This window comes from Limanda limanda, chromosome 18 (assembly GCF_963576545.1).
Source record: "Limanda limanda chromosome 18, fLimLim1.1, whole genome shotgun sequence".
NCBI lineage: Eukaryota > Metazoa > Chordata > Actinopteri > Pleuronectiformes > Pleuronectidae > Limanda > Limanda limanda.
In genome coordinates this window covers 6,266,948-6,386,810 of record NC_083653.1, presented here as the reverse complement: position 1 = coordinate 6,386,810, position 119,863 = coordinate 6,266,948, and the positions used below count along the sequence as shown (strand labels likewise).

The 119,863-nt window shown below is 43.6% G+C and overlaps 2 protein-coding genes and 2 long non-coding RNA genes across 8 annotated transcripts; 3 read left to right on the top strand and 1 right to left on the bottom strand.

The window, feature by feature from the left end:
* Positions 1-12,558: 12,558 nt before the first annotated feature.
* Positions 12,559-35,494, top strand: LOC133024272 (mucin-5AC-like). 3 transcript variants are annotated; one of them, XM_061091313.1, is made up of 10 exons: positions 12,559-12,602; positions 21,588-21,670; positions 21,780-21,828; positions 21,932-21,965; positions 22,081-22,251; positions 22,405-22,434; positions 22,539-22,710; positions 23,047-23,159; positions 23,248-23,422; positions 24,138-24,475. In XM_061091313.1, exons 3-10 carry the CDS (start codon positions 21,817-21,819, stop codon positions 24,232-24,234), a joined length of 804 nt encoding a protein of 267 aa, XP_060947296.1. In that variant the 5' UTR covers positions 12,559-12,602; positions 21,588-21,670; positions 21,780-21,816; the 3' UTR covers positions 24,235-24,475. The 3 variants fall into 3 exon arrangements, with proteins under 3 accessions (XP_060947296.1, XP_060947295.1, XP_060947297.1); XM_061091312.1 differs by lacking the exons at positions 12,559-12,602; positions 21,588-21,670; positions 23,248-23,422; positions 24,138-24,475 and adding exons at positions 34,565-34,739; positions 35,174-35,494 and having other exon boundaries at positions 21,802-21,828; XM_061091314.1 differs by lacking the exons at positions 12,559-12,602; positions 21,588-21,670; positions 21,780-21,828; ... (5 more) ...; positions 23,248-23,422; positions 24,138-24,475 and adding exons at positions 33,158-33,264; positions 33,342-33,381; positions 33,484-33,538; ... (3 more) ...; positions 34,565-34,739; positions 35,174-35,494.
* On the top strand, positions 27,858-28,727 carry LOC133024631 (uncharacterized). The gene is made up of 5 exons (XR_009683123.1): positions 27,858-27,993; positions 28,117-28,156; positions 28,260-28,314; positions 28,468-28,497; positions 28,607-28,727. It is a non-coding gene; the product is annotated as an uncharacterized LOC133024631 (long non-coding RNA).
* Positions 35,495-44,416: 8,922 nt separating the features above from the next.
* LOC133024028 (uncharacterized) lies at positions 44,417-51,048 on the bottom strand. Its single transcript, XR_009683099.1, has 3 exons — positions 50,656-51,048; positions 46,547-46,619; positions 44,417-45,291 (listed from the first exon to the last, which is right to left on the bottom strand). It is a non-coding gene; the product is annotated as an uncharacterized LOC133024028 (long non-coding RNA).
* On the top strand, positions 50,691-112,212 carry LOC133024027 (glutamate receptor ionotropic, kainate 2-like). Of its 3 annotated transcripts, XM_061090975.1 has the most exons (17): positions 50,691-51,095; positions 51,127-51,273; positions 69,478-69,645; positions 70,415-70,672; positions 73,191-73,372; positions 74,976-75,029; positions 76,566-76,739; positions 95,449-95,592; positions 96,469-96,576; positions 96,729-96,842; positions 96,927-97,133; positions 98,036-98,259; positions 102,326-102,444; positions 103,326-103,543; positions 104,281-104,506; positions 107,805-108,055; positions 111,083-112,212. In XM_061090975.1, the coding sequence occupies exons 1-17, from the start codon at positions 50,885-50,887 to the stop codon at positions 111,245-111,247; spliced, it is 2,970 nt and encodes a 989-aa protein (XP_060946958.1). In that variant the 5' UTR covers positions 50,691-50,884; the 3' UTR covers positions 111,248-112,212. The 3 variants fall into 3 exon arrangements, with proteins under 3 accessions (XP_060946958.1, XP_060946957.1, XP_060946956.1); XM_061090974.1 differs by having other exon boundaries at positions 50,691-51,273; XM_061090973.1 differs by having other exon boundaries at positions 50,691-51,273; positions 70,415-70,678.
* The last annotated feature ends 7,651 nt before the right edge of the window (positions 112,213-119,863 follow it).

The window sequence follows — 119,863 nt, the reverse complement described above, 5'->3', positions numbered from 1 at the left end:
AAGAAAGCTCAGCTCAAACAAATGCAGTTACTCGGCCAATGGAGCAGTAAGGCTGATGGCACACACTGGTGTGATCCATGGGGGAATATCCAGCCTGGGAGGAAGGTTGGTTCAATCATTAAGACACACACGGACTTCTAGAAATAACTGGATTCAGGATGGAGCCTTAAAGCTAAAGTGCACCCGTGGTCCAAGTCAGGCAGTTATTTCTTTCCCTTGGATACTGAGGGACATATTAATGTAAATAAGTGGAAAACATATAATCGATTTGTAAAGAATAGTGATACTTATCAAAGAGAAAATAATCAACATGAAGTTAAACACTCACATCGAGAAGATGAGTGTCTTGACATTTGATTAAATGTCCAAGCTGATGTAGCTACAGTGCTATAATATAAAATATAGCTGGTTCCCAAATGTACATTTTATAATGTGGCCCAGAAAGCAAGGTGACATTGATTCAACGTGTGATGGACTTATTTGCTTTCATGCTAAGGGTGTAATGAGAGGATTAATGCAACTCTCACGTGGCTACAGCTAGCACCTGGTTGGCTTTAGCCTTGTACAAAGACTGTGAAATGCTAGCTTAGCACTTTTTTTGGAATAACTGAGTTTTGTGTAGTGGACATAGTTAATTCAATGTGCTAGCAGGTAACTATACGTGAGTCTACGTTGACATGTGCGACACCTGAAGATGTCACTGAATCCTTCACACTCTACATCAAATGCAGTATATCGCAAAATAGCTATAGAATAAGTATTGTACCTGTGGAGAGGCTCATTGTCGTCTTTATGTGAGGCTAACCCCGTCGCTAGCGGGAGCTTCATCGCTGGCAAACAGAAATAAGACTTACATCAATCCTCTCATCTGTGCAAGAAGTGAGAAATACCGAAATATTCGATTTCAATTTCCTTATATATTATTTACGACAATGTTGAGGGACAGCAAAACAGAGAGAGCACAAACATTTGTTTGCCCTACTTTGCTATTTTCAGCTACATAGAAAAAATTCTTTATAAGCACTTAGACTAAACATACTGTTTCCTAATTATATATATGTATATATACATCATAGAGGCTAGTTAGACTAAAGAAAGGATGTTCCTTGTGACATCAGCCTGCACGAAATATACCACAAGGGAAAGTGAATCAACACAGAAAGCAACGAGTCTGTTATTGGCAGCCCGATGCAAACTTCATCATTTGAAGCATGACTAACATCTTCCACGACAGCTTCCATTGACCTTTTAAAGTGGTTGTCGTGAGTTGTTGCTCTTTAAAGAACTGACTATTCCATCCTTTTCTTCTCCAGAATGGTATACCATTCTGGAGAAGAATAATTGTGTTCGGCGGTGAGACGCTCTAATCTCTCCACCGCAGAGACCGCGTATCCCCGCAGACCTTCGGATCAAAGCCTGCCGGGGACTCCTCGACATGCTGTCCCTTGATCGCCTTTTCCACCACACAAACAAAATGCCCCCAAAGAGTGTGTGAACTGCCCACTCTGGGAAAGAAATGGTAGAAGAGACTTTAATGCCTTGAACGAGATAAGTAGAGTTCCTTGACACTCTCGGTCATTGATACACAGCCGCGCTCTGTGTGAGGCAGTGGTCTTCAAGGATGGGTGGTCCGTCTGGGGCTGGAATCGGACGTGTGTGTAGGGGTGTGTGAGCTCCCTTTGTGTCAGGGGAGAGGGGCCTTTGTTCTCTTAACCAGGGAGGTGGGACCGACAGATTAAGCCTTTAGAAGTGCAACCGACCACCATGAGGGCACGCCACAAGGGAGAATGTGTTTGTATGTTGCTGTGTGTGTGTGTGTGTTTGTGTGTGTGTGTGTGTGTGTGCGTGTGTGTGTGTTTATGTGGCACTGCGTGGGTGTGTACTTACAAATGCAGAGTGTGTTTTGTGGAATATGAGCGAAAGTGGTTAAAAAGGAGAGAAGCAGGGGAACGGACTCGACACGGTGAAGGAGACAAAAAAGTCAGAGCGGGTATTTGTACTCATTTGCATGCGAATTAGCATGAGTTAGTGAGAATCTGATGCAGGTCAGCGGGTCAATAGTTCTCATCCATCTGTCCTTCTGATGGCATGCCTCCCAGGTCAGCTTGATTCCTCTGTGAGGGAGCTAATCTCACCCCAGTGCTCAGTGAGCCTCTACAGCGTCCTCTGATCTGCTCCTTCAAACTCCCCTGCTCCCCACACACACAACAAAATGGGTCTGAGCCGAGGAGAGACGGGGGGGGTGGTCAGACACACACTCCCACACACTCACACTCACACTCACACTCACACACACACGAAAAACACTGAGACAAACAGATTGATAGTTGCCTTAAAATACTAGTTTTCATCCAAATCATTCGCATCCAAATCTAAAGAATATAGTTAGAATCCTAAAAATCAATCTCCCGAATTTGCTGCAGACAATTATTCAGTTTTATAACAAATACTAACAGTGAGCAGCAATCGTGCGATTGCCCCCAAACAAGGACCCTAAAAAATATTTGCAACAGGGAAGTGTCCCGAACTTTTTCTCTTTCCTGTTGATATCGATGTTCTTCGTGGTGCATTTCGTCTTCTGCTCACATCGAGCTTATTTTAGCATATGCTGAGAATTATTCTTAAATACTGTTTGACCCATGTCTGTGGAGACCAAAGCTTTTGGGAATAGGACAAGCGCACCATCTGTGATGTAGTCCTCCATCGCGCCTCTGTCTCAGCTCGACCTTCTCCTCCTCCTCCTCCTCCTCCGTCTATTTCTCTCCAAATCTCGCTCTCTGCCTCTCTCCTTCATCAGTTTTCTTCTGTCTCAGCGTTCCTCCGTCTGTCATGGCTGTCGTCTGAACAAACAAACACGCCAGGGTCCACGGCGAGCCAGACGGCGTGATGTGGGAGTGTTTGCTTTGGTTGCTCCCGTGCGGGAGAAAGTTTTCTTAAGAGGCACACAGAGGGCCGGAGCTGAACACTGAGACCACAAAACAAATATTTACCCTCTTGCACCCGGGCCCTATTTCTTTCTCTCTCCTCCTCGGGTGAGGAACAAGGGGATGGACCCACCTTTGGTTCTGGTGAAAAGGGAAATAAGTGGTCCACAGATAAAAAGAGGTTTGATGCTCAAATTATGGGCTGTGATTGGGTTTCTAGATTATTAACCAACACTATTAATGCATCTAATAACTGTGCAACTCAGCAAGGCTCTCCACACGATTCCTTGAACGTGGAAAACCAAACAGGGCTGTGTGACTTGAGTTGCAGACTCCTCACCCGTCGGTTCCTCAGGCAACCTTTGCCAATCCTGCCATGCTCTTATTCTCTTACTCATAATCTCCACTCCCTCCACGTCTTCCTGCCACGATCAAACACAAATCAACAGATATCACTGTCCCTCCAATGCAACCATTAAGCTCGGCCTCCATCTGAATCTAAAGTGCCTCTCCTGTCGCTCCACTGTGTGTAAATATGCACATGTTTGACTGCGGGGTCATGGAGGAAGACAGGAACTGGGCAGAAATGCCCACTTCCTGGAGGAGACGGCACCGCAGGGTGGAGTGGGGTGCTTCTACCAATCATGCGTCAGCACAGGGACACTCTCGGATGCACGCCGTCACACATCAGAGATGAACAATAAAGCGGGGAGGTGAGGGAGAGGACGCTCGCAGGAAGTGGATGATTTCACTTGCTCAGGTGTGAGGTCTGTGATGGACAGATATGCAGGTGTTAATATCCTGCAGAAAGGAAACAGTAGCACGCTTTGGTGACCTCCGCTGAGCACAGGGCTGTCCTCAGGATGGCTGTGGAATTCCTAATGCTGGGTTCTTCTATATTGTGACTACACTAAAACAAAAACCCATGGTACTTTGGAAAATATATAATTAATATCTCACACTGTGTATAATTTCAGAATCCCCATAATAACACACCTGTTCAGACACTCCTTTGTTTATGTTCAGCTTCGTGGAGCATCATGAGAAATAGCAAGATCACCAGTGGAACTCCAGCGCCCTCTTGTGTTATGTATGACTCATCTTCAGTTCCAGCATTTCAGGAATTCATATTTTTGACTTGAACTCCTTTTTTCTGTTGTTATTTAAATTAAATGGGGATTTTTTTCACAAATTTTCAGACATTTCTCTAAACTAAAACACCTATGAAAGTTTTTTGTGATCTAAGAACTGATGTGATAAGAAAAAACCTGTTGGGCCCCCTGAGATATATTTATATATAAATTTTATACCTCTCTCTACATTTCATATATATTTGCATCTTAAACCTGATGCAAAACCATCATCTATTTAAATTCCAGGCATCTTTAATACTTCTTACTGTGTCTGCATCATTGACAGATTATTGATTTCAGGTTATTGATTCCAGGTCATCCTTCCACCACGTCTTTGAACCGTGGGAGCAAAGAGCACCACATCCATCAGGTAAACATGCAAACTCCAAACACAAAAGACTTAGACTGTGGCCTAATGCTTTGAGGTACATGTGAGGCTTGTGCTCAGTATGGTAGAGAGGGCCGTCCACTAACCAGAGGGTCAATGGTTTGATCCCCAGGTCCTCTAGTCTGAATTATTGGATCCCTTCAGCCACAGGGGTGGGGTGGGGGGGATGGGGGCTGTCCTGTAATTAATCCTGACCTGTGAGCACCAGGAGGACGGAGGACGGAGAGGAGGACTTCCTGCCAGGGATCGATACAGAACCTTGAGGTAAAAGAGAACAAATCCAGTGGAATACAGTAGCTGTGGACTGTTTCTACCACTAGGGGTCAGGTTGGTTTTACTGTAGAGCTGCAGCAGCACAGACAGGAGGTGAGAAACTGCTTCGGTGCAGGAAGAATAAAGAGGCTGTATATTAAGTGCAGTAATACACTGGTGTGAGTCATTTTACTTTGAAAACCCTGAGAATTCAACAACTCTTTCTCTTTATGTCTCGATAAAATGTGAAAATGACTAATATGCTATAACCTTTTGATATTTTTTTTGTTGAGAGCATCTATTTTTGCTAGAATAAACAACAATTATGCACAAAATATATTTCTCTGCACAATGGACTTAATTATCTGAGTAAACATGTTTGTATTTGTATATTTAGAAGTAGAGCAGGTCTCATTCAGTAGCAGACGATTTTCCCTTTCCTCTTATCAGTGATCATTTTCCTTTAACAGACAGGTAATCAGCGCAGACAACACTTATTAAGAACTGATTAACACTGCTGTCTGTCACACGGCGGCTTCACGGTTTCTCTCACATGAATAATGGAGGAAATGGTGTCGTAAACATATTGCACTGTCATTATCACGGGCGGTGGGAAGAGCAAGTGAGGAGACAGAAATGAGGATAAACACGATGATGCTTATACCGAGGTTTTCGTCTGCGTCTAATTAATGAACAGGTGGCGTCGTTTTTATCATTGCATCATTATTTTTGAATCGGAGCTCTGTCGTATCGGAGGCTTGAACGTGGACCAAGACGATACAATGAAAAATTACCTGTGATTACCCAACTCATTCTGCACACCTACACCAGCTCAGTAAATCTCTCAAACTTGTATGAGGCCGCACGTGTAAACAGGAAAGAAGCAATCTTCATTGCAGATAAACCAGGTGTAAAAGTACATAATCAGCAAAACATGTCTATAGTTTCAAATGTAAAATGAGAGAGAGATATTTTTTCTCATTTTGAGTTCATGCAAAAACTGATTGGAAACTTCAGTGATTGTTTTGATGACTTCAGCCTGGAAGAGCAGGTGTTCCTTGGCTCCACATAAGTTGCAAATCCGCATTCTCAACACTTAACATCATAAAGGCCAAATACCGTTCAAGACTGACATTCTCTTACATTTACATTCCTGTTTGAGAACATTCAGTTCAACCTAAATCACTTTACGTTGAACTTTGAGTATGTTACATCTTTGAAGGTTAAAAGATTGTCGGCCTATATGCAAATTCCAAGAAAGAATGTTTATTGCACTTTGTCTCATGTTTGACCCCATGACCCTGAAAGGATGAGCAGTATAGATGAAGGATGTTTTTTGGACTGGTTTGTACGGTGGTGCAGTGGTTGTTACTGTGGGTTCACAACAAGAAGGTTCTGGGTTCGAACATGGTGGCTGACGAAGGAGCATTTAATCATCATATAGTTGTTCTCTGGGTTCCGCCGACACTTTAAAAACATTCAGAATATACTTGGAATAGATATTAAAATGTTTACAGACCAATCTGGGCCATTTACAATAGAAATATATCCAGAACACTGTAAAAACGTGTAGTTTGAGTCACAATACTGTTTGAATACTGTGTTGAATCATATTTCTGATGAATAGTTGGAGAAAATGCTCATTAAGTCTCTATGCTCCTTCAGGAGGAATCTTTGAACGATGGCGTTGCTGAGCTTGACACCTGAACTCTGTCAGATTGTCATTCAGAATATACTTGGAATAGATATTAAAATGTTTACAGACCAATGGGGCTTCACGGTTTTGTCACACATTAATAATGGAGGAAATAGTGTCATAAACATATTGCACTGTCATTATCACGGGCAGTGGAAAGAGCAAGTGAGGAGACAGAAATGAGGATAAACACAATGATGCTTATACCGAGGTTTTCATCTACGTCTAATTAATGAACAGGTGGCGTCGTTCTTATCATTGCATCATTATTTTTTAATCTGAGCTCTGTCATGTCGGAGGCTTGAACCTGGACCAAGACGCAGGATACAGGCTTCGTGCTGGTTCTATGCTTTACCCAACTCATTCTGCTCACCTACACCAGTTCAGTTAATCTCTCAAACTTGTATGAAGCCCCACGTGTAAACAGGAACGAAGCAAATTTTGTTTCATTGGATAAAAAACCCATTGACTATAATAATCTTCATTGCAGATAAACCAGGTAGGATGAGCACAAATGTCAACAGCAATTCAAAAGCAGAATCTTGAGCAGGATGAAGGAGGACTTTTTGTCACCAAGGAGAATATGAGACGGGAAATAATCCAAAACATTTATGACTTTGTGAAGTTCAAGTTTTAATGAAATTTCAGCCACACAAAAAATTTGGATACAAGTACATGACCTTCATGTGAAATTACATAATCAGCAAAACGTGTCCATAGTTTCAAATGTAAAATCAGAGAGAGATATTTCTTCTCATGTTGAGTTCATGCAATAACTGATTGTTTTGATGACTTCAGCCTGGAAGAACAGGTGCTCCACATAAGTTGCGAATCCGCATTCTCAACACTTGTTTGAGAACAACACGGAGTCATTCAGTTCAACCTAAAGCACTTTACGTTTGTCTTTGAGTAAGTTACATCTTTGACAGTTAAATGACTGTAGCCTATATGCAAATTCCAAGACAGAATGTGTATTGCACTTTGTTTAAAGGATGAGCAGTATAGATGAAGGATGTTGAAGGATGAAGCAAATTTAGTTTCATTGGATAAAAAAAACATTGACTATAGTTATCTTCATTGCAGATAAACCAGGTAGGATGAGCACAAATGTCAACAGCAAATCAAAAGCAGAGACTTGAGCCGGATGAAGGACGACTTTTTGTCACCAAGGAGAATATGAGACGGGAAATAAAAAATTTGGATACAAGTACATGACCTTCATGTGAAATTACATAATCAGCAAAACGTGTCTATAGTTTCAAATGTAAAATGAGAGAGATATATTTCTTCTCATGTTGAGTTCATACAAAAACTGATTGTTTTGAAGACTTCAGCCTGGAAGAACAGGTGCTCCTTCGCTCCACATAAGTTGCGAATCCGCATTCTCAACAAGTGCTTGAGAACAACACGGAGTCATTCAGTTCAACCTTAAGCACTTTAGGTTGAACTTTGAGTAAGTTACATCTTTGACAGTTAAATGAATGTAGGCCTATATGCAAATTCCAAGACAGAATGTTTATTGCACTTTGTTTAAAGGATGAGCAGTATAGATGAAGGATGTTGAAGGATGAAGCAAATTAAGTTTCATTGGATAAAAAAAAACCATTGACTATAATAATCTTCATTGCAGATAAACCAGGTAGGATGAGCACACAGTTGTCTACCTTCACTCTGCATCACAGACTGTTCATTGCTGTGCACACAACGTTCAGCACATGCACAATGAATAAGTGACAGTTTGTGGTCCAACAGCTTGAGGAAAACTCAATAATAGAAATATTTCTGCTGCAGACTCTTGGCAAGGCCGAGCAAACAGCCCCTTCCACACAGGCAGGTTTAGAACAGGCACTGCACTGGTGTGTTCAAATCAAAATGCAGGTCTATCTTTCATTATTAAAGCTAACAAAAAGACGCCCTCATTTACTACACGCTTCCCTTTGTCGGGTACAAGACATCTGGGTGTTCTGTCACAGACTTCACCCCCCCCCCGTCTCCCAGCCAGTCGCTGCCGTCAGACCGTTTTTTGGGCAAAGCGGCCGCCGAGGAAAGGCTGTCAGCGGAAATGGATGCATCCAGAGCTCATTAAAGGCCTGTCTGCGGCGTGCCAGGCTCGGGGAGACGGAGCCGGAGATAGAGAGCAACATCAGAAAAGAAATTCCATCTATCATGTTCCACCATGACATTAATATCTGTCACACGAGTCTGACAATGCAATACCGCACCGCCGGAGTGAGACATCCTCCTGTCATGGCTCTGCAGCTCGTGCCACGAGGGGAGCGTTCATGTGCACGTGTCCCTGTGTACTTACACGTTTGTTTGAGGGGAAGAGGGAGGATTTATACATATGTTATTTCTCCTCTCTTGTTCCCATTATTAAACATTGACTGTGATATCGCTGCAAGTGAATGTGTTGTGTTGTTTTTCCCCTCCTCCCACCAGAATAGTTTCAGTTGTATTCTGCACCACGGCAGAGCTTTCAAAGCACAAACCACTCCGGGCTGTTGAACCAAATTCTGGAATTTGGAGCACTACTCCGGGATGTTTACAATGAAATGATTCATAATGCGCAATATCAGGGAGGAGCAGCAGTGTTGAAGTGAAAAGCACTGTACTCAGCACATTATGGATTTAAATGTAAGTCCTTGCTGTAGGACGTGTGCCAGCGCTCCCTCTCCGGTCCCGTCACTGAGCCTCATGTGATCAAGCAGAAATGTCCCCAAAACTGTTTTGTAAGTTCTTTCTCCCTGGCAGGCCTTTGATTCCCAGAGGAGAGATTCACTTCTGCATGACTTTCCAACTCTGTCTCTGCCCGGCGGGGATTCTGTCCTCCTCAGTGGTTCTCAAATCGGGGGGGGCGGGTCGGACCCCCTCAGGCCGCAGCCTCTGCAGGGCAGAGCACTTAGATGACCACGGGGGAAACTGTGGAGTGAAAGTAAGTTGGATGAATGTGATTTATCGTTGGGGGAAAAAGCACAAACAAAAGATGCTGCTGATGCTACTGTGTTGACCTTTACTTCACTAACACTCAACTTGGGTCCTTTTCCATTAGTTGCTTCCTCTATCTTTGTTAACGAATGTTTAAAACTGTGAGCGGAGGGGACATTAACCTTTTTCGGCTTCTGAGGGGGGGGGGAGCTACTGGTCTTTTTCAAGGACACATCAACAGCAGAGACTTGAGCCGGATGAAGGACGACTTTTTGTCACCAAGGAGAATATGAGACGGGAAATAGTCCAAAACATTCATGACTTTGTGAAGTTCAAGTTTTAATGAAATTTCAGCCACACAAAAAATTAGGATACAAACATAACCTTCATGTAAAAATGAAGGTTATGTATACAAAAACTGTTTGGAAACTTCAGTGATCTTTTTGATGACTGCAGCCTGGAAGAGCAGCTCCTCCCTGGCTCCACATAAGTTGCAAATCTGCATTCTCAACGCTTAACATCATACAGGCCAAATACCGTTCAAGACTGACATTCTCTTAAATTTACATTCCTGTTTGAGAACAACACGGAGTCAGTTCAACCTGAGGCACTTTACGTTTGTCTTTGAGTATGTTACATCTTTGACAGTTGAAAGTGATGTAGGCCTATATGCAAATTCCAAGAGAGAATGTTCATTGCACTTTGTTTCATGTTTGACTAGATAAGGCATTGTATTTTTGCCAGTTTGTGTTTGATTTTGTATTGTTACAAAAGCAACCTTGTGCAATACAAATGTTAATTAAGATGATTTAGTCCGAGCCAATATTTGTATGTCTCTGATTATCTGGAACCTGAAGGGGAGGAGGGTTGATGTAAGGACCTCTTGCAATTTTAGTTGAAGACCCCTGTTATACAGTATGTCAGTGCTGTGACAGGTAGCCCCCCCCCCCCCCCCCCCCCAAAAAAAAATAGCAAGATCACCATTGGAACTCCAGCGCCCTCTTGTGTTGTGTGTCGTCCAGACAAGCAGGACTTTTTCCCTGGGCTGGCAGTCTGGCCCAATCTGGACGGGTTCACCGGTCCACTTCTATCTAGGAACCCAAACACTATGCTGCTAAATATGGTTACAGGGAAACAGTTGTATCATGCATGTGTCAAAGCTTTTAATAAGAAAAGTTTGGAGAGTAGGGTTGACACACCGTGGAGCGCTGCTCTCAAACTGAATAGTGGCGTGAGGCCGGAATGGAGAGCACTTTATAAACCACCATTGGCTAAGAGAGTGTGTGATTTACAGTGGAGAATTCTTCATGGCGCAGTTGCTGTCAATGCTTTTGTTTCAGTGATAAACAGATTTGTAAGTCAGGAATGTCCTTTCTGTTACCAAAGGGAAACCGTTTTTCATGCTTTTACACTTTGTTTAAGGTTAGAACTTTTGTTTTGCATGCTGAAGGATGCGTTTGGTGCATTTAGTGAAGATTTCTCCACTGAGACGTTTGTCTTTGGTTTTAAGTATGTTAAGAAAAGACAAAATGTATGTAAAATTTTGATCTTCGTCATAGGTCAAGCCAAGATGGCTATTTACATTACTAGGAGAAATAAGGTCGAGCAACAACCAGGGACTAATGTCATTGCTCTGTGTCCTGCCCTGGTAAAAGCCAGAGTTGTGGTTGATTTCAGGTTTTATGAGCTAATGCAAAATCTCAAAACATTTAAGGATGTATGGTGTGTCAAAGAAGCGATCTGCACTGTAAAAGAAAATGAATTGCATTTTAGCCATATTTTATAATTTATTTTAATGTAGTTGTTTATCATTGTTAATCTCTATTTCTTTGATGGAAAAGAATAATTGATTGCCTTACTCTTGTTCTGTAAAACTGAATAAAGTAGGCATTTAAAAATCAAATCTTGTTTTGTGTATGACTCATCTTCATTTCCGGCATTTCAGTTATTCATATTTTTGACGTGAATTATTTTTTTACTGTTGTTATTTTAAATTCAATGGGGATTTTTTTCACAAATTTACAGAAATTTCTTTTAACTAAAAACCTATGAAAGGGAGGGGGGGGGGGGGTGACATGTCTGAGCCACTGGTCTTTTTCAAGGACACATCAACAGCAGAGACTTGAGCCGGATGAAGGACGACTTTTTGTCACCAAGGAGAATATGAGACAGGAAATAGTCCAAAACATTTATGACTTTGTGAAGTTCAAGTTTTAATGAAATTTCAGCCACACAAAAAATTTGGATACAAACATAACCTTCATGTAAAAGTACATAATCAGCAAAACACGTCTATAGTTTCAAATGTAAAATGAGAGAGAGAAATTTCTTCTCATGTTGAGTTCATACAAAAACTTCAGTGATTGTTTTGATGACTTCAGCCTGGAAGAACAGGTGCTCCTTGGGTTCACATAGGTTGCGAAACACTTAACATCATAAAGGCCAAATACCGTTCAAGATTGACATTCTTGTACATCTACATTCCTGTTTGAGAACATTCAGTTCAACCTAAAGCACTTTACGTTTGTCTTTGAGTATGTTACATCCTTGAAGGTTAAAGGAATGTCGGCCTATATGCAAATTCCAAGACAGAATGTTTATTGCACTTTGTTTCATGTTTGACTCCATGACCCTGGAAGGATGAGCAGTATAGATGAAGGATGTTTTTTGGACTGGTTGCTACGGTGGTGCAGTGGTTGTTACTGTGGGTTCACAACAAGAAGGTTCTTGGTTCGAACATGGTGGCTGACGAAGGAGCATTTAATCATCATATAGTTGTTCTCTGGGTTCCGCCGACACTTTAAAGACATTCAGAATATACGTGAAATAGATATTAAAATGTTTACAGACCAATCTGGGCCGTTTACAACAGAAATGTATCCAGAACACTGTAAAAACGTGTAGTTTGAGTCATAATATTGTTTGAATACTGTGTTGAATCATATTTCTGATGAATAGTTGGAGAAAATGCTCATTAAGTCTCTGTGCTCCTTCACGAGGAATCTTTGAACGATGGCGTTGCTGAGCTTGACACCTGAACTCTGTCAGATTGTCATCGCAGTCTCCATCTGTAACTCTCAGTTAATTACACACTGTTTTGAGGCTGGAATGTTCTGTGACAGAAACCAGTTTGGTCACAAGGACCAGAACGAGAATGTGCTGACTGAGCAGAGGATAAAAGCAGTCAGACACAGAGACTGTCAGACAGAGACCTGAGTCGTCCACACAGAGGGAACCAATCGTCTCCTCCAACACAAAGCTGCTGCACTTCGGTTCCTACCACGGTAAGAAAAACTTTGAAACTTCCGCTCTTGTCAGTTAATATGAGTAATAATGACTTTAAAGACAGAATACTTTTAATATATACACATTTTTGTAAAAGATTTTTGGAATATAAATATATAATTATTGTTAATAATAACAATAATAACCAGGATTGCTCAACCCTTGAAAGAACCAACTATAAAATATAATTTCTAAAATTTCTAGGACTGCAAAGCAGCACTGAGCAGGCGTTTTGCCTTTTGCCTGAAAAAAATAAATAATGACTGAGGAAATATTGACACATAGAGCTGTTCAGGCTTGGACTCCGATCATGAGACAGAAGTTCACTTCATTGCTTTTTTAATGCATTTTAAACGTCAATGCTCTTCATAGGATAAATCTCCAAATACTGTTGTGTAAGTTGATTTACTTATATTTTCATGTTAATTTTCTAGAGATGTGTATATGGGCCATTCTACCGAATTGGTGCAAAGTCAGGTTGGAAATATTTTGAAATTTTGTATGTTTTATTCCCAAAACTTTTTCCGTATATATATTGTACCATATCTAAAGTACACATATCTAGTAAAAGAACCGTTAATTTTTATGTTGTATTTTCAGACTGTGTTGGAATGTTTTTCCTCTCCCAAAAATTGTCACTACCGAAACATAGCAATAAACTAGAAAAAAAAGTATAATTATTAACCTGTTAAGATTGTGTTTCCTTCCTTTCTCTGAAGAGTATTTTTAAAAATATTTCTTGAAGGTTTTCACAATTAAATCAATAAAAATGAATTTTTTACCAAATTTCAAAGTTCAATTTATACAATTCGTCAAAATCTAAATGCAATATTTCTTTTTAAAATGCATAATACTGCTCATATTGATTCCAGTGTTGATGATTGATGAAATTGAACATACATTAAACCAATCAGTATCATAACATTTTAGTGGATAACTCAATATACTTAATTTTTTACAAAACATCCAGTGTTTCGGTAGTGACTGATGGGATTGAACTACTTACCATTCCATTATGTCACTACCGAAACGATCATGTCACTACCGAAACGTTACCATTTGTTTCGGTAGTGACTGTTTCGGTAGTGACAATACTAGCTAATTTTGAGCATAGCTAAAGAATGCTAGTTAGCACATGGCTAGCATACACATCTTTGAAGAGTCGTACACACATAAAAACACAATACTTTGCATAAAACCCCAAAAAGTTTACTTAATTGAAGATAATATGTGTTTCGGTAGTGACAATTCTTAAGGTTACACGCTGATTTTCAGACTTTGGAACACATTTACATCAAAAGTATGGGTTTTAGCTACTTACCATTGAGCCAGGAGGGACAGGGATGCAGTGTCACTGCCTGCTCAAAAATGCAGGGGTGTGGCTAAAAACCGGGCTCAGCAAATGGACTAAAACTCTTGTGTTTCGGTAGTGACATGAAAACTGGGGACATGATTTTTTGACTATAGTTTTTTAATTTAAAAATTAAACCTACAATAAATCTAAATCTTCCAAGTTCTCTTTGAACTAAATCATAAAGATCTTTGAAATAAGATCACTGAAAAAAATCTAAAAAATTGATAAGGTGTTATTTTCAGAAATTGAAATTTAGATGTCAGGGTTGGGGACAGCTACTTCGCAATAGAAAGTACCCTATAAATGATGATTTTGTATATATTTAGCTTATCCCTATCTCATTTAATGTCTTGGGTTTAAATAGACCTTAACACATTCTTAGTAAAAATCTATGTCATGAATACTTAATTGTTTTGTAAATAGCTTTTCTTGTTGGGGGACCATACTTTGCACCAATTCGGTAGAATGGCCCATATATTTGTATATAAAAAAACTAACAGTACAAAGAGAATTTTAAATTTTTCAGTACTTGAGTAAATTTACTAAATCCCTCTCCACTGCTGCATTCTAACACGCTTTGCCTATCTGAATATGAATTTTTCGAATGCGGCTTAAATCCTCAGCTGCATATTTTTCTTTCTGTATCATCATTTGACATTTAACATCAGGTCAGTAAATTAAACAAATTGCCCGTACGTGCTGTTCTTTCTCCTTGGCAGCAGCATCCGACGCCTCTTTACACTTTAATTCTTCTGGTGTAAAGCAAAGCCCCGGTGATGCATCTGTAATTGATGTTATGGGATTATTAGAGACTTCAGTCCCCTTGTGTCGAGCCCCGAGTCTCCATGTAAAACTCCTCCCTCCCCACCCCCCCCCTCCCTGGATCATAACCAGACTCAGCACTTTTCACCAGAATAATCAGCCAATAAACCTGTAAATCAAAGCTGCTGTGGACGGCTTTTCAATTGCACACTGGTTAACCCCGAAGCATGTCCAGGGTGAGCTGTGATAATCACTATCGCTTCCTCTTGTTGCAGCAGCGTGCATCGATCGCTGCATCCGTCCCGTGGATTATTTCAGTTTTTATGGAAATCACTTTCATCCCCATCTCCGTCAGTATCTCGTTGAAAGAAATTTTGACACAAATTGATTTATTGTCTGCGTCAGACACTGAACCTACAAAAGTTTGCGTCTGGTATAGAACTTTTTAAGGATCCACAGATATATATATATATATTTCTAGGACAGCTTCTCTCCCTCCCCCCTTCCTCCCTGCTTGAGGCTCTCCCTTCCTCCCCCCTCCTTCTCCCCATATCTGCTCAGATTGCTGCAGCATCACAGGGCTGACTGCCTCTGACAGGACTCTCCTTGGACCGCTCCTCCAGGCCATTTGTCAGAAGGCAAGCCCTGCTCGGCGGAGAGCAGATTGGCAGTTGGCTGTAACGGCGTTCGACGTGAACGAGCACGAGCGACTGTTAGGGCTCTGAACGAGGAATAATACGGAGGCGAGCTGAATAAACATGATCCTCTGGCGTAATGACTCAGTTCATAGCACTTCCTTGACAACGGAGGCCTGTCGGGTATAAATGAAAACCCATGCATAAATATTCTCCCTGGTTAATATTTCATCAGCTACATGCCACACGGAACATCACAATGTTGATGAACCAGCATCCGTGCGAGCGCTGACCATATGTTGTTCCACATTTCTCTTTTCGCTGTCTGTGAGTTTCGGACCGAGGTGCAGCTCGTTGGCCACGTGTCTCTTCTTCCGAGGTGATTAATCATAATTTCAGACGTAACACTGAAGTGAAAAAAAGAAGAACAACACCTTCATTCTCCTGAGTGTTGTTCTGTTTTGCCGTAACACTCCTGCAGCAAAAAGCCTTTCATTAAACTTCGTTTTGCAGCAGGCTGCTTAAATCACAGCTGGCGTGGAAGCAGAGGTGACTAGTGTTTTTAAAGTAGAATGGAGATATGTGCTTCTAATTAGACCACTGGCTATCTCAGCAGACCTCCTGTCACTGTCGGTGCCCAGACCCTCTCTTTAATTACTCACAGAGGAAAGAGGATGTCAAGAGAAAATAGCAAGTAGGCGCCATGGAAGACATGCTGCATGATTTCTGCTGCGGGCAGCCGAGATTCACACCACAGCACGGGGAAGGGTTCCCAGGCATTTGATCGCAGAGAGAGAAATGCATCTTTGAAAGAATAATTACAGTACTAAAATAGACATTTTGTAGTTTTTTCATACTAGCATCATTGCTCTAAACACTGTTGGTTGGTCGCTCAGCCTTAAATATCTTAACAACCATTAAATCTGCTCCAGACGTTCATGGTTCCCAGAGGATAACTCCTGATGATTGATCCCCTGACTCTCCCTTCATGAGACTGACTTTTGTCTTAATGAGCGTTAAGTTGATTGCTGCACACATTCAGGTTCCATTAACGATAAATTGTAGTAACTCCCCCCGATTTGTCATCTAGCGCCATCTTCAGGCCAAAAGATTCGATTCGTTGAATTTTGTTTGTGGATAGTGACTGTTTAGCCTTTAACGAGGGACAACGTATCCCAGAGAAGATACAGGTGCTGCCATATTGCGATGTTGAGTTGGAACCTCAAATACGAGCTCTTGAGCAAACATCGGTGTGATAAGAACTAACTAAAGTAACAGAAGTCATGTTTGAAAAAAATGGATTTAACATGCAGGTTCTCCCCCAGCCACCAGGGGGATAACAAGATGATTTGGCTCTAGTTTGTAATTAGTATAACTTGGAGTCGTAGCTTTACAATATGTTTTGTCTTATATAGAAAATGCTACCATGCTAATGTGCTAAATTATGATGACAAACTTAATAATTTACCAAAGAAAAAGCCATAAGGGCTCCTTCTCTGCAGCTACCTTCAACAATGGCTTCATATTTAATGGTGAGACGCATTTTTTAAAGCACATGCACTTTTCTTAAGCATCTTTTTAAGGTTTTATTTTACGACGGATTACAATTTCTGGAAGTAATATAACAGTGATCAAACATTATCGCCGTGGTGCACAGCTCCGTGTGGATGTGGTGCAGCAGCAGGTTCTACAGCCTCTGCTGGGTAACTAGTGTGGAGATTTTCCAGGCTGAGATGTGATGGGAGAAAGCTTGTACTCTGACACACCTGTGACACATCACAATTACCCACACGCCCCAGGATGGTAAGTGCATGTGTGTGTGTGTGTGCGAGTGCACGTGTGAGACAGGTACATGCAATCCTGCTCACGGGGGAGGGGGGGAAAGCCAGATAGAAAGAAATAGGGAGAGACAGATAAACTAGCACAAAGTTGATGTTTTCACAGTGGAAAAAAAAAACACACACACACAAAGAAACAAACAAGACAACACTGCATTCTCCGGCTTGTTGGTGGGTCGCACACCTCCGCAGTTACCATGGTAACAGCCATCCCTGCTGAGAAGAGTTCCGGCTCAATCCCTGAAGCCAGCGTTTGATTGAATGGTTGTCAGGATGCAAGACAAATGATGACGTGTAAGAACACCGCTGACAGACGCGCCACACACAGGGGCCCAGTTAAGAGCCATTAAAGGTTTATGCATACATATATATGTGTGTGGACAGCGTGTGTATTCAGCGTGTGTTAAAGAGCGGGTCACCAGGGTGTGTGTGGGCGGGGGCCTAGAAGGTTTCTTATATATATTTTTGCCGCCCTGAGAAAAATATCAATGAGTCCTCACACTCCCGCTCACTCCTCATCCTGGAATGAAATGCATGCATATTTTATGGCACGAATTCTCCCGGAGTAAACGGGCGCATCAATAAAACAACCCTGCGCTGTATGTGTGCAGCGGTTGGATATTTACTGCGGCTCCAATTTGCATGTGCAGCAAACGCAATAATACCTTTTAACAGTAATGTGCAAGAGGTTCTACGAAAACACCATTCTCCAAATTGGAAAGGGATTGCTGTCGTCTCTGGTAACACTTTGAATCACGCCGCCGCTTCCTCGGCAACCTCTTTGCCTGCACACGCTAATAAGCGACGCCAATAAATAAGGCTTTCGTTGCAACCCCGAGACGTGCCAGACACGGGGAGCTGGTTTTAAAAGGCGCATTATCAAATCTGTGTCTCGTAAGTGCCTCGTCTTTGTTGCCTTTGTGCGATGTGAAGTTCATTTCCAGTGATAATTAAACCCTTAGCACATTTTCATCTTCTTACCTCTACTTTACATAATTATCCTCGGGGCCACTTTCTACCGCTAAAGATTTTTTTAGCAGCTGGATAGTGAAGACAAAACCGCTTCTCTCGAAGGATGTGATGTGTATACAGAGGAGAGAGACTTCTCAGCTCAGGGCATGTCGGAGCAGTCGGACTCTCATTGTGGCACCGGATTAAATCTGTTGATAATAACAACATTAAAAGCCTCATGCAAACGAAGCACTGTGCACACGAAGATTTCCTTATTTAGTTATTTTTTAAAAGGCAATCAGCCGCTATTAGGTCACGATGATTCTGGCGAATATCCACGAACGCAGTCACTAACAATTACACGCAATCCTGCTTCTGGAAAAACAAAACCATTCCAAAATCCACAGATATTACAACCCCCCTCCCCCCCCCGAGCTCAAATATACATTCTGTATTACTGGTAGGAGAGTGCAGCAACAGTGGGCTGCCAATTGCATAAGTGGTTCGCTAATGCTATGGTTAAGTTTATGAACCCTGAAACAGGCTGTTTCATTAGAGGTGAGTGTGGAACAGCAGGAGGTCAAAGAAGCCTTTCATAATATACGGCACTTACCACAGCCGAGTCCGTGCACCTGTAACTTTTCATCTGTGAGCTATTACACATGGCCTTGTCCCTTCCTGCCACTTTAAGTACTGAGGGGGCCCTAGTATTCAGACATATATATAAATACAATGGAGCAATGCTTTTAGTTTGTTCTAAAGGCGACTTTCCTGAATTTTCGACCTGAATCATTTTGTCATAATGTCTCTTTTCTGAGTTTAGAGTTAAAGCTTCGAGGTTAAGATATGGATGAGTAATCATTTACAGCAGATACAATGCATACGGCAGAATGCTTCTATTCTTTGGGGTTGTAGCCCATTGAGCTACATTCGCTTCAGAACACATTATTGTATACTGTATTTAAATTTCTTTAAGGGTCTTTTCACTGGAGTAAAACATGACCCTATCTTGTTCTTTAGCATAGTTATGGCTAAGATTGCATCTACTTTTACAACAGGGAGATTCATGTTATTGTGTCTTTGTTGCACAATCTACTGCAAATTATATTAAATCAGCTAACATGACCAAAGATGAAACATGTAAAAAAAAAACATCCCTCAACTCTATGGAGCTTGACGGCAACTTTCAGCTTGTTGTTTTGGTCCAGTCATCATTTTCAAATGTAGCCTATATCATTTTGTGTTCAGCCGCTTCAGGCTGATATTTTAAGCAGAACAAAATACTAATTGTGTGCTTCCTCCTCAGCACAAAGACAAAGTTAGCAACTTGTTTGACCCAGATATTCACTACAGGAGTTGGTAGAGAGCAAAGGCAGAGCTGAAGCAAAACTGCAAATTGTATGTACTGTATTTTGTATGACTTCCTGGGTATGTATGTGAATCATCCCCATTATCATCTGGTTAAACAAGACTTATTTAAACTTGACCGGACCAAACACCCCCCCCACTACGCCAATGACAAAGAAGCTTAAGAGCTCACATTCTAGGTCATTTTCCTCATGTGACAGTAAACACAGTGTAACATGACATGTGCATGTATGTATTCCGAGAAGAAAGAAACAAAACAACGTAAGCTGAAACCATAATGACCCCCCCCCCCCCTCTCAATAACTAAAGAAAAGTAGAAGAAACACGCACACGATGTCCACTTAATCAACAGAGAAGCTTTAATACAGCGTTTTTTTTATACAGACGACCTTCAGGTATATATCAATTACTTCATTAGGATCAAGACTGTTTATTGTCAGTGCCCCGGTAGAAATCTCTGTTGACTACTAGAGTACACAGTCATTCATCACCTGACCTCCACTCGCTCACTGATCACTGCATAATGTCCCCGTCACACCTCCTCCTGCATTAATTGTCGCCCGTGCATCCGCGTTGCATAAGTATCAGGTCTCCGGTTGTGTTATAGAATGAATGCAGTCAAGAGAAAGTCTGTGATTTCCATGGAGGGAGTGACTGGGGGGAGAGTGTGTGTGTGTGTTGGGGGGTGGGTGGGCGGCGGCGGCGAAGGGGAGATGATAAATGAGTCCCACACCACGCTGTCATTTGTAAGTTGGCATCCAGTCCAAAGCACAATTTAGTGTAAAATATGACGCCGGCTCCTCCAGATGACAAAGTTTAATGCTGATGTATGAACCGACAGAGAGCGTCCCCAGCTGCTATTGAACAGAAGGAGGTGGCCATTCTTCTCAAAGGGCAATTAATTAGCGCGCACACAAGCGCCACCGAGGACGGACTCTGCTCTCGTAGCTGTAACAACAACAACGTGCTTTGTTTCAGTTGTTTCTCACTGTCCATCAACTGTCCAGGGAATTCAATCCATAACCCTAACCCCCTTTTTTTTAGAGCATCAAACAACTAATTAAAACTATATTTACTACATTTGCACGTGTTATTAACATCAGGGTTGTATGAACTTAAGTGAAAGCCCTTGTCCCACTCATTAACACGGAGGAGACCTACCTGGTTTCACCAATCACCAGGTAGCGATTTTGATGCTTTGACTTTGGAGCCATCATGTCGTCCATCTATATATATATATATATATATATATATATATATATATATATATATATATACAGTCTACGGATCAACCTCTAAAATTTGACCCTGACAATATATTAAAATGGATTAGTGCACGTTTAGATAACACCGAGCTCCCTGTGAAGGAGCGTCCTCTCGTCTTCGTCAAGGAGCTGTACGGACCGATTTAAAATTCACGGGAGACACTGCACGGAAAGGTCATCGTCAATGTCTGGGAAGATCTCTATAAAAAACCTGTTTAGTCCATTTTCTGTACGCACCCAAATGGAGCATCGGAGCATTTTGTTCGTACGAGATAAATCATCACATAACCACAAACAGCTTCTCACCCGGTATTGACTCGGAGTCCAGGTGCAGTGAACTGACTCCTTTCAGCCTCTTGCACTCGAAACATCCTTTATTTTTTTAATTGCACAGATATCATGACAGATCCCTAGAGGAAGCTAAATTTACGTCTGGATTATGGCATTTTACTGCAGCTGTGCACGTTCAGCACACCAGGCATTCTGCAAAGGACACGAAGGTAAACGCTCGTCATGCGACATCTATTTATCGACACGTGCCAGTCAGGAAGGGAAGCAGTTGTTTTTTGTAGTTTATTTAATTTAAAAAAAGAAATAAACATTGGATGTACACGCCCCCACCACTCCTTACACCTCCGGGAAACGACCTACACGTTCCGTGTGTCCTATTGAGCCTTTCAGCTATTTTCAGAGAAACCTTATCTTCAACTATTATTTTCAACTCGTGAAACACAATCCACCTGTGAACTTCACTGTTGCTTGTTGTCTGTAACTCATTATCTTCCCGATTGTGTTTGACACTGAATTTAAGGTGGGAGATATTTTCACGAAGTACAGACACGGTCCTTGTTCTTCTGAGAGGTTCTGCGGGTGAGAACGACAGACACAACTACAGTAAGTGGCATCAATTCATCTTTAAAAGACATCATTTATTTTGATAATGCACAAATTTGTAATTTCATTCTCTTTTCTTTATTTTTATAAATACCAACAGCTCCACTAGGAATCGCAGGTCTCAAGCTCCACTATCAACTGCAGTCATGATCAAATTGGTAATGTATATCTCTGCATTATGTCTATTAAGTTTTCTTTATGCACAGTTTGTCATATTCTGTAAGTGCAACCTTTCTAAAATCCATGTTTTCCCTCATATAGTTGCTTGTGGCGATTGTTGCGGGATTGGTTTTCGGTAAGTTTATCTCATCACCTGCAAAGACCGTGATCATTTGTACAATAAATGAATGGCATTACAATGTACGGGCACAATCACAAATACACAACATTGTTCTGATTATCTTGACCAGAGAGCAACCAGCAGAGACTGGGGCTCAAGAAACTGGAGCCCAAGGAACCGGAGCCCAAGGAAGTGGAGCCCAAGGAGCCGGAGCCCAAGGAACCGGAGCCCAAGGAAGTGGAGCCCAAGGAACTGAAGCCCAAGGAACTGAAGCACTCTTTAGTGAAACCAGTTCCTACAAGTAAGTACCGTCTTTATCTCTCGTCTGATCAGGTGTTGTTGAATGCAGTAAACAGAATTTATAAACATATAAAGTACAAACTAAACGATTCTGTGGTTCACTTTGCACAGAACGGTCTGACCCACACATTTCTTTGTTTTTACCTCCATCCAGAATTTCCCTGCGACTATCCAACCCACATCCGTGAGAACCTTCAGAATCTCTTTTTGGACATTTCACAGTAACTTAGCAACTACAAGAAACTTACAAATGACTCAACTTATCTAAAATGAAATACCTTGTTTCAGAATGCTGGACGAACTGGTTTGACAGAGATGACCCCTCTGGATCTGGAGACTGGGAATTGCTCTACAATCTTCGTATTGAGAACCCAGGAAAGATCTGCCCCAAACCAATCCAAATCGAGGCCAAAACTCTGTCTGGTCTCAGTGCGGCTGCAGCCGGGGACGTGATTTTGAAGTAAATATTATGAAATTAGCCTTTTAGAATCGCTATTAAACTTTTATGTTTTGTCTTGATGAGCATATTGAACTGGAAACATGTACTGATTTGCCTTTATTATAGTATTGTTCTTATATTAAGTAATAATCATCAGATAAGTTATTGACTTCTGATATTGACTCTGAGCTATGTGCCAATATAACAGATAGAGATATGGAAGAATGGAACAATATGGAACTTTTATTAAACTCATTTGTTGTATTACACTGCAACTATTAAAAAACGTTTTTAAAAAGTCGATTTCTATCCAGTTTATTGTCTTCAGTAATTATCTCTCTTTGTTTGTGTTGTCAGAAGCGACACAACTACAGGATTCATCTGCAGGAACCAGGACCAGAAGTCCAAGAAGATGTGCAACGATTATCGCGTTCGCTTCAGCTGCCATCCCCCGTTCTGCGGCGGCGGAGGTACTGTGTGAGCACGCTCCACACGTGCAGAGTTAAGTTGTTTCCCGCCGTGTAGTCGTAACGTCTCTTGTTTTGTCGCTTCCTGCAGTGTGCTGGACCGACTGGTACGACCGGGACCTTCCCAGTGGGACTGGCGACTGGGAGCTTTTGAGTAACCTGAAGTTAGAAAACCCAGGAGAGATCTGTGACAGCCCGTTGTACATCGAGGCTGTTACCACCGACACCATGACCCCAGCCATCAGCACAGGGGAGAACATCTACATGTAAGTTTCTGTCATAAGAGAAGAGAGATAATTATCTCTATGTGGTAATTAATGACCATCAAACAAAGTGTCCTAATCATCAAGATAAACCGCCACAGAGCTGCTGCTTAAACAGTGAATGGAAACTTTGTAAATGCACATTTACATTAGAGAAGATGACATTTTAATGAGCCCCAGGAGAAAACTACCTACTTACACTTAGGGTTAGTGGTGTGTGGTCCGAGGGGCGTTGTCCAGCCGACAGGCTGATGAACAATAAAATCATATCATTCTTGGCAGAGGTAATACGTTTTGTTTTAAATCCTTTTAAAGCGAGAAAGAAAAAACGGGTTAGGGTGAGTGGTGTGTGGTCTGAGTGGCAAGAAACATGGCCACACAAATTGAATGCTGGTTATTATTTATGCTGAGTTTTCTTTTATTTATTTTTATATATTTAGGGTTAAATGATAATGAAATCAAAACTAGAAGGGCACTCTGAGTGTCTGTACCTTTAGACATTATCACCTTATTGCATTAACATGTATTGGGATCAAATAAAGTAATAACATCAGTTCAGTAGTATTTGCGGTGTCCAGCCGACAGGCTGACGAACAATAAAATCATATCATTCTTGGCAGAGGTAATACGTTTTGTTTTAAATCCTTTTAAAGCGAGAAAGAAAAAACTGATTTCTTGATATTTTACTGATTCATCATGTCCTTGGTTCTTTTTTCAGCTACAACCCAACTGTGGGATTCGTTTGCCGAAAGCAGGACCAGAAATCCGGCCAATGCCTCAACTATAAAGTGCGGTTTGGATGCCCGTGCCCATGATTCCACGGCAACACCGAGGTGCCGCGGCGAGAGAAGAACCCTTTTCCAATTTTTATCGCCGATGTCTTTTCTCGTATGATTATATGATTTGCTTCTCCTGATTGAGAACCAAACAGAAATCTGCCTTTTTCACGGTAAACTTGTGGTCATTTTATCATTTAAATCAATTATTTTCCCGCTGTGAAACCAAATTTTGTATCTTCAGTGGAAAATAGGTATAAGGGTTTTTTTTTTTTTCTTTTCTTGATCTTGTGTGATGACGACTGTAGAAGACAAATCACTATCAATACAATAAAATGCTCAAAAAAAGATGAAATCCCTTTTCTCATTAACTTCCACTCTGCTCAGCTTGTTTGCGCTGCGCTAATGGGCTCACAGGCTTACGTGGAGCTGTGGTTCGGTGTGAGCAGTGCAGCCGTAGTATATGTCAACAGATGGCACGAGGCACAGACGGTAGGAGGTGCCGGGTCGCTGGGGGAATGAGGAAAAGTCAGTGAATCTACATTTTCTCTCTGAAAACCTCCATGTGGACACTGACAAGCACATGTACAGACGTAGCAGTAATCAACTGTATTATCAGCACATGTCCCATGTCCTCGTCTGTGGTGAGAGGTCGTGAACTAACTAGAAGGTCGGGGGTTCGATCCCCATCCCCATTCCTTAAGGGGGTGGATGCTGAGATACTGTAACGTGAATCGCTCCTGGCAGTGTGTGAGTGATGCATGAGAGAGAAATATGCTTAGAGGAACTGTAGGAATGTGAAAACACATGCATACAGAAAAAGGACACGTGCAAATAAAACACACGCGCTGCAAAAAGTCACAACATGTGTAAATACAGAAACGTGCTCCAAATTGAGAAAACGACACCGGAGATGTTTCCAGCTAATTTGTACTGTAAAGTTTTTGGAGAGGTCGTCAAGACTAGAAAACTTCAGCCACGTTTCCCTCAAAGTCAAACGCTCCTGCAGAAACACGAGCTCCTGCGGACAGAAGCAGACACACACGCCTGGTGAGGGAAACCTACAAGGTGATCGTCCACCATCGCAGTTCCTCAGGAGATGAACACTTGTGAGAGGAGCTGAAAGTAACTCATGAATGCGTAGAATATAAAATGAGGGGGTGAACACTTTCTCAGCTTTGAATTGAGGTGTTTTGCTCACACTTGCACTACATCGATATTCCTATAGGCCAGGGGTATTCAACAAAAATTTAAAGGGGTCCAGTTAGAGAAAATTTCTTGAAGCAAAGGTCCGGAAGATCATAATGTCTAACTATTTGGTGTGACATATATTTAAGTAGCCTAGTAGTTTTATCAACATCTGCATGTACTCACCACCTGTTTGTCAAATCAAATTAATTCAGTACGATTCAAAAACTTTTTCACCATATTTATTGTCACGTAACATAGAACTGAACATATATGTATGATTGCAGATATGTATAATGTGTATAAAGTACGGCTGCATTTCAAAATAAGAGAAAATAAATAAAATGTGGAAATTGTGCATGCTCAAATAAAGGGCTAAACTTTAGCTAAAGCTATAATTTTAATTTGTCTGTGTCACATCTTGACTCAAAAGTCTCCACCAATTTCACAGATAATAAACACATTTTAACAATTTAATAGTTTTAGAATCACTTTCTTCCCCTCTTGTATCTTATATATCCCATATCCCCACTTTTTTTGTCTGTTTCTCTCCCTTTCTCCATCTCACTTCTTTGTTTCTCAGCCTTTCTCTGTCTCACTCCTGTTTCTCCACTTTCTCCGTCTCACTCCTTCGTTTCTCCACTTTCCCCATCTCACTCCTGTTTCTCCACTGTCTCCATCTCACTCCTTTGTTTCTCGCCCTTTCTCCGTCTCACTCCTGTTTCCCCCACTTTCTCCGGCTCACTCCTGTTTCCCCCACTTTCTCCGGCTCACTCCTGTTTCTCCACTTTCTCCGTCTCACTCCTTTGTTTCTCCACTTTCTCCGTCTCACTCCTGTTTTTCCACTTTCTCCATCTCACTCCTTTGTTTCTCGCCCTTTCTCCGTCTCACTCCTGTTTCTCCACTTTCTCCATCTCACTCCTTTGTTTCTCGCCCTTTCTCTGTCTCACTCCTGTTTCTCCACTTTCTCCATCTCACTCCTTTGTTTCTCGCCCTTTCTCCGTCTCACTCCTGTTTCTCCACTTTCTCCATCTCACTCCTTTGTTTCTCGCCCTTTCTCTGTCTCACTCCTGTTTCTCCACTTTCTCCGTCTCACTCCTTTGTTTCTCCACTTTCTCCGTCTCACTCCTTTGTTTCTCCACTTTCTCCGGCTCACTCCTGTTTCTCCACTTTCTCCGGCTCACTCCTGTTTCTCCACTTTCATAAGTAAAAGTACAAGTAAATGCAAAGTGCTTTTCATAGTAGTCCTATACAGACACAAAACAACCCAAAATCGTTCTCTTCAGAATTTATTTTAACTGAAGGAAAAATTATAACAATATACATATAATGTATAATTTTACAAATTTGGAACCCCAGATGCTGAGGTTCAAATAATATTGGACTAGTGCATCTGAACTTCTAGGGACAACAAAGAATCATCACAACAGAATAAACAAGTGCCTCTTGCGTCTACCTAAGAACACTAATAGACCACAGAATAACCACTAAATAAATATGTAAATATCACTAAACATGGACCTCTCATCAGTAGCAGGAATGATACACAATGTCCCTTATGATAACTCAGCAAAAGGAAACAAGTTCTAGGCAAACAAAATAAGATAGTTTCTCTTTTGTTAACAGCCTGCACAGTGCTAGTACAGAGAAGAAAAAATCACTAGACACAGTCTCGTTTTGCTGCAGGCCAAATCTCAGAAAAATCGGAAAGTCCAGCTGAATCATTCAAAACTTAAAAGAGGACGTGCAGAAAGGACTTAAGTGAGTACCTGTCGCAGGCCCAGATTAAACGCCTTATGTATATTTGGTTACGCCTCAACCGGTTTGTCTTCTCCCGGATATCCTTGTTTTGCTCTATTATACGACAGTAAGAATATATTTTTAACAGACCCTATTTGCACTTCTTTTATTTTTACATCTGATGCATTGCATATTGTTATGCTTAAATGTGGATGTTATTGGATTTGCACTGCATATGCCTGCGTTCATATACAATTATTTTTGCTATAAAATTTTTAATATGTATGATTCTAGTCCTGTGTGTGGATCATATGGTTGTATATATAAAAATAATATGTTTTTCAAATTAGGCCGCGGCCTTCTTAAGTAACTACTCAGTTTTGAGAATATTCGAAGTGGAAAGTACAGAAATTTGTGTTCAAATGTAGCGAGTAAAAGTAAAAAGTCCTCAGGAAAATCAGTACTCAAGTAAAGTACAGATATGTGAAACATCTACTTAAGTACAGTAAAGAAGTATTTCTACTTCGCTACTTCCCACCACTGCGTACCCCTCAGTTTTTTTTCCGCTGCCGCCACGCCCCCAATCTATCTCAGATAGATTGTTAAAAGGAAGGATTTCCATCTAGATAAACTAATCTGCACTTGATTGATGTAGCCTGATTGAGAGATGACATCTGCTGATCGATTAGTAATACCTGCAGAGGCCTAATAGGGAGCTCTGGGCTCGGTGTGATTCTCTTTGAAGCTGGCGCAGAAGAAACACTTTGTCCCAGTTGCGTTATTGACTCCTCCCCTTTCCAGGGCGCAACACAGACACGGTCCTTGTTCTTCTGAGAGGTTCTGCGGGTGAGAACAACAGAAACAGCTGCAGTAAGTGGCATTAATTAATCTTTAAAAAATGTAAAATAACTTATTTTGATAATGCACAAATTTGTTGTTTTATTCTCTTTTGTTTATTTTTATAAATACCAACAGCTACCTTAGGAATTGCAGGTCTCAAGCTCCACTATCGACTGCAATCATGATCAAATTGGTAATGCATAACTCTGTATTATGTCTTTTAAGTTTTCTTTATGCACAGTTTGTCATATTCTGTAAGTGCAACCTTTCTAAATCCATGTTTTCCCCTTATATAGTTGCTTGTGGCGATTGTTGCACTGGTGACCTTTTCAGTGGAACCAGTTCCTACAAGTAAGTACCGTCTTTGTCTCTCGTCTGATCAGGTGTTGTTGAATGCAGAAAACAGAATTTATAAACATATAAAGTACAAACTAAACGATTCTGTGGTTCACTTTGCACAGAATGGTCTGACACACACATTTCTTTGTTTTTACCTCCATCCAGAATCACCCTGCGACTATCCAACCCACATCCGTGAGAACCTTCAGAATCTCTTTTTGGACATTTCACAATAACCTAGCAACTTCAGGAAACTTACAAATGACTTATCTCAACTGATATCAAATGAAATACCTTTTTCCAGAATGCTGGACGGATTGGTTTGACAGAGATGACCCCTCTGGATCTGGAGACTGGGAAACCCTCTCCAGTCTTCGTACTGAGAACCCAGGAAAGATCTGCCCCAGACCAATCGAAATCGAACCCAAAACTCTGTCTGGTGTCAGTGCGGCTGCAGCCGGGGATGTGATTTTTGAGTAAGTATTATGAAATTAGCCTTTTTGATACGCTATTTAACTTTTGTGTTTTGTCTTGATAAGACTATTGAAAAAAACACATTTTAAAAAGTTGATTTTACTGTTTGTGTTTTTTTTGTGGTTAGTTTTTATATATCTAGTCAGTTTAGGGATAGTTGCAGTGAGCCATAACAAAAGTTGGTTGCTGGACAAATCAATCAATTATTTATTTTTATATATTTAGGGTTAAATGATAATGAAATCAAAACTAGTAGGGCACTCTGAGTGTCTGTACCTTTAGACATTATCACCTTATTGCATTAACATGTATTGGGATCAAATAAAGTAATAAAATCAGTTCAATAGTTTTTGCGTTGTCCAGCCGACAGGCTGACGAACAATAAAATCATATAATTCTTGGCAGAGGTAATACGTTTTGTTTTAAATCCTTTTAAAGCGAGAAAGAAAAAACTGATTTCTTGATATTTTACTGAATCATCATGTCCTTGGTTCTTTTTTCAGCTACAACCCAACTGTGGGATTCGTTTGCCGAAAGCAGGACCAGAAATCCGGCATATGCCTCAACTATAAAGTGAGGTTTGGATGCCCGTGCCCATGATTCCACGGCAACACCGAGGTGCCGCGGCGAGAGAAGAACCCTTTTCCAATTTTTATCGGCGATGTCTTTTCTCGTATGATTATATGATTTGCTTCTCCTGATTGAGAACCAAACAGAAATCTGCCTTTTTCACGGTAAACTTGTGGTCATTTTATCATTTAAATCAATTATTTTCCTGCTTTGAGACCAAATTTTTTATCTTCCGTGGAAAATAGGTATAATGTTTTTTTTTTTTGCTTTTCTTGATCTCGTGTGATGACGACTGTAGAAGACAAATCACTATCAATACAATAAAATTCTCAAAAAAAGATGAAATCCCTTTTCTCATTAACTTCCACTCTGCTCAGCTTGTTTGCGCTGCGCTAATGGGCTCACAGGCTTACGTGGAGCTGTGGTGCGGTGTGAGCAGTGCAGCCGTAGTATATGTCAACAGATGGCACGAGGCACAGACGGTAGGAGGTGCCGGGTCGCTGGGGGAATGAGGAAAAGTCAGTGAATCTACATTTTCTCTCTGAAAACCTCCATGTGGACACTGACAAGCACATGTACAGACGTAGCAGTAATCAACTGTATTATCAGCACATGTTCCATGTCCTCGTCTGTGGTGAGAGGTCGTGAACTAACTAGAAGGTCGGGGGTTCGATCCCCATCCCCATTCCTTAAGGGGGTGGATGCTGAGATACTGTAACGTGAATCGCTCCTGGCAGTGTGTGAGTGATGCATGAGAGAGAAATATGCTTAGAGGAACTGTAGGAATGTGAAAACACATGCATATAGAAAAAGGACACGTGCAAATTATTTCATCAATTTGACGACACACGCGCTGCAAAAAGTCACAACACGTGTAAATACAGAAACGTGCTCCAAATTGAGAAAACTACACCGGAGATGTTTCCAGCTAATTTGTACTGTAAAGTTTTTGGAGTGGTCGTCAAGACTAGAAAACTTCAGCCACGTTTCCCTCAAAGTCAAACGCTCCTGCAGAAACACGAGCTCCTGCGGACAGAAGCAGACACACACGCCTGGTGAGGGAAACCTACAAGGTGATCGTCCACCATCGCAGTTCCTCAGGAGATGAACACTTGTGAGAGGAGCTGAAAGTAACTCATGAATGTGTAGAATATAAAATGAGGGGGTGAACACTTTCTCAGCTTTGAATTGAGGTGTTTTGCTCACACTTGCACTACATCGATATTCCTATAGGCCAGGGGTATTCAACAAAAATTTAAAGGGGTCCAGTTAGAGAAAATTTCTTGAAGCAAAGGTCCGGAAGATCATAATGTCTAACTATTTGGTGTGACATATATTTAAGTAGCCTAGTAGTTGTATCAACATCTGCATGTACTCACCACCTGTTTGTCAAATCAAATTAATTCAGTACGATTCAAAAACTTTTTCACCATATTTATTGTCACGTAACATAGAACTGAACATATATGTATGATTGCAGATATGTATAATGTGTATAAAGTACGGCTGCATTTCAAAATAAGAGAAAATAAATAAAATGTGGAAATTGTGCATGCTCAAATAAAGGGCTAAACTTTAGCTAAAGCTATAACTTTAATTTGTCTGTTTCACATCTTGACTCAAAAGTCTCCACCAATTTCACAGATAATAAACCCATCTTAACAATTGAATAGTTTTAGAATCACTTTCTTCCCCTCTTGTATCTTATATATCCCATATCCCCACTTTTTTTGTCTGTTTCTCTCCCTTTCTCCATCTCACTTCTTTGTTTCTCAGCCTTTCTCTGTCTCACTCCTGTTTCTCCACTTTCTCTGTCTCACTCCTGTTTCTCCACTTTCTCCGTCTCACTCCTTTGTTTCTCGCCCGTTCTCTGTCTAACTCCTGTTTCTCCACTTTCTACGTCTCACTCCTTTGTTTCTCCACTTTCTCCGGCTCACTCCTGTTTCTCCACTTTCTCCGTCTCACTACTGTTTCTCCACTTTCTCCGTCTCACTCCTTCGTTTCTCCACTTTCCCCATCTCACTCCTGTTTCTCCACTTTGTCTGTCTCACTCCTTTGTTTCTCGCCCTTTCTCTGTCTCACTCCTGTTTCCCCCACTTTCTCCGGCTCACTCCTGTTTCTCCACTTTCTCCGTCTCACTCCTTTGTTTCTCCACTTTCTCCGTCTCACTCCTGTTTTTCCACTTTCTCCATCTCACTCCTTTGTTTCTCGCCCTTTCTCCGTCTCACTCCTGTATCTCCACTTTCTCCATCTCACTCCTTTGTTTCTCGCCCTTTCTCTGTCTCACTCCTGTTTCTCCACTTTCTCCATCTCACTCCTTTGTTTCTCGCCCTTTCTCCGTCTCACTCCTGTTTCTCCACTTTCTCCATCTCACTCCTTTGTTTCTCGCCCTTTCTCTGTCTCACTCCTGTTTCTCCACTTTCTCCGTCTCACTCCTTTGTTTCTCCACTTTCTCCGTCTCACTCCTTTGTTTCTCCACTTTCTCCGGCTCACTCCTGTTTCTCCACTTTCATAAGTAAAAGTACAAGTAAATGAAAGGTGCTTTTTATAGTAGTCCTATACAGACACAAAACAACCCAAAATCGTTCTCTTCAGAATTTATTTCAACTGAAGGAAAAATTATAATAACAATATACATATAATGTATAATTTTACAAATTTGGAACCCCAGATGCTGAGGTTCAAATAGTATTGGACTACTGCATCTGAACTTCTAGGGACACAATGAATCAACACAACAGAATAATCAAGTGCCTCTTGCGTCTACCTAAGAACACTTATAGCCCACAGAATAACCACTAAATAAATATGTAAATATCACTAAACATGGACCTCTCATCAGTAGCAGGAATGATACACAATGTCCCTTATGATAACTCAGCAAAAGGAATCAAGTTCTAGGCAAACAAAATAAGATAGTTTCTCTTTTGTTAACAGCCTGCACAGTGCTAGTACAGAGAAGAAAAAATCACTGGACACAGTCTCGTTTTGCTGCTGGCCAAATCTCAGAAATCTGAAAGTCCAACTGAATCATTCAAAACTTAAAAGAGGACGTGCAGAAAGGACTTAAGTGAGTACTTGTCGCATGCCCAGCTTAAACGCCTTATGTATATTTGGTTACGCCTCAACCGGTTTGTCTTCTCCAGGATATCCTTGTTTTGCTCTATTAAACAAACAGTAAGAATATATTTTTAACAGACCCTATTTGCACTTCTTTTTTTGTACATTGGTTGCTTTGCATATTGTTATGCTTAAATGTGGATGTTATTGGATTTGCACTGCATATGCCTGCGTTCATATACAATTATTTTTGCTATAAAATGTATAATATGTATGATTCTAGTCCTGTCTGTGGATCATATAGTTGCATATATAACAATAACATGGTTTTCAAATTGGGCCGCGGCCTTCTTAAGTAACTAGCCAGTTTTGAGAATATTCAAAGTAGAAAGTACAGAAATTTGTGTTCAAACGTAGCGAGTAAAAGTAAAAAGTCCTCAGGAAAATCAGTACTCAAGTAAAGTACAGATATGTGAAACATCTACTTAAGTACAGTAAAGAAGTATTTCTACTTCGCTACTTCCCACCACTGCGTACCCCTCCGGGTTTTTTTGCCGCCGCCACGCCCCCAATCTATCTCAGATAGATTGTTAAAAGGAAGGATTTCCATCTAGATAAACTAATCTGCACTTGATTGGTATAGCCTGATTGAGAGATGACATCTGCTGATCGATTAGTAATACTTGCAGAGGCCTTATAGGGAGCTCTGGGCTCGGTGTGATTCTCTTTGAAGCTGGCGCAGAAGAAACACTTTGTCCCAGTTGCGTTATTGACTCCTCCCCTTTCCAGGGCGCAACACAGACACGGTCCTTGTTCTTCTGAGAGGTTCTGCGGGTGAGAACAACAGAAACAGCTGCAGTAAGTGGCATTATTTAATCTTTAAAAAATGTAAAATAACTTATTTTGATAATGCACAAATTTGTTATGAATTGCAGGTCTCAAGCTCCACTATCGACTGCAATCATGATCAAATTGGTAATGCATAACTCTGTATTATGTCTTTTAAGTTTTCTTTATGTACAGTTTGTAATATTCTGTAAGTGCAACCTTTCTAAATCCATGTTTTCCCTTATGTAGTTGCTTGTGGCGATTGTTGCACTGGAGACCTTTTCAGTGGAACCAGTTCCTACAAGTAAGTACCGTCTTTGTCTCTCGTCTGATCAGGTGTTGTTGAATGTAGAAAACAGAATTTATAAACATATAAAGTACAAACTAAACGATTCTGTGGTTCACTTTGCACAGAATGGTCTGACACACACATTTCTTTGTTTTTAACTCCATCCAGATTCACCCTGCGACTATCCAACCCACATCCGTGAGAACCTTCAGAATCTTTTTTTGGACATTTCACAATAAACTAGCAACTACAGGAAACTTACAAATGACTTATCTCAACTGATATCAAATGAAATACCTTGTTCCAGAATGCTGGACGGATTGGTTTGACAGAGATGACCCCTCTGGATCTGGAGACTGGGAAACCCTCTCCAGTCTTCGTACTGAGAACCCAGGAAAGATCTGCCCCAAACCAATCGAAATCGAGGCCAAAACACTGTCTGGTGAAAGTGCGGCTGCAGCCGGGGATGTGATTTTTGAGTAAGTATTATGAAATTAGCCTTTTTGATACGCTATTTAACTTTTGTGTTTTGTCTTGATAAGACTATTGAAAAAAAAACATTTTAAAAAGTTGATTTTACTGTTTGTGTTTTTTGTGGTTAGTTTTTATATATCTACTCAGTTTAGGGATAGTTGCAGTGAGCCATAACAAAAGTTGGTTGCTGGACAAATCAATGATTCAAACTTAGGAAGTTTTGATTCATTCATGTAAAAGGACAGGACCGTAAAATGTTCAGGCGTGGCCGACTTCAGGCCCATACAAAGTGAATCAAGTCCAGACACTTGCACTGTTGCATCCATTCGATGGTTTTAAGTGAATATCTCTCTTTGTTTGTGTTGTCAGAAGCGACACAACTACAGGATTCATCTGCAAGAACGAGGACCAGAAGTCCAAGAAGATGTGCAACGATTATCGTGTTCGCTTCAGCTGCTATCCCCCGTTCTGCGGCGGAGGTACTGTGTGAGCACCCTCCACACGTGCAGAGCTAAGTTGTTTCCCGCCGTGCAGTCGTAACGTCTCTTGTTTTGTCGCTTCCTGCAGTGTGCTGGACCAACTGGTACAACCGGGACAGTCCCTATGGGACTGGCGACTGGGAGAATTTGAGTAACCTGAAGTTAGAAAACCCAGGAGAGATCTGTGACAGCCCGTTTTACATCGAGGCTGTTACCACCGACACCATGACCCCAGCCATCAGCACAGGGGAGAACTTCTACATGTAAGTTTCTGTCATAAGAGAAGAGAGATAATTATCTCTATGTGGTAATTAATGACCATCAAACAAAGTGTCCTAATCATCAAGATAAACCGCCACAGAGCTGCTGCTTAAGCAGTGAATGGAAACTTTGTAAATGCACATTTACATTAGAGAAGATGACATTTTAATGAGCCCCAGGAGAAAACTACCTACTTACACTTAGGGTTAGTGGTGTGTGGTCCGAGGGGCAAGAAACATGGTGAGTGTCTGTACCTTTATACATTATCACCGTATTGTAGTTTTTGCGTTGTCCAGCCGACAGGCTGATGAACAATAAAATCATATCATTCTTGGCAGAGGTAATACGTTTTGTTTTAAATCCTTTTAAAGCGAGAAAGAAAAAACAGATTTCTTGATATTTTACTGATTCATCATGTCCTTGGTTCTTTTTTCAGCTACAACCCAACTGTGGGATTCGTTTGTCGAACGCAGGACCAGAAATCCGGCATATGCCTCAACTATAAAGTGAGGTTTGGATGCCCGTGCCCATGATTCCACGGCAACACCGAGGTGCCGCGGCGAGAGAAGAACCCTTTTCCAATTTTTATCGGCAATGTCTTTTCTCGTATGATTATATGATTTGCTTCTCCTGATTGAAGAACACACAGAAATCTGCCATTTTCACTGTAAACTTGTGGTAATTTTATCATTTAAATCGATTGACGACTGTAGAAGACAAATCACTAGAACAATAAAATGCTCAAAAAAAGATGAAATCCCTTTTCTCATTAAGTTCCACTCTGCTCAGCTTGTTTGCGCTGCGCTAATGGGCTCACAGGCTTACGTGGAGCTGTGGTTCGGTGTGAGCAGTGCAGCCGTAGTATATGTCAACAGATGGCACGAGGCACAGACGGTAGGAGGTGCCGGGTCGCTGGGGGAATGAGGAAAAGTCAGTGAATCTACATTTTCTCTCTGAAAACCTCCATGTGGACACTGACAAGCACATGTACACAGGCACGTGCACAAACATTTTGGGGGGCAGGTGCTCAAACCATAAAAAAAGGGAACCCATCGCCAACATTTTTGATGAAATTAAAAATAATAATAATAAATAAATAAAAAACATGGTAGGATATTTTCAACTTATTTATTTATTTTTGTTAAGAAACTAACTCATATTATCAAATTGAATAAATAAATGAATAACAGGCAAAAACAGACAAAACAAGGCCATATTGTATAACCGAATAATATGTTAGGGTTGGCTCCTCTGGACCAGGTAGGGTTACTGATTCTCCCTCATTTTTTTACGAGTTGATGGCCTGATCCAAGATAAAAGAGAGCTGCTACCCTGAGCTGCTTCCTGCAGTTCCCTGTCCTTCTGCTTTCTCTTTTCTTGGCATTATGCTGCAAATTTTGTAAATGAGATAAATCAATGTTGTGCATAATAATCAAGAGTGACTTACATAATGTCTATAAAGCAGACAAAACAGTACACACATTTTTTGTACTGTTTTCTGACAGAGTTGAAGCATAAGCAGCATTACACTAGCATGTAGCTCAACTGAAGACCTACCTTTCATTTCAATAATTACGATTTTAAATGAAACAAAACTATTGAACTTGTCTAATTTCTAGAACAGTAAAACTGCCTTTAAATGATCTTCCTGTCTGTCTGTCTGTCTGTCTGTCTGTCTGTCTGTCTGTCTGTCTGTCTGTCTGTCTGTCTGTCTGTCTGTCTGTCTGTCTGTCTGTCTGTCTGTCTGTCTGTCTGTCTGTCTGTCTGTCTGTCTGTCTGTCTGTCTGTCTGTCTGTCTGTCTGTCTGTCTACCTGCCTGTCTGTCTGTCTGCCTGTGTCTCTCTCCCTCTCTCTTCATTAAACATGACAAACGTCAGTAAACAGCTGGACAAGGCTTTGACCTCATTTCGTGAGTTTTTTGTTTGTTTAATTTCTTAGGAAACTTCGGACCAATTGCGCTGATGTTGTGGTTAATTTATCACCAAACAACGTTGGGGGATTGCACAAACACCGTCATCACCTGTTTGTCTGATACTGCAGGTCAGAGGAGAAGTGGCTGCAGCCGTTTAGCCCTCAGCTGCATGAGGAGTAGGAGGAGGAGGAGGAGGAGGAGGGAGGGGCCAGCAGGGGCTTGTGAGCACCGCGGAGCATGTCGGGGGGAAATTCTCATAAGAACTCAAATAAATGCCCCGTCAGATATCAAAACTCATTTGGGGGAATTGATGACAGAGAGAGTAATTTTTATTCTTAAATATTGATGAATGAAGAAAAAATTGCGATTCAGCAGAAGGGGCACTTTTCTCATCCAGGGCAAAAGGGCTGGTGCTTGAGCACCACTGGTCTATCTGTGCACGTGCCTGCATGTTCAGCAGAAACATTAATCATCTGTATTATCAGCACATGTTCCATGTCCTCGTCTGTGGTGAGAGGTCATCAACTAACTAGAAGGTCGGGGTTCAATCCTCATCCCCATTCCTTAGGGCAGGGGTCACTAACAGGGGGACCGCGGTCCGCGTCCAGACCCAGAAGCCGGGTCCCATACGGACCCGGACCTAGAGCCAAAACAGAAGGTTATGATTTAAAACCTGACGGGGCTCTTCTATTTGTAACCAGCGCAGTGGGGTTTAGCGGATGAGGAAACGCACAGACCAATTGCATGCGAGTTAAGCCATCCCACGTGATACTACTCAGCCAATCAAGTCTATGCATTCCAGGCATTTAACATTGTGACTCTACAGTGCAGAATGGAGGGAGTTAGAGGCAAGTTACACATGAAAAGACGGTAGAAAGGAAAAGAAAGATAGCGATACAGGTAGAGAAAACCAACGGAGAGGTACAGACGACTGAGCCGGAGAAAGTGGAGAAACAGGAGTGAGAAAGAGAAAGTGGAGAAACAGGAGTGAGACGGCAAAGGTGGAGAAACACGATTGAGACGGAGAAAGTGGATAAACAGGAGTGAGACGGAGAAAGTGGAGAAAAAGGAGTGAGACGGAGAAAGTGGAGAAACAGGAGTGAGAAAGAGAAAGTGGAGAAACAGGAGTGAGACGGAGAAAGTGGAGAAACAGGAGTGAGACGGAGAAAGTGGAGAAACAGGAGTGAGAAAGAGAAAGTGGAGAAACAGGAGTGAGACGGAGAAAGTGGAGAAAAAGGAGTGAGACGGAGAAAGTGGAGAAACAGGAGTGAGAAAGAGAAAGTGGAGAAACAGGAGTGAGACGGAGAAAGTGGAGAAAAAGGAGTGAGACGGAGAAAGTGGAGAAACAGGAGTGAGACGGAGAAAGTGGAGAAAAAGGAGTGAGACGGAGAAAGTGGAGAAACAGGAGTGAGAAAGAGAAAGTGGAGAAACAGGAGTGAGACGGAGAAAGTGGAGAAACAGGAGTGAGACGGAGAAAGTGGAGAAACAGGAGTGAGACGGAGAAAGTGGAGAAACAGGAGTGAGACGGAGAAAGTGGAGAAACAGGAGTGAGACGGAGAAAGTGGAGAAACAGGAGTGAGACGGAGAAAGTGGAGAAACAGGAGTGAGACGGAGAAAGTGGAGAAACAGGAGTGAGACGGAGAAAGTGGAGAAACAGGAGTGAGAAAGAGAAAGTGGAGAAACAGGAGTGAGACGGAGAAAGTGGAGAAACAGGAGTGAGACGGAGAAAGTGGAGAAACAGGAGTGAGACGGAGAAAGTGGAGAAACAGGAGTGAGACAGAGAAAGTGGAGAAACAGGAGTGAGACGGAGAAAGTGGAGAAACAGGAGTGAGAAAGAGAAAGTGGAGAAACAGGAGTGAGACGGAGAAAGTGGAGAAACAGGAGTGAGACGGAGAAAGTGAAGAAACAGGAGTGAGACGGAGAAAGTGGAGAAACAGGAGTGAGAAAGAGAAAGTGGAGAAACAGGAGTGAGACGGAGAAAGTGGAGAAACAGGAGTGAGACGGAGAAAGTGGAGAAACAGTAGCCTGGGTGCCTGACAAACTTAGCCCAGCCCACAACATTTTTGGTCGGGAAGTTCGGTCTGGAATCGCTCCGTTGGGGAGAAATTATCTCCGAACAGAAGCTGTTCGGACCAATCCAATTGTCAGGGCGGGCTGGATACGATGATGGACAGATGATCAGCAGTTACGTAATCAACTTCGTCATCAAAGAGCGCTTGGGTTGACTTTGTTTTCCACAACATGCCTGCCGCTGGAGAGCTGAGATGTGTAGATGCTGCCATTGAGTCTGTTTCAGGAGACATCGACAGCGCATTAATTCTGAAAGAGGAACAGAGAAATGCGATCAAGGCATTTGTAGAAAGAAAAGATGTTTTTGCCGTCCTCCTACGGGATTCGGAAAAAGTTTAATTTATCCGCTGGCCCCGATGGTCGCTTATTTAACATGCGTCACATACTACTTTGCTCTGATTGGTTGTAGGTCTATCCCATTGAGCGAAGAGGCATTTTTTTTCCTGGTTTGGTTGAAACACGCCCCATAATCACAGCCCAATGGAGCGGTCTCAGACTCATATTCTGACTAGAATATTCTGACTAGAATTATGAGTATGACAACGTCAGGCTGAAACAGGAGTGAGACGGAGAAAGTGGAGAAACAGACGGAAAAAGTGGGGATGTGGGATATAAGAGGGGAAGAAAGTGATTCTAAAACTGTTCAATTGTTAAGATGTGTTTTATTATCTGTGAAATTGGTGGAGACTTTTGAGTCAAGTTGTGAAACAGAAAAATTAAAATGATAGCTTTTCCTTAAGTTAAGCCATTTATTTTGCACAATTTTCACATTTTATTTATTTTCTCTTATTTTGAAATTCAGCCTTACTTTATACACAAAATACATATCCGCAATCATACATATATGTTCAGTTCTACGTTACGTGACAATAAATATTGTCAAAAAGTTTTTGAATCGTACTGAATTAATTTGATTTGACAGTCAGGTGGTGAGTACATGCAGATGTTGATACAACTACTAGGCTACTTAAATATATGTCACAATAAACAGTTAGACATTATGATCTTCCGGACCTTTGCTTCAAGAAATTTTCTCTAACTGGACCTCTTTAAATTTTTGTTGAATAGCCCTGCCTTAGGGGGATGGTTCCTCAGGAGATGAACACTTGTGATAAGAGCTGAAAGTAACTCATGAATGCGCAGAATATAAAATGAGGGGGTGAACACTTTCTCAGCTTTGCATTAAGGTGTTTTGCTCACACTTGCACTGCATCGATATTCCTATAGGCTATAATTTGCTGCTATGTAGCTTTGAACGTGCATGTCCGTCCTCTGGTGAGACAACAGCGAGGCAGTAAACATTCCCTCGTCTCTATTTTGTTATGATTAAAACCAAAAAAGGGGAATTCTGACAGTGGTGGCGAAAGCAAAATTAACTCTGCACTAGTACAGAAGTGTTGGAGCTTCAGAGCGTTATGGGCGTTCCATTCTCTCCCATTAATCTCCCAATATTCCATGGCTGTGAAGGCCTATTTATAGAGCAGGGGATGATTAAGTGGTGAAGCACTGTGCCACAAAGGGAACCAAGCTCATTTTCTTTCCTCGTCCTCTCTCATCTTTACTCGTGCTCTACCTACATCCTCCTTTTCATTCCCTCCCTTGGTGTCTTAATTTTCTCTCTCGCCATCTCTTCGCTCTATCTCTCCTTACTCTACTTTTTGACATGCATTATATCATAACTTCTTACCCAACCTTCTCTTGCAGAGTTGTCAGTGGAATAACAGCCTCGGGGGGGTGAGGATAAGTCCCTAAATGCCTATTTTTTCCGCTATCAAGAGTTTGACTGAAGGGTTTATGGACGTGCTAATTGTTCTGGGAGACGGCCTCAGTAAGGGAGGGTGAGGGGCATCCATTCATTGTTAATAGCCGAGGAAAACACGTGCAAAGATATAACTTGCACTTGGTTTTTCAGAGCGTCCTTGACTGGAACTAGAGCACGGCACAGCAGAAAAGGTTAAGCTAATTTTCACGTGTACAGGCGTTGATTAATGGAGGAGGAGGATGAGGAGAGGATGAGGATGAAGAGGAGAGAAGTGACCGCGCTCATGCTCGAGAACCGGCCTCATTTCATCACCTGCTGACGTACAGAGAGCATAAATGAGATCAAACTCCTTTTTATGTTTCCTCACTGATGCTCTCTCTCTGCTGCTCCACATCCACGGTTTCTATAGATGCTGAGCACCTCTCTAGCAAGTGTTTGCCCATTGGAAACTATACAAGAAGCACAAACAACAGAAAGTACTAGAGAGTAGCAGTAGTAGAGACTTTATACTTGTTGGTTGGAGAAGCAGAGAAGTGTCTGTGGGTATTTGTCCAGATTCCATATTGAGACTTAATGTAGTAGTTTATCTCTTATATGATGAACTCTGAGCAAAAGAGACAAACTCTGTGTTTCTGTCAGTAACTTCAACAACTATACTCTGTAAACAGACATTTACCATCAAATTACAGTAAAGCATTACAGTATTTTTTATATATAATTCAAAGTTATCAAACAGTCAAGACCATCAAGAACTTTAATAACACTGTAAAATGTCTATAATGAGGATCCTATTATATTAAACTTTTCTTTAATGGTTGATTTTATTTGTTAAAGGTCTGGCAGCTGCCAAACATGTGCTCACAAATTATATTAAAGCCTAATTATTGATAAACAAGATTTAAAAACAAACTCCTACAAAAAAAATGCATACATTCAGCATTATGTGTATTTTTTTTACGTATAATTTAACATTTAAGACCATTTCACAATTGAAATGTAGTCATCCTGTAAAATGTAACTTTTATGTTAATCATTTTTAATAAATGCACTTAAAATATATAGAAAAGCAAAATACTACAGTTATTTTCTCTGAAATAAATTTTTCCAGTGTAACTTTTTGGGAATTGAACACATCTCACGTGTCCTTAAATCCACCACAGCTCTGTGCACCCATGGAACCGGGGGTTTGCATTTAAAGACACATTCGTCACACTTTCTGCATTTCTCTTTATCTTGTCCAGTATATTTCGGTCCCACTGCGGTCTTGGCAGTCCATGAAAACACCGGAGCTGCAGAAGATCAGAGTCCATGAACCTCCAATTTTAAATAACTCCCTAAATTTGACTCTGCTAATGTGTCAAATACCGGTTTAATCTGAAAGACACATTTCTCACATTCATCGCGGTTCTGATGAATGCTGAGTTACATGTAAATGAGTCGCTCAGCCTCCTACACGACACTGTCTGGGCATCGAAACACCAACTTTAAATCCCCCGTACCAAAGCAATACAAGCCTGAAAAGCTATTAGAGCATGACCCCTCAGAGATAAACGAGACAAAGGCGTTATGGCTGCACCTCTGCGGAAGGTGAAAACAAAACCGGGCTATTTTCACTTTGAAAAGCCATATTAGTCGTGCCAGCTTCTGCCTGCCAGCAACTCCTGCGTGATAGCTGTCTGGGACATTTTATTTTCCGGTCACAGTAGCTGAACCCTTGATTGAAAACACAGAATGCTGAGAGGGTGTTATCCCTGTTTGGAGTTTCTGATCCTGGACGTCTGAGGCAGTTGATCCCCGGATCTTTGTGGGAACACAGTGGATTGCGTTGCTGAGATGGAAGCCTGGAAGTGTCAGGGGGGGTTTGGCTGCTCTAACCCCTCGGTGAGAAGAGAAAAACAGCAGGAGTGTATCTGCATGTAAAGCAGGTTTTCTAATGGAAAAGTTGAGGCATTCCAACTGTCATGGAAATTATTGAATCTAACTGTCCTCTTCTGAAAGGTTAAAGATCCTCCTGTGCTGACATAACTATGCTAAAAGTTCAGTGGATTGACCTGGAATAACCTAATTTTATAATTTCTACTTAACGTTTGCGTCTGCCTGATATCAGGAAATGTTAGTTAGTTTGAGCCTGAACGTCCTTGTAACTATTTGATGTTCTGCCTAGTGTCTATATACGCTCGGAGAGAGGGGGGCATTTTGTCCCTTCCCTGACAAAGTCCGAGCACTGGATACATCCTGCCTGCACGATATCAAAGGGTGACGTGGAAACCTTGAGCTGTGAATAAAAAAATAAATAAAAAACTCAGTCTGTGTTCAAATCCATTCTCTGTAAATTGTTTTTTTGACCTTTAATTTAATACTTTGAGATCATTGAATTGATCACTCAGTCTGATGGTTTATTTCCTCACCAGGGAATTAAATACAAAATTCCCACCACACCAACCAAATGGTGTCGGTCTTTGTGAACTCAAGAACTTCAAGTCCTGACTTTTCTTGCTGTCACTTCCTAAGTGACGTGATAAAGCACTTAACCTTATGGGGGATTTCCCTGTCTTTTCTTTGTTAGGTATGAAGAGAAATAGGCTCAGGCATAAAACAATATTTGAGGACAGGAATTGATTTTTTTTGCAATCTTGAACTTTGAGAATAAAGTCGAAGTAAATGAGGATTTTCTATTTTTCGTTTGCATATCGAGAATGAACTTGAAGCATTTCAAGCGCAAACTTTTAAGAACATATCAAATTAGTAATGTACGAATATGACTGCTTCTACAAGAAGGGCGAGTGCAGATGAAATTGGTGAAATTGGAAATAAAACAGTTCAAACACAATGTGGTGATCAGTGTTCAGTCTCTGTGCCAAGAACTGCGTCTGTTCAGGAGAAGAAACCACAGAAGTTTGGAACGATGAACTGGCAGTCGTGCAACATTTTGAATTTATTTTCAACTTTACTCTCAACGGTTCCACTTTATTTTGTACATTTTGACTTTAATTACAAAATACAAAAAAAACTCTCCCTCTGATTTAGTTTGACTTCTATTTTCAAAATGCTAGAGGAAAATATCTTCCTCTCCTCCTTTTCTCTTATGCTTGACCCTAATACTCCTCTGTCCTTCTGTCAGCGGTTTGAAAAACGGTAAGAATGAGATCAAGCACTAATGAGCAGCGATCCATTAACAGCGCCCTGCATTCACAAATCACCCATGTGTCTCCGCTTCCACGTCTTCGTCCGACAGGCCGTCCCTTCGCTCCAAAGACGGAGACGTCTTTTGCTGAGAGCCAAGTTTTATTGGAGGCTTTTTTCCTCCTGAAACAGTTTGTGAAGCCGTGTGAGTTCAGCTTTCATTCTCCAGTCTCTTTCCCTGCAGGCGAGTTCCTGACACAGACTATTCCGATGGGGAAAGTTACTTTTAGTATGCTGTGCCAAGATCTGTGTGTGAGGGCCGGAATATGTAGGCAGGCTGATGCTTCTGTCCACATTCTGTACTCCTCTCTTTCAAACTTGCTCTGTCTCTCTCATGCACACACACACACACACACACACACACACACACACACACACACACACACACACGCACACACACACACACACACACACACACACACACACACACACACACACACACACGCTCACACACACACACACACACATCCATGCACACACAGGGGGGCTGTTTCTTCATCATTCACGCTGAGTACTGCCCTGTAACGACGTCCTTATCCTGCAAACCAGACTCCGCTGGGTGCTGTTTAATAACAACTCCAGCCGTCCACCGTCCAATCAGCCTCGCTCGTGTGTATACGTGCACGTGCGTGTGGGTCTGTGTGAGTTAGTGAATATAAATGATTTGATCTGAAAATACGGAGCACAAAAAATCATTTATTCTTCTGACAAGAACAAAGAATACATATTGCTCATTCAAAATGAATAAAAGGGGAAAAAATACATCAATTTATTTATACTTATTTGTTTTTTATTACACTTAAGGGCTTATTATTAGAACCTCCACATCTCACTGTGTATTTCTCGCATAAATAATACCATTGATGCTGACAACCATAAATAAAATCCAAAGCAATAAAATAAAGATGTTTAATGAATGACTGCTCGGAGCATAGTGAGTATGTGGACGGACAGAAGCAACTCATATGCAGAGAAGTTGGAAGCCCCTCTCTGTACGTACCACTGAGAATATATCGGGGATTCCTTTGCTGTAGTATTCAAAACACGGCGCATGTTATTATAACGATCCTCATTTGTACACGTTGGATGCGCAGCTTTTATTTTGAACTTTTGTTACGAATGCTTATGGCCCCTCCAGGACGAGGAAGCATTATGCTTTACTGCCTTGTTCACTCTTGTCTGAAATTGTGATGCTATCTTTAACTAAATCTAATTAAAAATAATGGATCCAGAGAGTGAAAGAGATTTAATTTAAGATACATCGTGTGAGTTAAGTCTGAGCAGGAGCCAATTTAAAGGTTGCACAGGTGCTGGACTTCTTTTGCCTGATCAGACCTTTTCTCGTGCTACGTGGGGCCTGAGAGGAATGGGCTGGATTGACGTCGCTGGAAGTTTGAGGAGTTCACCCATTCCAGCTTAGCTCCAGAGACAGAATAAGCAAAGACCATCATGGGTGTACAGTTGTTCTTCGATGTTTACTTGGCACAGATTTAAACCACTTCTGGTTGGACTGTTTGAAGTGGATGACTGTGTATCCAGAGTTGAGGAGGTGGGTCACTCACTGATCACGGCATTTTCAACTTTGACAGCTTCCAGCTCTGCAGGTGACCTGATCAATCGTCCATTACTGCAATGATATTAATGATGATTTGTTAAGATACCTTTTGAAAAGCTACAGGGGTTCAGCCAAAGTGCTTTACAATCGTAACAAAGGAAAAACAATACACGAACAGATAAAACAGAATAAAAAATGCATCGGTAGAATCAGAGTCAATGTTATACAGATCAAAGGTGTACGAGAAACTCGGCTAATAAAAATGCAGTAAAAGACACAAAATATTAAAATAACAAAGGGACAGCATCATACGACAAACCGAGACTGAATTCATAGCAAGGTTTTTAAAAAGGTAGGACTTTAAATTAGAGTTTAAATCATTGATAACGCAGCAGTACCTGATGTGGAACCAGACACTGTTTCATCGTTTTAGTGTTTAAACGAGATTTGGGGACTAAAAAGAAATGTGAGGACGACCCGAGTGACCCAGGGGCCGAATATGGATCCAGGAGATCAGTGATAGATAAATGACCACAGATCTTGTAGAAGTTACCACACTCAACCATCACGGCACTGACTTACATCCCTAGTCATTTTTCAGAAAGTATCGCCGCTGCAGAGCGAAGTTAGATGTCACATCTCAAAGTCAGGGTGCAGCAGCAGAAGTAAGCCTGCCTGACTGCAGTTGCTGGAGGTGGGGGTAGGGGGTAGAGGGGGGGGGGGGGGGGCATCCGTCAGCACTAACGGGAAGTGACAGTGTGCAGAGAGGTCCTAATTACTGTCTCACTTGACTAATTGTCATCTCTGAAGAATGCAGTCCCACTTAGATCTGAGGGATCTCATTGACAGCGCCGCTCAAGTCCTATAGGCCGCTGCTGACTTCAGCACGCTTGTGTTTAAAGGGATCGCTGAAGCACGACCTCGAGCCAGGAAGGTAAATACGCTGAACGCCCAAAAAACTGCAAACGATGGCAGGCTGGAGAGAGTCGAGTGTCTGGCACCGTGCGCTCGCAGGGATGATGCCTGTGATACAGTAGCAGGGTGAAGGGACCAGGTCCGGGCGGTACGATTTGCATGTGTGAGCGCCGAAGGACAAAGTGTGTGTGAGTGATTTTTTGTAGAGGCCCTTCTTCTTCTTGCCAAAGTGTTAAGACATCCTCAGCGACAGTCATCCCCACATAATAGGCAGATGAAGTGAGGCCATTGTGGGCTTCCCGGACCCGACCATGTTAGAATAAACTCGAGTCGCTGGGAATAATGCGGTGGAGATGAGGCTTTAGTACAGGGCAAGTGAAGTGAATGAATGTCTTCTTTTTCAGGGTCTTACCATTCAAAGTGCATCAGCTTCTCGTTTCCATGGTTTCCTTCCCTGTGCCAATGCTATCTTTCCACCAGTCCGCCTGTGCAAGAGAGCGAGGGAGGGAGGGAAGCAGAGAGAGAGAAAGAGAGAGAGAGGATGACAGAAGGCTTTTAGCGGTGGTTATCTCTCCTTTGCATAAAGTCCCCTTTGCATTACCCAGTGCATGAATGGCATCTGAATAAACACACCAGCCAGCTCGTGTTGAAGCCTCCCCGGGTTACAAGTGAGTGGGTGTGTATAAACTCATCTAATTCTGGGTCTTCTTCAAAAAAACAACAACAATGAAAAACATGGTTTGATCATGGATTTAAAAAAACAGAGCACATCTTCCAAATGACACAGGGGCATTGTGCCATTAGTCACAACAAGCTAATGGAGCAGGAGTCATCACCCACTCTTTTCTAACTGGTTTACGTGAAAGTGAAAAGTTTGTTATTCCATGACTTTTGAAAGGTCCATCCGTTATCTACACTGCTTATGCTTTGAGGGTCCAATGCTCGGACACAGACTAAAGAAGGGGAAAGAATATTCAGTCACCTGACACAGTCAAAGAATATTATTTAGACTTATATCAGTAATTCAAGTGAGGGTAATTTGTGTCTGAAAGGTCCAGTGTGTAGGATTTAGAAACATCCAGTGTTGAAGTTTTATGTTGCAGCTGAATCCCCCTCCGCTCACCCTCCACTTCTAAACGGGAAATAGAACCTGTAGCCTTCCGTTGTCATAAAAACTCAAAAGGTGTTTAGTTTGTCCAGTTTGGGCTACTGTCAAAAGCATGGTGGCCTCCGTAGAGATGTAAATATAAAGTGTTTAAATATAAAGGGGAAAGAAAACAACATTTTGTGCAATTTAGATGAAACACACTAGTGAAAACATCACTAGGAATATTTAATATTCAATGTCTGCCAGTAGATCCCTTTCACACTGGTCCTTTAATTCCAGATGAAATTCTTGAGTCTAACCAACCTGATGGAGAGGCGGTGGACTAGTGGCAGAAACTTGGACTATGGGCAGAAAAGGTCTCTGGTTCGTCTCTGGTTCGACTCCACGGAGAAACAACAAAAAGACGAACCTGGATTCATCTGTCCAAAAATCCAAGAGGATTCTCCCTACCCTGTCTAGTGCCCCTGAGCAAGGCACCTTACTCCCCCAACATCTGCTCCCTGGGAACCGTACATGGCTGCCCACTGCTCTGTGTGTCCTGCACCAGATGGGTTAAAAGCAGAGGTTACATTTCCCTCCTTGCATGAGTGTGCTTGTGCATGTCTGTGCATGTGTTTGGGACAAATAAATGTATCTTAATCTTAATCTTCTCACATTTAGTGCAATGCCACAGTGTGGGGCCAGAGGGTGCTGTGACTACAAGAGGGTGGGGGGAGCGAGTCAGTGGCTGTGTCTTCTCCCCGAGCTCAATAAGCATTCCTTTCATGCTGTGTGAGGCTCTGCTGATACGGAAACCCTGGATTCCTCCATCATTATGCTAATGGTCCAGATGGTCGCATGACGAGTGCCGTTCTCCTTGGTGTTTCTCACACAGTTGCTGGTGTGCAGACCCACGCAAAGTGACACACGGCTCAAAGTCAACGTTCACACCACCCTGCTTGATCCCATGGAACTGCAAGTCGTGTTTTCCCTTTAACGCATACAAGCGCCGCCTTCATGATATTCAAAGTATTGCCTTGTTATTTGTGGTAACGGGGATTGGACAGATGACAAGGTGATACGATTGAAATTTGAATACCCTTCACCAACTATTGCAGTACTTTTACATAGGGTTGCAAAGGGGCAGAAAGTTTCCAGTAAATTTCCGGAAACTTTCCACGGGAAGTTTAGCTCGGGAATTTGGGGAATTTTGAAAAAAAATAAATACGCAAATTAAACACTGAGCAATAAAAACATCATTCAAAACTCTATTTTAAAGATGGATGGAATGCAGCACACACTGCACGTTGAATTTCAACCCTCCACTGAGCATTCTTCCATCACATGCACAGATAACTCCCAGCATCCTTCACTCTACAGCAGGGCTATTGAGGCCTGCTGTAGTGTGCAGGACTAGTCAGGTAAGTTTCGATGATATTACTGGGGAAAATATATTAGCATGCTGATTGAGGATTGTTCATCTGTTCATCTAGCCTATTTCCATTCATTTATCCATCAATTGTAAAATATTTTTACAGACTATTCCAATTGTTTGGCTAACTATTTATATCTCTGGCATTGCATTAGTGTTTTTTTACAAACTTTTTTCTCATCTTATTCTACAGAACAATGCCACGTGCACTATCTCATGTGTGGAGGCATTTCACCCCATCCAATGTAGAAGGAAAGGCTGTGTACATGTGCAAATACTGTGCAAAGACCTATGTTAAGAATGACACAACGATGCAGAAGCGTTTAGTCAAGTGCCCAAAGTTTCCTCAGGGCTCAAATCAGCCTATGACAAAACAAAATGTTTATATTTATGTCTGTATATGACAAGGTAAATACAGTTAGTATAAATTACCCACCACATTTCCAGTTTATTCCCGTTAATTGCCATATATTCCCGTTAATTCCCGTTAATTCCCATGGAAAGTTTCCAACTTTGAATATTCCCGGAATTTTGCAACCCTACTTTTACACCACACACACACTCACACACACACAGGCCATCCATTCACACTCGAGTCACACAGTGATAGTGTTCATCCAAGCCTTTGGGACGCTGGTGGCTCCGATCAAAGGGCTCCTTTCACAGCCCTGTTGGGATTAAACAGCCCGGCACCTATAGCTCCAGCTGACGCACGGGCCCATGAAGAGCTCCTCACTGGAGGCGGACTCTGATAAGGTGCATGTAGTGTTAAATCAATAGCACGTGGGCCCACACAAGAGCTGCAGATATCCATCTCCTCGGTGCCACGCGCCGTATAGAGGATATACCCTCGTTTGAACCGGCTAATCAGATATGAACACGACAATCTGGACAGATATGCTGTGGCACGTCTCCCCTCTGTGAAATGTAACCAGCAGTGCAGCCTTTGTGTGCATATGACACCCACACACACACACCTTCACATCATCGAGGGACGGCTCTCACTCGAGAATAGTCTGTTGCTGGAAGGCTTTCAAGTCTAAAGTGGAGTTATTTGCATAGGTTAAATATTCGTGCCTTTCAGCAGCGTCGTGTCGATATAGCCTAACGGATTTGCTGTTCTGCCAATTTTAATTCCTTTCATCCCACTCCTCCCACATTTCTGGAATGATGGTGTAAATTGTTGAAAGGTTGGGGCTTGATATCTCAGGAAGAGAAGTTATCAATGGCACAAAAAAACAGAAAGTGGACCTACATGTCCTACTCGTGTGTACGGGAGAACATTGATCTCCTGCAGGCGTGAGATTACATCACTTGTGTGGTTGCCAAATGCCGTGGGTGCAGAGTTGTGTTCTTATGAGTCCAATGCAGGAAATGCCTGTACAAACGGCCAATGAGCGGAAACCTCTGATTGGTTTAAATCTTGATACAAAAGTTCTGAGGCCGAGGATCCAGCTGACATCTGATTGGTCCCTGAAGTGCCCCTGACCTATCTTTTTAGAAAATAAATAAACTAGTTACTTACGAACAATACTAAATATATATAAAAAGGATTTAAGAAAATTGGTGCCTTTTATTGCCCCTGATGTAGAAAAACCCTAGATCCGCCACTGGTCTCTGTCCATGGTCCTGAAAAGAGAATAGTGAAAACTAGCTTTAATGGAGTTTAAAGTTTCCCTTTATCACATGAGATGATCACATTTGACGAGATGGTCATAGTCGATCAATTAACAAATAACTTCATATCCATTACAGCAGATTGCCTTGGTTTCTGGAGTCGTGATGACATGTGTGTTATGGAAGAAACTGATAATAAAAAAAACAGCCTAAAAATATGTTAGGAAATAAAGTTTTTCCCTCACCTTCCCCATTTTTTCTCCCCCTTCTCTACCTTTCTCTCAATCCATCCATCCCTCTCTTCATCCCCCACCTCATCCTCTCTTTCTATCCATACCCCCCCCCCCCCATCTCTCCCTCTCTGGTGCGCGTTCACAACACTAACCTTGGCTCGACGTCAGAGCCTGTGCAGCAGTGCAGTATAATGGGAGCGGAGGCAACCCAGAGCTCCTCATAGGGGGGGTGCATATCGCTGCTGTCTCCTCTGCTCGGCGCTCTCCGGCTCCTCACCCAGCCTCTCCAGCTCCTCTCCCACAGCCCATGCTTTGGGGCTCTCTCTCTCTCTCTCTCTCTCTCAGCCCCCTCCCCACTGGATCCGTACCTCTTCGACATGGATGTCCCGCCGTCCCTCGACCCGGAGGATCGTGGTTTCTTGGCGCAGTGAAGGAGGAGAAGGAGACGGTGGAAGGGATCATGCCGGGACTGCTAATGGATTTAGGGAGAGCGCAAGTGACCATGCCGTGATCTTGCGCATCCAGGGCCGCCGTCACCCTGCCTTGCCCAGCGACCGGAGAAGAATTACGGGGGAATCGAACCCGCGCACCGGGGGGGGGTTTAAACCACTGTGCATTCTTTTTTTTTTCTTCCCACAACAACATGAAGATTACCTCCCATCATCTGATGATAACCAGTCTCGTTTTCAGGTCCAACCTCAGGCTGATCCCGCTTCTGCTGCTGCTGCTTCTTGGATACACTCGCGGGATGCCACACGTTTTGAGATTCGGTAAGATGTTTGGTTTATGACACGATCTCAGCTGTGGCGATGTGTGATCACGCGGTGCCTGCATGTATGGAAATCCACGGCGTAACGACACCGATGCTCTGTTTTCGTCCCGTTCTTATCCCTCGTCTTGCAATTGACGGCAGAGTTCGTAAAACCTGCACGCAACAAATAATATTCCTGGATCTTAATAATCTCATAATGTCTCCGTGTGGTTTTCTGCAACACGCACGACCCAGTGAAGGGGCAATGGGGTTTTCCACAAGCCTTCAAACCGGTGTTACAGTAACTTTGGAAAGAAAATCAACTGTGGCTATGACCGGAAGGAGCCTCTCCGAACGCAACAGCTCGGGGATACACGCAGCGGATGAAACTCGACCCAAACCTCCAGGATCCTCACGGACTCGTGTATCTTCCGCTGCCTGATTTAAACTGCTGACACCCCAACACGTCCCCTGCAGTAAATGTTTACACGCAAACATTACGGATCGATAACTCTGATCTGTCACATGGGCCAATCGATAGAGCAGGCAGCACCACTTTTTGTTATCCTTACTCCCAATGAACCACCATAAGTGGTTTATTTAGATTTAGGGTCTACTTGTTTATTGGCTTTGATGTAAAGGACAGTTCCAGTGGTGACTGGCTGAGTCACAAATGTCCCCACTAAACTGTTAAGTGCAGATAATCACCACTCTCACTGATCTGATGGAAGTTGATTGGCCACTTCTCTTCAAGAACTACAGAGCACCTATCGGGAAGAAATGTATAATGAGCCTAATGTTGATTATTAGAGTAAAGTTCTTCCACAGCTGCTGCTCCAGTGGCTTTGTTGCTGATTCATAGCAGTAACACCGCAATTAATACCATTTCTTTCTGTTCCTTAAAAAAAAAAAAAAACACTGAATCGCGGCCTCTGGTGGTTTCAACTGTTGCTTAATTCGATCCGTCTCAGGATGGCTGCATTTTGTCGCATGTGCAGGGAACGTCTCGGAGTGACAGGGGAGCCCCTCCTGACAGCGGATGTCATCAAGTGTTGACAACACATCCTTACAATCCCCAGCTCCCCCCAGGGCCCTGTTTAAGAGTCAGGCTGCGTCCGCTAGAGCCGCCGCTATGGCAACGGGATGTGCTTTTCCTCCCGCTGCATCCTCGGCCCGACGAGCGATTTCCCGACGAGCGATTTCCCGTCTCACACGTTGTCTGACAGACGCCGGGCGTCAGTAAAGTAATCCTGGGGGGTAATAGTAATAGTATTTGACACCAAAGTTTCCAAGCCGGCAAATAGGCTAATGACTGAAATCCTGAGAGAGAAAAGGGAACAGTGGTTGATAAAATATGTGAGGATACGCTCCTATTCTGACAGGGAGAGATGTGAAGTGGACAGGAACAAGGAATATATATATCATTATATCATCAAGTGTTGACAACACATCCTTTTAATCCTAATATATATGTATGTGTGTGTGTGTGTGTATATGTGAGTATGTATGTGTGTAAATATATGTGTGGGTGTATATTTATATGTATATAATATGTTTTTATGTGTGTGTGTGTGTGTTCTTCATACCTTACAGAGTGAGGACATTTTGCCTGGTTTTTCAATGGACTGTTTGATGATTAATACTTGCTCATTGGTTAAGGGTTAGAAATAGGTTTAGGTTTAGGTTAGGCATTTAGTTTGGACGGTCAACGTCAGTGTGAGGGTCTATAGGGAATTAATTATGCTGATTAGTTAGATGTACAAGAGTCTGTGTGTAAGAGAATATGGATAGACATAATGCGAGATAAGAGGTGTGTCAGGTCACTGGAATCTTTTTGCCCTGAGGCAAAGCTCAGGTTTGATTATTTCATATTTTTTGCAGTCTGTGTGAATATTTGACGTGTACGCAGCGATACTCTCACAAGAAAACATGTGGAGCGGCTGCTTGAATGACAAGGAACAAGGAATATATGTTATCATTTGTATCTTGTGTGTTAGTGCGGGTGCTGCACAACGTAAGCAATATGTTGCCTGACATGTTGAATCTGCAGGGGATCTCTATAGACGGGACCACGCGAGATAAGAGCTGATTCAGTTGACGGAAATCTTTTAGCTCTGAGGCAAAGCTCATGTTTGATTATTATTATTTGATTATTGTTGTGTCGGTGCCAGTGAAATGACCCTTGTGAACATAGATGCTGAAAAACCTCTGATCTCTGTCCCAGTTTCTGATCCGCCTGTTCAGGACCACGGACAGAGACCAACTCCCTGTCGGCCTATGTTGTTTAAAAAAGCTCCATTTTTTTTTTTGTGTTTGCTTTCCCTTGACAGTCAAACCTCCTTTTCACATCTATCCGCTGTAAGATTGCTCCATTTCTTCATTGTCTTTTGAAAAGATGATATACTTATCTTGTCTCGGTTTGCTGGTAAAGGGGCTGAGCGGAGAAAAGACAGATGAAGATACAGTTTTGTGTGTGGGCGATTTTATCAAGAAAAGTAAGATGTATGTCAGTGCGTGTGCTCTGGGGGAGACCGGGGAGATGCCGAGCAGCGTTTGGAAACATCGGGACCCGCCGGTCCGTCTCCCTACCCGTGCTTTTCCCCCTGTCCTGCAGCATGTGCCTTATCAGCAGATAAATCCCAGCTGCTCCTGCAGGAGGCCGGCCATATGAGGAGGTCAGCTCCCCCGTGGGGCTGTCTGCTCCCTCCCTGCCCGAGTTCCATTCTCCGCAGACAGGCAGTTCACATGGTACTACCACTGTTCTCCTGTCAGAACGAGACCTTTACACGCACACACCAGAGCATAGTCGGCCCCTTTGTATTCACAGCACAGGTCTCACGGCGCGGAGCGACAGGTGTCAAATAGTGAGGGGGGGGAAAACGAAACAACAAGAAGTATACAGGGCACCAGCTGCAGGCAAATACGCTGAGCTAATTCCCAGACAGAATTGGATTATTGTGTTCAGGCTTCCTCATTTATAAATCATACAGGTAATTCGTTTAGTTAGATGCTGAAATGGACCCGGTGCAGCCCTTACGAGGTGTAATAAAATCGGCTTCAGCGAGACTGCTCTTTTTCTAACTAGATCACACCTACATCTGGAGAACTGAATGAGACTCTGTGGCTAAGGATCTCAGGGAACAGGCACAAAGTGGGGGAGGTTTATTTGGAGTTGCAGTTTTGGTTTTTCTCGTAGGCTGAAGGAAAAAGCTGCAAAATGTCCACTTTACTCAAGAAATGAAATCTAACAGCTTCAATCCCCGGCACAGACTCTGCAAGCTGAACCGTGTTCGGCATCCATAATTTTTGTATTTTACGAAGCCCTTATTGTGAAAGTTCAACCTTCTCGATTGCTTGTTAGGATTCAGTGAGGTGGAAATGCAGGGCTGCGTTCAGGATGAATTATGGTGTGACAACAAATTAACGGAGCTCATTTGAGCTTAATTCCATGGAAACGGTTCCGTATTTACATGATCTTTTTTAAGCCTTCCCCACAACAAATGCTCAGTAAGCAGTGACTCATCATATCTGCCATTTCATTAGAGTTGATTGAGTTTTATTTACAGACGTGTCTTATTCATTAAATGTCAATTACACGGCGACAAAATCCAAGGGAGCAAATGTCAACAGTGGAAATGAGATGGTTAGCTAGTGTATTTTTAATGTCCATGTTGTGGCTGAGTGGTAACGTTATCACCACCATCGACAGACAACATTGGCAGATGCAGTGTGTTCCCCCCCCGGCCGTCGACTGCTGCTGAAAGCATTGTGGACTCAGAGATGTTTGTTTATTTCCCGCTCTTGTTTATGTTTTCCCAGCTCAGCCATGCCAGGGAATATTTATGACCCAAACACAACATTGTCTTTTGATTTGGGAAAAATAAATCAAGTCCTTTTTTTGGGGGGAGGTTTCAGTCCTTTGGCAAAGGACACAATCCCTGCTGGTGCAAGCTAAGTTTATCTGCGTACCTCCACAACACCAGGCCTTTGTTGTGTTCCCCTTATATTTAAGACTCTTTTCATCCCTCCGTAAACTACTGTGGCGGAATAACAAGCTATAAGAACAAGCAGGAGTATAGAGGGAGCAAATTCAAGGGGAGTTTGTCGTTAATTAACTTTATTTTGCGTTTCCTTTCCTCCAGCCTGAATTATCAGCGTGCCGGAGTTTAGTTTGGGTTCGTGGGAATTATGGATATCACCCCGTGCCCTGGCCCTCTGCCAGCGTGTGCGCGGCAAACACACTTAAATAAGCACAAAGCCGCTTAAAATATTCATGTGTCACTTGGCCTCGCCATAGCTTATATGAAACTATCTCTCCTCTGCTGGCAAATGATTTCCATGGTTTAAAAATACCCGCTGTGGGTTTCAAGAACAAAGAGGAGATCTGTCGTACATTAGCATGCGGCACCACACATGGGCTGGAAGCAGGGAAATATCGAGATGGATTTCTAAAAACATGTTTACAGTTCTGAGTCTTTGAAGGTCTTGCTGTCATGCCTCAGTTACAAAAGGCTCAATGGTGATTAATTCAGGTTGCAGATTTCCTGGCATTTTGAAAATGGAAAATATCTGTGAGGTATGAAATTAGTTTTCTTGCAGTGGTTAGAATCAAGTCTCTTTTTTTTATTTATTTTTTCAGATTTACCAGCTACATTGGAAAAAGATTATTTACATTCAAGGTGGTTTCAGATGAATGACTCTGTCTTCGCAGGGGAACCGGTTCCAACACAACGTGCCTCCTCTAACAAATTGTTTTTTTATTCTGAGTCCTGCTCGTCTGCTGCTTTGTGGACAGCTTGATTTCAGCACTGGCTTTCATTATTCACAGCCTCTCACTTCTTTTCATTGTCACTCTGGGAGTTCCCTGGATATCAGAGGGGTCATAGGTTATACGTGCGATTGTTTTTTGGAAATGTCCCCTGAGGAGAACCCTGCCCCGGGCGTCTGGCTCGGAGCTGACTGACGGTCAGAGCTGAAACTCCTCACAAGGAATCATTTCCCTCTTTTTGCATCTTTTAACCAAAGGGGGAGGGGAGACAATTTGAAGTCACAAAGAGGTGTAAGAAAAACAACGAGTGCTTGTCGGAGGGAGGGAGGGAGGGAGTAAAGTGCGAGCGAGAAGAAAAACAGTGAGTGTTGAGGCCTGCAGATACGGAGTAAAGATAGATTAGTTTGCCTCAGAGCAGTCCACTCTCAGCCCACTCTCACTTGTGCTCTTTTATTACTGTTTTGTGATGGCTTCTCTGCAAAGAGGCAGGAAGGACAGTCGAGTGCGCTGTGGAAATGCAGTGGGAGGCCAGGAGTCATGCACTGCAGCTCGGAATAAATGTCAGCAATGTAGCAGGTTGAAAATTTGCCGCCGAGACTACAGATTTTCACCAAGTACCTTTTTAAAAAAGGGAAATCAAACTACAAAAAAAACAACCATTATGGCACAGATGTCCCTGCAGGGTCCTCAGGGGGGGGGGGAAGAAGTCCAAATATGTATTTTCATTAGCCTCCAATGAAATGATCCATTATGTCTCATTACGTGTTTGGCTGTCTCCACTTCCACTGGAGCGTAAGATGGCGGGAATCAATAAAAATCAATATGTTTGCATAGCGATGGAGGAGACGACAGAAACTGGCAGCGCGGCGATGAACCTCTGCCAAGTCCCACACGCCCCTTCCAGTGTGGATCCATCACAGGTTAGCATCTGTGACAACGCAAACGTGGACGCTGAGAAAAAAAAAACCCACAAATATGTACTGTGAGGTGGAAGCGTGGGAGTTTGATTATATTAATGTGTTGCTTTGAATTGATGACGACTTTGAACCCCAACGTTTCGAGTTCTGTCTGAACTCAGCTGCACCCGCTCCTTCCCTCTCAGTTTGATACGTGTTCGTAACGCTCATGCGCTTCGAGCCGTTTGGAGAAATTCCTCTCGCTGCCGTGTCGCGCCTCTCTCTGCGATATGAGATCTTTAACTTTGCAGGAGCTCACCTGTGGTAATTAATTATTAAGTGATCGCTCAGAGGCAAACAAACAGGCTTTTTTTTTGCCAGTGGCTTCTTGTGGAAGCTGGTGATGATGCCGTTTGGGAGCTGGAGTAAATGTTTCATGTGTTTGCTTGAGGGCTCATCGATTGTCTTCTGCTGCTGAAGGGGCTCCGATGTAAATACGCATTTTTTTATTTCATCCCCATGAATTCAAGTTGTCCCGATGTGTCCTGCAAACAGAGGCAGCCGAGTGCGGATGCCAGGCACACGGACCCAGTAAGCATTCTTGAAGGCACATAAACCGTAAACGAAAGCATTGACGTCCAAACTACATGGGATTCAGAAGTCAATCGATTACAGAAAGCCCTCCGGCTGCGCTGGGTATGATGTGAGGCGCCGATCAGGTTAGGATGCGGTGATTCGCCCTTCATCCACAGCCAGCGGAATAAAGCAGCGAGAGGGAGGAGGAGGAGGAGGAGGAGGGGAGCGACTGGCTGAAAGAGAGAAAGCTGAATTCTCGGCCCCCATTGACAGCAGTACAGCCCTTTGGATGTGAGAACGCTTCTCTGTCTGAATCAAGGACACACGGGGAAACGGGCTCTGGGGGAGGACGTATTGAAGCAGGCTTACTTAAAATCGTGTTCTTTGAATCAGCATGACACTCTATTATCCACGATCCACCAGGGCTATGCAAAACATCCCCCTGCGAAGGGAAATTTCATTTTTCTGTCCTTCCTCTCCTATTCTCTTGAAGTGGTTCTGTGGCGTTCTTTAATCATCCATCCAATCTTTTGGTGTTCCAAGGTATTTGCAAGAGGAGAGTGAAAGAGGAGACACGCAGGAAGGAAACCAGCGGTTTTGTGTCTGATTTAGTGAGTTTAGTGTTAAAACAACGCAGAAGGTGAGACATTAAAAAGATCCGACTTCATTTTAGGAAACGTTTTGACAAAGATTAATGGCTGAAGCGTGTGTGTTCCACTGGTGGTCACTCACCGTCCAAACTGGAATAACACTCAGTCGAGCGCAGACCTCTGCCAAGGCCCAGCAGTCCTCTTCAGTTCAATCAAGCTCCACCAAAGTTCACACAATCATTTTCATCAAGATCCATGAATTTACTTTGATTGCACCAAAATTGAAAAGGTTCTTCCTTGGCTCCTGCTGCACCCCCTCCACTGAATTGAATGGAAATCGGTTGAGTAGTGTTTTGCGTTATCTTGCCAACACACAAGCAGACAAAACAACAACCTCCTCAGGGAGAGGTAATAACACACGTCCCCCTTTCTTTGGGTGACTCAACAATTGGCCCCTGACACACACACACACACACACACACACACACACACACACACACACGGTGGACTGGAGCAGACTCGGATTGATTTCCCATCTTGCACACTCTGTTTTAACTTTTCTGAGGAGGCTTAATGACGCCCGGCGCCTGCGTTTCCCTCGCAGGCCGAACGGTAAGACACGCCCACGCCCGGCCACCGCTCTCTGCACATGACAAAAGACTTTGAATCCCCTGCTCGACGGGGTGTGAATGAACGTGAGAAATGGTGAAATGAGCGGCAGCCTGCCGATCAGGAGGATTAAGAGCCGGACTCTTAATTTCCCGGCTGTTTCGCCTCCTCTGTCTTTTTTTTTTTTTTTCTCTCGCATTTATCCTCAAATAGATTCATTTTCCTGTGTGTTGTACAGAAAATGAGCGTTTGTGTTCTTCATTATTCAGTGATTTCTTTGTATCATTGTGCTTCTGGCTATTTTCCTCTCTCATTTCTTCCGTCCTCTCTTCCTCTCTTCGTTGTGAGTGTTGCAGGAATAATTGACACACCTTTGCAGCCCGGTGTAGCATATTGACTTGCACCTGTAGAGCTGTGATTATCTGCTAGCTTGTGTGCGGCGCTGGCTAATGGGAGGCTGATGAACCCAAAGCAGGCGCTGACATTTTCCTGCCCTGCGGCGGAGGGGGCGGGGGGGAAGGATGCAGGTGTCTGTTCAGGTCTAATGGGCCATCCATTCAGACGTTTAATTGAGAGTCTTTTATCTGCCTCCTGTGACCTCTTTTATTCTCCTTTTCTCCCTCTTTCGTTTTCCCCTCGCTCATCTCTTCTTTTTTTGTTGTCACGCCCCGCCCCTTCTCCGCCGCCGCCGCCTCCTCTTACCCACGCCCCCTTCCTCCCTCCCTCTCCAAACTCTCCCCATTTTTGTTTTTGCACAAGCATCTGCCATCTGCGAAACACCCACAGAATCCACAACATGGAATTCTCTGCCCGTTCTCTTTTCCTCTCCTCTCCTCTCCTCTCCTCCTGCTTCCTTGTCTTTGTCCTTCCCTGTCCTCTGCCTCGTCCTTGTCTCCCTTCGGCTCTCAGCTTGTCTCCGGTGCCTTCCCCTCTACTTTGTTCTCTCTCACTATCATCAAGCGCTCCTTCCTCTCGTCCGCTGCTCTCAGTGTCCTTGCACACAAAGGTACGATTCCTCGTTTGAGATGCAGGTTCTTTCATCCCTCTGACTTACCCGACAGTGTGTCCCACCTATAGGGGACGTGGTCGGGGTCTGGATCTAAAGCCTGTCCTCATATTGCCTCCTCCAGTCTCCATATCAGTTAATGGCAGAAATGGCTTTGATACCACATATGCTGCAGTATGATGACTCTTGTTTTAACCACCAACCCATGACTCTCCTAATGGTTGCAGTTTAACATTAACACATTATTGTCGCATCTTCTCGATATATTTATGTTTTACGACATCATTTCTTTAGCAATTTCAAGTTCAACCAGCCTCGGTGTCATTTCCTGTATCTATAAATGATACTTGTCTTCTGTGGAAGGATCTCTTACCAAAAATCAAATGTCCCCTTTTTATTCCTCCTCTCTATCGTCGCTGGAAGAAAAAAAAAAGCTGAAAGCCCAGCTGTGAGCATTAAAGAGCCGCCTCCTGAATTAATTCTTGACCTTTGCTTCTGACAGCAGATAACATCTGCCCTTCTACAAGAAAGAAAGTCTAATTTTACAGCCATTTTGTCCAAAATTACAATGGGGAGAGTGTAATACAGGGTCATTTTGATGAGCGCTAGAACAGTGAGAATTAGAATGAGAGCAGAGAGGCGAGTAAAGGGGATGATAGAGTCTCATGTAATTTGCTGTGACCTAATTGCAACATTATAAATTGAACTTCATTTTTAGCTCCCAAGCCGAGGTCGGCTGCAGTGAAATATATGTTAGATGGATGTAAGAGAGGGGATTTTTATTCACTTTCTCTGCAGATGGTGAAATGTAAATATTCAGAGATGGCACAGAAGGGAGATGAGAGTCTTTGCAAACCGATTTCTGGCGAGGATGACGAGAGACAGTTGGAAATCCTACTGCTTAACTTTCAGAGAGTTTGTTTTAAGACTTGAAGATTACTGTTTCTCAGGTTCTCATCTATATTTATTTTGGCGAGCGTTACCGCCCGAGGGCTGGAGTGTCCGGGGACGCCGGAGACACGCCAGCCTCACGCTTCTCAGCTGCCGTAAATTGCAAAAATTGCTGGTGAAACGGCTTTTATCACGACGAGGACATTGATTATAAAACCGAGATGCACATGCACGGGCATAGCTACAATGTGCTCAAGGCTGGACTCCTGCCTCTCGGAGCCTGCAGCGGATAATTAGCATCTCTCACACGTGCTTAGGCTTGATTAAAACTCAGTTTGCAGGGAGCAGTGCTGTGAGGTCGCCATCTGTCACCTGCCGAGGCCACCGTGAGATGTTCTCCAGTCAGAGGCGGCGAGGAGGATGATGTGTGTGTGTACGTGGCCTTTCGATAAAGGAAAGGAAATATGGGGAGATGGAAAGAGAAATGGCAGCGACGGGTGAAGGCATAAAGCATCAGGAGGCGCTCTGTTCCCTCTCTCTGCCTGTGGCCTGTATATCACAGCTAAATCACTTGTTTCTGTGTCGGCAGAAAATGCTCCTGATGCAGATCTGGGATTTGTCTTATTTACTTGAACTTTATATGTTGGGGGGGCAGCAGTTTTGGGAAGACTCATACACTTGGAAGTAGTGGTGGGGGAAAAAATCGATTCTGTTCAGTATCGCGATATTTTCCGCCCGCGATTATATCGATACTGTAGCACAAAGTATTGCAATATTTACAATTATATATGTAACAGCCCCTGGCTGGCAAAGCATGACGAGGAGAGTTTCAGAGTTTAAAAGATACCTAGTGTGTCTGCGGAAAGGATGTTCTCCACTGCAGGAGATATAGTAACGGCCCAGAGGAGCACTTTAACATCTGAGCATGTTGACCAACTCCTTTTTCTGAACAAAAATGCCAATATTCCCAAATGAATTTAACATTTTGGGTCATGACCTTGCAGGTCTCAATTTGATTGAAGCTCTAGGTTACTCTTATTTATATGATTGAGCTCAGGTTTATGTTACTCTATTATGTCTGCTTTATGTTACTGTATTGTATTTAAATAATTGTAAGTTATGTGCTGGGAGCTCAGCGTTCATGTGAGAGGTCTCCTATTCAGAAAATAATTACAAAGGTCCTGTGTCCTGAATGTTCAAGGACAAAGTTTTTGCACTTCAGTTACTGTGTAGAAGACAATGTTGTTCACAGAATTAAATGTGACATTTGAAGTGAGTTGAGCAGTCTTATTTTCCTCATGTTTTGTAATGCCTTTGAATAATATTGGGGACATGAATCGCAATAAATCGCAGAATCGAATCGCAATACTTGCAGTATCGCAATATATCGCAGAATCGCAATACTATTGAATCGTGGCCCAAATATCGCAATACAATTGAATCGTCACATTTTTGCCAATTCCCACCCCTACTTGGAAATCAGATATACTAAGCATCGAGAGTGCGAGATCTAAGGATCATAAAACCTACAGCGTGTGAAAGGAGCTGCAGCGCTAAAAGTTTTCAGCTCCTGTTTTGTCCCCATGTTACAGAATCTATCTGTTTGTATGAATCAAATTCCCATCGTTAAATCCTCTATTTCATATCGTAGCCTGGAATAGGGTTAGGGGACGTTCAGGGAGGATATGAAGAAGGTGTTGAAAAAAAAAAAAAAAGCTGGCAAATCGCCATTATTCTCAGCTTTGGTAACTGACAGGTAAAGTGAAGAAAATGATTTTCAAAGTGACCCACAGAGATGCAACATAAAGACAATTGGAAAGTCTTTGGTTGCAAAGAGTGAAAGAGATTTATTGAAGCCTGACTGCTCCTCAGCAGCGCCGGAGGAAGAGCTCACCCCTCTGCATGTTATATTACAGACACTATAATGGCTTGTTTCTCCTGCTCTGTGTACTTCTGCTGATTTGTGCACATCAGTAAAAAATCTACACTTTAATCGTTTTCACATGCAAAGAGCTTCTTCAATGCTGGTGCTCCTTAGCTGGAGAGTAGTTGGCAGGAACATGATGTGTTATGGGATTTATTGTGTAGCTTGAATAATAAGTTTGAACGTATCAAATGAGAAGATTTGCTTCTTAGCTGTGTGTTCTGTGATTATAAATTGATTCGACTTTCTGGGGTTTCATCTTTCACCTCCACGAATAACAATGACAATTTCGTACGAGAGAAAATATGTGATTGATTCATTTTGTTATTTTCTGTTTGACAAAAACAAAACACACTATTTTAAGACATCACTCTGGGCTTTAAAAAGAAAAATCTATCTTGGGATGTTTTTGTGGACAACAAACAATTATCAGTCAACTGAAAATAATATCCACCGTATTATCTGACTGAATGATCAAAGGTTGCAGACTTAATGGGGGTTTTTGCAAAATATTGATGGATCAATTTCAGGGAATGAAAGACTGAGTCCATGAAGAGCTTCACACTGTGGGTGTTAGCGTGTGTGTCACTGCAGAACCTGCCTGTCACTGCGTCTGAGCATTGATTCTTCACCAACATGTATGTTTACGCAAACGCTTCAGTAAGGCAGAGTATTTTTTTATAACACAACATTGTATAAAAACATATTTATGGCTTCGTGTTTGTGAGAGTATACGCTGAGGAAACAGACCATAGTGTGTGTGCATGTGCATTTAATGACACAACATAACCATCATAACAATCGACTTCTGGAAGGAGCCTGTCTATTCTCAAGAGCCGGCACATATTTCTGTGTGATGTGCGCATATGTGTGTGTGTGTGTGTGTGCACGCGTGTGAGTGTGTCTTTCTGTTTGTGCGCCGGCGAGCACTTAGCACTTTGTATGTCTTATTTTCACAGTGGTTGGTATTTCTTTCCTGACGCATTCACGACTCGAGAGCAGTGGAGAGGCTGGAAACCGCGAGCAGGGCTGGAGCCGTGTGAGGCGCCAGCGACTCGAGGCCTGTGGAAGTGTGCTCACAGTTTGGCACAATTAGCACCAAAAGGGGTCCCTGCTTGACAAATTAGCACACAAAATGTCAGCCGGTAGTTTAGCACATCCACAATGAGCCCCTCGCAAATTAGCACATATTTTGAGGAGGGAGCTGGCACACTATTATGAATCGAGAGAGTCTGGCAAATTAGCACATCTGTTGCCAGTGCACAGAATGAATCCATGTTATATGATCGCTGGTTTCCTCCTTGGAGCCGGGTCAGGGATGAGGGTTTGTGTGTTTGTGTGTGTGTGTGTGTGTGTTTGTGTGTGTGTGTGTATGTGCGCTCATTATAAGAGATGGCTGAGATTGATCTTGTGGCTACGGTAGAGCTAATTATTACCCTGAGTGCAGCTGAACACAGGTGTCTTTGAATGCCGCAGGCGTGGGCTTTAAATTCTCACATCAGTCACATTATCCCTGGGACTCAGTTGTTTCTTACCTGACAGGTTTGTTTAGGCTCAATCTCCGGAGTGCGTGATTCTGTGTGTTCCACACGTGTCCGTGGTGGAGTGTGTGAGTCAGCCCGGGGCTTAGCGTCCAGCGGTGGCAGGTGACAGTCCAGACCAGTGTCAAGAGGCTTTAGGGTGACGGGAGTGATTCTATTCTGGAGAAAATACTAGTAACACGCAGAACAAGTCAAACAACAACAGTTCAACTCTGGTTCACATGAGCTGCTTTCTCCTCTGGGTTCAGTTTCCATAACTCTGAACAGGGCGCTTGATTGAATTATTGATTCATTGCAGAGTCACAAGATTCATTGAGCTTTTTTTTTTTTGCTCATGTGAAGTTGAGTTATCAACCATGTTTCCAGGTTATGGATCTTTTGATGTCTGGATCTTTCATGCTTTATAACACCAGCATTCACATGACTTTACCAGTGGAAGTTTTCTAATCAATTTCCTTTACCATTATCTAGAATTTTAAGATAAAGGCATGGGTTGGATTCAACGAAGAATATAGCTGGTATCATCTTATTAAAAAAATTCTATCTCTGAGTCAAGGCCTGAGGAAGTGGATAGAGAAGGACGTCACTCGTAAAGGATGAAGAACAAAAATAGTTCCACCCTACATCTGTACAAACAGATTTCCAGTGACTCTCATTCAGCCGTCACCGATGAAGGCTTGTTTGTGTGATATCACAGCCCCGGTGAGCGTAGGGCTCAGTTGTTGTATCCCGTGCCCTGGTCAGATTTCTGGGGATCTTCAGGGAGAGAGAGAATTGGCCCTTGTGCAGCGTAGGAAGGTCAGTCTACCACAAGGGGAGCTTCAGATTAATGACCAGCAGCGGCCGCTCTCCACAGGCCTTCATGCATCATGTCCCATTCACTGACAAACATGTCACGGGAGCGCTCCCACTGGGAATTTCTGAGATATTTACGGAGCCTTTCCATCACTTGTGCCGGCTGCCTGTTGTCTCCGAGCGGTGGTCCTCACTGCAGGAAGACGGAGGGGAGACAGAAGCAGGCCAGGGGGCTGGGGGGGAGGGGAGGGGGTGGAGGTCTTAAAGCCTAAACACTGACTCCATGTGCATAGCCGAGCTACTTGCCCTAGCGACAAGTTTGCTCGCTGGTTGCCATGGCAGCCCCCCCCCAATAGCCCACCGCCATCCTGCAGCTATGCTGCTGGTCATTAGTCACAGAGACAGGCCGTCCACGCTATCTCAACGCCCTTCCTCCACCAATCAGCTGTTCGGATTCCAAAACTACCAGTGACATATAATAGATGTAGATGTAGATAGACATCAGTCGCCATGGCAACATGTGGGACTCTCATCTTCCTTTGTAGCTGAGCACGTAATGAGAGCTAAGTGTAGTTTCATTCAGAGATCCTTTAGTAGTAAATTATCCTCCCTGCTATTATTTACACTATACTGATGTCAGAAATGTCTAGAATATGTATGTACTGAAAATATACTTAGTACTAAAACACGGTACTATATGATGTATGTACGACCTTCAGAGGTGAGTGGTTTCTGTTTACTGAGACGAATTTCAAATTAACTCCATTTCTGTCAGAAACCAGTGTTATGATCAGTCCACAATGATAAAGTGTGAGCAAACATTAAAAGAGAATATAATTTACATAGAGGAGACACCCTCTCACACAACACTTTGATTTCAACTTTATGCCCTCTCTCTCTCTCACACGCACACACACACACACACACACACACACACACACACACTGAGAGACACTCTGTCTGTTTTCTAGTCAGGGTGATTATCCAGCTCATAACTCACTTAGAGTCTTCATTTGCACCATAATTCACACCAGTCCCAACGACGGCAGCTCCATAATTCACACACACGCTGATTATCTCAGCTGTAACTCACACACCTGCAGTCGGAGAGACTGCAGCAGCGAGCGGCGAGAGGGAGGACGGATGAGACGAGACACGGGGGTGTTCGACCTTAAGCTAAATATACATTACAATCTATTATAATGTCTTTTTCCAAGACGCCGAAAGTCCAGTTTGGGAAGAAATATCAGACTCATCATTCAATAGAAACAATATTGAAGATGTGTTCTCTAAAAAAATGTAAACCATACGCTCATGTAACATCAAATCTTACATTTCTTGTTTGATTTTCCATGTGCCATCATATTCCAAGGTAATCCAATGTTTGAAATCCCCCTCGAGACACTAAATGTGATGTTTTGCTTCCTCTGTGATCTCCAAAAAAACAATTTCTTTAAAACCAGCATATCTGAGCCATACATCGTGCCAAAGAAATCCAATGAACATAACTTAATATCCTTACGCTCCGTGCTCTCTCTTCTCAGACTCGCTGAACAGGCCGCTGCAGACCTGTCTGTTCCCTCAGGGCGACGGCACAATAATGATTTATTAGGCCGGACTGACGTGATTCCTATCATCTTTAATGGGGATTCTTAGGTATTCATTCCTTAGGAGATTAATGTGGCATCTCAGTGTAATGAAATGACCATTAATAGCAACGTGTTCACATCGCACTGCTGGTGCCGAGCAGGGGGACACATGAAAACTTCATTATTGTTGCTCGCTCAGTGCTTTAGTGAAACACAAAACATGCACGAGAATGCCTCTGTAGCTGGTCGTGTGTGTGTACCTGTTTTTGTTACGTCTGTAGGACCTTTTCCAGAATAAACACCGACCTTGTCAGGACTCGTGGACCTCATGGGGACCACAGCCCGGTTCTTATGAGGGACAACATCTGTGGTCCTGGAAAATATTTGGGGTAATATAGGAATTGTGATTAGGTTATAGTTATGCACTAAATGGGCCATGATTAGGGTTAGGGTTGGGCATGAATAGGTTATGGTTAACGTCAGGGGTAAAATGTGAATTGTGATAACTTCCTGGTTCGGTCTAGGCTTGAATTGTTCCTGGCTAAGATTATGGGTTAGGCATGAATTGTTCCTGGTGGGTTAGGGTTTTGGTTCAGCTGCACAAACTGTGTGTTTGTGTGTTTGTGTGTAAGAAAAGACAATAAAAAAAGAAAGGACCATAATATGAAGACAGTTAAGACAACATCCAGTTTGACTGTACCATGCTGACAATGATAAAGCTCACCTCCCTAAGTAAATGACATCTTCTCTGCCCTCCTGCTCTCCCTTTCTATCATTCGCTGCTGCTATTTATAGCTGCCGTCTCTCGCTGCAAAGCTCTCTCTCTCTCTCTCTCTCTCTCTCTCTTCCTCCACTCCCTCTCTGTCTCTTCCTCTCTCCTTCTCACTCTTCCCCTCGCTTTCTGTAATTGAATCAATAAACAGGCTCTAAACTTTTATTTTTTGTCTTACTTTGGATTTTCCAGCCGACTCTCCGTCCTCGGAGAGGGTGGGAACCGTGGATGGACTCCTGAACTCTGCCTCTTCTCTCCGAGAGGGTTTCTCAGAGCGGCTCTCACAAACCCCTCACTTTCATCTTTCCTCCCTTTTCCTCCCCTCATCCGCTCTCTTTTAAGTTTGATTTCTGAAAAGCTTTCTCAGGATTTAGCCCGTCCTCAAAGGTGCACGAGCTGTTCGAGCTGTTTTTTATTACCGTGTTTATTTGGAAAGTTGGAAGTTGTTGCTCGACACGACAGCTGTTTGAGCTGTTTGACATAGAAATATATCTGGAGTAATTTTATTTTCTTACATGTGATGCAATCCACAACATGGCAGCTTCACTTCAGGCTAATGATGGTTGAGTAAGAAAACTCTGTCATCACGGAATTGCACTGGTATTGGGTCTTTACTTTGTATCAACGAATATACAACGTCAGTCTCTCGGAATTGGTATCGGGAAACTGGTAGATTAAAATGTCTAGAAATTAGATATATCCCAAGTGACTGGCCAAGACAAAGTATCCGGGCCTTATTGAAGAAAACCTGGTTTTAAGAATAAAGTCGTAATATTCCGAGATAAAAGGAGTGAAAAATGGAAATAAGTCAGAAGGAGAACCTGTGCTCGCCGGACCTGTAACTTATTTTAATATCAGGCAGACATAACCAACGATAACCTCCGAGTTGACCGTTGCAAAACATTTCCTCCTCCAGTAAAGAGGCAATATCCTCCAGGTCTGTGTGCTTCTTTCGTCAGAATAAGTTTCTTGCACAATATTTTCAAAGTCCTCAGACAGAAGATTAATAATTTTGTTATTTATGAAGCTCAGACAAAAGTATAAACTCGGCAAGATGCTCCACATTCTTCATTTTAATGCAGGCTGCAGTCTGATATATATTCCACCTTTAAAATATAACTTATCCTGCAACTTCATTCTCAAAGTCTCTCCATATAAAGCCTTGAAAAATACCAGTAACAAAAGAACATACGCTTTAAAACACAAGCAGGTACTTTGTTTGAAGTTCCTGACGTGCGTTTCTTGTGTTTTAAATAAATCCATTAGTTGCGACACCATCTTGAAATGGAGACCCGTTTGCAGCGGGTCAGTTGGAACGCCGTCTTCCTTTGTTTAGGATTCTGAAGCACGCTGACGGACCATCTGGAGCTTTAAAGGCTTTCTCCTCAAAATAACAACGACAGGTTTGAAAGGAGCCGCTTCAAGTCGACGGCGCCGTACTTTGCGGCGTTAATTATATCGTCTGGCTCGCTCGGCGGTGAAACAAGGTTTGTTGTTTGTTTTTAACGTGTTGAGGCTGTTTACACTTAAAGAGCATCGCGAAAGGTGTGATTCTCATATTTCCAAAAGGTAACAAGATTCCTGAGGCGGTCACAGCGTGGTACTCCGACAACTAAAGTAACAGTGAAATATCGTGCGCTCTAAATAGTTTGGACTTTTTTATGAGTTTATTAAACAATTTCCTTTATTTTCTGACTTGATTGACCTTCCCTGTCCTTCTTTTCTTATCTTTCTTCCCTTCCTCCTTCTCCCTCTTTGTGTCTTTTCGCCCTAATCTCCTTAATCCCCGCGCTCTTGTTTTTCTTTGCCCTCCTCTCATCTGAGAATCATTAGAATCAATTGGGCAAAATTGAAGAGTGAACCTTTCTGTCAAGGCTGAGCGAGGGAGTTAAAGAAGGGCGCCCACCCCTGAACTCACCTCCCTACGCAACTAATTGCCCGTAATTACACTGACGACTGCCACGGAATGCAAATCAGCCCCGGATCCCAACGCCCCGAGATCCGTCTCATGTCAGCGCGTGACTGAGCTCTGCACCGGGCTGAACTCGATTCCATCAATTACATGACAGTACATATACCGGGAGTGGTGCTAAAGAACAGAAAGACGATAGCACTGCTCAAGCTGTAACGGCCTCGATCAGGTCAAACATTTACCTGATTGTCACTCGTGTTAACGAATCTATTACAATTACAGGAGAAGGAATTGGCCGTTGTGAGTTCTTCAGTTCTTGCGCTCATATTGTTTGTTTTTCCTCTCGGCCCACAGGAGGAATATTTGAATCCATCGAGAGCGGCCCCTCCGGAGCAGAGGAACTCGCCTTTAAATTTGCCTTGAACACAATCAACAGGAACCGCACCTTGCTCCCCAACACCACGCTGACCTATGACATCCAGAGAATCAACATCTTCGACAGCTTCGAGGCCTCCAGGAAAGGTGAGGCCGGAGGAATCACCGACACATCTAGCAGCCACTGGTTCTGTTTGCAATTAAGCACGATTGATTATTGATCAGTGGAATTATCTAGATAAGCAAAACTGTGATTTAGTTTCTCATATAACTTTGTATTATTACAGGGTTTTAGAAGTGAAGAAATCAACTTTTTATGAGATATAAATAGATGAATACTTATATTAATCCCGAGGGGAAATTTAGATCATATATAAGCGAAACATGAACAAGGTTTTTTTTATTAAGGATTATTGTCTGTACTAGTTTCGCTCTGTGAGCTTCTGCTGATGTGATTCATATTTTCACATTTATTAATATCAATAGATCTAATTTCTTTGCAGTATCTGTTGGTGTTTCATCAGACATTTTCATGAGTTGGGCGATAAGAATCAGTTGATATGAGCTTGAAAACAATGCGGGAAATTATGTTTTCTCTTATTTATAATAGATTTAATGCTTAAAATTTGGAAATCTTAAGCCTCAATTTCATTTCCTTTTAATTTTTAATTTGTATGAGTTTGATAATCATATGTAGATTAATATTTAAATCAGCTGATATATTGGTGTCAGACATTTTTTTATTCCATAATATCGGTATTGGCATCAACCCCCAAAACGCCACATCAGTCGGACTGTGGTCTGTTTTGGTTTGTTTCTTTGGCTTGATGTGGACGGACACAGACCAGTAAGTGTTGAAAGGTGGTAGATCTAACAGAAACAAAAATCCTGACTCTCTCTACTTCTTCCCGACCAGCATGTGACCAGCTCTCCCTCGGGGTGGCGGCCATTTTTGGCCCCTCGCACAGCTCGTCGGCCAATGCAGTCCAATCCATCTGCAACGCTCTGGGAGTGCCCCACATCCAGACCCGGTGGAAGCACCAGGTGTCGGACAACAGGGACTCGTACTACGTCAGCCTGTACCCCGACTTCTCCTCCCTCAGCAGAGCCATCCTGGACCTGGTGCACTTCTTCAAGTGGAGGACGGTCACTGTTGTCTATGACGACAGCACAGGTACAGGTACAGATGGTGTCCGTCTTCCTCTTCACGTCCTGTCTGTGTTTCTTTTTGGTGTGTGATGATGAATGCGCTGTGTGTAAAGCCCTGCACCCCCCAAAACTGTCTAGAGGAGCAGGAGGGTACCAGGTGAACTCCAAAAAAAAAAAGTATCACTGCTGCTCAGAGTTCAGCGAGTGCTTTGTAACCTGTCAAGTTAATTTTAGAAATCAATAGCTTACTGTTCTGCCTCAGTCCTCCAGGTGCTGCCCATGTCAGTCTTCCTTCCAGGAGAGTGAGCAGCAGCAAAGAAAGAAAAAAATGGAGAACCACATTACCCAGAATGACCCAGTGTCTCTTCAGATTAATGCAATGCAGAATTGTAGTATGTGGGAGCTGACAACAGCCATTAATAACACGGAGACACTTGATCTCTGAGGGTGGCCATCAAATGTGTCTGCGAGCCATTTTGTCTATCCCGTGACTTTGTGGAGTGCCTCATAATATGCATTTTAAAAAGACCAGTCGTATTTTAGCCGGAGTGCCGTGATATCTTTATGAGGTAGAGTGTGAGCGCTGCGGAGAAGAGAACAATAATCAAATGCGTATTCGCAATTTACGAGCGATTTGGCCTGATGTGCCTGACAAGTTAATGTAAGTAAATTAGACAGAGTCGAGAGGAGGTCTAAATTCTCGACAGGTTGCATAATGAATTCACTCTCTTCTCTGAGAAAACGAGCATCGTCTGGCGGGTTGACGTTCTAAATCGTGCCACTAAATAGATATTTAAAACCCGTTTCTGCAGCTTTTATCGGCTAATGGCGTCTCGGCGATATTGGTTTTACTGCCGCCACCGGTACGTGTAGTTTTGCAGCTGTTGCACACATTTCGGTAAACAGCCGGTCCTGCAGCATGCTAGCATTAACCTTGGATGATATCCCAATGACTCGTCCCGCTTGCCACATTACCCCGGCTCATCTCCTTGACCTCTCTTCTCCTCCGTGCCCAGCAGCTCAGTACGTTAACACCCTCGTTCTCCGGCGCCGTGCCGAGGGCCGACCTCTCGCCTCTCTCTCTCTCGGTCAGACCGGAGCCGCCCGGGCCTTCTCTTCGGGAGCGTTTTTTTCGGCTGCAACACACCTGACGCCCTGAAAAGTGTGACAGCTGCATAGCCGCACCGCATCCCCCCCCCCCCCGCCGCTTCCACCCAGTCCCAGGCTGTAATCACACAGCTTCATGCTCCAGGGCCCCACGCTGCTGATTGGAGCCTATCTGACGGCTGGCAGGAAAAACTATCGGAGGGGATAAAATATTCACACACAGCCGTTAGAAGATCCAGGGGGAAAGTCTGAAGGCATTAGCCAGAGCCCACAAACATCCACGCTGACAGTGTTACCCAAACGTTGAGCTCCCTTGACAGATTTTTTTTTTCCTCTTGCTTAACACCTCCGAAAGTGTCGGGCACGGACTAAAACAGGAAGATGCAGACATGACCCAGTGTGGGGATCTATTGGGATTACCTGTGGAAAAGCTCCAGGAGGTTCAGTATTCCTCCTACAATGGTGCTTTTCACAATAAGACCTGGCGTGTTCCTATTTCACACCAATCTTTCCCCAGGCCTCGGGGAGACCCAGCCCCACTCACAGTCCCACCGTTAAACTGCTCACACAGCACTTCATTTCAAAATAAGAAATAGGCTGAGCCATCTTAAAGTGGTTGCATGGAAAGAAAGAAAGAAAGAAAGAAAAAAAAAAAATCCTATCTCTCTCCAGTTCCCCCTCTCGAACTACCCTCGCTGCTCCAGCCATTTTTATACCCATGACAAGTAATCATCTCTCCCATCAATCCAGCCTCTTTCATCCCTGAACTCTGAAGTTCTTTACTGAGGAGAGAAAGTCATTGTAATCTCATCACAGCATCTCCCGGAGAGCTTTCTACCTGAGCGCGTGGTTCGAGAAATGAAAGGTGAAGATTGTCGCTCGGTATGCGGCGTCAGGCTCCCCAGGGGCAAGAACAAGCTGGGCAAACAGAGCCGCCCTCATCAGAGCACATCTGAAGTGTGTGAGAGAGACAGACGAGACCGGATCGGCCCGCGGCTTTCCATCACGATACAATTGAAACCTATTCATCGCTCCTGTATCGCATCGCAGTGCATAGACGACGAGAGCAAATCAACATTCGGGAGCCTTCTGTGGGATTGGGAGTTTCTGTTTGCAGATCGATGTTCTTTCCATTCCGTGCTTTTGGTATAAAAGAGTGCAACGTGCTGGCTTGGTGTTAAAGTCTCTTGATGGGTCTGTGGCAGGCTGTTGGCTTGCCAGGCACGAGTGGGAGGATCAATAGGCTGCAGATTAGGATGGCATGCATATGAGCCGTTCTCTGCCGAGACAAAACTGAAACCAGTTGTTTTCTCTTTTTGGCCTCCTCAGCATCTGGGACAATACAAAATGGCGGCGGATCAAACACGCTACGTTGCTGCATCTTTTTTTTTTTAAAAGTCCCCTTTTCACGCTATATGTATCGTCTTTGTCTGCAGGTCTCATTCGACTGCAGGAGCTGATCAAGGCGCCGTCACGATACAACATCCGTTTGAAGATCCGACAGCTGCCCACCGAGACCAAGGACGCCAAGCCCCTTCTGAAGGAGATGAAGAAAGCGAAGGAGTTCCACGTCATCTTTGATTGTGGCCATGAGATGGCTGCGTGGATCCTGAAGCAGGTACGAACCCAACTTAACGAGCTACAGTGGAAATGGAGATTCACCAACTAACCAAACGTGTGAGACCTCGGGCGTCGTCGATACTGTAACTATAGGTTTTCTAATGTTAGTGGAGACAAAACACACAAATCCAAGACGTAACCTTAAAGACTGAGTCGTTTTCAATCGTTGATCAATAACTAGTAACGACTTTTCATTAGCTGCACCCCTATTAATTAATATTCACCTTCAGGTTCAATATGTATAGACTGTTTATAAAGATGGGCTTCATGATGGCGCCAAAGCATCTAGATTGCTAACAATATAGGTCATAAACTCCGCCTCCTCCATGTTAACAGATGGGACATGGACCAAACCAAAATGACGGGACCCCGCTCCCTCCGTTCTTATCCGGGATATTATAGCTTCATTTCTGGATAGGGGAAAGAAACAGAGACACATCGTCCATCTTTATATACAGTCTATGGTAAACAGTTCTGTAACTAAAGTTGATGGAAGAGTTTTGCTGCATCTGTGCATGAGACAAGTCATTTTATCATAGTGAATCGTAAATTTAATTAAAGTGAATTAACTGCAGCGCCAACATTTACATAATTTCCCCTAAAAGCGACGCAGACCCGGCACACCGACTCGTAGTTCGTTCATTATGCACATGTCCTAAAACAATAAGCTCATGTGTGTTACCTTTTATTACTTTTCTTCTCTCTTTAAGCAATGATGCGAGTGATTCAGATACCTACTTTCTGCTCTCTGCGCTTTTTAATCTCTCCGCGGAATATTAGATCTCTGCGACTGACCCATCATAATAGACGCACTCCGTTGCACAATAAAAGGTTTTTTTAATTAGAAAGTCTAATTCTGCTCAGAGGCATGTTGAATTCATTTAACACAGGCACATTATTTATGAGGAGTGCGGGGGGTTCTTATTGAATTGAAGTCTTCTCACGAGCGTCTCCGTACAGCTGTATGTCGACAGGAAGCAACGAGAAGGATTATTTATTGATGGTGGAGACTTCACAAGAACAACACAAATGCTCTATGTCAACAGCACGGTTCAGCGCATCCTCCGATATCTTCGAGTTGTGTTTATATTTTTCATCGAGACCACACACACTGCATTTTCTTTACTATGAAGAGCCATTCTCACAGACAACAATTTGTGTTGTGTTTTAGACGTTGTTTTTTTCCCTCCTATCACTTCCAGACGGAGGTGTGAAATAAACAAAACCATATCAGTGCAAACAACACGTTCTGTGTGAAAAGTAACTAATTGAAAAAACCCTTTAACGCTTTAAATGTGTTGTGTGTGAATTTCTCTTTCAGGGGGTAGAACATGGAGAGGAAGAATGGTTGAGACGTTATCCCCTGAGTGTGCCTCAGTGTGATGCTCATTCAGTAAATCAGAAGTCAATCAGCACCAAATCAAAATGCGCGAGTCTATTTATAGCTAAATTCCTCACTCTCCGCTGTTTTCCCTGCAAGAGAAGACACGTCAAAAGTGACGGTTAAATAAAAGTTAAATGAAGAATTAAAATGAATCGAGCTCATTAAGCCATTAATCGTTGATTTATCAGCACCACCCACTGTGTTCTCCTCCCTACAGGCCCTCGCCATGGGGATGATGACAGAGTACTACCATTATATTTTTACTACCCTGGTAAGTACGCCGGCACTTGTTTAATGTTGGGGGGAAAAAAAAGCAATTACACACCATGCATGTTGCGTGTCTTTTTATTTTTTCATGGCTCTATCTGCTGTTCAATGTGTTTGTGAGGTTGTATTTTTCTGCAAGTGCTCAACTAGTTTTTACTTGATGCAAGGCAAAGAAACATCCGTCTGCCTTGAGTGTCTGATAACAGCTTTTTCTTCTCCGGGAACCAAATGAAATACCAGGAGCCGCTCAAAGGAAAACACGTTATTATTCTCACTTTGTGTGGAGCGTCTTGAACCTGAGCCTCAACCCGACTCTCGAAATAGAAACGCTCGGCCTTGAGAAGCTGACCCGTTGTCATAGTTGATTTTGAAATAAGCAATTTGCATTTAAAGCATCCTCGGCGGAAACAAAAGTTTTACAACGCGCTTGTTTTTCCAAAACTCCGCAGCAACCTTCCTCACCCCCCCAATCCCCCCCGCCCCGCCGCCGGGCCGTCCGCGGCTCCGAGCGCGGAAAACAAAAGCCGTTGGAGATATTTTATTCCGACTCTGGCATCAGCGATTGAAGTCCGCCAAAGTTCTTTGATGTAGCCACTACAAAGATTGCCGCGCTCCAGAGGAAGAGCGGCACATCTTCTCTGAGCACGCGGGAAAAAACAGAGGAGTGAGAGCTCAGATAATAGCCCCCGAGCAGATGAGGCCGTCGCCCATTTGCTCCATTATGGTTCCAACAAACAAATGATGGGCGCGCTGGGTGTGTGTGGTGTGGAGCGTGGTCGCAAAAGGCTGAGTGAAGAGGTTGGAGAAAAAGCTGACCCCGGAAAAAGTAAATAAGGCATTTACCCCTGTGCAGGACGCACATAAGAGCCAGGCCCTAGATGAAAGGGGGAGGGGGGATGAGTGACAGCAGGTATGTCATCAGGAAAGGAACGAGAACAGTGATTATAGTCGTGTTTGGGCCACATGCTGCTGCTGCTGCTGCTGCTGCTGCTGCTGCCGCTGGTGGAGATGGAAACATGCCTGCTCCTAACATCAGGCCGTGTTTGGCAGGTTGGAGGCCACGGCGCCGGCCAAAGCTGCCGCACACTGGTGCCGAGCCATCCGTGCAGCTCTCCGAATGGGACAGCAAACATTGACCGTGACACGCACACACACACACACACACACACACACATTCTGCAGCCAGCGTTTGCCTCTGCTCCGTCAGCTGTGTGGTTTCATCCCAGAGACATCTGCCTGGTGCGGTGCCAGACGTGCTGTACGCAGGACAATTGGGTCGTCCTTTCACTTCCACATGATAGATGGCACTCCACCAGAAGCCATGCCTGTGACCTTGAGCGCCGCGCCTTCATCAGGGCGACTGCCTCGGCACGAGAACAGATGACTCCTGAAACACCTTCGGCCGCACTTCTCCCTCTCACCTCGTTTCGCCAAAGCTGACACTCAACTTAATGTTTTTAATTTAAAATCATCAAGGTTGTGTGAAAATGAGCAGGAATCTGGCTCTAACGCATCTGGGATTTGTGTGTCATGCTTGCAGGACCTGTACGCCCTGGACATGGAGCCGTATCGTTTCAGCGGCGTCAACATGACGGGGTTCCGCATCCTCAACACGGAGAGCTCTCAGGTGACGTCCATCATCGAGAAGTGGTCAATGGAGCGGCTGCAGGCCCCCCCCAAGCCGGACTCGGGCCTGCTGGATGGATTCATGACGGTAGGCCTGACTTGCTTTGTGCTGCTTACGTAACGTGACGGCATGTCGTGCGTGCAGAAACACGCTCGGAGCTGGTTCCTGTGCCCGAGTGGAACAGCGTGTAACAGAGTGCACCTTGGGGGATATCGTGTTGGAGGCTCTTCTTCATGAGGGTGGATGACATATTTTATTGCTTTTTTGAGGGGAATTGGTGAGCGCCAGGTGTCAATCAGCGGCTCCGTGGTGTTGGGCGCGTGCACGCCTCTGGGTTGGCGCTCTTGGGTCTAAATGCTCAGTAATGAGGCGGTGTGAATGGTAATAGCCGTTTATCTGCCCTCCTGCCTCTCACAACTCTCCTCTGGGAGCGTGGCCAAAATATGACAATCTGTCAGTGTTCATGCGGAGAGAGGGAGCAAATTGGATGGAAATTATGGCCTTGGATTTTTTAGGATGCCGTCCAAAAAAGCCCGGGATAAGGTGATTTGAAAGTGAAAACTGGAATGAAGCTCATGGACGTTCAAGGTCCCTCTCTCTCTGTGTCTCTTGCTGTAAACAGTCAATTTCCCCCCCACCCCCACCCCCTCCCTCATCCTCCCTCCTCCCTCCCTCACAACACCGTCCTTGCAGACAAACACCTTCTTCTTCCTTTCCTCTCCTTCTTTCAGCCGCTCTCTTTCTTTCTTCGTGGCAGATTTTAGGATCAGAAATCGGTGTGATTTAAAAAATTGTCTTTGCATCAAAGACTTAAAGACGAGCCTTCAAATTCCACGCGGTGCCCGATGTCTCTTCATATATCAACCACAATCAAAAATGGAAAAAAAAATAAAAACAAGCTGTCACGGCAACACAAGCGTTTTAACTTTACTTTCCCCTAAATAAAGACATGTAAACATCTTATCTGTAAATATAGAAATAACATATCCTATTTCCCTGCAGCGTTAGCATGTGCATTCCTTTTTCCCGTGTGGCACTCGAGTGCAGATACACAAGCAGAGCAGTTATGTATGCAGAAAGATTAATGCAATGCACAAAGAGGTTAAATGACTTAATTTTTTTTCTCCCCTCCACCGGAAATTAATGGCTGTTTGGTGGAGACTGTTAAAATTGATTAATTAGCATTGCATGAATCATTTTGTCAGATCCCCGTACCACATATTGACACATCTCACTGGACCAGAACTCGCGTTAAATAATAAATAATACGTCCAAAGCCTCGTGCAAGCTTGATAAAGTACTTCATTAGAGCGCTCTCTTTACACATCCAGCTCTGATGTGTTTGAGTCTGTCGAGTGCTCCTCCCTCCGAGGATTCTTCATAACGAGCGAATAAAGAGATATCGCGGCGAGAACATACAGCCGCACATTGTCATTTTTAATGCTATATTAAAAAGCATAATCGGGTGTTTATGAAAAGCGGCTCCTGCCTCCGTTAGGAACGCGTGGATTTAAATAATATTTGGTTTCTCTGCAAATCACACGTTCTTTAATTAATCTGTAGATGTGTGTGACATTTAACGCCGCGGCGCCCGGGGCCCGTGAGGAGCCAGGAGGGTATCATTAAATTAAAATGTGGGGAGGGCTGCAGCGTACCAGTGAGTGACCTTCCAGCCCCCCCCCCCCCCCCTCCGACCCTCCTTCCCTCCCTCCAGCCTTCTCTCTGTTTTCCCTCTCTCTCTTCATACCTTGTCGCTCCCCCGCTGCACAGAAGCCTCACTGGGCTCTGGTCGGCTTTTTTCTTTCTTTTTTTCCTGCCGCTGGTTGACCAGGCAACAGTTGTGTGGCGGTGGTTACCAGGGCGACGCCGTTCCGTGTCACCTTGTGATTTCATGAGGGATTGATTGATTGAGGATGGGGGGGGGGGGGGGGGGAGGGAGGTGAAGTAGGTAAAATGGTGGCGCAGGAAGCAGGAGGTGGGAGGGGGTGGTTGATGATGAGAGGGAGGAGTAGGAGGAGGACGGGCAGGGGGGTGGTGGGGGGGGGGGGGTGGATGTTGCGTGTGATGTTTCCTCACACCACCGGCCTCGCATTCATGTGGGCTGGTGTAACATCACAGTGACACTCGGTGCCTTGGGTGAGGCCGAGCGGGGGGGGAACCATGCATAACGAGACGGCCTCTCAACTCTTTTTCTGCCGGCGGCTTCTCGGAGGCGGAGCCACGCAGAACACTAAGCTAATTAGTGGAGTTTGTGGGCGTGACACCGTCAGCCTCCGTCCTCCGTCGACTCTTCAACCAAATCCCTGGAGTCGTTTACAGCTCAAACTGTTTTCCCTCAAACTTCATTATCAGTGTGTGAATGAACGGGAGCGTGCCTATGTTTCCACAGCCCGATGTTCCCACAGCCCTATGTTCCCACAGCCCTATGTTCCCACAGCCCTATGTTCCCACAGCCCTATGTTCCCACAGCCCGATGTTCCCACAGCCCGATGTTCCCACAGCCCAATGTTCCCACAGCCCAATGTTCCCACAGCCCAATGTTCCCACAGCCCTATGTTCCCACAGCCCAATGTTCCCACAGCCCAATGTTCCCACAGCCCAATGTTCCAACAGCGCTATGATCCCACAGTACAATGTTCCCACAGCCCTATGTTCCCAAAGCCCAATGTTCCCACAGCCCTATGTTCCCACATTTCCAATATTCATTACAAAATTAGGCCCTATGTTCCTACAGTTCCCACATTTCTACCTCTGCCTGGTAGTTAAGGGTTCATCATTCCATAGCTGGTGATTTGAAGGAGCTAGCTAGATTCCAAACTCTCTTGAGCTCAACACCGCTAACCCTAACCCTAAACCTGACCCTAACCCTAACCCTAACCCTAAACCTGACCCTAACCCTAACCCTAACCCTAACCCTAACCCTAAACCTGACCCTAACCCTCTCTTGAGCTCAACACTGCTAACCCTAACCCTAATTTTCAGAAAAATCTAGAAATGTGGGAACATAGGTCTGTGGGAACATAGGACTGACCCCGACTCTTCAACCGAATCCCTGAAGTTGTTTACAGCTCAAACTGTTTTCCCTCAAACTTCACTATGTGAATTAACAGCAGTGGAAACAAACCCACAGCCTGTGTTTTTTCGATAGCTCGATTTACAGATTGGATCTTTCTTTTTTGTTATTTTACGCATCTAATCTGATCATTATTCCGTCCCATCTGCGTATAATCATCGCCTGCAGCTAATGCCATATTTGATTTTAATGCTTTGTTGTAATTTGAATTCTTTTAAATCCTCCATTCACTAAACTAAGTGTATACTTGGATTTAATTGAGAGAAAGGGGGGGGGCTGCAGCTATTTTCCTCCATCTACATCGTTTCATTTACGTCTTTATTTCATTGAGCTGTAATTACCACAACAGAGGACGAGACTTTCTCCAGTGTCATCAACACAATTGAAAGTTCTGGTGTAATAGCTCATAATAATGACTCTGTTATTAATAGAGAGCAGATGTTTGGGGCGATGTGTGTTTGTGTGTGTGTGTGTGTGTGTGTGTGTGTGTGTGGTGCGATGAGGCTGCTCCTTTTTTTAATTCACAGTATAAAGAAGCTCGCAACACTAATACGAACTAAATGATTCGGAAAAACACATCATGATACTTCACCTGCTTCCGAATGTGAGTTCTCTCTCTCTCTCTCTCCGTCGTAAGCAGGTTTGCAAACACGCCCTGGAGCGATGACTTTACGTCGGCACAGGACGGTGTAAACTTTCCCAGGATACTGTAAATAACTGCTAATGACAATGATTTAAAAAGCCTGGCCCCTAATGCGAGACTGTAATTGCTTTTCTTCTTCCTCCTCCACACGGATGATTAAAGAGATATATTTCCCTCTCATGTTATAACTAATCCTATAATTCTGTGTACTCTGGTGCATCTTCAGCCGGAGCCATTTCGCCGTGTTCGCATTTAGTTACTGTTTCCCTATAAAGTTGTTATTGGCAGTCTGCCGTCTCCCCCAGCCCCCCCCCCCCCCCCCCCCACGGGACACAAGGGGATTCGTCGATGCACGCGCACGCCGACGTCTCAATTCAGCTAAAATCTGGAGCGTGAAAGCTCTGATCTGCGACACGAAATCATTTCCTACCCCGTTAATTTTGTGACACATTTCACTAATCAAAACAAACCTCCCTGCCTGCAGCCTCGTGCCCGGCGAGAGCCCCCCCCCCTCCGCGGACCTGGCAAGATTTATCTGTAATTTGTGACCGACTTGACGTTTGTGAGCCGTGACGCTGCCGCTCGTGTAAATCTCTCCCGTGAGTCGAGCCCCTGGTTGTTGTTCTGAGACCTAAATCCAGAGCGTGCATGTACAGTATTTTAGACGTGTGAGACATTGATCGTGTTGACTTTGTCGTCAGTGTCGGGATGAATCCGCTCGGTCCCAGTTCGCTTGGGTGCAGAGTTCAATCTGTGTTTGTTCCCCCCCCCCGGGCATCAATACATTAGTCGTTTGGAGCTGATCTGAGCTACTGTGATGTTGAAGCGTGATCGTTTATCCTTTAAGAGAAGAAGAGCCGAATTCGGTTTGCTCAATCAAAGTATTTCTTTAGGAGACAATGAACAGGTTACAGCAAAGCAATGGGCTTCCAGTACATTAGTTGTATTAGAGTGCGCTGAACATCCGGCATCTGTCTATTTTATAGCAGTAGATCTTCGTTCCTCCTCCTCGGAAGTGCGCAGGCGTAATCCATCCTCCGGGCTTTTGGAATACGGAAGTGAACAGGAAGACACTCCCAATGACCCTATAGTTGCTAGGCAACCTGTTTACTTCATAAAAGACCTTGAACCAGCAGATGCAATGTGGGCCAAAGGTGTTTACAATTGGAGAAAAGATTATTATGTTTTCTGCTTCATCAACACAATCCTGACTGTAAACATTCGGCTCCTCGAAACCAAAGCAACATACAAAATTAAGTCAACAACGTCACTCTGTCTGACCTCCTATCAAGACAGCTGTGAGACTGACCATCAATGTGACGCACAGATTTATAATTTGCAGATTAAACCCTAGGAAGGAAAGGTTATTATTAAAATCATTTGTATGAATGCCTAATATCTAGTTAAAACTACCTCTATCTTTATATGGTTGGAATTCTGTCAGCACAGAGAGAAACTAACATTAGAAATCTCAACAGTGACTATTTTAACTTTTTTTATTGTAGTTAAATGTGATATTTTGAAGGTGATCGACAAGTTGTTGCCAAAGCAAGTTTACGCAAAAACAACTGGACGCATTGTTATAAAACTTAGTAGAAGGATCCGGGTTAGGTCCCGGTAAAATTTGGTGCAGATCCAAATAAAGACCTGGATCTAGTAAATTTAAATGTGTTTTTCATAAGGGGTCCTACATGGGGGGGTGCACACTAGTGAGCGTCATTATTACAATGCACTTGTTATGTTAACAGGCTTTAATGTGATTACCTGGTTACATCGTACAAATAATCTCAGCTCGTATAAATAGAGAAATAAAGAAAAATGAAATACAGTAGGGTTCTATTGTTCAGCATCCAAATCATGGTAAAAAGAGCAAATCAAAACTAGCTTTTATGTCTACATAATTATTACAGTCATGAAATGGTTGCTCACAAGCTTTAGAAAGACTGATGTAAACAAATTATTTGCACTTTTAGAAATTATCAATATTCATGTACTTTTTATACAAAATTCTGATTGCTGTTATTTAAATTACTTCTCCAAATGCAATTGCCTGTTGTGCCTGTTAAATAATCTTAGTCCATTACCTCTCAGAACATTAAGGAGTACATTTACTGCAGAACTACAGTGAGTACACTTTGAGTGGATATACCTAAACTCCATTTAGGCTTGAGTTCTGGATACCGTGAGCAGCGAGTGAAGTCCGAGGGGAAAACGAGAGGAAGCAGGTTTGCTGAGAGATGCACAGCGAGAGAGAGAGAGAGAACAGACACCTTGCTGCATTAACAAGGACTGCTGGGAGTCGGGTGGGATCCGCCCACACACACACACACACACACACAGGAGCCCGCGAGGTGGCAGCTACGCTCTCGTTAGAACGTGTTTTACCGCGCATGTTTACATACAAGCGTGTGTTTGGACTGTCCTGTACCGAGCTGCGGAACACGCCGAGCGTTCGTGGTAGGGAAGCACTCGGCTGCCTGTAATCTGATGTCGTATATTCGTTAGAGTAGATAATTTTGGTGTGTGTTCAAAACATAATGACAGGCTTACGTTTTTGATACCTGCCTTCTGGACTCTCAGACATCTTCAGAGAGTCCTCCAGATGTTTACCTTAGAAGTTCTTTACTGTTGCGGGTGGAAATCAAAGGCAGGAGGCGTCGTTCTCAAGTTAAAATTAAGCAGGTTTATTCAGAGGTCACAGGTCAGGAAACTGCGGTGTCTAGCAAATGATCATGCGTGGGCCCAGGCATGGGCCTCCAGTCCTACGCAGTAAGCTGCACAGGAAAAAAGGCACTTACACAAAGTCCGTACATAGCTTATATATTGATACTGGGCATGACAGAGGTTCTTCTTGGATTGGGATCAGTCGGATCTCGTCGGGTCGTCCTCCTGGCGTGTATGTAAAGTGTGTGTATGTGTGTGAACAGTGGTGTATTGTCAATATTACCTTTTCGAAATGATCCTTGACTTTGGGAATGACCTCTGACCAGCTAATGGATGGGTGTAGAAGGAATGTTCTTGACCAATGTGTCTTCATGTTCGGAAACAAAAACATGTCTTTCTTTAGTCAGAAATCCCAGGGGGGACGGCATTTACCTGAAGTCATGGGCGGAACCAATCTCTCTATATATACTGTGTGTCCGACCCCTGGAAGTCAGACTTCACTTTTGGCGTGTGATTTCTCCGGGTATACCATGCTGCCCGTCCTGACCTGCAAATCTTCTGTGTAATAAACATATTATACAAACAAGAACGAGGTCCGCTGAGTTTCCTACATCATCTCCAACTTCAACAACCACATCGACCTCTCGGCTGCCCAGAATATACCATACTAACAATAGAGGGAGAATCCCGACTCATGGATCCCTCTCCCTGCGAGCTGCATCCCTACAACATGTCCTCCCCATCAGGGTCCTCAGCACGAGTGTGGAGCCAAATGTGGTGCTCCCCAGTCGCTGTGGTGTTGAATAGAGGACTCTAATTTAGCCTGATAAATATCACTGCACCAATGAACTCCACTGGATATTAGATCCGGCATTTAGGGAGTTCTTTTATTTGTTTGCGGCCGACTTCAGTCTTCAGCCTGCAGCTTAAATACGATCCTGCAGCATTCAGTGAACTCATCTCCAATATCCATACGAAGCAGATCTGTGCAGCGGATTCTGTTTGGATGCAACAACCAATACATCAGCCTGACTGTGATTATTGCAGAGTTACCGCAGATATATTAGTATCGACATTTCAACCAATTAGTGAGAAGGAGTCGAGGTAGAGAAATGCCCCCGAACCTCGGTTCAGAAGCAGCGTTTTCTAAAGAGCATTTACAAGTTTACTTTTTATCTTTCAACCACAACACCCGGGCTAACACACGTTTTCCACATCTTCTCTTCTCATTCATGCTTGAACTGTCCATCAATAAAGGCGAAAATCCTCAAAATATATCTTTAAAAACCTTCAGAAATATCCCTCTCAGTATATATTTTGGTTACAAAGCAAATTCTGGTTTATAAATCAGATACAGTTTGGTCAAATGTCTCTTATACGGTATCAATGCAACCTGCTCTCCAGCTCTTTTTGCAGCTACATAGAACCTCGTGTCGTTTTGATGAAGCATTTGATACAGGACATGAAGAGGGAACAGAACGAGCTCCACACACATGCACCGGGTCGGTGGCGTCCATTACGCCGATGTGATCTCACTCCGTCTGATCCCAGTTGGCAGAGGAGCGAGCCTTTTAAAGACAGCAACTGTGTAGAGCAGACACTCGCTGCCCTGTGCCGGGCACCACCAGCTGGGCTTGGCACAGCATCAACGTTATTAGCACCACTGCTCCCTCGGTCCACAGAAGCCTTTTGTGGGCGAGAGCAGGCGGAGGGAGCGGAGGTATTTAAAAGGAGAGATATATTATCCTTTGTCTTTTTAAGCACGTTTCACTTTAATGTGGCTTTAATTTATTATCTTTATATACTAAAAAAGAAAACAGGGGATATTCAGTACAATACAAATGGGTTAAAACAACAAAAAAAACACAAATATCCTCCTGCAGGTCACATGCGACAGACATTCCTCGACAGAATAATGCAAGCAGGCGCCTGCTGATGTTATATAGGACAATAAAAGCCTGTGCAATCAGGGACTACAACCATCATCAGATCACTATCACACAATCAGCCCCTGGAGACGGGAGCAGGCAGCGGGGGGGGGCCGAGTGTCATGGTCACACCGGTGCTCAGGGACATTGGCTGGCCTTGGGGTCTTTAGGCAAGCTGTCATCCTTTGAGAGGCGGCTCCTCCCACCTATACGCACATATACTGTACAGAATGTATAGAGAAAGAACAAGAACAGTATATATATAATCAGGTGCAGAGATTGTACTTTATACTCCACTTTATTTAGTATCTAATTTCCCCAAAAAGTATGAAAGATGATGTGTTATTTGAAAAAGAGAAAATCTGCACACCTAGGGTTCCCGTGAAAGGATTTATTTGCCAGTGACGTTTCCAGCACCAGGCTTTTTTTCCTTAGACTTCTGATAAAAAGTCTTAAATCACCACAATCCCCTTCGAACAAATCACGTCCGAGTAGATATCATATCATATTTTTGCGTGTGCATTGTCGTGACCCACAAACGAAAATATCTCTAGAGAAATGCGTTACAAAAAGCACGTCTCTTTGTTTGCACACTTGGAAAACAAAGAGGATTTCACGCTGTATTGTCGCCCAATTCTCATGAAATATAAGATAAACAAAAAGATGTTCCGGCTCCACTTTTTTTTTAATTGGTAGCATCGGTCTATGTTGGGTTTGTGGAGTGGCGCCCTGTGTGCCCACTGTTCAGGAGCACCCCCGATGTAATTAACACTCCCTGTGTTGTTTACACTATAAATCAAGTGCGGACTCCCTCCATAGCGCCTGCATCCTCTCCACCAGATGGTAGCGAGATGCAAAGGACTGTTTAGCCGTCACAACACACTCCTCTCTCCTCCTCCTCCTCCTCCACTCCGAAGCGTCCGGCGCTAACCGCTGGTCGCCCGCCGACGAAGCCGAGCTCTTAAGTGACTCCCCGTTTAATCACAACTCGTGTCTTGGCTTGTTTTCAAGGGGTTTTGAGTCGTGAAAGCTTTGTTGCTGTGGAAAATATCGGACATAAGTAATGAAAACCCTGTGGAGTGGGCACCTACTAGCCTCTTTAGCTAGACCTGGCTGGAGGCTGATTAAATATGAGGAAAGGCCATCATGTTAAACAGCCACTTAATCAGAGGTAGGCTAGGCAGCGTGGTGCTAATTAGGCCGGACTCTGAAGTGGACAGTGCTGCCAACAGCATGCTGCTGCCTGAAGGCTCTGGTGGGACGCCACTGCTCGGGAGGATTCACCGCCTCTACTTTGACAAGTGTCGTATTGGTCGCTCCTCGTGTGCAGCGCCCAACAGTAACAGTCTGTGACATTTTCAGCCACACTAGTAGCATCGCTCCGGGGGATCGCAGCGTCCGTTTGTCCACCGCTTCAGTCCAGGCCACAGACTGGATGTAAAGATGGACGACGTGTCCCCACTTCCTCCCACCAGCCAGACATTAAGCCAAAATGTCCTGGATACGATTGGTACCATCTTGCTCATTGGGAGCCAAAGTGTGGGCTAATTGGAAAATGTTTCAACCATTAATCATGGTATTTCACCCCTCGTTTTTATGCATTAATTAACTCATCGGAACAAAACTTACTGAATAAATTAGCACTTGAATAAATTAGTGGGATAGGAACTATGTAAAATGACAGAAACCATGTTCGAGATGATGTCTTCATCCACAGTCTGTGATCCGGACGTAAATATCTCCACTATTACGTATTCATGGCCTCCAGAGGATGAATGCACTGACTCTATTGAATCCCCCGACCTCTCCACTTGCGTGACCTTGAGGTTCACAGTTAAGTTTCAATTGAAATACATGTACAACTGTAAAAATTGTCATGAAATGTACACACGTGCACATATTCACCTCAGGATGAACTGTAGTAACTCTGGTTGATGTTTCAGTGATGAGCAGCTCAGATTTCAAATCTTGCCAATCAGACATTCACTCAAACATGAGTTTAGGTTCAGTAACTTGCCCAAGGACACTTTGGCAGGTGGAATGGGGGAAACTGGGGTTGAACCACCAGCCCTCAACTAAAAGGTGAAAATGTTGTGAAAAGAACAGTGTGAGGTCAGAGCGGAGGTTTTTGTTTCAACGTTAAAGCTTCTGTCAGTATTTGATAAGAGAAAGACAACATCAATACTGAATAAATGTATATTCACATCCATCAAACAGACTTTAACTCACTCTCTCATCACTCCCACAGGAACATTTCTTTTTAACTATAGAATTCTCTGCTGTGTAGTTCTTTATCCCTCTTCAAATCTACAATAGAGCCATGAATGTGCTTTCACATAAATCCATAAATCAATGGATCCGTTACCCAGGGGTCCTCATCGTGAGAAAGCCGGTTCTTACTTCCTTTCCCTGTGACAAAAACCTAATTTTAAAAAATGCAACGGGGCTGCTCTGTTGCCTCAGCATGTGGAAATGCAATGTGAGAAAGGGATTAAACCTCCGACGCACAAAAGAAAGAGTAGAAATGACAGTGACGGCGCTGGCAAAGCCTCCACATATACCCACGGCTCAGTGAAATGCTGGAGAGAGCAACCCGGGGGAAGAAGAAGGAGGAGGTAAGATGCTAAAAGAGAGACAAAGAGGAAAAGAAGGGAAGGAGAGACGGAAGTGAGCTGGAGGTGAACAGGCCGTCAGAGAGGAGGGGACAGAGAGAGACGGAGGGAGAGTTGGAGACAGAGAGAGATGACACTAGGAGCCCCGGTCACCTGAGGGCTTTCTCTTCCTCCGCCCGTTCGCCCCTCTCTCTGTTAGGAGGCCTGAAACAGCCGTAATGTGGCCCATGAATCACATGTGTCACATTTCACTGTTTCTCAACTCTTTTTATTTTATTACTGGAGTGAAACTTCCCAACACACTCACACGGTTTGGTCACCGAGGGCCTCAAGTAGCCACCGTCACCAGGAACACTGGGTTCCATTTTACATTAAGGGTAAATGAGCCAATTTAAACAGAGAAAGAGGGATAGAACGAATCCAGACAATAAAAGTAGAGAAGCTAGATATGAGTCAATTGGAGACAATGACGTTTTTAGACACCGTGAACATGTGCATCCCAGTCATATTTGCTTGTTATCACCACCATGGTTAGATTTTCTACCCCATCCGTTTGAGTGTTGGTTGCTTTGTTTGTTTGTTTGTTTGTTTGCAGCAAAAACGACTGAACAGATTCTCATGACACTCGGTGGAGGGATGGGACTTGTGCCAAGAAAGAACCCATTCAATTTTTGGCACGGATCTGAATAAATCCTGGAAATGTATTATTCACTTTCTTTAAGTTTGTTTTTTTGACATTTTCACCAATTTCTCAGAGGAAAAAAATGCATGGGTCTTGATGAGAAAGATCACGCATATTCCAGGGACTGATATCTGTGAGTGTTTGGTGCGGCTTGATTGGATTGTTCTGGACAGGAGCCATTCAGGTTCAATATATGTGAGTGTAATATTGTAGAATACAGACTGGGAACCTTCTTCCGTCCACTAGAAAACTAAATTTGCCTAAAAGCATCACAAACTAACATGTTACATCCCCTGGTTTAATCTATTTGACTGGCCCTTACTCCACAGAAAGGGGACAGTTATTTCACCCTGGTTCCAGTCCTTATGCTAAGCTAACGGTCCGTGTCCCTCATGAAAATTTCATCTCGGCAGATAACGCTAATAATTAGCTTGGTGCGGGTTGAATCTCAATAAAGCAGAAATTATGATTTAATGGTGTATATTTCTTACGTGGAAATCTGCTTTCGACGAGTGAAGGTTAAATTGCAAAAAAATCATGAAGTTTAAAAAAAAATGCAACAATTTAGCTGACAGCGTAATACTACGACAGCGATACGTGCGCTGCGCTGACCGTGTGCGGTGAATCGGCACAAATACACATAAACTATGGAATGAAATGAATAATTACCTCCCTCTTCTATCAAATCATCAAACCCCCCGAGGGCCTGTCTGTGATCTGAGGGCTGAGACTTCACGCTCGGAGAAAACAATGAGCTTCTCTCTCTCTCTCTCTCTCTCCCCCCTGATGACATTGTGACTCTGCTGCTGCTGGCGATGCTGCCAGTGTGTGTGTGTGTGTGTGTGTGTGTGTGTGTGTGTGTGTGTTTGTGTTTGTTGTTGCCCTGTGCCTGGCAGCAGCAATCCAGCCATGTGTGGTGAATAACAGGTCAGTGTTGATCTTATTAGGGCTAATCAGATGTATGTGATACGTACAAACAGTGGAGCTCCACTGTACACAAGCAGCCGCAGCACACGTCCATCTCCAGAAGGGTAGTGGGGCGTGAATGCGTGTGCGTGTGCGTGTGTGTGTGCGTGTGTGTGTGTGTGTGATGAGTGGGATGAGTGATTGAGAAGAGGTGAGAAGAGAAAGAGAGACGTCGTTTGTCAGGGTGCTACGTTATCAGAGGAGTTATGGAATTATGCACAGGAGGAGAGCTGCTGTGAATACTGATGCCGTAAAAGAAATGAATATTTTTGTGTACACACACACACACTCACACAGACAGACACACACACACTCACACAGACAGACACACACACACAGACAGACACGCACACGCAGCAGCCACAGCTCAGTAGAGTTTGCAGCTCACCTGCTCTAAAGGAGGAAACCGCAGGCAGATACGTCAAATGAGGCAGAAGCCTCTGGGAAGTCGGCAAAGTTGAGTTTTGTCACTGTGTGTTTTTTTGTGTACACACCACATCCTGCTAATTGGTTCCGGCATGTGTGTTGATATATGCTGCTCACGTAGCGCGTTCACGAGAGAGAGAGAGAGAGAGAGAAATGGAAAGATGAACTGAGATATCAAGGCCTGGAAAAGAAAGATGTAAAGTGTGGGGGGGAGGCGGGGATGTGAGTCATTTGGCGAAGGACAGGGTCATCTACGAGTAGGTCTAGTGAAGCGGGGGGGGGATTGTGTGATTTTGAATGATTACGTGGGTGTTGGAGTGGGAGAGAGAGGGAGAGAGAGAGGTGAGGCAGCAGAGGTTCTGGGCATCTTGTTTGAAACCTTCCATCTCTGTCCGAGTTTCCCCTCCCCGTGGTTGAAGATTGGTTTCGCATTAAGCACTTAAAAGAAAAACACCCCACAGGACCTGAGCTCGGCTGAGAAATAAAAACCGCGATCGCTCTCAGATTGTTTTGAATTGAGCGCAATCTGCCGGTGGTGTGAGCCGTCACGTCAACTCCTCACATCTCTCCTCTCTTCCAGCAACCACCCCGTGTTTTTTTTTTTGCTTCCATCACGAGGGGATTTTTCAGGAATTGTTCTGCACCAAAGGCGAGTCGGGAAAAAAGATCTTTACCGCATAAATCATCCGAGCCGGAGCGATGTTTGATATATCACGGCGGGCAAAAGTTAAAAGATGGGGGAAATATTTCCAGGAAGGGTTGTTGAGTCGGCGGTGGGGGAGCTAACAGAATGACATAAATCATTCAAACAAAGAGGCTCATGGGGGATTCAGGGGAGTGTTTTGGCCTCGGAGTGCAAACACAGGAGCAACTCAGATGTGTTTGCACTGTACGACATCTATTAAACTGTTTCTCCTCCTCCTCCTCCTCAAATATATACGCATCCATCTTTGTGTTACAACAAACTAATTCCTGTCTCTAATGTCGCCCAGATTGATCCTGTAGTAAACATATTAACTGTCAGTGTTGTTGTGAGGCCATTTCAAAGTCTACATCTTGAAACTAGATTGCTACACAAATACTGAATATGATTTACTGTGTTAGCTTATTTTATCACTATTATTATGTATATTTTGTAGTCGTACATTTTTATGCCTCCACTACGGTGACAGTGGCCAGAGACATTTGATATTCTGGTTGTACATCTGTCCCATACTTGTGAACATGATATCTCAAGAAGTCCTCCAAGGAATTTATTTAAATTTGGTGCAGACATTTACTTGGACTCACGGGTGAAGTGATTCGAATTTGGCACTCAAAGGTCACTTGACCCTTTTGTTGCCTTGTGAACACGATATCTTACGAACACTTTGAGAGATCTTCTTCCAATTTGGTACAAATATTCACTTGGCCTCCCGGATTAGGTGATTAGTATTTGGTGGTTGTGGGTCGAAGGTCAACGTCACACTGACCTTACAAAACAACTTTTTATGTCTTGTAAATGCAACATCTCAGCAACACCTTGAGGAAATGTCTTTAAATTTAGAAGAAATTTTCACTTGGACTCCAGGATGATGAACTGACTTGATTTTGGTGATTGGTCATAGAAGGTCAAGACCACGGAAACCTCTCAAATCCCTTTTAGCCACATGAATTTGTTATCTTAAGAATCTTGAAGCAATTGTTCACTTAGGCTCACAGATTAACTGATTCGATTTGAGTGGTCAAAACCGGTTTCGGCCTCATGAACAAGTTTCCTCAAGTCTGTCTTTAGGGAATTTCTTCAAATTTTGATTAACTGATTTCCATGGTTGAAGGTCACGGCGACCCCATGCATTTGCAGAGGACTGAAGCCGCACTGGCTGTTCGAGGCATACAACCGCAGGCTTGTAATTATACTTCCACACAGAACTGCATACGAAAATATAAAACCGTTCTAGAAGTTAATTAAATCTCACATTTATTCATAAAATCTTCCTTCTCCCCGAGCCATTTGAGATTCGTGCCGCAGGAAAATAAATCGTCGCTGGTTTAAATGTTTTTTTTTATTATGTGCAGGGTATTAAAACCTTGAAACAAAACAAACTGACAAAACATATTCATGAAAAACCAATGAAACTGTCTCACCTCCGGCTGATTCTGATGCAAAACCCCGACTTAAAGATGACAGGAACAAACAGATTGAGCTGGATGCTCTTTGTGCCGCGTCGAGTTTTGGGAAAAAACAAAGTGTTCCATCACGTCCTGTAGTCAAATGTGGGAGGTAACATCTGTTGAGCTGACATGAAATTAATTATCAGCCTCCTGTCACACATCAAGGTTGTGCTAAAATATCCTCAGCCGGACTTTTTACTCTACGCATTATATGAAAAGAAAAGTAAAAATAAACTTCCAAGCAGGACTTTAAGACAGCGTCTGTTTTTAGCAGACAGGTTGTCAAATTTTTTTTTTGTTTTAACCGAAGATATTTATAGCTGTTGTGATTAGTTTGGCCAAATTGAATAAAGATGGAGGAATAGAATAGTGATAATTGTTGGAGGAAAGGACACAAGCAAAATTCGAGTGAAGAAATATTTATTAAAAACAGATTTGTAGAAGCAGAGGAGGGTTTTTTGGTTTGGATTTCATGACTTCAACTATGAAACATGCAAACTGAATTTAATAAAAAAAGTTCAAAACACATCCTGTGCATTTACAATGGACGGCGGCGAACTGAGTCTGAATGTGATTGTTACGACATCTCTGAATTCCCACTGAGTAGTTTGCTTTTGAAAATGCACCTGCAGAAAAACCTAGATTCAGTCCAATTGTGTGTTTTTGTACAACGTTGGCAACACAACAACTGGATGATTGAACATGATTAACTTTCCCTTCATTGGAGAAAAATAGTGTTTGGATATTGGCTGTGTTGTAAACAATCCTCCTCTCTATTCAAGAAACAGATTAGTGGAATGGCAGACTCTTTTTCCTAATCAGCATTTGCCACAAAACGCCACCGCCGTGCACGCTCCGGCACGGACACACACACACACACACACACACACACACACACACACACACACATACACACACACACACACATGCCGACGCTGGGAGAGCAGATACGGCGCTGCAGCTCTTCCATTTCCCAGAGAGGCAGCAGGGATGAAAGAGTGCAGAGATTGCTCTCCCATCCTCTGATCTGCTGCTGCCTTTGACATCAGCAGCCACCAACTCCAAAAGCACAGGAGAACTGGGGGACCGGGGTGTGGGTGGGGGAGGGGGGGAACTAAAAATCTGACAATCTGCCAACCGCGGTAACCACACGTGAGCTCCCCCTCCTTCCCGCCTCTCCTCCCTCCCTCCTCCCTGCTGGACGGCAGATTTATTCCTTTAATTGGCCTGCCACCATAAATAAGGTTTCGAATAAATTGTACGTGAAGCATAATTTTCATCTCGCCCCTCCCAGACCCCCTCGTGCGTTCCCTTCTTCTCCCACGTGGATGGCATGTATGCTCCACTGCGCCTATGGAGACAACATAGGGAACTGATACGCGCTAAGCAGCAGCTCGGCGGTCTCTCTGTACCGGAGCACGGATCATTCTCCCCGACAGCCGGGAAAACCGCACAGACCCTATAGCTGCGGAGACTTTGTGTTCTCAAAGTCGTTTCTCATGCTCCCGCGCAGGTTGGTCATCCAGGACTTGTCAAATACGATCACCACAGTGTGTTTCAGCCTGTGTGGGACCACGGGAAAAGAGGATCTGCACTATATAAGCAGCCCAGTGTTGATCTGAGGGAAACGTGCAGCGGCTCAAACTGTGTGGACGGAGGCAACGAGCACAGAGCGTGTTCCAGGCAGCGAGGAACAGATCAAGATAAATCTCAGCACGGCAGCGTTTGAGATTTTGAGGTCGAGCATTTTTACTCCTTCTGATGACTTATTTCTGGCGTTGTGTGAAGCACCGTTCTCCACGTGTCCCTGCTCTACCTTGTGTGTGTGTATTTAGCGTGTTATAGCAAGTGTGCCAGTCACAGTTGTCCCATCTGCACTGGTGCCTGTTTTGCGTTGCCTCTCTCTGGGGAACAGGCACAACCATCAGGAACCATTAGTCTTCACACTGACAGGCCGGCCTTCCACTGAGAGACTCTCCCTGGCGGAGCCTTCGCAGAGCCTCAGACAGTGGCCGGGTGTTTCTACTAACAGGCTGAGACACTGTGCCATTTGTGCGGGTCGTTTACTGCTGGCATTACTCCTAATTTACGCTCCCTTGTCCCGACTAAGGAGTAAAGCAAGTCGCCCGGGACTTCACCCAGAACTTCTTATGCTCCCCAGCAGGTGAACGAATGGACGGATTAAAGGTCATGTGGACAAAGGCAATCGACAATTGCTCTAAAAAGCCTAATAATAATGGTTGGCGACCACTCACACATATTTCGGGGTTGCCCAATGATGCTTCCTTTCTGGAAGGGGATAAAGAGCGAGATAGATAAAGTTTTGGGAATTAATATACTATTCACCCCAAGTCAGTTTCTTGTCGATCTAACTCCTGAAGGCATGTACACAAGAGACCAAGAGCACTTGTTACATATATTCTTGATGACTGCTAGGAAAATGGTGACAATGAAATGGTTGAATCCACAGCCACCTACAGTGGCACAGTAGTCCAGGCAAAGTAGCCCATTTTGGAGCCAAAAATAGAAGTAATTGTAAAATAATTTTTTTCGGCATAGATTATTTCTATGAGGTGTCCAGAATAACATGATAAAAGTCCTAAGAAATCCTAGTTGAGGAAATATGTTTAATTCTCATCAATGTGTGCCAATAAGGCCCGGCAACAATACACCCGAAATAGACAATTTTTTTCCTTTACTCCAATCAAAATGAAACTTTACACAATGAAAGTAACCATGAAATGTAACATTTTTTGTATTACAAGTTTCTTTGAAAATGAATTTATGTATGTATTTGTCATACATATGAATGGTGTTTCTGCCTATGCAAATTAGGACATATTCAATAAGTGTGGAGCTCATGTGCTTGTCAAATTCATTTCAAAAGAAACTTGTAATACAAAAAAAGTTACTTTTCATAAATACTTTTACTATGTTAAGTTTTATTGTGGTAGGAGTAAAGGAAAAAAGTAAGCCTATTTGGGTGTATTTGGATCATATTCGATAAGTGTATAGCTCATTTGCAGATTCAAATTCATTTTCAAAGAAACTATTTTGATTGGAGTAAAGGAAAAAATAGTCTTTTTGGGCTGTATTGTTGCCGGGCCTTATTGGCACACATTGATGAGAATTAAACATATTTCCTCAACTAGGATTTCTTAGGACTTTTAGTATGTTGTTCTGGACACCTCATAGAAATGATCTATGCTGAAAAAAATTCTTTTACAATTAGTCGGTCTTAAAACGCTACTTTGCCTGGACTACAGTGGAAACAGAAGCTGAGGGAGGTGTATGGAATGGAGGCTTTAACTGCTCAATTACAATTAAGGTCTGATGTTTTTGTGAGGAGGTGGCTACCTCAAAAAGCGTAAAGCGCTTTGAGTGGTCTTCATCAGACTAGAAAAGCGCTATATAAATACAAATCCATTTACATACCTATTGCAGGACACCTCTCTAACCGAGGGGAATCCTGTGGTACGATGCAATGTCTTAACTGTCCATTTATTTATTTACTTATTTATTATCTTTCACTAATCAGTCTGTCATAGTTAATTTGTGATGTTGTCAAGGAATGTTTGTGTTTCTCTTCAATAAAGTTCTAAAAAAAAAAAAAAAAAAAGCCTAACAATGTCACCTTCCTGTTTGCAGACGGACGCGGCGCTGATGTACGACGCCGTGCACGTGGTGGCGGTGGCGGTGCAGCAGTCGCAGCAGATCACCGTCAGCTCCCTGCAGTGCAATCGCCACAAGCCGTGGCGCTTCGGCGGCCGTTTCATCAGCCTCATCAAAGAGGTACGAGTCCGTCGCCAGCGTCGGTCGCACACTCTGCCATGACCTTTGACCTCTGGGATCTGCTGAACCCTGTGGCTTTTTTTTTTGTTGTGTCGTATTGATTTGTGCGGTCACGTGTTTTGCGAGTCTCCACTTTGTAAATCACGGAGACGCCTTTAATGAGCTAAATGACACATTGGGCTATTTGCACATTTCTTTTGTAGTAAATTGTGATGATGATATAAACGTCCCAAACCAATTTGCTGCGGATTCTCAACACCCAAGTATCCTGATCCATTTGTAGCTCTGCATTATCCACAATAACTACATATTTTGTGATCTTTCATTCCCTTTCTTCCGCTCCCTCTCCGTGCATATCTCCACTCCCGTTCATATCAAAGCCACTGTGCGTCTCCTTAACTGCAGTCAGGGTCAGCCATTTGCTTTGTTCTGCAAAGCTCTCTGGATGCTATCATTGCAGGTAATTTTCAGAATGAGCCATTGTGGTAGCTGGCACTCCACCCCACCCCCCCCCACCACCACCCCCCCCCCCTCTTGTGTCTGCTGTCGCTCTCCATGCCCGTCTGTTCCTCCGATGGCTTTGAAGTGAAACTTCAAGCACAATGAACCCCATGCATAATGAAGTCTTACCTGTCAAACTTTCTTCTCTCCCCGCTTCTTTATTGTCTCTTGTTATGTTGTTGAGAGAGACAGTGAGGAGAGAGAGAGAGAGAGAGAGAGAGAGCCGGCATGGAATCCGTAATTGGGGAGGAGAAAGTTTCACGGTTAGAGGTTGGATTGATATTGCGGAGAAAGACGATACCTTAAGGTTAATGGAATGACGGAGCTGGAGAGCTGAGGGTTTTAGATTATTAAGCTGTGTTTTACTGCTTGCAGGCTCAGTGGGACGGCTTGACGGGACGTGTTCACTTCAACAAGAGCAACGGGCTGAGAACAGACTTCGACCTGGACGTGATCAGTCTGAAGGAGGAAGGGCTGGAAAAGGTTTATCACTCGCTGATGTGTAGATGATGCTGATGTGTTTTCTGAGTCCGACACATGAATCTGTCGGATGTCTGGGTCTTTCAAAGCGTTTTTATTTCCTATCCGTACAGGAGACAAGGTGATATGAGCTTGACGCTGACTTGTCTCAACAGATCGGAACGTGGGATCCTCCCAGTGGCCTGAATATGACAGAAAGTCACCGGAGCAGGACGTCCAACATCACCGACTCTCTGGCCAACAAATCCCTGCGTGTATCCACGATACTGGTAGACACAGACAAATCCAAACAAAACAACAATCCAATACCTGACACACAGAGCTCTGCACACTCACATATCTTCCCTGTACAGGAGGAGCCGTACGTGATGTTTAAGAAGTCGGACAAGCCTCTGTATGGGAACGACCGTTTCGAGGGCTACTGCATCGACCTGCTGAGGGAGCTCTCCACCATCCTGGGGTTCCGCTACGAGCTGCGATTGGTGGAGGACGGGAAGTTCGGCGCACTGGACGAGAGCACGGGCCAATGGAACGGCATGGTGCGGGAGCTCATTGACCACGTGAGTCAGCAAACAGGAAAGATTCAGAAACCCTGGATATTCAAATCAAGTTTTTTGTCTGTCCAAACTACCAGTACAGTGGCAATAGTTCAATTTACTTCCAGAGCAGAACTTATAGTTTGGAGTATTTTCTGAAATATTTTTTCCCTAATTCTAAATCCACAACCTTCTTGATATCTTTTTATTTGAAGGCAATGATTCTCATTTTTTTATTAAAATTTTAAAGAAAAAGTGCTCAGTACACTGGTCTGTATTTTTAGAGTAAGATGTATTATCCAGACATCCTAGACTAGATATTGCTTTAGACTATATGATATTTTTAAATCTGAAATAATGCATTTATAATAAATTATTATGGCTCAACTTCTCAAGGGGCTTATGGTAAGACAAGACAGAGAAAATGTCTTTAGCACATAGGAAATAAAGTATTTTACTTTCCACCAAAGTAGCTAGCAAACAGACAGAGAACCAAAACTGAAAAGAGTGTCACAGAGTTTCAGAACTATAAGGAAAGATAAACTGTGATAAGTATGTAAGTTAGGTCTTGACAGAGTTATGCAAAAATGCTTAGCACCAGAGAAGGCTAATCTTTTTTTGCCAGGGGACAGAGAGTTCATTCGTCGCACAGATTTATCTAATCCTAAAATTGTAGCCTCGGTGACTCACCTTTGTCGCCGCATAAGAAGGATCACACATCTAACCTGTAATTTCCTGAAACCCTCCCTCCTGATAATCCAACCGAACTCATGACCCCGGCCTGTTCCCTCCTCTCCGTCGTGGCTCGGCCTCCTGTACATATCGACCAGACCAGTCGCCGACAAGAATCAGATGTTAATTTGATTCCTTTCAATTGCTCTTTTCACAAACACTAGTCACCTCCCGTGTTATCTCTCTCTTTGCAGAAAGTCGACCTGGCAGTGGCTCCTCTGGCCATCACCTACATCAGGGAGAAGGTCATCGACTTCTCCAAGCCCTACATGACGCTGGGGATAAGTATCCTGTACCGCAAGGCCAACGGCACCAACCCCGGGGTCTTTTCCTTCCTCAATCCGCTCTCACCCGATATCTGGATGTATATTCTGCTGGCTTGCTTGGGTGTCAGTTGTGTGCTGTTTGTCATAGCCAGGTAACATGTCAACCCTCCCTCTCTCCGTCCTCCCTCCATGTATTAACTTCTTGTTTTGCCTGCTTTCACTAACATAGCGCTCGCTCCCTCTGGGGCTGAAGAGGGTAATTCATCCTCTGAAAATCATCAAGCTGTGACTGGTAGAGAAAAAACACACACATACTCCTGTAAATGGCAGTGGATGCTTTTTTATTCTATGGCCTATGGTGATGCAGATATGGTCTACGACAAAGGAATATAAAAATCTCACAGTAAATATGTCACCGTTAAGGAACATACCGATGTTTTTACACATTTGCTTATGCTTTACACAACTGATAATCCTTTTCCAAAGTATAACCAAGCATTTTGGATGCTCTCCTTTTGTCAAATTTGGGTCATTTAAAAATACAAATGCAATTTTAGATCTAACTAGGGTTGGGTACCAAAATGCGAATCGCCGGTGTCTACCAGAAGGAATCATAAAAATACATCAAACTCTAAAGTATAAGAAAGTCAAACATCGGGGCGTGCAGCAAAATTATTGAAAACAATTCCTTGTAAAGGGAAGAATGAGAAAAACATGATGGAAGAACAAGGTGACGCACGGATACGTCTGGACGCAGATGGATGCTCAGTACTTGACCTCTCACGTGACCCCATAACAAGCACATGAGCCAGCAGTGTGAGCGACCCTGACCCCGGCTGTGGGGGGAAAATTTATGATAAGTCCATACTTTGTACTGTCACCATTGTAAAATCGTTACTTCCAATTTGCCTTAGCAATGAAAAAAGTATTAACTTCTTCTTCATTTTGTGCTTTTTTAAGAGATAAGCATCTATTCCGGCAACATTAAGGCATCATTACATTTTTGGGGGAAAAAAAACAAACAATACCCAACCCCAGATTTCACAAAAATAAATATTTGTACCTTTTTTTTTTTAATTCAGAGGAAATTAACAACACAATATGAGCTTAAGCAATAAGGAAAACACTGGTATGAGTCTTACAAACAGATTCATCACGCGATTTCAGGCGTTTTTCCACACACACACGTCACAAAGTGTTAAAACCAGCTCTGCATTATTAATCATCTGTAAGAATTGTCCAAGTGCAATGTTGACATTGTGCGAGCGCAGTTGTTACAACATCTGGATGATCCCACCTCCCTGAACCACCGATGCATGACCGACGCAGAGAGATGTGTGTGTGTTAACCCCCGGGGGGAGTGTTTGGGTTTAACACACAACTCGTCAAATGTTACCGGCAAAATGATCACATGAGAGGAAGGCTGCAACTGTCACCTAAGTTAGCTCAGAATATGCAAATTGCATACCCATAGCCCTTTTTGCTTCCACAGTTGGGTCAGGGTAAGTGATTAGCATGTTATATGATGTGTGTTTTATTAAATCAGTCTCATGTCTGCATGGAAGCGTTGTGCCTTCACCATGTCAGCGAATGGTGTTTGTCCTCAGCGACCAAAACACTGTTCAGCAAAGTTTAAACCTGAAGTACAGTGTTCGCTGCAGGTCACTGAGCCGGCTCTTTCATAATTGTATAGTATTGATCACACAACCAGCGATTGATCGGTCAATCCCCCGAATGCAGAGTATATTATTTTCTCTAATCCCCGGCAACTAGAGCGAGTGGAGTGAGTTTATGAAGTCCTGTTGTTGTTCGGGTTTTTTTCGCACAATAAAACACCTCAGTCTCACCAGGGATTCACAACATCTTTGAGCCACTTCCCACACGCGCACAGACACACACACACACACACACATACACACACACACACACACACACACACACACACTGTTTCTCTATCTCATTTCAAGCTCCAGAGAAAAAGCTTCCACTCAGCGGCTGCTTCCAGCTCTGTTTGAGGACGAATTGATTTCTCTCTTTGTTGGCATAACAAATGATATTCTCTCAGATTGCAAAAAGGAAAAAGCTCTTCTGCGGAATGGCTGATTTAAATTGCGTGATAACATGTGTACAGGCCGCTGCAGGTTTGCAGCCCGAGTCCCGGACTTGTGTGATTTTAACATCCCCCTAACGCAGCCTCTTCACTCGGCCTGAGAGGAGAAAGGCAACAGATCTATAAAGCCAGCCGGAGTAATTGAATCCAACAGACAGTTAATGGAGGGAGCGTGTTGTGTTATTGTGGCCAGGGACGTGCGAAGAGGAGGAGGAGGAGGAGGAGGAAGGGGAGCGGTGGGGAGAGGGGGAATCTTTTTAGAATTCCGTGTGCAATTCCACATGTCCCTGGTGCTCGATGTGAGGAGGTGACCTTACGTCTGCGTGCTCCCCTTCTTCCTGGTGATCGGTGTGCACTACACGGCCTGCAGGAATAGGGACCAGCTGCAAGCAAAGGTCACACAGAGGAGGCGTCGGGCCTGGTGCACGCACAATACACATGTAGACACTAACGCAATGCAATCAAGTGTGTGTTTTATAGATTTACACCCACCACGTCGTCCGAAACAGCACATATCTCCTGGTGGCACCCGCGGTTCGCCTCAGGCTGCGGCTAAACATTGTATGTGACATCTGTGAGCAGCATAAATAAATCATCACAGGGAAAAAAATTTGACTTTGAGATGAATTTGATTGAGCCAATGCAAATACAGTCGCTAGCACCGGGAGCTGCACTCCCACACACCACACAGCCATCAAGGCGCATGCACAAACATTCATGCGCCAGCAGCTTGATGCACCTAGACATGAAACCACACACACACACACAACCACACACACACACATTGCATTCCGCTCAGCTCCACAAGGCCATTGTGCCGTTCCTGTTGCCCGTGGTTCCAAGGAGATGGAGCTCATTGACATTCCAGTAAATCAGGCATCCTGATGGAGTTGACGTGGGAGAATTATAGTGTGTCATCGCAGCCGCCGCCACGTAGATGATTCTCCAGGGAGCGGCGGGAGGAAATAAGTGTAAAGGGGAAAAAAGCAGGATGAGAAAAATGGTGCCACTTTCACGACGTTTGTAAAAAAATGAGGCTCTTAATTGGGCTGCTGCGGCAACAAAGAGCGATCAAAGACAAATCTGAATGGAGATGTACAGCAGTCCAAGGGGAGGGGGCAAATAATGCCACCGCTGATTATATAACTTAACGTGTCTGTGTACACACGGTGTGGACGTATACATAGAATCATATACGTGTGCACGGGATTGTTAGCATGGGCAGCAGCTCCTAAACAGCCCTGCGTGAAGGACCCCTCGACTCTGCATGAGCAACGTTCCCTCCATCCACCACTCCAGCACAAACTCAATCAGTCCCCGATGCTTAACGCACACCCAATCACCCCGCGCTAATGCCATGCCACTTTCACTTAGGATAATAGATGAGAAATGTCCACGACTGACCTGAAAGATACTGACAATCAGCTGAGGCAAGCAGCAAGAGGATTGGTGGTGGTGGTGGGGGGGGGGAGAGACGAAGGAGAAGCAAGGAGAAGCAAGGCAATCTGTGGAAAGAAAGAAAAAAAAGAATGAGGTGCGGGTCGTTGGGGAGGGAACGGTGCAGGATATGCAACAGAGACGGAGGTGTGAGGGGAATGTGAGAAAATGGGAAAATCAGCGAGAGAGGAGGAGGAAGAACAGAGGGAAACGAGAAGGGAAAAGGAGCGACCAATTCCCACTTTGCTGGTGTGGTGGTGGGGGGGGGGATGTTGCATCTGGAGAGTAATGGTGATTGCAGTTGCCGGGGGGGGGGACGCGTGAATGCTCCTGAGTCAGTGAATCCAAATGAGCCCCAAAGATCAGCACGTACCAGGACATTATCGCCAGTGACAGTGTTATTCCAGCCTATTGATCCGTTCTCACAATAAACTGATGGCATTTGAATATGCCAATAAGGGGATCTCAGCAAAAGCCTGAATGATTCTCTTTGGCCTCTGCAGCAGCTCTGACCCTGAGGCCACAGCACAGGTTTCCCACACATTCACATTCCCCTTGGTCCTGCCCGGCGTTTCCGAAATGTATAATTTCTCCTGCTGTTTAATCTGCGCCAGCGAACCCACTGTTCTGTTGCTCTGTGCTGATCTGTCTCTGTTCTCTCTCCTTTACAGGTTTAGCCCGTACGAGTGGTACAACCCGCACCCCTGCAACCCCGACTCGGATGTAGTGGAAAACAATTTTACGCTGCTCAATAGTTTCTGGTTTGGAGTTGGGGCTCTCATGCAGCAAGGTAGTTGCCTCAGCCTGTGGCAGCTCTCTATATCCCACTGTCTCTGAGGGACGGGTTGTTTTATGCACGCCAGCGGCAACAGAGAGACCTCTGGGGGTCCAGACGGAACTTAGAGTAAATGTGCATGTAATGGTTTTTTAATTTAATCAACTTAGCTCATAGGAAGGCAGTAAAGCTACAGTGAATGTGGCAGGGAGAGAGGGATGCATGAGAGGGATTTAAACATCCCTCATACCTCTTGAGTTAAATCGAATTACCTTTGTTTTAAAAGCTTATGTTTTTAAAAACAGTGTTTTAAAAAACCAGCAGCACAAACAGTCTTTGAATCTGCTCTCGACGAATAGCAGCGAGAGCACGGAACTACCCATAGTGCTCTCTTCTTGCCCCTGGCCCCCCGGCACCTGGAGATCAGTGGGGTGTGGAGTCAGGATGTGAGGTTACCTTGGGTACATGACTCTCTGGCCCAAACAGCCTGTCACTTTCTTCACACTGTCCTGATTGATGAATATTCAATGTGTTTATTTGATTTGATTGATTCTTGCTAAGCCCATTTCCCCCGGAGGACGTTTTAAACAGCACTTCACTGTCTCCCGCGTTATTTGAAGCACCCGCTGGTGACTGAGACGAGATCATTTCACTCGTTTGACATTCGACCGGCGTCTTGTTTTGAGAGCTCCCTCAAGTGATCACATCTTCACGCGTGCGGCACACGTGCCTCTGCTGACGACTTGAGGCGAGCTCTTGAAACAAGTTAACTTGTTTTTCGACTGATCGCAGTAAACAATTCAATGCAAGACTGGAATCTTAATGTGCAGATTTGCTGAGATGAATAGATTTTGCAGTTGTAACATTCACCCCATGCCACCTCCCTCACACCCCAGGATCCGAGCTCATGCCCAAGGCCCTTTCGACTCGAATAGTGGGAGGCATCTGGTGGTTCTTCACCCTCATCATCATCTCCTCCTACACGGCCAACCTGGCGGCCTTCCTCACCGTGGAGAGGATGGAGTCGCCCATCGACTCGGCCGATGACCTGGCCAAACAGACTAAGATCCTGTACGGCGTGGTGGAGGACGGCGCCACGATGACCTTCTTCAAGGTAGACGGGTCAGGGAGCTACAGAGTCGTCCACTGAGGAATCTGTCTCTCTGTCAGAATCTTTAATTAGACAGTACTCAAAAGAGCATGTTGGCTTTACAGTGACAAGATGATGTTGTTTCAATCAAGAAATCCGTGGATGATAAGAGCAGCTGCAGTCTGATTTGATTCTGCACACGGTTGCAAGTCGTTTTTCACACAAAAGCCCCCCCACTGTGCTTTGGAGGTTTGTTACCTCGCTGAGAAGTTGGAGTTTAACAACAATCCGCGTCTGAGAACTCGGCTCTGCTTCTCTCCTTTGTGTTCCTGCTGTGTTTTTAAACTGATCTGGCGTCAAAGAAAGGCTGAAAACAACCGTGTGTTGTTTTGAGGATACATTTTGTAGATTGAATTTCACAATAAAAGCCACTAGTTTAACATTTTAAGCATGAAGCAGCAGCTCAGTTTGCATTAGCAGGAAGTTAATGCTGCTCTGACATGGTGGGGGGGATAAAACTAAACCAGATGTGGCAAGGGTAGCCACAGAAACTACTATATAAAGAGGTATTAAAGATTTAATGTCTACTGCTGAATAATGCTGAATGACAAATAGTATCAGTAAAATCTTGTTTCATAGAAATATGAATGTACTTTGCTTTAGTTTTTCAAGTAAGTACGGTCATCTATCAGAATTTTGAGCCGACCGCCATGATTTAACATCCATTCTCATCCGGCTCCTTCTCCTCTGGTGACTTGCAGAAGACGAAAATCTCCACCTACGACAAGATGTGGGAGTTCATGAACAGCCGGAGACAGTTCGTGGTGGTGAAGGACGTGGAGGAGGGAATCCAGCGCGCCCTGACCTCGGACTACGCCTTCCTCATGGAGTCCACCACCATCGAGTTTGTCACGCAGCGCAACTGCAACCTCACGCAGATCGGCGGCCTCATAGACTCCAAGGCCTACGGAGTGGGAACGCCGATGGGTAGCTGACCTCAGATATACGTCTGTGTTGTAAAAATGTTTGAGTGCATCTGAGTCTGAGAGAGATTCTGCAGATGGCGTGCGGTGTGGATGATGGATAAGCCCTGAGAATGGAAAGGTTGACCTTTATTGATGGGGTCGCGGGTATAATGGTTCGACAGAGTGAGGTGTAAAAGGTTTAGCTTAATGAAAAGTGAATGGCTGAAGAGGGTGAATTTATGGATAAGGTTAAATTGTGCCTAGGGCTAAAAAGAAAAGCTAGCTTTAATGATTTTCCCTCAGTTTTATTTAAAGAAGCAAACCTGGGTTCAAATCAAGGCTCACGAAATACTTTTAAAGTCAACACTGACTTCACACATGAGGCAAAACTTTAACAGTGGCACAATCACAGAAACCCCAAAAGTCAATTTGGTGCAATTCCCCGTGTGATACTTGACACTGTTTGAATTGGGTTGAGCATTGGAACACAACAACAAAGCCCTTCAGAAAGTACAAACGAGCCCTAACAACTGTTAAACTGCTTATTCGACCCAGTTACAGTCAAACAATTGTGCCCTGACATTTTAAAGCTGTTCTCCTATTGTAAAGCAATCGTTTTTTTTCTTTTTTTATACATCAAAACAAAAAAAAATCACGAATCAGATATTATCCAACAAAGGTTTCACCGCATATGTCGTTGCGTGTATGACAGAGTTAATAAATGTGCAGCTCACAACCCTGGCACTCGCAGGGACCCCGGCCGAGAGCCGCTGATAAGCCAGTGATGGTTCCAGCCCCGGTGTCACGGAGGTCAGCGTAGTCATGACGAGGCCAGGGAGAGCACTGCGACCCGCTGTAATGGCCACATCTATCATCGGCGATATGAAGGCCATCAAAATATAGAGGATTAATTCTGGCCATCCACATCTGGACCCCGGGTGCCGCTGATGAGTGCGAGGCAGTTATGGATCTGCCCGAGAAGCCGTGATTGCCGCGGCTGTAACAAAGCCGAGGTGATGCTGTGAAATATAGTCCCACTGTGGCGCCGTAAGTGCACGAGTACTCCCGGCGACGCCCTTGAGACGGACGCAGAGCGAGTAGGTCTCTTTCTTTTTTTTACATTCGTGTTGCAGCACAGTGTATCAAATATACGACTGCGAAATCTAGCCCAAATCATTTTAACTCCGCCGTAAGTGGTTTAGTATTCAAATGCGTAAAAAAAATAATGATTTAAAATGTCCCCTCTCAAAGCTATTACTGCCCACTAACTCATTTCAATCTCTAACCCTGATGTTCATCGCGCGCTATTTCAGAAATAAAGCGGATTATAGCCTGTAAAATGTTTCCTCTCTGATAGAAGAGGGCTGGAGATAATTGCTTTATTAGTTCAAAGTGAGCTCTGTGTTGGTGCCAGCGTTCCCAAAGAGAGGGAACCCTTTTTTTCCTCTTTCCTATTTTTTGGCGTTCTCTGTCTGTCCTTGTCCCAAACCCGACGTCAACCTTTAGCCCATAACTTTTCACCCGCTGAGCACTGTTTAGCGGCTCATTCCCTGTAGGGCTGTTACAGCAATAAACCAGAGAAAGCCGTATAATAAGTCTTAACCGTTTAGCGCTTGTCGGGTTTTCACACGTCCTGTTCCCAGAACGCAAATGCGTCATCTACCGCTATCGACTTAAACTGTGATCGCATTAATACTTGACGCCAGACACTGTGGGAGTGATGGATGTCCTCTGGTGTTGAACATCTGTCAGGTAGTTGTGTATGCGCGGCGTGTCAAGCGCGACGCTCCAACATTTCGCCCGGGCCCCACTCTCTCCATATCCTCCTCTCAAAGGACCCGTCCTATTAGCATTTATCCAAGGCCTTCTTTGTTAGGCCATCATTAATCATTTGAAATATGAGCAACGTCGGAATCGGGGGAGTTGGATATTTGATAGATCTCTCATCTTCAAGTGAGGCGAGCATATGCCTCTCACATGCATAGACGGTACACGACTGCGTGATCGGGGGGGACTACAAATCTGCTGCACATGCACAGAATGTATAGATGCACATGTTCCCTTTGGGGTCCCAAGACTGTGCACGTGGCAAAGAAGAGACCATGTTCTCCTCGAGCACATCACAGGTGCACTCGTGTTTCTGAACGGAGAAGCCGCTGTTCAAAACTCAGCGGCGTTCAATGTAGTTTTCAGTTTTCATCTCATGTCCTCTTTGTCAGTCTAAAGACACAGAGGCTCTGGGATGAAGGGGTGATGGATGGCGATGGATGAAAGATGGATGAGACAGAGGGGGAATCAACCGAAGGGGCTGACAGGCCAAACTGTTCCGGAGCAGCAGACAAAGTGAGGCTAGCTTCTACCTGGGGCCGGATCCAGTTCAGCTCCCCGAGAGTTCTAGCAGCAAATTGTGAAATGATTCTTGTTGTTTTGCCAAAATACAACAACAACAAAAAAACAAAAACATTTCACGAGTGTTTCCAGTCGGTGTGATTGAGCCAAAATGACTTAAATGTACCACTAGCCTTTATTACGTAGGATTTCTGTTATCGCATAAATTCACTAACAAGCTTTTAAAGGAGTTTATAAATGAAACATGAATGTTCACAGTTAGCATTAATTTGTGTGTGTGTGTGTGTGTGTTTGTGCGACGCCTTGTTGTGGATAGGAGGAGAACACGACCCCACTCGGGTTCTCCGCAAGCGTTTACTCCTCCTTTGATCACGGCAGCACCTGCTGTGCTTTAATGCCTTGTCGCTAATTCTGGCGCCTTCCCACTGTCTATGGATTGTGGTGCTTTTACTCAACATGACATCGACATGCATTAAAAAAACACACACACACACTTATAGAGAAACCCTATCTCCGATTTACACATATAAATCCCAAACCCATGTGCACCCGTGTAACGCACACCCCACCGGGCTGCCCTGATTTGCCTGTTTGCGTGCAGCAGCGATGGCGTCTGAAGGCGCGCGTGCAAACAGCAGCTAATTCGTCAGAGTCAACAGCAGCTCGGCAGCACAAAGCCGCGTCTTTGTTGCCAACTCCCTGTGCGTTATAATTCACACACTGCGGAGAGGAGTGAGAATTTCTGGAATCACTCTGTGAATGTGGGGATTAGTGGGATTTGAAGGAGGACTTACAAAAACAAAAAAAACTCCTCCTAAGCAGCCAACAATAACACGTTATACGATCATACACGATGCAAGTTTTACATATATATATATCTTTTCAGCGATGACTATGATATACTTTGGCGTAATCTCCTTTTTTATATGTATTTTTGCTGTTATTCATGTCGTGTGTGTGTGTCCCTGCAGGCTCTCCATACAGAGACAAGATCACTATAGCCATTTTGCAGCTGCAGGAGGAAGGGAAGCTGCACATGATGAAGGAGAAGTGGTGGAGGGGGAACGGCTGTCCTGAAGAGGAGAGCAAAGAGGCCAGCGCTCTGGGGGTGCAGAACATCGGAGGGATCTTCATCGTGCTGGCGGCGGGACTGGTGCTGTCAGTGTTCGTGGCCGTGGGGGAGGTCCTCTACAAGTCCAAACAGAACGCACAGCTGGAGAAGGTAGCGGAGACATTTCTGACACGTTCACAGCATCAGACACTCGGCTGTATTTGTGTTCTCGTTGTGTCTCAGTCAATTCCTCTGAAGCTGTGTGGCATTTTGGATGCACTCATCTTTACTCATGCGTCATTTTCTTAAGTCACTTTATTTTGAAAGGGGGGATAGAACAAATAATCCTAAAAATACAATAAAACTCAACATATGTTTAATTTGCATGTCCGTTCTCCTTTATGGATCTAAGATAGGTTCACAAAATCGAGTAGATAGACGAGACAACCTGAAGGGAACCTCAAGGTCATTTCAAAATGTTTATGAACCAGCCCAGGTTCCACACTCTGCTGCTGAGGTTCAGCAACAAAAAGACACTGACTGATACTCTCCTCACTTGATTTGCTTAACTCAGATCTCTGAAGCTTCATATTAGCACCTGCTGCACCTAATAATCCATCTTTGCCACCTTTCTATAATTTGATATCGCATCATAAACCGGGTCAATGAGAAAAATCCATCAACCCTCTCGGTACAAATGAGCCTGTGAGTTTTGTTTTAAAAAAATAAAAATAAACATGATCTTATCCTTTAATAGCATGATTTATATGAAGTGAGAACACACATGTGTTTAGCCTCTGGTTATGTTTCTCTACTTGAGATCCCAGCCTCTTCCATCCGGGCTCTATTTCAGTGCACATGATTCATCTCAGTGTTTAGGTGCATTTGAACTTGTGCAGTGATGTTGTAGAAGGTACCTTTTAATTATTTACATCCACAGAATTACAGCTCTACTGTATTTTACTTTATTGCCACGGTTATTCATTTCTGGCGCTCTATTTTTTTTTTTTTAACAGGCTGCATATGTTTCCGAGCACATCCCTGATGTCATTAATCAAGATCTGCAAGACTGGGTCAAATATATTCAGATCATTTTCAAATGCCACAGTCTCTGAGCTGCGAAGGTGCTGGTAATTTACATGCTGACGACCAGCCTCTCCTCCTCGGTGTTCTGGCCCGGCCAACCTCCTCCACCACAACATCACCAGCTTTCCTGTTTCTTTTCTCCGTCGGCCTAATCCATATCCCTCCTCATTATTTCTCACCATTATTTCCCCCCCGCTCACCCTCCCTGACCCTCTCCACTTCCATAATCACTCATCTTTTTTCGCGAGTGCACAAACTATCTCATTCGTATGCCAGACAAACAAATGTAAAACGCGGAGAAACAAACAGAAATACCTGGTGCATAAGCCACCCACAGATATCCATTTGACACACCCACACAAACAGAAAAATAATAGCTCCATACTTTAATGCTCTCCCTCCTCTCTTATATCTCCTCTCCTCCCACACCCTCCGAGAATTTGAATTAGATTTTGCATAATCAGTAAGTGAATGTGTGTGAATTTGTCTTCGCAACGTCGGGCGCACAAGCATATTGGCGTTTTATGGGATTTCACGCCGCATGCATTATGCAGGGACAAACAGACGCTCATATTACAGAAGTTACATAACCCGCGTCAGTGTGAGTGGGTGATTGATGCTTTAGAAGAAGAAACCAATATTTTTAGGGGGATTTAATCCGTTGAAAGTGGATGTTTTCGTCTTTTCTTGCAGCGTCTTAACATTTTCCTCTCGCGTGCCAACAGCTCCAGTGTTGTTGAGCGTGTTCGGCTCTGGATTTAGCTCCTGGCAGCGAGCGACAGCCTCTGGAGCCGCGTCCAGACCTTTGTGTGACAGTGAGGTTTAAACAGGAGGAAATCTGGGACACATCAGACACCACTGCATTGTTCAGTCACTCGGTGAATAGCTTCCACTTCACGCTGCGTGTCCGTCGCTGGAACTCAACTTTGAGTTTTACAGCCTGGTCACGCCCACACAGGTGCTTCTTAATTACCGCGGCTGATTGGACCCGCTGCTCAGGTTAAAAAGGGGCGGGACCGCGGAGAAGATTTATGATGTCACTAATCTGTGTGCACCAATAAGAGTGATGGTAGGTCAGCGAGTCGTCCCGCCCAAACAGGTGCTGCAAAATTAACAGAAGAGAGGAGCTGTCCGTCAAATCCCAGTTTGTCCACACCCCCCGAGGTCCTGAGGAGAGGACCCCTCGGAAAACTGAAGATGTACAGACGCCTTTAAAACATAAAAAATCAATCTATAATTTAGGACTGGGCAAGTTAACTCGTTTTAATCGAGTTAACTCAAGTGATGAGTTAACTCGATTGTTTATCCGCCAATTATTTTCTTTTTTCCTGTTCTGCAGCAGTCAGCAACAGACTTTTACAAAATAAAAGCCTGACTTTCACAATAAAACAATAAATAATCAAACCTGAGTTAATGCGAGATAAAATAATTAATCGAGTTAACTCATCACTTGAGTTAACTCGATTAAACGAGTTAACTTGCCCAGCCCTACTATAATTACATTTCCCTACCTTACTTCCAACTTGTTGATTATAAATAACATCCTTAAATAACTAAATCTTATTTTTTGCAATGTTACCCCTGAAAATGTAATCTTTTTTTTTTATATTCACCTATTTGAAATCCCCAAATACAAAAGCTTATAACTTGATAACTATTAGTTAATAATGCAGGTATGTAACTTAATTTGAACAGGAATAACTTCAAGTTTTTGAGAATGCACTTGTTTAGTGTATGTGGCCAAAACACTATCTAAACTACATCAGTTTGAACATTGATAATATATTTGGGGTATTGAGGAATGACTAAAAGGTCAGTTTAGTGGAGTAACACACTAAACAACTCAAAGCGCTTAATGAATGAACCTTTTCTTGAGATACTAATATCTTCCAGATTGACCTTAAAATGCTAAAGTCACAATCAAACTGTCAATGATGGACAGTTCAAACAGTGTTGCTACACACTTCCATCCTGTTGTCCAGACATGTATCCTTGGAGAAACCTCTACCGCAGCATTAGCAGTTCACAGTAGAGTTGTGTAAGTGTGTGTAATGTGCCAGATGTCACGGTGCCGGCCATAACTTTTCCTTCTGTCCCGTTTGCCTCCTGCAGCGGTCATTCTGCAGCGCCATGATGGACGAGCTCCGCGTGTCTCTGAAGTGCCAACGCCGGCTCAAACAGAAGCCTCAGCCGCCCGCCATCGTGAAGACCGAGGAGGTCATTAACATGCACACGTTCAACGACAGGAGACTCCCGGGAAAGGAAACCATGGCGTGAGGAGCTGAACGCACCCCGAAACACCCCACACACCCCCCCTCCCCAGTAAAACCAACAAGAGGACAGGGGGACACTGGGAGACATTAATGCTGACTTAACCCCAAACTGAAGTTAGCAGTCCAAAAAGAAAAACCGGATTCCTTTTGAACCCACTCGCTTCTGTAGACGGATGTTTCCTGTGGAAATATAGATTCCTGAGCAGTGTCACCTCACTGTGACGTTCACTACTTTGAAGGGAGCTGGAAAAGGAAGGACTCGTGGTGGGGGGGGTTGTTGTGCCGATGACGTGTGTATTAATGAAACGATCCAAGAGGGTTTGGGATTAAAAAAAAAAAAACATAAGTGTGAACACACACACACACACACGTTACACATGTATGCACACACACTCATCTGACACCTGTGCAGAAGGGGAAAGTCTATCGTGACAGTAACACCAGATGTAGTTTCTTTCTGTTGATGTCAATGCCCTTTTGTCTTACCTCCATGTGTGTGTGTGTGTGTTTGTGTGACCCCGCCCACCTCCCACCTCCCTTCCGTTCCCCCCCTTCAGTGGCTTGAGTTCCTTTCTAATGATTTTGAGCAAAACGCTAATCTCACAGCGACAGCGGGAGCGGTTAGACTGACCCGAGCGGTTTACTGACGTGAGACCGATGTATAAAAGTGATGTTTAGTTCGGATTCATCTACGCTGACCTTGTTGAACACCCATCGTTTTCTTCTGTAACGCCTTTCTCGTGCCAAAGGTCTGCCATCGTATAAGAACTTCCCATCACGCCTTCTATGTTTCGAAGCCTCCAAAAGCAAACGTACTCTGTCAAAGTCCTCATCCTCATCCATCCTCCACTCGGTCTGCGGTTCTCACTCTGTATCGGTTGTTGTTTAAAATGCAGTATTTCTACAAAAAATGTTTTGTTTTTTTTTGTACAAGAACAAGAGGTTTTGTAGTACTTTGTATCATGGTAGCCCCCCCCCCCCCCCCTTCCCGTGGATAAAATATGTAGCAGATACCAACTCAGCCGTCAAACTCTGACAACAGGCGGCGGCTGCTGGGCTCAAAACTCTGCTGTGTAGGGTTCATCTCTGTCTCTCATCGCTCAGAGAGCCGCTCCTTCTCTCTCCCTCGGTCTCGTGGGGACAGCGATAAGTGTCTGGGGACAACCTGGTGGATTTTAGAGGGTGTGTAAGAACAATGAGACTGTAAACGAAGGTGATGACTCATCCTACGAATTGCAACTGTCAGCACAGTCCGCGCCGAGCGGTGAGCGCGGCTAACTGACAGCAAGCTGTGGTGAGTCAGAGTCAAAATATGCGAGTTTAGCTTGTAGATACCAGGCGATGATGTTGCTATCTCGCTGCATTTTAGCCTCAGGAAACTGAAAAAGATAAAAAAAATCATATTTTATCATGAGATTTTCTTTTTTTTTGTATCAAGTCTTACTTTTTTAGATTAGTGAATATAATATAATAAAAAAAAATATGATAATACAACACACTGTTCCCTATACCGGGTTTTCTGAGGCAATTGATGATGATATATCAGCCAACAGTATTTTTTAAATGTAAATTCTCCTCTGGTCCACGCCCCCCCCATCCCTCCACAAAATCTCATGAAAACTATTTGAGTATTAATTTGTTAATCCTGCTAAATAACAAACAAACAAATACATTTGATATGGATTCATACAAACCAGGACATGTAACAGTAAATCAACCTGTAGACGTTCTTTGGGGAAAACAAACATTGTCTAAACTACTTAAGACTTTTATTGCAGTTTCTTGTTCAGTTTCTCGTTCATTCCAGAGTATCTGCTCTAAGTTAAGATTCGCCTGACCACATTATCAGAGAAGCTCTACAAATAATTGATTATAATGATAAGAGTGTTCCGTTCAGTTTTGGGTATCGATAAGGCCATGAAAAAAATGTTATTCCAATTCTGCATCACTATCTAGAGTTTAAGAAAAAAGACTGATGGCTCGACTTGAATAAAGAAGAAGTTTAAAAAAAAAGCAAGATGGGTTTAAATAATCTCATATTTTCCACTTATCTCAGAAACCTTTCCTTTAGGACTCGATGATGGACAGAAATGAGAAGATGTTGATATTTACACCACATGGTTTGTTGAGGGGCTCTTCTGGAGCTTTCTGTCGTTTCAGACGGTCATCATCAGGAGACGTAGCTCAGATCTCATTCTCCAATTCAGACGTGTTAAGCTTTTTTCATTGTTTTAGGCTTTCTGTGTATTTATATAAATATGATATTATATAAAAGTCTGGCAGACAGAGGCTGAAACTGAAATTATGAACCTGAACATGAGCATAATTTGTCTCCTTCACACCAACGTGAGATGAGAACTCTGAACATTGGCTGATGACGATCATGTCATAGGACCAGCAGCTCCAGTTTGGCCACTTAACGAACTCTGTGGTGATATTGTTTTTTATTTTTTTTCAACTGCTGATTCTAAGCTCAAGAAGGAATTTATAAGCTAATTGTCAATGTGTGAAACTTTACGGCTGCAGATGTGGGAATAAAGGCCAGCGACGAGTTACTTTGCTGTTTGTTACCGTGTATCTCGCCTCCGCTCTTACGCCAGCCGTCTTGTCACTCATGCTATGATGATGATGATGATGGTGATGATGATGATGATGGCGGCGGCGGCGTGGTGGCGGAGCAGATCATTTATCCACTAATTGTCTCCAAACGTGTTTTCTCTTCCCATTCACACGTGGCCGCGCTGCACCATGTTGAGAAATGACAAGCATACTCGGGAGGTCACGACATCACTGCCCCTGTCGTCCCATTCGTTTGATCTGTTGTTCCACAGACTCCAAAATATCTAAAAGAATAAAACACGATGCCATCTCGGCTGTTCATGGATGGACATAGTTAATGACTTATTTCATTTGCACATTATGAAGATTGACAGAGGAGACGAACGCCAGGAACCCGATGGCGTTCTCTCCAGTGTGGCTTGTCATTTTCCACCCATCGCTATAAGCTGAACCGATCGAGTACCCGGAACATTTATTAGAAACGACTACAAAGGCTTTGCTGTCCTGTCGAAAAACAAAAAATTAGCTCATGGAATTTGACATTGATGCAAGGTTTTACAAATAATGTCATTAAAAAAATGTCATAATTGTAGTTTTGCCTTATATTATTTCCATATTCCTACAGTGTTTTCATTTGATTTGGTTAAGAGATGCAGCAGAAAACTGGGATTTGTTGTGGGTCCACATCGTAGAGTGCGTTGGATGATGAGCACTACGACCTGCAGTGTTCTGAACTGTCAGACTCTTCCTATTGATTAAATGCCCAAAGACTTGATTTGTATTATCCAAATGACTACATTAGGTAATTGCTAAATTGTTAATTCAATTAGGATTGTGGGTATGTTTGGGCAGCTGTCGGGTGCATCTCTCCACCTGGCTGTGTGCCGGGCTTCCGAAATCAGGAATCCAGACGACTGTAAGTGTACAGAACTCACAATGAAACGCAGGAGGCTGCACAAACAACATGCTCCCTTCTGACTCTCAGGCTTTTTCCATTGTTTATTGTTATTTCCCTCCCACAGACGACAGCGGGCGGTCAGACAGCTCAAGCCTTTCGGTTTCTTCTATGCGGGTAATGACGAAAACTGTTTCTGCGGGCCGACCTCTGCCGCCACAACATAAATGGCCGCCCTGTCTGCCCTCCAGATTGACAGGGAAGGTCAGAGCATGCGTCGGTGCGTTCAGCAGGGGCCGTTTAGTCTGTCACACTTATTTCCATCATATTAAGTCTTCTTCCGTCTTTTCCTAAGTGGTCGTTGGAAAGGTATCCTTAGATAACATCTTGTTCATTAGGCAATTAATGGCTGAGATTGCGTTGTGGACCCAAAATTGCTTTCTGGATGTGACTTTGGTTTGTCATACAGATATTAGAGGGTAATAGCACCTGCCAAGGAAGGTTCGCTGAAGGAGGAAATGTATTCCTCAGCTCATTTCCCAGCCAGTTTAATAATTCAGGATTACAGAGCAAGAAACATGTCGACCCACTTTGATCTTCCTCAGAGGAACAAGAAGCAAGTATATGCACTTGTTAAGTCATTATGTACATTAAGGGTGGGCCATCAAATATATATCATCAGAGGTTTTATCGTAGTTTATACTGGGGATATTTATTTTCTTCGAATCTTCAAGAAAAAGGGCACGAATCAATGAGAGGAGCTGGTTGTTGTATTATTTTTGCTTTAATGTGACATTTCTGTCAGGTCATTGTATCTATAAATACTTTTTATTGGCTGCGGCTCTGTTGATGGCAACGCTGGTCATTCCAGACTGAGATATCTCGTCAGCCATTGGACTGATGGACATCTCATGTTCCCTTGGGGATGAAGGAGAAACCAGACTTCCCTCTGGCGCCACCAGCAGGACATTGGATGGATTTCCATTATGTGACTTTTCACTTCGTATCAGGTCAGATCTCTAATTAGTCTGAGGTCCCAACCAAACACATTAATCCCGTTCCCATGATCCTATGCTGCGATTTGTGTTCAGTGAGTCGTCATATCTGCGAAACAACTTGTTAGCACTGTGAACATCTTGGTATTTTGAATTTAGCTAAAATGTTTTAGTCCTTTTAATTCTCTAGAAAATGAGAATAAAGAACAGGATTAATTAGTGGGTTGACAATTGAAGTTTATTCATCTCCTTTTTCAGTGAAATTTAAATTTAAAATCTGTGCAAAATACAGGAAAATGGACAGAAACTTTAAACAGGAAAAGTATTCACTAACTTATTTATTAAGTCATTGCGTAACATATGAAAACATTGTAAAATTTGAATAATATATACTCCAAACAGACATTTCAGCTAAAAGTGAATTAAAGTACTGAGTGCAAAAGTATACTTGTTGCCAAGAAAAAGCTAAACCACACTCATTTAATATTCAACATGTCTTTATTCACCTCCCCTCAGTGTAAAGCAATCACTCCTGCCATGGTCTGCATAAATAATTCAATCACTTGTTACTGTGTGGCTCATATCAACAAAGCCGGTAGCAATCGTCGGTGCAGTACTCCGCCTGCGGCAGACGATTCCCCGACAGTCGACACTCTCAGCTCTCCTGTCTGTGAAGTTCAGCATGTATAATGTGAAATCCTGGGGAAGTGCAATAAAAAGTGGAATTGCAGCGGCTGGCTGAGGCGTCGTTGGTAGAAAAGTGATGATTTGATACGCATGAGGATCCTGCCCAGCGGTGCCATGTGTCTGCCCACAGATAGCACTTGGGCGTATTTGAAGAACCACCGGCCACACACAATGAAACGAATGGTTTTCCTGCTGCTAAGTGTCAATCTGTGTGTTTGCCTGACGACTTTCCCGCCATTTGCCACCTGTAGGCGGGTTTCCACGGTCACACGCGTGGACCCGGGGGGACAAACCCTGATTCGGCTGCGAATGAATTTCAATTTGACCAAGTGATCCTTCGTGTCACATAACCCTTCATTTGGATTTGGTTTTCTACCCGAGTGTTGTTGTTTTTTTTTATTCTTCGCCGTGGCAGATGTGTTGTGGTGGGTGGCAGCTGCAGAATGGAGGCGCACAGCTTGCTAAGTGATTCACCCTGCTCCTGGCGTCTCCGTTACCCCATGAGTCTTTTCACTGACAATGTTTTCATTTCTATTTGCTTTATGTGTAACTAGGGTGGCTGGCTGGATGCTTTGACAGCTCTGTCAGAAAGATGACGGCGCTGGGTGTCTCTCAGAGCGCGAGGGGCGAGAGAAGCTAATGGGGCGGTCGGAGGCTATTTCATTTCCAGGACCTGTTTGCTACACTTGTTCTGAGGAGAAGGATATGAGACCAGAATCACATTTCAGATGGATGCGTTGACGCTGCTCAGTCTGATAAAAATCCCCCTGATTGATGCCGTGTATGAGCAACTTCTGATGATATCTGCTGCCATTTCTATCAAATGCACACACTGGAAATGACGCCGTTGAGTTTGGAGCTACAGTCACATCTCCTGACAGGGGAATCGCTGTTTTGTACACTGCTGTCAAATAGCACTCTCGTTCTTCACCAAAAGACCCCATTAGGTTCTCTCAAACAAATGTTCAGTTTCTCCCTCCTCCTTCCTCCTCCTCCTCCCGTCTTCTCTCCCTCTCTCTCTCTCTCTCTCCCTCTCTCTCTCTTTCTCTGCCTTTGAGTCATTCATAGTGTTGATTCCACCTCTGGAGAAATACATCAGGCATAAGGCCCTTTTTCTTTCATCAAGGCTTTAAAGTAATTTTCCCCCTCTCATAGGGAGCCAAATGGAGATGAGAAGATGTCGATCCTCTCATCTCTTTGTCTGTCCCCTTTGATCTCTTTCAACATGAATTCCCAATGCACAGAAAGTAAATTGGATTTTTTTTTTTCTCCTCTCCTGTCTTTCTCTGGCGCATGGTTGATCATACAAAATTGACCAGAAATGACTCCTAATGACCCCTGTGTTTTACTCAAGGAAAAAAAGAAAAAAAAAGAATACCCCAAAACACACTGATGGCCATCATCACCCATAGTGCATTTTAATGAAGGATGAATAATTCAGGGTGCACTTGTAGATAGTAATAGCCCAGTGCGCCAATGGTGTGAACCTCTTCATGGAGGCACAGCCGAGGAGGTACAGAGCTTTCCGCGGTGCTTCCTGCGTGCCGGTGTGTCTTGTTGTCTGTCGCATTAGCAGACAGCAGTTGTGATTTATCTTGTATTCCCAGCGCAGGGGCCCCCTCTATCTCACTGGAAAGGTTAAAGCATACAGCCTGGAGGCGGTACTACAAAGGTCAACACGCAGTTTAGGAATGAGGAATAGGAACGACAGAGAGAAAGACGGAGAAGAAATGTACCCCTCTCATCTCGCCGGGCCCGCTCACATGCCTCTGACATCGTGCAAACACACCCCTCTTACCGTTTGCAGCAAAGGCACGGCAGCATTTATCCTTTGGTTCTCTCCATCTCATTCTCACCCCCGTCCCCCCTCCTCCTCCTCCTCTTCTTCTTACCGCCGCTTCCCTGTGATACCTCCAATATCACAAGCTGTAAAAAATAGCTGACCTTGACGAAGACATCTCCAGAGATGGGACACGGGGTAGGGAAAAAAATGGTGGAGAGCAGTATAGGGAAATGATGGTGGGTAACAAAGGGAAACTGTAAACAAAGAGCGTGGATTTAATGGACCCCCTCAAGCCTGGATGTGCTGAGGAGGAAGACAGTGAGAGAGACAGCTGGTTATAAAAAGCAAGGCGCTGGGCCATTAAAGAGGAGCAGGAGAATAGAGAGACGGCTGTGAAGGAGCACCAGTGTGTTTGGTGAGTCAGATGTGTTGAGGTGATTAATCTGCTCTGGCTGTGTCCTTCACAGGCCGGAGGGGGAGCGAGGATACAACAGCACCAGGTTTCCCCCTAGTGAGCGAGATGAGAACGGACGGACTGAAGAAAAAAGGCATTTTTCTCTTCTGTCATCAGATGTCACATCATCAGATCTTCCACGTGTTTGAGTTCAGGCCTGAAGACAGCTTCAGGCCAAATGTCAGACTAGGACACAGCGCCACCTACTGGGAACTTAAATGTATTTTTCTTCTCTTCTATAGCAGGTTTAACAGATGAGCTTCAAATCTGGGCAGAGTATTGAGAGACCTTGAAAATGCTCTTTTGATTTTCCAGAAACAATGCTGCTATGGAAACGCATCATTTTTCATGTAGGTTAAAGCAGTTTTTATGCTTGAAAACGAACAAATTCCCTAAAATCTGTAATTTGACAGGGTTATTTGATCATGAGGGGATATGTTTTTGGAAGAATGGTGTTCGACCCTCACATGTCTCTAAATGCAGTAGGATCAATAAGTCTGAGACCACTTTCACTTCAATGGGAAATTGATTTTAGCCTTTTGGAAACCACTGTATGTGCATATGAGTTGATGTTTATATTGAGAAGCTTAGAAGCCAAAAATATGTTTCTTGTTAACCGATGTTTGGACCTTTGCACCATACATGTTTTAAATGACTCGTTATGATTGGTGTTGATTTCAATATTAATTAAGAAACAGTTTCAGCACCAGAATAGTTCAAAGAAACTAATACATATACATGTATTTAAGGTGTAAAAATAGATAGATAGATAGATAGATAGATAGATAGATAGATAGATAGATAGATAGATAGATAGATAGATAGATAGATAGATAGATAGATAGATAGATAGATAGATAGATAGATAGATAGATAGATAGATAGATAGATAGATAGATAGATAGATAGATAGATAGATAGATAGATAGATAGATAGATAGATAGATAGATAGATAGATAGATAGATAGATAGATAGATAGATAGATAGATAGATAGATAGATAGATAGATATAGATAGATTAAGATTAAGATACAATGTTAAACAAGCATGTGTGCAATTTTTTAATCTGAATCCCATAGAGAAGAAGCAAACATCTAACCACTCCGATGTCTAGTAGGAAATTATACATACTTTAATGCCAATATGATATGTTTATTTTCCAATCAAGTAAAACATTTAAGACATATTTAAAAATCCAATCCAAGATTCACAGAGATTAAAAAAGGCAGTACACTTATATTGGGG

Bases quoted from the DNA above. Each gene is read 5' to 3' on its own strand.
- LOC133024272 (XM_061091312.1), top strand. The intron at 21,966-22,080 runs GTAAGTTTATCT...TATCTTGACCAG, and splicing joins TGTTGCGGGATTGGTTTTCG to AGAGCAACCAGCAGAGACTG. The intron at 22,711-23,046 runs GTAAATATTATG...TTGTGTTGTCAG, and splicing joins GCCGGGGACGTGATTTTGAA to AAGCGACACAACTACAGGAT.
- LOC133024027 (XM_061090975.1), top strand. From the start codon at position 50,885: ATGTCCCGCCGTCCCTCGACCCGGAGGATCGTGGTTTCTTGGCGCAGT. The intron at 76,740-95,448 runs GTAGGCCTGACT...TCCTGTTTGCAG, and splicing joins TGCTGGATGGATTCATGACG to ACGGACGCGGCGCTGATGTA. The intron at 103,544-104,280 runs GTAGACGGGTCA...GGTGACTTGCAG, and splicing joins CCACGATGACCTTCTTCAAG to AAGACGAAAATCTCCACCTA.